Source organism: Leuciscus leuciscus, assembly GCF_965113295.1.
Source record: "Leuciscus leuciscus genome assembly, chromosome: 12".
NCBI lineage: Eukaryota > Metazoa > Chordata > Actinopteri > Cypriniformes > Leuciscidae > Leuciscus > Leuciscus leuciscus.
The window spans coordinates 11,064,650-11,208,828 of NC_138736.1; the positions used below are offsets into that span (position 1 = coordinate 11,064,650).

The 144,179-nt window shown below is 38.3% G+C and overlaps 5 protein-coding genes across 6 annotated transcripts; 4 read left to right on the forward strand and 1 right to left on the reverse strand.

The window, feature by feature from the left end:
• The first annotated feature begins 1,750 nt into the window (after positions 1-1,750).
• Positions 1,751-38,603, forward strand: necab1 (N-terminal EF-hand calcium binding protein 1). Its single transcript, XM_082185245.1, has 13 exons — positions 1,751-2,083; positions 3,499-3,523; positions 4,532-4,640; positions 8,671-8,696; positions 10,014-10,111; positions 15,011-15,151; positions 32,514-32,631; positions 33,108-33,184; positions 33,727-33,780; positions 35,628-35,740; positions 37,726-37,803; positions 37,943-38,034; positions 38,110-38,603. The coding sequence occupies exons 1-13, from the start codon at positions 1,997-1,999 to the stop codon at positions 38,136-38,138; spliced, it is 1,047 nt and encodes a 348-aa protein (XP_082041371.1). The 5' UTR covers positions 1,751-1,996; the 3' UTR covers positions 38,139-38,603.
• A 2,497-nt stretch (positions 38,604-41,100) lies between these two features.
• Positions 41,101-65,142, reverse strand: pip4p2 (phosphatidylinositol-4,5-bisphosphate 4-phosphatase 2). 2 transcript variants are annotated; one of them, XM_082185193.1, is made up of 8 exons: positions 64,922-65,142; positions 54,202-54,350; positions 50,513-50,619; positions 49,120-49,243; positions 48,461-48,529; positions 47,244-47,296; positions 45,414-45,504; positions 41,101-43,294 (listed from the first exon to the last, which is right to left on the reverse strand). In XM_082185193.1, exons 1-8 carry the CDS (start codon positions 65,025-65,027, stop codon positions 43,151-43,153), a joined length of 843 nt encoding a protein of 280 aa, XP_082041319.1. In that variant the 5' UTR covers positions 65,028-65,142; the 3' UTR covers positions 41,101-43,150. The 2 variants fall into 2 exon arrangements, with proteins under 2 accessions (XP_082041319.1, XP_082041320.1); XM_082185194.1 differs by lacking the exon at positions 48,461-48,529.
• Positions 65,143-67,773: 2,631 nt separating this feature from the next.
• Positions 67,774-73,665, forward strand: tmem106bb (transmembrane protein 106Bb). Its single transcript, XM_082186903.1, has 8 exons — positions 67,774-67,883; positions 69,135-69,348; positions 69,461-69,524; positions 70,143-70,302; positions 70,713-70,853; positions 70,946-70,995; positions 71,577-71,630; positions 72,413-73,665. Exons 2-8 carry the CDS (start codon positions 69,144-69,146, stop codon positions 72,540-72,542), a joined length of 804 nt encoding a protein of 267 aa, XP_082043029.1. The 5' UTR covers positions 67,774-67,883; positions 69,135-69,143; the 3' UTR covers positions 72,543-73,665.
• A 12,319-nt stretch (positions 73,666-85,984) lies between these two features.
• scin (scinderin) lies at positions 85,985-94,207 on the forward strand. Its single transcript, XM_082185246.1, has 16 exons — positions 85,985-86,256; positions 87,929-88,083; positions 88,574-88,735; positions 89,787-89,936; positions 90,119-90,211; positions 90,320-90,452; positions 90,535-90,623; positions 90,964-91,179; positions 91,661-91,797; positions 91,894-91,984; positions 92,138-92,308; positions 92,673-92,850; positions 92,977-93,098; positions 93,300-93,377; positions 93,529-93,589; positions 93,766-94,207. Exons 1-16 carry the CDS (start codon positions 86,064-86,066, stop codon positions 93,936-93,938), a joined length of 2,202 nt encoding a protein of 733 aa, XP_082041372.1. The 5' UTR covers positions 85,985-86,063; the 3' UTR covers positions 93,939-94,207.
• Positions 94,208-96,984: 2,777 nt separating this feature from the next.
• Positions 96,985-99,623, forward strand: arl4ab (ADP-ribosylation factor-like 4ab). Its single transcript, XM_082185503.1, has 2 exons — positions 96,985-97,141; positions 97,813-99,623. Exon 2 carries the CDS (start codon positions 97,942-97,944, stop codon positions 98,545-98,547), a length of 606 nt encoding a protein of 201 aa, XP_082041629.1. The 5' UTR covers positions 96,985-97,141; positions 97,813-97,941; the 3' UTR covers positions 98,548-99,623.
• The last annotated feature ends 44,556 nt before the right edge of the window (positions 99,624-144,179 follow it).

The following is a 144,179-nucleotide window of genomic DNA, read 5'->3' on the forward strand; positions in this document are numbered from 1 at the left end:
CTTCACACAATGAAAAAAAAAAATGGTTTACCCAAAAATGTTTATTATATGGCATCGCTATGAAAAAAAAAAAGGACTAGTCTTGGGACCTTTTTTTAAGAGTATTATATTAGTGATCATCTCTGATGCATTTAAAAATTGAAATGTTGCTAATAAAAAAATATATAAAAAAAGCCATGTCAGCTAAAAGCTTGCGACATGTTTTGTCCAGTGTCTCAAAAATCAGTTTATTTTTATCTAAATAGGTTAAACTTCTTTTAACATGATGTTTCTGATTTTGGCATGTTTTACCACAAGATGTCGCTGCTGTTTCACCTTCAATTCACAAAAATTCACTAGATGTGTGTGCCTCATGGCGAGGAGTTGCCATCTGTTATCTTGGCTAAAAGTGAATTTTACAAAGTTTGAACTGTTATATTCTCACAGAAATCGTTTTTACATGATTTTTAGATGGGAAGGTATGGAGAACTTCTCAAATGATTAAAACTGAATAGTGTGCACGGTGTGAACATTATCCTTAAAGGGATAGTTCACCCAGAAATGAAAATTCTGTCTTTAATTACTTGCCCTCATGTTGTTCCAGACCCGGAAGACTTTCATTCATCTTCGGAACACAAATGAAAATCTTTTTGATGAAATCTGAGAGCTTTCTATCCCTCCATTGACAGCAACGCAACTACTACTTTGATGCTTCAAAAAGCTCATAAAGAGATTGTAAAACTAATCCATGAATTGAGCGGTTTGGTCCAAATTTTCTGAAGAGACTCGATGATCAACAGATTGAATTTAGGCTTTTATTTATCAGCGAACATAAACAGAAGCGCAACAGAACCTGCTTGACGCATGAGAACAAACCTCATTGGTTCTTGCGGAAGCTCAAACGTGCTGCGTAACACGAGAATGAACCTCATTGGTTCTCACAGGTCAAACATGCTTGAGCTTCCGTTTATCATGATGTGTGAGTTGATGAATGTTTATGTGAATAAAAGCCTAAATTCAATCTGTTCATCAGCAATCATGTCTCTTCTGAATTTTTTTGAGTAAACCGCTCAATTCATATGAATTAGTTTTATGATCTCTTTATGAACTTTTTGAAGCATCAAAGTAATTGCGTAGCTGTCAATGGAGGGACAGAAAGCTCTCAGATTTCATCAAAAAGACCTTCATTTGTGTTCTGAAGATGAACGAAAGACTATGGGTTTGGAAAGACTTGAGGGCGAGTAATTAATGACAGAATTTTCATTTTGAGGTGGACTAACTCTTTAACGCTAAAATGTATTTGAAATTACTGTGCTATGATCACTTAAAGGAATAGTTCACAAATATAAAATTATAACATTATGTATTTACTCATCCTCATGTTGTTCCAAAACAGTTAGGCCTATTGTATTGAGTAATAACGTTTCTTACTTTTATTAAAAATTTTGTGCTGAAATCTTCCAACACTATTCATTTCATTCCTCAGAAAAGAACAAGAACATTTGTTCAGAATTTCTCTACTTGCATTCCTGAGTAAAGTAAGTCTTAAAGATTTGAAACGACATGAGGGGATAAATGATGACAAAATGTTCATTGTTTGTCGGTGTAAACTAAATGCCTTTAAATTTAATTGTCCTGTAACACTAATAACACTTGATCGCGTAGTTTTCCATTATATTATATCTATTTGCATCATAACAAACATGAAAAAATGCATCGTAAAAATGCATGGTGACTCGTGAGAGAGTAATAAAATAGTTGATCCCCGCTGAGCCAGGTAGAGAGTAATGACTAGCGTGATACCACACCACAAAGCGAATGTCATTCATTGGCGCTTGTGTCACAGCATCAGGAGACCTGTGGCTCATCACTGGAGTACAGCGGGAGATTCCTTTCACGCGCATTACAGTACACACTGCGGAACGCGCGATTCTTCCCTCTGCACGCGCACTTGTTTGGATTAATTAAGCGTTATTGTAGCTGAAAGTTAGATAAATATTTATCACGAGGAGTCACTATGGATTGCTCTGAAGAGGTGCAGTCACTGTCAGATGAAGCCAGCACTCCCATCGAGTTAAAGAAAGGAATGTCAATATTTTTGGATGTGAGTATTTTTTAAAAAATATTGTCTGATTGTAATACGGAATTAATGTGCTGAACGATAAAATGAAAACGGAGACGTAAAATGACCTGTTGATGGATCCACAGTGCTAGGGGTTTGTGTTGAGTCCACTTGCAGATTGATTGACCTTTCATTTTAGCACTTTACCTACTAAAGGTTCCCCAGTTTTTGTTTATCTGCTTAATATTAGTTAATAACATAAATTAATCGATTGTTACATGGATAAGTTACAGTTTCTTCATTACTTGAGTGTTGAGTCTCGAATTCTGCTGCAACAATCATATGGTAGGGTCAGATTTTGGCGTAAACAACATGAAAGCATGGATCCATCCTGCCTGGTCTCAACGGTTCAGGTTAGTGCTGGTGGTGTAATGGCATGGAGGATATTTTCTAGGCACACTTTTTACCACACCGTAGTAGGCTACTCCACAGCCTGCCTGAGCTGAACACTCATCCCTGTATGACCACAGTGTACCCATCTTCTGGCTGCTTCCAGTAGGATTATGTGCCATGTCACAAAGCTCAAATCATCTTGGTTTCTTGAACATGAAAATGACTTAACTACACTCAAATGACCTCCACAGTCACCAGATCTCAATCCAATAGAGCACCTTTGGGAACCGGTGGAACGGGATATTCACATCATGGATGCGAATTTGACATCTGCAGCAACTGCGTGATGTGTTCATGTCTATATATATTGGCTAGCAAGGTGCATTTGAGTTAGTATAAACTGATTCTGAAGTGTCCAGGTCATGTGAGACTGGCATTCTTCATAGATATATAGATATTCATAGGCTTATGTGATGCACTGTGCTCAGAGCACTCATTACTCATTGTATTTTTTATATTTACAGTTATTATGCATATTGTTAATTAGCATATTGTTAATTCGTTTATTCACATGAACATTTAGTTATTAAATAGTCTCTTTTCTGCTCTATAATGTAGATCTTCTTTAACCACAAAGACATGTAGTACAGTTTGAGTTGCTAATTAAATTGTAGTATGCTGTCTAAATAGCTTCCCTAGGGACGTGAGGTGTGTATTGTTAATTATCATTCTGGAATAAGGAAGCACCGGTCCCTGACAGATTGGTAGCATAGTTTTATCATTCCTCTAAGGAGGAAGCTAAATTCAGCATCGTCTTGGCATGCCTATAGCAGAGGACCATTTTTAGAGTGTGAATATTCTTGCTGTGAATTGGGACTTTATTTAACAGACTGCTACAGTGCGCCTGGGTGTTCAAATTCAACATAGCCATCATCACTTTTTCTTTCATCTCTGCTCTTTTTAGGACTCGACCTAAATAATTTACAGTGCTAGAGTCCCTTTATGTGATCAACGCAGCATGATTTCTCCTGGCTATGAACTGATAATGCCCTGTTTACTTTCAGATACTGAGAAGAGCTGACAAAAATGGTAAGGCATTGCCCTTTCTTTCTTTTGTTGTTCACCTGCATAATAAACTGTTTGTTATAGATTACATTACCCCATGCCTCCATATGTTTGAGTGGTTGTCCATTCCCAGCCTATACTTTTGCTCTGTTGTCATGGAAACACTAGACTGTCCATACATTTCCTAATGATAGTCATTATTTTAGTAGAGCAATACCAAACAAATGTCACTGTGCTCCTCCCCTCCTATAGTTCAGAATTATACTTTTCTGAAGTTCAGTTTAGCATTGGAATTCAACTCAGTTACTTTTCTTTAGCATCACTGTGAAAAAATATTTGCTGGTTTAACTTAAGTTAGTAATCTGGTTGCCTTAAAATTTTGTAAAACACAAAGATAGACACTTTGGTGATCCAACTAATATTTTGTTAATTTAAAGATAACTGCATAATATTAAAATGTTCTTAAAAGAAAACATTATTGTAAGTTTATGTATGAGAATTGTAAATTATGTCTGAGTAATCTGTCTCTGTTACAACACATACTTGGATTCTATCATGTCAGTCAATGTAATACACAATACAGCCAGTATGTCAGTCACAAGGATTTTTGCTGATCTTTTTCCCTCTTCCTCATACTGTGTTCGTTTTGAGGTTCCTTTACTGCATTTTATATTATATTGTGTATATTAGTAGGTGCATAGCACACGCACCACATGTGCAGCAGTACATTTATTCTATTTTGAGTATAGCCTGCCGTGACTCACCTGTCACTGTTTGTTTAAAAACCTCTGGGAGTCTGTACCAACTAACACGAGCCCGCAGTTCTGTCGCAAACATTATCTTGTGGCGTCTGTGTGCATGTTTTTCCCCAAACACCTGCGATCTGATGTCCATGAGCTAAATTGTCATATTATGAAGGATGATGAACTTTACTTTCTTTCTCATTTATAGATTCAACTCTGTCTGAAATGCTTTTATGAGTTATATTTTGTTTTTCAAGGCACATTTTTAACCACATTTTCCTCTCAAAAGATGATGGGAAGCTGTCCTTTGATGAGTTCAAGGCTTATTTCTCAGATGGTGTTCTGTCAGGAGATGAATTAAAGGAGCTTTTCCATACAATTGACACTCATAACACAGAGTAAGTATTGCTGTTTGTCATTCACATACACCTGACAATAAATCTAATTGCTGGAACTGTTGTGTGGGTACTGCCACATGTCTCAGACAATCATATAGCAGGAATCTCATTGTTTTGACTATAAAAATACATGTGTGCTAAGACCGTGTTGTAGTTGAGACCAGCTCATTTGAGGCAGAGTCCAGGCAAAGACATGGTTTACCTGCTGTGTGTAAGTACCAACTTAGCCTAGTTACGATGTAAAGGGGCACTAAGTTACAACTTATGCATTACTAAATATGTTTGTGTCGCACCATTAAACTTAGTTTAATGTAACTCTACGTGTTAACTAAATGTTTAAAGATGCCTCTGACCAAAGAATAATGTTTGGAATAAAACAGTAAATTGAGTGAATTGCATGAATATAAGCTCTTGTTTTAAAAACTTCCATTCTTTAGACATGTATGATGTTGATACTTAGTCCCAAGTTGCCTTTGTCTCTGCTGGTTCAGCCCAGTCCGTAGTCGTCCTCGTCTCTGCCAGTCCTGTCTGGCTTCCAAGTTTCCTTGTCTCCACTTGTATCGTCCAGCTCCTCGGCTCCCCCTCCTCTGATTGCCCAGCGATATGGCTCTGCCTGGGACATCCTGGCCCCCAGCTTCACCTTGGTGCACGGATTCCCTGGCTCCGCCTCGGGCCTCCGAGCTCATTACTCCACCACGGCCCATCAGCATGTCGGCTCCACTAGGCTGCCTCGTCCCTTTGGTTCCGGCTTGGTCAGTCGCTCAGCCTCCACCACTTCTGGGCCACGGGCTGTGCCTCGTCCCTCCACCCCTTTGGCTTTGGTCGAGCTGCTCCTTCCCTCCGGCTCCTCCTCAGTCCGCACTCACACCGGCTTCGCCTCAGTCCTCTGGCACCCTGGCTCCACCACGGTCACTCGTCACTGCGGCTCCAATTGGCCTCCTGGTCTTCCAGTGTCATGTGTCATCCTCCTCCTGGCTCCTATCTGGCTAGCTCTAAGTACTCTTACTCCACTAGTGTCCCCATGGTCCCCGTGGTCTTGTACCCCGCCAGCTCCCCCATGGTCTCTTCCAGTGCCAGCTCTCCCGCGGTATCTTCTGTCGCTGGCCTCGCCACTTACTCCACCAAGACACCCACCCTCCCTCCGCTTATGTTGTTCCTCTCATTGGTTTCAGTTTTATTTTTTAATAGACTTTCGTTTTCGTTTCTTACGTTTTTCGATCTTCGTTTCATTTGTTGTTATAGTTACTCAATGTTTGATTGATTACATCCACCTGCTCCTTGTTTAGATGATCAGTTTGGCTGTATATTGCCCTCAGTTTGTTCTGTTCTTTGTTCAATGTTGTTTAGTAGCACACATTTTTAGATGTTTTTGGAGTTCTATGGATTATCACCTTCTTGTATTTTCATTTTGATTAGATTATTATAGTAAAGTGCTGCAAATAGATCCACTTTGCCTTTCCTCTCAGACGTTAGATATTTGTGCTGTTTTTACATAGCTTCTGCTCATGAATTTGAAGGCTGCTATTGAATTATTGAAGGTAACTGTCATGTTATGAAACTACTAGATACCCTATGCCTTAAGATCTAATGGTGCAACAAAATTAAGTAAATTAGTGACAAACTATTTAGTAGTTTCTAAGTCTCTAGTGTGGACTTTACATTCCAATTTAAGTATGAACTTAGTTTATACTAACTATGAATGGCTGATGAATCCCTAACTTGAACTGGATCGAGTCAAAACCGAGTCCATGACAAGCCCAAGACCACAAAAATATGGTCTTAGACTTGGACTCAAGAGTACTACAACACTAGCTAGAACCACACTTGTACGTATGAACAGAGCTGTTAAATACAAATAGGACTAGTCTCTGAATTCCAAGTTTTTAGGATCAATTTCAAGACTTGATTCCAGACTAATTTCCTTGACTGGTAAGAAAAAGAATGTGTTCAAGTAAATGAATGATTCAAAGAAATTAACTGATTGCCTCCTACTGGCGTAATGAACGAATCAGTGAATGAATCGTATAATTAATGAACACACTCAGGATTAATGCCCTTCAACTGAGTCAGTTTACCTGAAAGAAATTGATTCGAAGCATTGAAGTCCACTCAATGCCCCTGAGTCAAATAATTGAATCTTTTTGGAGTCAACTCCCAGCTACAGTATACATATGAATAACCGCAAATATAGAGATTAGAACACTAAATGGCGCTTCAAGTATTTTTACAGTATTCTTGCCATTTTTCTTGCTGTGTGATTTTGTCACAAAAAACAGTCATGACTATGCATTAGCAAACCGACAACAGTCATAAACCTCCAAGCATATAGACTTCCACCCAGCAGCAACTCTGTCCGGATGATGTCATTACAGCGTCTGCTGTGAGTAACATTCACTGAGGGCAAGGGTGCGCTGTCTTTCAAACACGACAGACTCTTGTCAGACTGATTCTTATCGTGCTTCTGGCTTGTTAGACACAGCCACGTCAATGGTCCCTGTTGATGTGTGTGTTTGTCTGAGAGAGATAAAGCAGTTTGGTTTCCGCATAGTCAGATTATCTTGAATGAAAATTAAAGGGTTTTAACTTGTGGAGAAATTATGCATGACATGCCAAAGGCAAAAAATTCAAGTATGTTTTATTTATTTATTTATTTATTTATTTTTGTGAGAGGAGAAATAATAAATCTACATTTAAAGGAATAGTTCACCCCAAAATAACAAACAAAATTGTATATGTAGCCCAATATTTAGAGATATGTCTATGAAGTGATTAATATAGTGCAACTAATAGCAAGTCTGTTTAGTATATGTTATAAGGAGCAGATTATTATCTTACATTCACCTCCTTGTGGAATGATTCCATGTCACTTAAAGTCATCTTGGTTTCCATAGCAGCAGCTCTTCTGGCTGGTATATGCTCCCTTTGTAGTAGGTGTTTGATGAGAATGTGCTTCTGATTTTATTTTCTATTCATTGTGTGGCCGGGGCAGATTTGGTTTGATGTAGTATTTCAAAGGAAAAATCACTTTCCTGTGCCAACATTATGGTTGGCTCTTCCCCTTAGCACAATTGTTTTTGGCCAAGCATAAATTATTCATTATGAAAGATAGTGATCAGAAGTGTAAAGTATAAACCTAATTATTTTTTCTCAGGAAAGTGTCAATTATATGAAATCGTGTAAGATTAGGGGTCCTGCATTTATTCTCTCATGGATATGGATTATCGCAATTCATTGGTCATAGTCAGAGGAACCTGGAAGGAGAATTCCTTGAAAACATTTTCTCAGCAGAATTCATTATTCATTATTATCCAGTATTAAAGTCTAATCTTTAGATGTGAAAAGAGCTCAGGGTTTTATGTAAATGTCAAAAGGTAGAAACTAAATTATAGGGATTTTATCCCATTTTAAAGATAATTTCAATCCATGTAGCTCATAATGCTTTCTACTCTAATGTCTTGGGGGAGAGAAGAAATTAGATGAAATATGAAAATCATTGACAGTGTATGCTGGTGGTACTTAAGGCTTTATTGATGTGTTGTCTTTGTATGTTTATCAATGGCTTTACCTCCCGCTACGAGGTCTAGCTCAGTCAAATTGCTTTTAAATTTGGCATATTTCTCTTGATAAAAATGCTGTTTGATGTTTAGTGCGAAAGTAAAATAAAACACAAATTTTACTCTATGCATAGTTTATTCTATGCATTGGGACACATTACATTCTGACTTTTTTATTCTCAGCCTGTAAGATGATGACTTTACCTCACGGCATTGAGCCTATAATCAGAGCAGGGTTGACACATGGAGTTGTCAGTGTTTGCCTGGTGGCTGTTATGTAGTGTTAGAGTCTAGTTGTCTTAAGATGACCCGCTCTCATTAGGCAAAAATCGCTGTCCCAAAGGACCTGCCTTTAAGCAAGTTGCTGTCTGCATCTTAAAAATCAGCACAGAACATTAGATCACATTTAGACGCAAGTCACGCATGTCTTTTAACTGGAAATGAAACTAACATGTCTGTTTATGGTCTGCTTACAGGAATGTGGACACGGATGAGCTGTGTGGTAAGAGTTAACACTTTTATTGACATTATTACTGGGAGGTTTTGTTCACAGCTGATGATATGATACTTGAGGCACCATTTGGGGTTCTTAAGACAAGTTCAAAAATGGCAGTTCACTGAGGAACCCACAAGATCCTGCAAGAACTCTAAAAAAGACTGTCAACAGTTCTTCCAGTAACCCTGTTATAAAGGAATTGTGAGACACTCACAAATCCTGAAGATAACGATAGGATATTTGAGGCACATTTATAGACTGGCTATCCAGAGGGTTCTGTCTTAGTTATCTTTTCTTTTTTATATTTTCTATTAAAACTATGTTTGGCTTGTAAAGTAATATACTTTTGAATATAAACATGTCTAATATCATTTGTATATAATCATTTATATATGAAAAGTTTGGGGTCAGTAAGATAAAAAAGAAAATATTTTTTTTTGTACTTTTATTCTGCAATGTATTAAATTGATCAAAAGTGACAGTAATATTTGTAATGTTACAAAAGATTTCAATTTCAAGTGGATGCTGATTTTTTTTTGTTTTACACTTCTATTCTTCAAAGAATCTTGAAAAAAAAAGCTCAACATTGACGATAATAAGATTGATGAGCACCAAATCAACATATTAGAATGATTTCTGAAGAATCATGTGACTGAAGACTGGAGAAGGCTAATGATGCTGAAAATTCAGCTTTGCCATCACATGAATACATTTTAATAAAAATATTCAAATAAAATACAGCTATTTTAAATTTGATTAATTCACAATATTTGTATTTTTCATCAAATTAATGCAGCCATGGTGTCATATTGTAACGTTTAGTGGTAATCCAATTCAAGTTGCTTGACGCAGGTAATATGACTTGGAAAACCGAAAACGAAAGTAAACACAAAAAACAGACACATGAACGAAATAACAATGAAACTCAACATGACTCTGACATTAAGAGTAGTTTTTCAAAAACATATTACCCCAAACTTTTGAAAGGTAGTGTATAATAAAACAATTTAATTAAGTGAAGAAGAAAGTAACTAATGAAGTAAAGTATTACAATGTGTAAACATTAGGTTTATATGTACATTTTGCATGGGGTATATGCAATGTATACACAAATATTACAGTAGATCTCAAATGCTAATTTGCTTTAAACAGTGAAAATATATTCTAGAGAAATTCAAATAAATAAATAATGCATAAATGTAAAACAAAATAACAAAATATGACATTATTTTAATTGATGGTCTTGAATTTGTGGATGTTTTTGCTGATGCTTTTATGAAAACATTGTCATATGTATTTGAAATGTGTTTTCTTTTCTCTTAGAATACTTCTCTCAGCATCTTGGAGAATATGAAAATGTCCTTGCTGCCTTGGAAGACCTGAACGTATCCATACTGAAAGCCATGGACAAAACCAAGAAGGTGGGTTGCCTTCTTACCTCCTTTGCATATATTCAACAAATGAACATGATCTCAATTACATAGTTGACTGAAACTACTTCTAGGAGAAAAGAAGGAAAATCGTTTTCTTGTCTAATGTTCGTCTCATCTTCCTCTGATTGAAAATGGTGTTAGTTAAGTGTACTTGAACTTAGGCTTTGTGTATTTATGTGGGTATCCTGGAGGCTTTCAGCGTCTTATCATAATCACTCACAGCATGTTCCCTGGCCCCTAATGCAGCCGTTAGATGTGTAATTTTCGTAATAAAGCTGTGGGAACTTCTAGAGTTGATGAAGATGGATCTGCACTAGCTCAGACTCACATTTGTCTGACACAAACCACCATGCTGCTCACAGCCTCTCTGTCCTCAACATGATTATGATGGTGTTTGATCTCAATAAGATAACGTGCTTTATTCATTTTTCATGATTAATTTCCGGGTTTTGGTACAGAAGATGTACCAGCTAAATTGAGTCTCATTTGTCAAGATAATATATAATAAATCTAACCAAAAATCTGACTTAAATCTCAAAATCAAACAATTATATGGCTGTTCTTTGAGGAAATGACAAAATACGGTGTAGATCTTGTTCTTCACTAAGTTTGAAACAGTATACTGAACAATAGTATACTGTTTTTAAACGATCGAACATCTTTGAATTTATTTGAAACAAAAACAACAATTTTAATTAGGATGAATCATGTATAATATTGTGAACTAAAACTATTAACTATTTATAAAAAAAAACTTACACTTATTTTATTTCAGCTGTTGCCAAGACAACATTTCTTATTTTCGTTTATTGAAAGATTAAGTACAAAAAATATATATAAAAAATAAACTAAAACTAAAACTTAAAAAATATATATTGACAACAATAAGACAACAAAACACTAAAAACTCAACTTAAAATTAAAACCCTTCGAGTAATTTTAGCTGTACAAAAACAGTCCGTTATGCTGTTTGATGTCGCAAACTGGTATTTCTTATCATATTATATTAATTTATTATCTTTATCATAAACACGCTGGTTTGTAGTGCAATAGAATAGAATAGAATACTTTTATTGTCATTGAACAACAGTGCAACAAACTTTTGTGTACTTTGTAATTCTAGTTATTTACCCATAGCGGCTAATGAATCTGAAGTCTTGTATATTCATAGGAAATAGCTTACTTCCATATCCACAGATAGGATGGAAACAAAGTGACACATTTTTATCACACTACATTGCTACTTGTAACTTGTTATAAGAAAAACTACTCTATTTTGCTACTAAATACTCTCACATACTGAGAAATGTAATAATGGCGATAGTTTTGGGTTGTAACTTTCCAACACTGGCCTCAATTTCCATCAAATGTTCATATGCAAAGATTTAATAAAGTTTGTGTATATTTAAGCTATGATTTATGTACAATAATTACTTAATACTTTATTGTCACAGTCATTAACTTCAATACATTACTATTTGAGCTTGATTATTGCACCACAGTAATTATTACCTTCAAAACAGTTTAGACTTAGCTGAACTCCATATTTTAAAATACTGCATCTCTCATGTGACATGCATGATGGTCCACACTCACAAATGTATTAATTGAGTTATTGGCTGCTGTCTTACTCGTATAGATGTCCAATATTGGTGGTGGTTATCAGCACTGACATTCTGGTCTGAACAGTCTGAGCATCTGATATAAGTAATCAGCACAGTCCAGTCACACTGACCGTTAGAAGAACGCACAGGTGTGTGCTTCAGTTCCCGCTGAGCCATTTAACGGACACTTTCTGCTGCCTCGCACAGATAATGAATTATCCAAGCTCTGACTCCAGGCCCAGCAGACATGGCACTTAATGCACGTGAGCGTCTCAGAAATTGAGTCGTCGGCATGAAGGGCAGTGCTATGTCATTTCATTATGCCTCTTTGATTAGTGAGGCAGACAGAGGAAGTGAAACACGATTAATGTGTTCAATGGGACTTTTTTTGTGAAAGACTACTGAAATTTGCTTCCATGTTTTATCGTAGATCTTTAAACCACCAGCAATGATCAAAAGATCAGTAAAAACAAATCTGCTGAAGATGATCAGAGAGGTAAAAACATGACTGATTGTTTTATCACTGCATGGTTTTAAAGGTTTAGGTACATTGACAGGTGCTGCTTTGTGCAGCCAGAATTTCATATCAATTTGGTGCTGTTTTGCAATGTTCCGAGAGCATGAGGAATAAAACACTTCTCATTTAGAGGCAAAAGCCGAATTCACAGTATTAAAAAGTGAGAGAAGATCATTTGAATGTCTCCGCTTGCATTTGAACAAAACTTGAACGAAAATGCATTTCTAAGCATTAAAACAGGATCTACTGTTGATATACGTGATATACGAGATGCTAACATTATATGAACAATAAAATCACTTGAAGATCCTGTTAAATCAAAATTGTGATTTTCAAGTTTGTGTCTAATGGCTTTGAAGCATATACATATATATATATATATAGTGGAATAAAAAAAAACATCAGGAGCCACATTTCTTTGATCTGTCTATTCACACCACTTGATAATCTGTACATCTCTAATGCATGAGCTCCGTTATTCATGAGCAACAACAGATAGTTATGCTGTATGACAACAGATAGTGTTGTGTTTATTGAATAGGGCCATGAGTGGGTGCGCAAACCAGCTGCTGTGATTCGTGTGGTCTCTGCCCTCAGGCCACCTCTATAAACAGCAACCACACTTCTGAATGTCATACTGTGGGTGCTTGTATCATCCAGACAATTTCTCTTACCTTCAGTTTGCAGGTAGAGTTAAGACAGATTAATAGCTCAAATATATAAAAAAATTGCTTTTATATTTTATGATTTTATGTCCAGACGTTTTCATAAGGATGACATCTTAACATGGATTGCTTGCCTTAGTTATTTGAAACAATAGAATTGTGTGTGAGTGTGTGTATATACCGTTACAAGATTGGCTGTTGTGTAAACTGATGAAAATGTCAGCCACAAGCACTGGCACTGGAAGGAAAGATTAGTTATGTGTGCAGCTTGTTAAACATCTACAGGTTATAGAGCTGTGAATCATGCTGCTGGGATACTGAAGGTCTGTCGATATATCCTGCTTTGTAAATACATGTGTGTTGGTGGGTGATGTGTTGGATTTCCCTATCTTATGAACGTCAACATCATAATAGATGTTGTAGTTCATAATAGATGTGCAGCACCTGTTTCATTATTGGATGCTCAGAAGAATTATGTGTCCTGTTAGCTGAGGGATGTTCACAGCTTTAATAATGGCTTTTCTTATAGTGACAGAACACAGTTGCTCAGGCGCGCAACATAATTATACAGGCGGCTGTTGATTCCTAACGTTGAAAAACTGATGTACCACCCGCAAATAACTACCCCTGCAGCACTGCCTTTGAGTTTGCGGATGTGAGACAAAATCACATAAAAAAATTCTGGCACTTCGGTTTGAGATAGCCTAGTTATATTCTTAAAGGTACACTATGTAACTTACGGCCCTCCAGCAGTTAAAAAACAAAATTGCATGCATTTTGCAGAAGAACATTGTGCTTCGGTTCTGCATGACGGTGCTGATGAATATAACCCTACACAATATATAATGCTTTACAATGAACTGTTAGAGAGTTACATATTGCAATTTATCACCTGTTGAGTAATAAAAACACCATCGCCAACATTTTAAATCCCTCAGTTCTCACCATCTCTGAAAAGCAAAGACAATGTTGATTCTCGTTTTATTGCGAGTTCTGTCACATTCTCTTCTCTTGCTCGTTGTGACAACAAATCTATGCCACTTCCACACCATACACAAATCATAGTAGCCAGAGCAACTTTTCTCTGTTTACAAATATGACGAGTCACTCATGTGCAAGTGACGCATGTTCGCAATTTCTCGTGAAAACCATCCAGACAGGTCTAAAATATAAACACTTATAATAGGCTCACCATAGTGAATCAGTTTTGGAAGAAGGTTGATGATTTATTGACTTTTATTGAATTTTTTTTAATTTTGAAGTTACATAATGTACATAAATGAAACAGTTCATGATGCATGAACTGTTTCATTTATGTACCTGATTGCAAGCATCTGCAAATAACTTAAGATAGAGCGAAATGTTCTGGTTTAGGGAGTATTATGAGCTTAGCTCATATGCATTCATTCAGCTGTCTAAATGCAGAAATGAGCTTTTTGTTTTTATCCTTTTTTATTTCTTTGGGGCTGTCACTGTGAGTAAATGTTATTTTGATAATAAGATTTATATATTAATTATGCATTATGCATTATATCCGTTCAAAGTTAATCCTTTTAGTCAGCAAGGATGCATTAAATTGATCAAAAGTGACATTTATAAAGTTACAAAAGATTTGTATTTCAAATGAATGGTCTTTTATTTATGTATCATGGTTTCCATGGTTTTCAGCATTGATAAAAATTTGAAATGTTTGTTGAGCAGCAAAGCAGCATATTAGAACGATCTCTGATGGTTACCACAAGAATATTAAGCAGCACAACTGTTTTCAACATTGATGATAATAAGATTGGAGTAGTGATGCTGAAAATTCAGTTTTGCCATCATAGGAATAAATTACATTTGAAAATATATAGACAACAGTTATTTGAAATAGTAATAATAATTCCGAATATCACTTTTGAAAAAATGCAGGTGAATATAAGATAATAAAAAACTGTAAAAAAAAAACGTACTATTTGAATGGTGTTATATATATATATATATATATATATAATACATTATATACTTATATAAAATTAACATTCTGCCTTAAAGGCCAGTGTATGTTTAAAGCCCATTCTACAGCAGCAGTGACAATGAAAACTGTGTATTTAATCTGCAGGACTACCAGGAAGCCACGCATCTGGAGCAGTTTGTGACCCGTTTCCTGTTGAAGGAGACCACCAGTCAGCTGCAGTCTCTCCAGAGCTCTCTGGAGTGTGCCATGGAGACCACTGCTGAGCAGACCCGGCAGGAGAGGCAAGTGACACAGAGAATACACTTTTGCATTTTATTAAACATAAAATTGCTGCCAAGAATGTACCAAACAAGGAGTTGAGTGGATATTTTCAATCATTCTATTTGGAAGCTGAATGTCATGCTTGCACTGGGGATTGTGTGACAAGCACTGCGGAACATGCGCTGAAAGCATATAACACTGAGACATGTTCAACTTTATGCAAAACCAATATTACAGTATTTTTTTTCAGATTCAAAATGCCAATTGAGTGCTTCCATTGAGGCTAAACTGTAACAGGATGTAAGATATGCATTCTTACAACTGTACTCATACATATGATGACTTTATTGACTATGTACTGAAAGCAATCACACACTCCAAAATCATCAGACCCTAGCATTTTTAGTGGTATTGAGTGGATTTCTTCTGCACCACTGGATATGCAGAGTCCCCTTAGATTTAAACACACCATTTCACTTTGCAACATTCATGTAGACAGCCCTTGTGCACTGACACAAGCAAAAAGGATTCTGTGCACAGTCATCCTTGGGACTGAATTTCTAGAGCATCAACGGCATAAATTGTTAATAGACCAGGTGAGCAGCAGACTGATGACCCAGGCTTTTGTTTTTGTGCAGAAAGGGGACAAATGCCAGTTTAAACTGTCACCGAATCAACAGAACCTGTGTGTGTGTTTGTGTGTGTGTTGCGGTTGATTAGCAGCTCATTTTAAGCTCACAGTGTCTCTGACTCACTGGGTTTATGTGCAGATGAGGGTCTGCTGCATGGCCCACCGTGGGGGTCAGTAGAGCGCAGAATATAGAATGTAAAATTAGCTGTTTTGTTCCAGCACCTGGATGATTGCATGCTACAGGGATGTGTGCCTGTGTGTGTGCCTGTGTGCGCGTGTGTGTGTCATAATGTGCCCACTACCTCCCCTCCCTCTCAGTATGCAGCAGCTGTGCTGTTCCACTCACCTTACGATCTCACGAAAATGAGCTGGAGCAGCTGGCATAAAGAAATTATGGATGCTGAGGTTGGGTTTTAAAAGGAAGTTCTTCCTTTTCTTTTTCTGTCTGTTCTTTAAAAAACTCTGGCTCTGATATGGCAATGGCAATTTATTTATATAGCACAATTAAATACAACCCACATTGTCCAATGTGCATTACAATAACTAAAAACACAAAAACTAACAACAATTCAACACAGTACAAATAAAAATGTAAGTAAAATACCATAAAATAAGTGCTTCAACATTTTAAAATAACAATGAAGAACAATGGAAGGGTGCTTCAACATGTATTAAATGCTTTATCAAACAAAAATGTTTTTAACTTAGATTTAAAAACAGATAAAGATGAGGCCTGTGTAACTGAAATGGGCAAGTCATTCCAGAGTCTGGGGGCAACTACAGAAAAGGCACGGTCCCCCCTACACTTCAATCTTGACTTAGGGATAGACTCTATCAGAGAGTCTCTGACTGGACGACCGGAGTGATCTAATTGGATGGTGCTCAGTCAATAGGACAGACAGGTAGGGTGGAGCCATACCATTTAAAGATTTGTGCACGAGAAGTAAAAGTTTAAAATCCACTCACTGGTAACCACCGTAAGGAACGTAAGATAGGAGTGATATGATCCCGTTTTTGTGCACCTGTCAGAAGTCTAGCTGCCGCATTTTGGACTAATTGTAATCGTGACATAGTTTAATGACTAATCCCAGGGTAAAGAGAATTGCAGTAATCCAGCCTTGAAGAAATAAATGCAGGGATTACTTTTTCAAAATTTTTAAAAGTAAGAAATGTCTTTACTTTTGATAGCAGTCGGAGCTGGAAAAAGCAGGGTTTTACTACTAAATTTATCTGCCTATCAAATTTCAGACATTCATCAAACACCACACCCAAATTTCTCACCCAGGGCTTCACACAAGAGAACAAACCACCAAAATTTAGTTTAGGAGTGATAGAGGAATCGGAAGGTCCAAATATAATAATTTCCGTTTTACTCTCATTAAAATTTTGAACGTTTAAAGACAACCAGGTCTTTACATCAGTCTAACAGGCCATAAGAGTGTCCAGACCATCTGAAAACCGTTTTAAGGCATACCTGTCAACACTCCTGTTTTCCCCGGGAGTCTCCCGTATTTCACACCCATCTCCCGACCCCCTCCCGTTTTGTTATATCTCCCGTGAAACTCACGTAATTTGTATGGCCCAAACGTCGTTATATGAATAATCACATCAATATATTATTCCAAGGTTGTCCAGTTGCCAAATCTTGTATGAAATCCATCCTACTCGTGCAATCAACACATAATACAAATTTCAACCCATTTGTGAGCTCAACCTGGCAACCTACAACCCAGTTGCGCAGTCGATATCTGCGCAGGTAGTAGACGATGGAAGTTGTATTAGCGTCACTGGTAGAAATGGGAAGAGAAGACTCTGTGGTAAATATTTAAAGCAATTTACGCAGCATCCGATTTTTCTATCATCTTTTGGCTGGCGTTACATTATATGATGCGCTCTTATTCCTGCAAATGCTTTTAAACCATTCAAGCCAAGACAAATTTAGAGCCAGAATTGAGTTCTCTTTCGGCTTGAAGTTGACCGAACACTAACACGCAATTATGCCAAAATTTCCATTTTGTTGAGTATCCTCATAAGAGCAGACTGAGCAGTCTTAAATTAGTTAAAGTTTTAAATTAAGGTAAAGAGTTGTGAGAGAATTATCTGTGTCTCTGTCAGCAGCGGCAGCTTTTAAAGGGACAGCAGCCAATAAAGCTTTACTGTCAGTAAAGTTAATCAAAGAACAAATGTAACAGAGAAAATCACTCACTGCTTTTGACTAAAGAACTTTTGTAACGTTAATAAGGATTAATCTATATGTAATTTAAAATGTATGCAGTGCAAACTGTTTGATAACATTCAATTTCTGTATATTTCCCACCTTTTAGACAAATATTTAAAATATACTGACTTTATGTTGTTTCTACATTAATTTGGAGATTAACTGTGAAATGACTACGTTATAAAATATATTAAAAACATTAGGTTTTTTAATGGTGATTCATCGTGAATAATCACAGAAAAATTTTGATTATTGTGTGATTAATCTAGTGATTTTTTTGCAATGATAAAAATAAATAAAAAAGAAACATGAATAAGTCTTATTCATGTTTCTTTTGATTGAATATTATGTATTTATTTATTTTTGATATCAGTGTTGTCCGTGTAACAATGGAATGACAGCCCATGTTTTCTAATAATAGAACCAAGTGGAAGCATGTATAAAGAAAAAAGAATGGGGGCCAAAATGGACCCTTGAGGAACCCCACAAGATAACACATCATTACTAGAGGGTTGGTAAGATAAGATTTAAACCAGTCCAGTGCACTGCCTGTAATGTCTGAACAATGTTCCAACCGGGCAATAAGAACAGCATGATCTACTGAATCAAATGCAGCAGTTAAATCTAAAAGCACAAGAACAGCATATGTCAGAATCACGACTCTGATCGGGCAAGTTCGTGGGTTCTCCCCGTGGGAAGAACACCAGTCGACGAACAGGTTCCACTTCAAAGCGTAGAGGCGCCTCGTAGAGGGGGCTCTAGCTGAAGAGATGGTATCTACCACTGCCTGTGGCAGGCCATCTAGAACCTCCGCGTCCCGTCCAGGGACCAGACATGGAGTTTCCAGAGGTCTGGACGCGGGTGCCATAGAGTGCCCCGTCTCTGAGAAAGGAGGTCCTTCCTCAGAGGAATCGGCCAAGGAGGGGCTGTCGCGAGGAGCGTGAGTTCTGGGAACCAAGTCCAGGTTGGCCAATACGGGGCCACCAAAAGGACCTGCTCCTCGTCTTCCCTGACCTTGCGCAGGGTCTGTGCAAGAAGGCTCACTAGGGGAAACGCATATTTGCGTAAGTCCCGGGCCAGCTGTGCGCCAGGGCATCCGTGCCGAGAGTTCCTTCGGTCAGGGAGTAATACCACTGGCAATGGGTCGTGTCCGGAGAGGCAAACAGGTCTACCTGCGCGGCTCCGAAAATTCGCCAAATCAGCTGGACCACCTGGGGATGGAGTCGCAATTCTCTTGGCAGGGGAGGCAGCCGTAAAAGCTCGTCGGCCACACGATTGAGCTCCCCTGGAACATGAACGGTACGAAGCGACCTCAGATGCTTCTGACTCCATAGGAGGAGGTGGGAGGCGAGTCGCGACATACGACGGGAGCGTAGACCACCTTGTCGGTTGATGTACGCAACTGTCGCAGTGCTGTCCGTACGGACCAGTACGTGCTTGTGTTTGAGAAGCCCCTTGAGGCGACACAAGGCTAAGCGTACTGCTTGCAACTCTAGGCAGTTGATGTGTCAATGCAGCTGGGGCCCCGTCCACAGACCCGAGACTACATGCCCTTTGTACGTGGCCCCCCACCCCATGGCAGAGGCATCTGTGAAAACCACAGCATGCCTGAAAACCTGGACTAAGGGCACTCCGGCCCGAAGAAACGCAGGATCCGACCATGGGGAGAAGGTTTGGCGACAGTGCGGGGTTACTTTGACCCGGAGCGTGCCGCTCTGCCACGCCCACCTCTGGACTCAATCGTGAAGCCAGCGCTGAAGCGGTCTCATATGTAACAGGCCGAGCGGCGTTACTGCAGCTGCGGCTGCCATATGCCCCAGGAGCCTCTGAAATTGTTTCAGTGGAACTGCTGTCCTGCCTCGAAAAGACCCGAGACAGGTGAGCACTGACTGGACGCGTTCCTCCGTGAGGGGCGCAGTCTGGGCGACCGAGTCCAGTTCCATACCGAGATAAGAGATCCTCTGCACGGGGCAGAGTTTGCTCTTCTCCCAGTTGACCTGAAGCCCCAACTGGCTGGGGTGCCGGAGCACCATGTCCCTGTGATCGCACAACACATCTCGCGAGTGCGCCAAAATGAGCCAGTCGTCGAGATAGTTGAGGATGCGAACGCCTTGTTCTCTCATGGGAACAATGGCCACCTCCGCGACTTTCGTGAAGACACGGGACGACAGGGCCAGCCTGAAGGGTAGGACCTTGTACTGATATGCTCGACCCTCGAAAGCAAACCGTAGAAATTGTCTGTGTTGGGGAAGAATCGAGACGTGAAAGTACGTGTCATTCAGGTCGATCGCTGCAAACCAATCCTGGGGACGGATGCATTCGAAAACGCGTTTCTGCGTGAGCATCTTGAACGGGAGCTTGTGCAGGGCCCGATTCAATACTCGCAGGTCCAGGATCGGCCTTAACCCACCGCCTTTCTTGGGTACAATGAAGTAAGGACTGTAGAACCCTGACCTCATATCGGCTGGAGGGACCGGCTCGATCGCATCCTTCACCAGCAGGGCGTCGATCTCTTTCCGCAAGACAGGAGCATCCACCTGACACACACGGGTGAAGTGGATGCCCTTGAACTTAGGAGGCCGGCGTGCAAACTGAATTGCATAGCCGAGCCGAATAGTGCGGATGAGCCAGCGCGACGGCCTCGGGAGCGCTAGCCAGGCCCCGAGAGACCGCCACAGCGAGCCCACTCGCACCACCGGCGTACCCGCGGGGGGACAGCGAGGTGGAAGACAGGGACACAGCTCCGGAGGCTTTGTAGCGGCCGAGAGCGGGGTCTGGGTGTGTACTTGGACAACACCTACCTGTTTCCACTGGGGGACAGACTGCAGAGAAGACCCGGGAGTGTTCTGCTGCGGGCTGTCGCCTGGCGAGGGAAGGGGGGGGAGACGAGGAGTGAGGCCCGAGGGTGGCTGCTGGTCTCCGCGCCTTCCGGCCCAGCGGCAGACAGGAGTGACGAGACCGAGGTGGCGCCACTGCTATCTGAGCGCTGGGGAGAGGGGAATGAGAGTGGAGAGACCCGAGGGTGGCGCACACTGACATCCCGCTCTCGAACGGGAGAGACTGCTTGCTCGACAGTCTCGGCCGTGAATGACCCAGAGGAGGAAGAAACTGCTCTTTTACTGAAGTTTTGGGTACCACCGACCAGCCGGTCAGCGGCGGAACAGAAACGAAATTCTCCACCCGGCCCTCCTCCGGGGGAAGGAGTGGTGATGACACGCACTCCCGAAGAGCAGACTTCACATACTCTGGGTCGCTCCTCTCAGGGTCGTTTCCCTTCCTTTTGCTGGGGGGAAACGAACTCCGAGCGAGCTGGTTTAGAGGCGCTTCTGGACCACCAGTGTGGACATCGTCTGACCGAGGGCCAGTGCTGTGACTAATCACGGTCAGTCACTAAGCGCAGCTCGACCCCGAGTCAGAACTACCCACATGCACTGAATGTGCAGGGGTAGTGAGAGAGGAAAAACTTCTGCAGATTTAGGCATGTTTGGCTTGCCATGTTGGCACCAAAATGCTTCCATACTGCCAACATTTTTCACACCCATCCAGGCACTTTAAAATAGCCCAGGAAAGTGTGGCTGTCAATTCTGAATCTTCAGCATGAGAACACACCATTATACTAGGAACTCAGCATCATTTTCAGAGAATAACAGCCCTCTCTCCGATGTAGCGATCGACATCTGTCCTCCCCTGGAGCCCCGAATGAAAAAGCATCGACGGCACACGGCACGCTGAGCGGCTCAAGCCTTTACGAGAAAGGGGAGACGAACAACGTGCCGACGTGGTCATGCACTCATGAGAGAACATGAACCACCCACGAACGCAGTCTCAACACACTGATAGGCATGTGAAACAGTGATCGTGGCCGTCAACCAGGCATGCAAGACAGTGAACGTGGCCATCGCCTCGATGACACACGGCACGCTGGGCGCTCAAGCCTTCAGGCAAGGCGAACAACGTGCCGACGTGGTCATGCTCTCATAAGAAAGCATAAACCACCCACGAACACAGTCTCCGCATATTTGCGATGCGCTAGAGGAGTGGGAAGCTCGTGAGGGTCTTTGACCTGGCGAGACATTCCGCACTGTAACTCCCAGATCACCAAATGCTCATTAGCCAAAGTAGTCCTCCCCTTTTTAGAAAAGGAACTAGATTGGGGAATAAGCAAAGGGACTCAACCTCGTAGAAGTACACGAGTCTCGATCGCGCATCTAGAGCGCCGAATGACGCGCTGGGTTGCCGTGACAACCCGTGCTGTCAGCCAGCGCTCAACGGCACGCTGAGCGGCTCGAGCCTTTAAAAAGGGGAGACAAACAACGTGCCGACGTGGTCATGCACTCCTGAGAGAACATGAACCACCCACGAACGTAGTCTCACACACTGATTAGGCATGTGAAACAATGAACGTGGCCGTCAATGAGGACAGGAAACGATCTCATCCAGAAACACACGAGTGAAACGTCATCCTGAAAAGGACACGATCTTCACTCGTGTTGCTCTTTCAGGAAGAAAGTACTCTCTCAATTGTGCTGAAGCACACAGGGACCTAACGCGGCAACACAGCGGGGAAACTGCAAGCCCGCTGTGCGCGTTCAACCGTTTACCAGCTGTGAAAACAGCTTTTGAATTAACAGCATGTAGACGCAGCCGGCAGACAGGAAATCGCGCGGACGCTGTAACGCCGCCTCACCAACACAGAGAGATCCCCTCCAGAAACAGCAGACTCGTAGAGCGTAAGATAGATACAATCTTAAAGCTCATTCACTCAGAGAGGACACAACCGGTCGGCTCCGAAGCTAAAAGCATTTGTGTATGCGCTTGCTTCCGCCTTTATACCCGCACTTGTAGGCGGGCTGTGGAATGCAAATGTTGCATGCCAATGTTCATTGGCTCGTTTTAATTCACTCGAAGGCAATTGGTCTCCCTAGCGTGATCCCAATTCGTCAGGGGAACTCCCCCGACGAGGCGTCGGAGTTCCCTGATGACGAAAGGGAACAACAGTGTTAGGTTGCAGGTTAGGATGGTCTGTGCGCCACTTCTGTCTGGACTGAAGAGAGGAAAGGTAATTTCTAAGGAAATGGGCCCAAAATGATCAGAAAGGATCTCACTGTGACGCCATTGACGGCGACTGTGCAGCTCAGAGTCTGGATATTTAACCAGAGGAAGGGAAGCATCATGCTGCCCCATCAGCAGCAAGTTAGGGGTCACAGGGTAAGAATCAGCAACGTCAGATGAAACATAGCCTATGGGCTTGGAATTTAAGATGCCTTCAATTTCAATCATGACTGTGCGTATTACCTCCTCACTGACAATTTGAACACCCAGGGTAGTCTCCCCCAGAGAGATTTTGATGGAGCGTATTTCGTGCTTCCAGGTTCCACCAAAGTGAGGTGCGTGTGGAGGATTGAATTTGAAGGAAATCCTCTGCTTGGCCAGAGCTTCCTGAAGGTCAGGGATTGGTAGGCGTTTAGCAGCTCTTTCTTGCCTCCAGTGAAGTTGGTACCTCTGTCAGAGAGCAGCTCAAATGGTTTACCTCTGAGAGCAATAGAGTGCCATCAAGAAGGAATCTCTATTCATGTGACTGAGTAGATCAAGATGCACGCACCTAGTCGTCAGACATTTGAAAATTATTCCCCACCTTTTTTCAGCTCGTCTGCCAATCTTTACTGTGTAGGGCCCAAAACAATCCATCCCAATGGAATAGAACGGAGGTTTGTGAAGGCGAGCGGGAGGGAGATCTGCCATTCGGGGAATAATAGGATGTGCTCGGAACTGTTGGCATTTCGGGTACCTATGCTGATATTTTCTGACTACCTCACGACCCCTCAGGATCCAGTACCGCCTCCTTAACTCAGCGAAAAGCCTTTCTGGCCCAGGATGTTGTAGGTGGTCATCACAATCCTTAATTATAAGCGTTGTGATTGGATGGACAGGGTCCAGGACTTCTGGATGAACGGCATCAGGGGGTAGATCACTGCTTTGCCGTAACCTTCCGCCTACTCGAATGAGCCCTGATGCTGGGTCTAACTCTGGGGAAAGGGAGAGTAAACGGCTTGAAGGTAGAAGGGGATTTTGGGTTTGAAGGCAGCTAAATCATCCCTGAAGGAATCCACCTGGCCTTGTCTTAGGATGGCTGTCTCTGAATCACAGTAGTTTTCTCTTTTCTGCTGATGGATGCTTGTCCGTCCCATGAAGGGATGCAGCCATGCAGTCAAGGAGATCTTGGAGGGTGGCAAATTGACTGGGGTCAGGGATGGAGGTCCTTGGTTCCACCTGAAGGGCCTACTAAGTTTTAGTAGGTTTTACTGCGGCCAGTAGCTTTCCTCTAGTTAGGTTGTCCGCTGGATTGTTCTGAGAATCCACATAACACCACTCTTGGCCTTTAGTGAGCTCCTGAATCTCAGCTACCCTGGTTCCAACGATAACTTTGTAACGGCAAGAGCCAGACGTGAGCCAATAGAGTACAGTGGTAGAGTCAGTCGACAGAATAGTCTTTCTGATATGGAGTGTGAGCTCTGTTTGGAGGAGACTGAATAGCTGAGCAGCATGAGAGCAGCACATAATTCAAGTCATGGAATCCTCAGTTCTCATCCTGCTGGATCTGTCTGCTGCCTTTGACACAGTTAACCACCAGATCCTCCTGTCAAGTTTAAAGACGAAGGACATCTCGGGAACCGCACTACAATGGTTCAAGTCTTATTTCTCAGGTAGGTCATCCAGGGTGTCGTGGAGGGGTGAGGTGAGGTGGCCAAGACCCAACATCTAACTACTGGGGTGCCTCAGGGCTCAGTGCTTGGACCACTTCTCTTCTCCATCTACATGACGTCACTAGGATCTGTGATTCAGAAACATGGCTTTTCCTATCACTGCTAAGCTGATGACACACAACTCTACCTCTCATTCCAGCCAGATGATCCGACGATTGCTGCTCGCATCTCAGCCTGCCTGACAGACATTTCTGGCTGGATGAAGGACCACCACCTTCAACTAAACCTTGCGAAGACAGAGTTGCTTGTGGTCCCGGCCAACCCAACACTACACCACAACTTCTCCTTTCAACTAGGTTTGTATGTCATCCATAACTCCATCAAGGTCAGCTAGGAACCTTGGAGTTGTGATTGATGATCAATTGAACTTTACAGACCACATTGCTAGAACTGCCCGGTCCTGCAGATTTGCCTTATACAACATTAGGAGGATCAGGCCCTTACTATCAGAGCATGCTACACAACTTGTCCAAGCACTTGTTCTATCCAGACTGGACTATTGTAATGCTCTCTTAGCAGGTCTTCCAGCTTGCACTGTCAAACCTATGCAACTGATATAAAAATGCTGCAGCTAGAGTGGTCTTTAACGAGCCGAAGAGAGCACACGCCACTCCTCTCCTCACAAAATTGCACTGGTTGCCAGTTGCAGCTCGCATCAAATTCAAATAACTGACTTTTGCCTATAGAACAACCACTGGCTCTGCTCCCTCCTACCTAAACTCATTACTTCAGACTTACGTGCCATCCAGAAACTTGCGCTCTGCAAGTGAACGCCATCTTGTGGTGCCTTCTCAAAGAGGCACAAAATCTCTTTCGCTGACCTTTTTCTGGTCTGTTCCATGCTGTTGGAATGCCCTGCCCAACTCAACCAGAGCTGCTGAGTGGCCATTTTCAAGAAACGGCTGAAGACTTCGGCAACACTTGATCCATTAATACTAACACTTTATCTTCTTTTCTATATCTATTATCTTTATTTAAAAAAAAGTTAGATTAAACTGGGAAGGGTCATAGCACTTGCATATTGTTGTCCTATTGTTAGTTTAACTGCTTCTATTGTTCTCCTTTGTAAGTGGCTTTTGATAAAAGCGTCTGCTAAATGAATAAATGTAAATGTAAATGATACTACAACTGTTCCAAGTCTACAGCCTCACTCACAATCCCATGGGCACACTCAAAATATCTCCACTGCACTGGCATGCCAAGTCCCCTCTGACCTTTTTCTTGGTTGGATGATTTTTGACAGAGCACATATTAGGCATTTAAAGGGATAGTTCAACCGAAATGAAAACATAATTTACTCCCCCTCGTCATCACAAATCCTTTTTATCTTTCTTCCTTCGAACACAAAAGGAGATGTTAAGCAGAATGATCACGCTGCTCTTTTCCATACAATGAAAGTGACAAGGGGCTGGCAAGATCCAAAAGGGTAAAAACCTTGTGAAAAAGAAGTACACTTTAGAAAACTTTTAAAAAGAGACCTTATTACCTTATTTTTTTGCTCACTTAAGTAATTTCTAGTAATTAAGTCATTTGAAACATGGTTTAAGTGCCGGATGTACTGACACGCATTTATGGTAAACAAAAACATACTTGTTTTACTACTGATGTCATTTGTATTGAAACATATATGTTCTTTAGTAGGCTACATTAGTCAACACATCAAAATAAGTGTTCTTCTTTATAGCACGACAAAATATTATTAAAACATAATGATTTAAATGGTACTTTAAGGTCAACCTGTTAATGTGACATTATTACAAGGTGCACTTTTTAAAAGTGTACTTAATTGTACTTTACATTTAAAGGAACCGTATGTAAGAAATGTATTTCAATTTATCATAAAGTAGCCCTGATATGTCACTAGACATTAAGAAATCATGTTCATTTCAAATACTTATATCACTGACAACAGTAGTCCGGCCAGGATATTGTCATTTAAAAGTGAAGTTGCAGCCCTCTACAGCAGTGGTTCCCAACCTTTTTTTGTCTGAGACCCCCTTTTTCCCAACAAAATATTTTAGGGCCCCCCTTCACATTTAATGATATTATTGCTCTTGTAAGCTTGCAGCAAGGATGACCGAATATGTTGTTTTCAAGCAAACGGTATGTTTACTATAACCAGATATGTTTATGCACAAATAACAGCCTATAATATTGAAAATACCATAACAAAAACATCAGTAGGCCCTTTGTAATTTAAAAACGTAAGCCTAGGAGTAGCCTATAAATTGGCCCTATTTGAAATGCAATAACAAAAATATTCACACTGGTGTGTAGGTAATAAAACAATTATATAGGCTATTACTAAATGACTGCTGTCTGGGACCTCAATACTTGCATGTTATTTGTGAGGCTTTATCAATGTGAGGCTTTATTTTTGACGCTTTTGGCGCTATAGCGAGCGATAATAAACTTGCGTTTATTAACATAATAATGCGTCTTTCGGAAGAACATTGTAGCCGGAACTACTTCTCTCTGTGTACGTCTATGACGAGTTACGCAGGTACTGTGCTACTCCGCAGCGGCAGCGATCCGAACCAGTGTGAAATAGTCCCAATGTAAACACTTATTATAGGTGTACCATAGTGGTTTAAGATAAGACAAAAACACGGATTGGAAAATGGATTCATGATGAACTCGCTCATTATATAAATTTTGTAAATTTTGAACAGAAAAAAGTGAAGGACTTTTATTTAAAGGTAGGGTAGGTAATCATTTTTCTAAAAAAAAAAACATTCCAAATTTGTTTAAACTGTCTTTATATACCAATACATAATTAAAATGTAAGTACTCTGAAAAAGAAAATATAAAAATCGAGTGACTGTAGACCTTTTAATCTGCAATAAACACAGCTCATTATTTCCATTCACTCCACCCCCTCCCTTCTGAGCTCCTTCCAAAGCCACGCCCCCAAAACACATGAACGCGCGACGCCAAACGCTCAGGCTGGAACAAGACGCATTTATTACCTGAGACGAGTGGAGAGGAAGGAGCGCAGTACATACAGTGACATCATGTCAGAATCACATGTAATAAAATACTTTATCACTATGAATATAAACAAATAAGATTTATTTTAGTACTCACTATCAAGCTAGCATTTCGATAATGGTAAAGTTTCATTCGGTAACGAGCTATATTTATAAGGCAAAACTAAAAACAGGTTGCATTGATACACGTTTTTCCATTACCATCAGTTACACTGTGATGAAGATGAATTTCGTGTAAGATTCATAACATATACGGTGTTTTGCATGTAAGAGTTTCCATGATGAAAACATTGTTGACTCTAATGAAGACTAACGTACACTCCGAGTCCGGAGACAAGTACTGCATCGTCGGTTCGAGGACAGGTCCGGGGTTGAGGGCGAAGCAGAGGAGGTCGTTCAAGAGCGCGGGCAGGGTCCGAGGAAGTAGTTTTTGCCTTGTTTGCCTTCGCTGACTGCATATGCAGGTGCTTTGAGCTGAATATTTCCGGGAACGGTGACGTGATGAGTGCACGCCGGGCAGCGCGCGCAGTGGGGCTCGGGGCGGGCACGAGACATGAAGGCATCTGATTGGTTCTTTACATTCGCACCGAATGGCAGTGATTGGTCAGAGTTTTTACTGTCCTGCAGCTGCTACAGAGGTCTGATTTTTTTCATTCCTTTTTCTAAACACATAATGTATTGACTACTATCAGGATGGAAGGACCATTTCACCCAGTATCAAAAAAAGTGTTTCTGAACAGGATTACCTACCCTACCTTTAATGCTCATTGCTCAAAACTATTCAAAATACGACGCGACCCCCCACAGAGTTCGCGGAGGCCCCCTTGTGGGCCGCGACCCCCCTGTTGGGAACCGATGCTCTACACCACTCTACAGTAATTTGAAAGTGATTGCAGTACCAGTTTTGGCCACAATCTTACATACGGTTCCTTTAAGTGATGTTTTATTTAATTCATGTTATATATCATGCAAGTACAGTTTTTTTTTAAATATACTTTTAATATCTGAAGTTCACTGCAAATGCACATTCAGTACAAATAAGCACAGTCCATTTCCATAATGAAATTTCATAAGGACATTTTTTCCAAGGACAGACGTGTAACCTCTTATGTCACCATGCTTTTGTGTCACAGTTGACAGTGTTGAGTTTCATAACATTGGTGTTTTGTATGAAGTGTTTACACATTTTGAGCCTAAAGGCTTCTCATTGTGTGCTGGTCAGGAGGGATTGATTCCCACTGCGTTAGATGTGCTGAAAGTGGCTAGTGGCCAGAACAAATTGAAATAGAGTGGTCCATTCTCTATTCTGTCTGAAGCGTCGAGTCAGGCTCTCTGAGGAGCAGCACCGCACACAGGGATGAAACGAGGGAGATGAGCTCAAATCTAAATCCACACCTCACAGGAGCACTCACCCCATTCACAGCACCGGTGTGCTGCATTCTGTGTGCAAAGAAGACCATTACCAGCTATTAGGAAGCAGCAGTACTGCTGATATGGCTTCATTTTTGTTTTTCACAGGGCATCATTTTCATTTACACTCTTAAAAATAAAATTTCCAAAAGGGGGTTTTCAAAGCAATGCTATAAACAACCATTTTGGTTCCCCAAAGACAATTTTAGTGAACAGTTCCTAAAAAAAAAAAATCTTTTTCTTCTGCAAAGAACTTTTTAATCCTAAGAATCCTTTTCCACTATAAATAACTTTTTGTGCATTGGAAATGTTCCATGGATGTAAAAGGTTCTCCATTGATTCACAGATGCCAATAAAGAACCATTTACACAGATCCGCAAAAATGACAAAAAAAAGCTGTATTCTGTTGCCAGGCCATTAGATGGCGATGAAACACTATAGACTGAACATGTAACACGCATGTGCATGACGTCATCGTCTTCAGAGGTTGTTTTGTAATGTAGGGATCCTCTGGAGGCAAGTTTGTAGAACCCAAGTGCAGTTTATTCAAAAGATCCAAAACAAAGGCGTGGTATGGAAAACCATGAAACATAAGACTCACCGACAGCAGTTACACAAACAAAATACAAGACCAAGACACATGACACACATGACAAACATGAGGGCTTAAATACACAAACTAATTGCAAGACAAGGAACACCTGTGAACAATGATCAGCCGATTAACCAATGACTAGACACATGGCAGGTTCACATGACACAGGGAATCATATGACAATGACATAGAAACATGACAATGACATGAACATGAACCAAAACCAAAACCGTGAAAGTTTTCAAAAGTTTGCGTTTTCAGGCACCCAAAATGCTGTTGTCGTGTAAATGAACCGCCAAACGCATAAAAAGTTTTATGTTTTTAGTTGAAAAGGGTGTCGTGTAAACAGCCCCGAGTGTATGCACTTTATAAGAGGTGTCTGATCTCTAGAGAACGATTCCTTGCATTTGTCAGTTGGTTCATGCAGGTCTGTGGTTGTGTCTCCAGCTGAGTTTAATCACCTGTGTGGCTCTGATTTTCTAGCTGAATTTCACCTGTGTGGCTCAAGCAGATTTGCTGCTGATTTTGGTGTGCTGATGCAGTTGTGAGCCATTTTTAACCACGGAGGGTAAGCTCCCCTCAGGATGTGCGTTGTGCAACAGTGTCTTTAGGGATAATGAGCAGCCAACCGAGCTTTAATTTTGACACCTGCCTGCCTCTATTTATTTCATTGTCTCAGAGTTAAAATAGGCACAGCATTCCTCTGCTGCTGAGAACAGCTGAACAGCTGATATAATTAGATTTCGTATTTAAATTTTTCACTCTCACAACCGAGTAGTAAAATGGTATTCAGTTACAAAATATATGCCATGATTACTTTATCATAAAGTAAGGGGTAATGTACAATCAGGTGGTCATTACTGCAAAATAAACTCTAACCTGATTATCAGGATCAAGTCTTGAATCATCCATATGGGTTCATTTTGACTGCTCATTCCACTTATGGCTAGGATGGATGGATGGATGATGGATGGATGGATGGATGGATGGAAATACTACTGGCGTAAACCATCTACAAAGCAACCCTTTCCTGTTCTTGAAGAAAGCGTGGAATAATCAAGCTGACTTATTTTGTTCATTTTAATTGGTAGCATGAGGAGCAGGGCAGAAAGATCTTGTGCAATCAAAGAGGCATCAGTGTCGTAATGTTTAAGAACTGCGTTTTGATTATAGATGAAAACACTGAAGCATCATTTGCATATGAATACACTGCGTTGCTGCTAATGCAATTCAATTAGATGTAATGTATGAATGATATTAGCATAGGCATTTTAGCTTTTACTGCAGCGAAAAGCCCTAGATAATGTAGGATTATAACACAATTTTTAAAGGGAAGAATCACTATTATTATTGCTTATGGGTTTGGGATTTCAAAGAACGTATACATTTAGTATACATTTAGGCATGTAACGCATCCCACACCATTTATACTATGGACATGAATGATACCTCAAATCATGCAACTTGCTTAAGGGAGGTGTGCTATAATGGACAATAAAACAGGTCAAATAATCCCATAGATTTACTGTTAATTAGGGACGCAAACCATCTTTGGACTCACAAAACATCCTTCTCAGTATTCTTGGAACTGAATCGCATAACACCCCGCTAACTACCCACAACACCCTAGCATATGGTGGGGTGTTTTACACTCACATTTTCTTCAAAATATGTCAACATATTACATATACTTCAAGCAATAGATAAATATATACATACCGTATACTACAAGCAATTAACATATACTACAAGTAATAGATTGTTTTTCCTTATTTCCCCTCATTAGGGTATGAAGATTTTAGAATTTTATCTTCAGGATATGTTACGTTGACACCTGGGGTTTGTTGGAAACTCAAGTGAAGACCAGGAGACTTGGATATATTTTCAGTATATTAAACCAATTTTTTTTTTACCATGTTTTTCATTAACCATGTTTGGTTCCCCAAAGAACTGTTTATCGAAAAGTTTGGTAAGAACATTCTTTATCTAAAGAACATTTTTCCCTTCTCTTTGCATAGAGGAACACTCAAGCGATGTTAAGCGAGAAGTTCTTTCCGGGTTATGGCACCAAATCTGTTGCAAATGTCTGAAGTGAAGCCCAGGAATCTCACTCTTCATCAGATTCTTTATTTGGAACATGCTGTTTGAAGCTGCAGTCATCCAGCCTAGCTAAAGAGGCTATACATTGTATTTCTATAGGCATTCAGTGGTCCTTAGTGGTGTTGTCACAGTACTTAGGTGACGATGTTAAACAAAGCATGAGGGGAAGTTAGCAGTTAACCTGAATCATTTTATGTACATACTGTACACACAGCTATGTCATCGTTTCTGTTATGGGATCTGTTAAAGTCCTTCAAAATCCCTCAAAATTCACTCCTGAGACTGAGTATGTTCAAAATTATTATTTCAGAGGGGTTCAAATCCCAAAGTATATTTATCAGTCGGCCGAACACAATCTTATGGCAATTTTTAACCATTTTACCGAATTGGTGGCTAATTCGTATGTATTCGTATGTTTTAATATGATCTGCATTCTGCATACACCCCAGAGACGGGTATGTTTAGGGAGTAAAATAGTTACGTTTTCCCGTGAGATCGTGTTGGTTGGCCATATGTGACACTAATGTTATAATTATTTTTGACCTCCCATGCCCTGGGCAGAATAATGAGAAGCTGATAACAAGCGAGTGAGGAAAAAAAACATGTTACACATATTCATCGTGTGTTTGTGTTTGCTTTTGCACGTGTGTCTGTGTGTGCTGTCTCGATCACAGAAAGGGGCCAGTGAAGCCAGAGGTTCTGCCCATTCATTGGTCAGGAAGGAGATCTAATCGAAGACTTCAAAGGAATAACAGCTTGTCTCCAAACAACCCACTTCTGAACCTTGTCAATTCAGGTGATTATTCTCAGCCTCAGTGCTCTGGAGGAAGAAAAGGGCACATACGCACACCCGGCAGGCATCCAGCTGAGAGCAGATCTGGAAGGAAGTTTAGGTAGGAGGGGGTGTGAGGAAAGACTATCGGTGAGACCCAAGAGAAAGAATATAGATTATAGTCTACCTTTTAAAGGGAACCAAATTATTATATTATTATTATAGTAATATGGATATTCTATGGATTTTTCTCTAGTAGGGCTTATGTTTTAATTTTATAGAGTATATATAAGGTGAAAAAGCATCTTTAATTGTGTTAATTCCTCATGCAAAAAAATGAATAAGGAGATATTTGATTCCAATAAGTTGTAAGTTCATTTGATTCCAATTCAATTACATTCAGTCAGAGCAAATGCCTCCTAGAGACATGGCAGTGAAAAACAGCAAAAGCAAGAGAGAAAGAGAGCTGTATTTGTGTGATGAAATGTGTGTTTCTGCAGGTCTGTATGAAGAGGACAACCAGTGGATAACTCAGATCAACAGACTGCAAAAGCTGATCGACCGTCTCGAGAAAAAGGCAACAGACTACACACATGATCTCTCAGTATAATGCTAAATCTCTATCTGTCATCACTCCTTCTCCTAATTCTTCTATTGAGGCTAAATCTCACAAATCCCACATATATTTCACTCAAAATGCAAGAGAAAGCATTAATAAATACACACACACAGCCTATCATTTAAATTGTAAAGTGTCTGTACATCTTGGTATTATTTAGTTTCTTGAATTTATGCTGATTTAAATAAAACAAAAAGTACTGCATTACAGTAAATCTAACTATTGAGAATAATGGGAATTACATAATAATAAAGAAATACCCATGTTCTATGGTAATAAAAAGGTTATTTTGTTTTGCATTGAAAACAGATTTTTTGTAATATAGTAATGAGAATGAGATTATGCCGCATTACTTTGATCATTGTGAGATTTTTTGCATTACAGTGACAAGCATTTTGGGGGGAAATTTCCTTTTTTCCTTTTTGAATTTGAATTTCATCTCAGCATGTTGTCATGAGATTCAAAAACGTGGAAAAACTAGCTTGTTTCTAAATTCACAGGAACTGCGTTTGGAGCCAGTGGAAGAAGAGGTGTTGGAGAGCACCACCAAATCAGTGAGTAATTTATGATCACCCTGTCTATTAGCATATTCCCAGAAAATCATTTACACAGTGACCACAGACACCTGTCGTCGAAACAGCGAGGATCTGAAAACTAGTTCCAAGTTATTGCTTTTCTCGGTCTATCACTCTTCCTCTCTCATTTGGCTCTGCCATCTTTTTTTGCGCAGTATTTTCAGAGAGCTTTTCTCTCAGCCTCACAAGATGTTGTTGTCAGACATTAAATAGGTGGTTTGTGTGTGATTCTGTTTGTGAAAGAGTGGCACCCGGACCCCTGTGGAGACTAGCTGTAAACACAGTAATGCGTGACTGCCGATAGAGGCACAATACAACATTATATTGGACATGCTGAAGCATAAAATTACACACAAGTGCGTAGTTTCTTTTTTTTTAAATAACACTCCCATCCAATTTCACATGACTCTTAAGAGCAACTCGCAGACATCCTTTTCACAAGCAAATGGGTGATCTTTCTGGGATTTCAAGCAGTCGGTTTATAATGAGCGATATTTCAAGTCTGATTCATTGCATTTGTTATGTAGTCACGTTCTAATACATCCAAATGAGAAATCATTTATCTCTCTAATATCTATGAAACTCTATTTCATGGTTAAAGTTAAATAGCCTATCATCCATTTGTCATTTGTCAGACTGACATTCACTAGCACAAACTGTATGCATGGAATGACAATTTCAGCATACAATTTCACATCTTTATCATTTCATCGCTTTGTTCATGCTCATTTAGCATTCAAGTCTTACTTCAGCTGTTTTTATGTTCATTATGATCAAAGATCTCATTGATTTGAGGATACTTATAAAGGACACTTCGTACTTGGCATAACATTCATTTGTTGCAGATAAATATGGGAATAGTTTGTTCCCCGATTTCTGTGTATAAAGATAGTTTGTGAAAGATGGGAAATGGCAATAGCAAAAGCACAGAGCCTGTGAAGAGGTCAGCGTTTGCTGCAGGGTGCGAACTCTCACTTACTGTTCCCTTCAGCCACCTGTCAACAACCTATTTTAGAAAAAGCAGCAGCTATTATGATGCACGACTTCATGGCTTCACCTGACGCTCAATGAGTCACAGCACCATTGGTGGACATTTTAGTCTTCCCGTTTGTTTGATCCTCCTGGATTCAGTTTTTGGACTCCCTCATATTTTTATAATATTGTTGATCTGACATCTCTTGTCTGGGACTCAGAAAGCCATGTAAATCATGATCATGATTTTGGAACATTGATAACAATAATAATACATGTTTCTTGAGCATCAAATCAGCAATATTGGAATGATTTCTGAAGGATCATGTGACACTGAAGGCTGGAGTAATGATGCTGAAAATCCAGCTTTGCCATCACAGTAATTCAATTTCAAACATTTTAAAATATATTAAAACAGAAAACAGTTATTTTAAATTGCAATGATATTTCACTGTTTTGATTGTGTTTTTAATCCAATAAATGCAGCCTTAGTGAGCATAAGAGACTTCTTTTTTTAAAAACAATAAAAATCTGACCATCCTTACTGATATTTTTTATAATAATTTTATAATATTTCTCCTGCAGTGCTTCTCAACCCTATCACTTTGTCTTTTTGGACTATTTTTTTGCTTAATACTTTCCCCATATTATCTCTATGTTTGAAAGGGAATATTTCATAAATAATCAGTCAGAATAACATCTTAAATCATGGTTTCATGTACTGCAAGAGAAAACTGATCCAGGAGCAGTTTCGCACACTTTTATAAATAACCCATGGTCTGAATCCTATATGAGGCATCTTTTCTGACTGCTGTTCTCTGATGGGCTGCTCTCTTCTGTGACCTTCCTCCCAGCACATCCTGATCGTGCAGAGGCAGCTGTCCGTGCTGGAGGAGGACGTGGAGGAGTTTCGTCTGGCTCTCAGGCAGTACACTGAAAATGCCAGCGCCCAGACCGGCTGCCTCCAGTGAGTACACACTGCCACTGCATCTGGGTTAATGACTGTTGCATTTATACAGCTTCCTTTGTGAAGTCAGTCTAGGGACGTTCTCCATATTAGGCAAATCAAGTAATTGGTATTTATATCCATGTGTTTAAATTCGATGAATCAGATATTACAGTTTCTGAGTTTGTGGAGAACTGTGGATCAAGATGTTTTCTCCATGATGGGTTTCTAGGAAAACCGTGATACCTGTAATTCAACCATGACAACTCTCAGAAGAAACTTAAACAACATTTTATTGATAAGAGTAAAATGTACATAGGCTTTGTTTTGGTGGATTAGATCTTCTACGCTGCTGCTGCTGTTTCCGTAACATGCACATAAATATAGGGAATAGGATAATTGCTGCTGCAAGGACAGTAGGGAGAATCAGATCTAGGCAGGTGGTGCTGGGGAAGGAGGGGGGCTAGGAAATTCCTATGGCACGCTGCACCTATAGTTAAACCAGTTCGAGATGGAAATAAATAGGTTACATTGATTGAACAAAAAGATTGAATAGTCATGCCGCTGGATTTAGGAGTACCAAATAGGGGGTGGTGGTGGCGCAATGGATAAGACACATGCCTTTGGTGTGAGAGACCCGGGTTCGAATCCACTGTGAGACACCAATGTGTCCCTGAGCAAGACACTTAACCCCTAGTTGCTCCAGAGGCGTGCGACCTCTGACATATAGCAATTGTAAGTCGCTCTGGATAAAAGCGTCAGCTAAATGAATAAATGTAAAATGTAAATGTAAATTTGCTGTGTGGGAGAGTTTCATGACTGAATTATGTATTTATTTCCATTAAAATCCAATTGAAATATTTAAGCTACAACATCCAGTTTCTCACGTGTCATAGCCTGTGTAACGTCAGCAAGCTTATGGTCCGTGAATGAATTGCAGCTTGCTGCGAGCATGTGGCCGTGTGTTTATAAGCCCTCAGTCCAGGTTTGACTTTTAACTAAATGTCAGTGATCACGTCAGGTAGCAGTAGATTTCTCTGGAACATTCTCCCAAAAAAAGTGAACCCCTTGTCTGGTTTAATCATGAGTTTTTTCCTAATTGGCTAATTAGTGGGAATGGCTTGGATGAAGAGTTCTACTTTAGCTTATTAGATAATTGACTTGCTTCAAGCTCGTCAGTTCAAATGACTCACTGACAAGCTTTCACGCCAAGAACATTGAATGAAGGATTTGATGACTTACCAATATTCTCATTATTTTTAATGAAGGGAACGGTTCATCCAAAAATGATAATTCTGTCATTATTTAATCACTCTAATTTTTTTCTAAACTCGTAGAAATGTTTTCTTTTTCCTTCTGTGGAACACAAAATGAGATGTTTTGTAGAATGTTCAAGCCGCTATTTTCCATTCAGTGAAAGGCAATGTGGGCTAGGTTCAAAAAACATCATGAAAATATCAAATTTCAATTGTATTAAATTTGCACTTGTAGTGTCCTTCAAATATGAATAGTGTATTTGAAAAAACTGCACTTGGAAATGTTTTTCGAAATAAAATGCCATTTAAGTGTAATTAAAGAGTGTTAACACTATTAACACACTTAAAGTGCACTTTGAAATAATGTAACATTTTTACCAAAAACTTTTAAATCATTATGTTTGAATAATCTTTGTGTTGCTTTAAAGAAGTACACTTAATCTGATGTGTTGACTAACATACTAAAGCACATGTAAAGTACTTGATTGTAATTTTATTGCAGTATGTTATTCAGTATTACATTTAAAGTTAATATATTTTAAATGTACTAAATTGCAACTTTATGATCACAAATATGTAATAACAAACATATATAAACACACAACATACCAAGATAATTTACATATTAAAAGAAGTACATAAATGCTTGTCAGTACATTCGGCAGTATATTTAACCATATTTCAAAAACAGTAGAAGTTTATGACATGACCAGTGATAGTAATCCTACACTGGCTCTGCTCTCTTGGCAGCGTTGCAGTTCAGCGGCTTGCCAATGAATCCCGCTTCATACTGTACGAGTTCTGGGAGCAAAGCAACGTGTGGAAGAAGTAAGTCACTCTCTCATTTTCACTGATTCAAACCACTTTTCATAATACAATCCTAAAAAGTCCTTAATGCAATCAATAGTAAAAAATATTAAACTTGTAATATAACTGCCTGAAAAGTGTTTTTGTTTTCTATTTATAGTCATCTGCAAACCAATTACAGTAAAACCTTTCAGAGAGGCAATGTGGATTTCTTAGAGACGCCAGAAATGATGACGACTATGCTGGTTCCAGGTGAATTACATACAAATTCTCTCTTAATAATAATATAATAAAATATAATATATTAAAGTTTTTTTTTTTCTACAGCGTCATGGTGGGTTCTCAACAACAACTAAGATAAATGAGAACCTCACAAGCCAAGACTGTCATCAGGAAGTGAGCACTTGCATTCATATTTGCTGTATAGTCATAGTGACTAGCACTTGCTTTCCATGTTGTTACATTATTAGCTCTATATGAGTAGTGTACTGTAAACTATAGATAATATCAAATAAAGCAATGAGATCTTTGTATTTATGATAGCACTCCAATCCCATCAGAGTTGCATAAGCTATGTGTTCATCTGTGGCGTGACAGTACAGTGATGTGTGCTGTCAGTCTGTCCGTCTCCTCACGTAGTGATGTCACTGTTCACGAACACATCAGAGTCTCTGACACGGACGTTTCTTATGTAGTTTGTCAGCTTTGAATAAAAATATGAAATCAATGTGATCAACCACAATTTTCGTCTTAAGTTTTGCCAAGTGAAGGTAGTATCAAGTGGTTAATAAAGTTTCTAAGCTGATGCACTGGTTTGTATTTTATTTAATCGTTCTTGAGATTTTTCTACATGTACCCATATGGAGCTTTGAGATGGCGACAGCGTATGAAAGCTCTTTTTGGTCCACTGAGAGAGAGCACTGATTGTGCTAGACTATTTCCCAGAGCCAGATGACTCATTGAGTCCTTTTATGACTCAAGAATCAACATTGCCATCCAGTGGATGGAAAGGCTCAGGATTTCATGATCTTGTGCTCCAAAATTGGTCATTTTGTATTGACAAGCAAAATGTAACAAAAAATTAAAAATACAGTGTGGTCCAATAGTCTGAGACCCCTATTCAAAACGCTTAAAATATTTCATTTTTTCTTTCTTAAAATATATAATATAATATAGTCAGCATAATGATAAGCCAAAAAGCTGAACTGAAAATCTGACCATTTGTTTAAAGGAGTTCACAAGGTCAAATGTGCTCATTTTAGTGGTCTAGACATTTTTTTCTTTGACGTACTACTAATCGTGTTGTTGTTGTTATTTTCTTTATTTTCGGGTTTAAATAAAATTTTGCATACCAGATTTTTTCACCCCAAACCAGGGTTATTATTGTTAACTAAAACTAAAACCATAAAAATCATTACTTGAAATAAACATCAACTAAAATAAAATACAATATAAAAATTGCCAAAGCAATTGCATTGCATTGCTAATTTTCATTTAGTTTGTTGAAGTACTAAAATGAACTAAATACTAAAACTTAATTAAAAAATATATAATATATAAACATAGATATAAAAAAGTCAAAAACAACCATCAAAATTACTAGAACTTTGCCTAAATTTAAATTAAAATGTTAATTAAAAATATTAACAAAAACTATAAAAGCATATTATACTAAAATAACACTGGCCTAAACCTAAAAGAAAAATAATATTATAATATTATAATTTAACTAAATGTTACAATTATAGAAAGAAAAGCAGGCATTATTTGCAATCCAGTTAATCACATTCCTGCTTTCTCTCTAATTCTTATAACTTTAGTGTAGAAAAAAATACTATTTAAATGGTTAAGTATTCATACATTGTCAAAGTATTGAAATAAATTAAATTTTCATAAAAAATGGTGATGGTACTTCAGCCTCAGTACTGTTGAAGGGAATTGAGAAGAATATGAAGGGAATTGTCCTGAAAAGAATGTCAATGCCAAAATCATCTTAAAACAAGTTTCTTGTTCTTGTAAATGTATTATTTATTATTTTGGGCTGAAATATGAAAGGAAGAAGTCCAATGTTTGAAGTGACTTGCGTCTGTTTTGTGCGCTGCTGTAGGAGACCATGTTCACTCTATATAATGACAGCCTGACCTTTGAGAGACAGTGTGCTGTTGGGTTTACACTGAATTATGTCATGTGCCTGTGTTACATAGACACACAGCACACACCCGAATCTTTCATTAACAAGCCTGTGTGACGGGGGAGGCAAGAATTCTCTTATCAAAAATATGAATGATGCCACTCGTTACAAAGCAAAGTTTATTTGTCCAAATGACACATTGTGCTGAATGAAAGGAATCGACAGAACGGAAGGCCATTCCTGCCACGTAAGGAAACATCATGATTTTGTAAATCATAATCATGACATAAAAAGTTGAAATTATGACATAAACGTCGAAATTATGATATACTGTCATAATTATAAGATGAAAATTCATAATTATGACAAACAGTCAGTGACATACTAAGATATGAAGAGTCATAATTATGGCATAAAAAGTAAAAACTCTACAATTCTACATCCTAAATTGAAATGATCACATACTAATTTGATATTATGACATAAAAAGTCATAATCAATTATGATATAGAAAGTCACAATTTTGACTTTTTAATGTCATAATTATGATGAAAAGTCGTAAATATGACATAAAAGGTACATATTATGATACCCTGAATCAAAATGATAACTTGCTAAATTAAAATTATGACATTAAAAAGACGTAATGGATGTTATGTCCAAATTATGAAATAATAATAATTATGATTATGATCTAGAATGGCAACCTCAAATTTCAACTTTCTTTTATCTCATGACTTGGTATGTCATAATTTTTACTTTTTATCACATAATTATTGATTAGTATTTCATAATCTTGACTTTTTATCTCATTAGTAATAGTCTTATGTTTATCTTTTAATCTTATTATGACTTTTTATCTCATAATTATGGCTTAGCATGTCATTAATTTAACCCTTTTTATCTCATAATTATGACTTAGTATGTCAATTACACATTTATCTCATGACTTAGTATGTCATCATTTTGACTTTTTATTTCATAACTATGACTAAGTGTCATATTAACAACTTTTAATGTCATAATTAGGATTTACCAAAGCACCATTTTTTTATGTGGCAGAAATGGGCTTCCATAGAAATCAGAAAGCTATTGTGAAATGAAAAATATCACATTTCAGATGATACACCAAAAATAAAATTACAATTCAAATCAAGCTAGCACAAAGCATCACACCGTCAAAGAGCAAGGAATATTTTTCTGTTTTATTGAGAAATTATTGTTTTAAAAAGACCCAAGCCATATTCCAACTTGAACTACAGACTTTGTGTGCTCAGTTTCCTATGTACAAGGACTTCACTGGCTTGTCACATTCAGAACAAGTTTAGATAGTAGTTATCTCCATTTGTCTTGACAAAATACAGAAGTACTGTAAATGTAAGCTACAGCAATACTAGCAAGGTTGTACTGAGTTGTGGAATTAGGCGGGTAGCAGTTTACATTCTACACACAGGAAAGAGCACTAGACACATGGCGTAACACTTCCACTGTGCCCTGTCAGTAACAGACTAATAAAACACTGCTTCTGAGTACAAAAGAATCAAATTAAAATCATGCACGTCTTTTCCCATTCACCAAGTGTCATTATTTCCGATCAATCAGTGAAATGAAAGGAATATTCTGGGTTCAATACAAGTTAAGATCAATCTTAACACAATGCAGTCTTTGCATTTGTGGTGTAATGTTGATAACCACAAAGATATTTTTTACTACAAAGATGATTTTTGACTCTTCCCTCGTTTTCTTTAAAAAAAAAAGAAGCAAAAATAAAGGTTACAGTGAGGCACTTACAATGGGAATGGTGCCATTAAAAGTAGAAATGTGAAGCTTATCATTTTGTATTAATTATTGTGTTACAAATTGTGTATTATTTGAGCTCTAAAGCTTTTTAAATCATTTCTAATGTCATTTCAGGGTTTTAGAGTTTTAGGTGTTACATTGTCTTGGCAATGAAGTTGTAAAATGTAACAGTAAGAGTATTATAGAACCGTTTAAAAGTTTGGGGTCAAATATGTTTATTCAGCGAGGATGCATTGAATTGATCAATAGTGACAGTAAAGTGTTTTACATTATTACAACTTTTTTCAACATTGCTAATAATAAGAAATGTTTACTGAGCAGCAAATTAGCATAGTAGAATGATTTCTTAAGGATCATGTGACACTGAGAACTTGGAGTAATGATGCTGAAAATTCAGCTTTGCCATCACATGAATAAATTACATTTAAAAATATATTAAATTAGATTTTTTATTTAAATAATATTTCACAATATTCACTTTCTATGTATTTCTGATCAAATAAATGCAGCCTTGGTGAGCATAAGATTTTTTTTTTTATTCTCACCAACCTCAAACATTTGATTGGTAGAGTGATTTTTTTTCACACTTAAAATCTCATATTGTTCACAAGACTTTGAAAGACTTTTGAATATTTCGAGATTGGCCTTCCACTGTAAGTGCCTCATTGTAACCTAGATATGTTTTTACTAAAGTCAAATTTATTTTTGTGCTAATCAGCCAATATTATGCCACAAGTGTTGTTGAATAAGCTTGTATTGAACCAGAAACATTTGTTTTAGAGTTCCAGTGACTGTGTACATGCTGTTTTTAAAGCCACAAGAAATGCATGATTATTGCTCACAGTGAGTTTGAGCGGCCAAAATGGGTTTGGAAATACTGCTAAATTTCATCAGAGGAAGATCCCCTAACAAACGCTGAAAAAAAAGTAAATAAAAATGTTGGCACAGGATTTTAAGAACAGTTAAATATATCTGAACATTTCGAATGACGGATAGTGCCACCGTGGGAGCTGGCAGGCTTTCTTAACATAACATCTCTCAGCTCACAACAGCTGTGGTAACTAGCAGCAACACAACAGAAGAATTGCATAAAATTGTAGTGCAATGGGCAAATTGTTCATAAAAGATCATCTCTTTTGGTCAAGTTGGTAACAAAATGCAGTACATAAAATATGTTCAATATCCACCACCATGACAAATCCAAGAGGTGTACCATGAATGGATTATTCATATTATTTTTCTAGTTTTAGAATCACTGATTTCAATTCCTCAAGTCATCATATTGCGGGTTCAAATCAGTAAGAGAAATATCAGAGCTATCAATAACTCAATCTGAAAACATTCTTGTAACAGGACTAAGCATCCAATGGTTAACCTGTTCAGATCAAGAGAAAATCAAACACTAAAGGACTTGAAGGATGGACGTTTTTGTCTTGTCTATGCGAAGGTGTTCTCTGGATAGCTGACTTTAATCGCTCCCCAATAGCAGGCCCGTACCAGACAGATGAGACCCAGGAGATATGCGAAGGCCCAGGACACATAAGTAGCGTGGAAACGCCTGGCGAAGTCCTGAGTGCCCACCTGAGAGGACAAAAACACCAGAAATTTGTGATGAGCTTACAAACATAGTTTAATAGTTCATATCCAGAGTCCAAAGTGGACACTTGCCAAGTGCTAATTCGAGTTGCTGGTAACTTCTTTTAGAAACTGCAACATAATATGTGGTTTAAATCAAACTGTGAGAATGATCATCTGACCCTGAGGTAAGTGTGATTCAAATGAAACTGTTACTAAAGAAAACGACAGATCTAAGTGTATCCAGGAAGATCTTGACCAAAAAACTGATGTACCTCTTAATGGAAATAACATCAAGTAAGTAAGTAAGTAAGTAAACTTTATTTATATAGCACCTATCACAGATAAAATCACAAAGTGCTTTACATATAGCAAGTTAACAAATTTAACAATTTAGAAACATCATACAAAACATAAAACATAATAGCTCAGTCACTGAAAGCTTGACTGAATAGAAGTGTCTTCAGCTGTTTTTTAAAAGAATCAACAGAATCGGCCACACGCAGCGACAGTGGCAGGGCATTCCACAGTTTTGGAGCAACTGCTTGAAAGGAGCGGTCTCCCCGAGTTTTAAGGCGAGTTTTAGGGACAATCAGGAGATTTTGACCTGAGGAACGAAGAGTGCGGAAGGAAGAATAAGGGGTCAACATGTCTGCCATATATTGGGGATGTAGTGCTCTAAAAGTTAAAACAACAATTTTATAATCAATTCTAAATTTTACTGGAAGCCAGTGGAGAGTAAATAAAATCGGAGTAATGTGTGCCCTTCTGTTGGTTCCTGTTAATAGCCTGGCTGCTGCGTTTTGCACCAGTTGGAGACGGTTCAGAGAAACTTTGTTAAAACAAGTAAAAAGAGAATTACAATAATCTAACCTTGAAGAAATAAAAGCATGAATGATCATCTCCATGGTAGCTTTGGGCAATATTGTTCTCAGTTTAGAGATATTTCTCAAATGATAAAAACAGTTTCTGACCAACTGTCTAGAATGACCATCCAAAGAAAACGATTGGTCGAACAAAACGTCAAGGTTTCTTAGGCTCAACTGGACGGGTGAGTCCAAGGAACAGAGGTGTTGTTTAATTTGGGGTATTTTTTGTTCTGGAGCAATGATCAAAGTTTCAGTCTTTTTTATATTCAGTTGTAAATAATTGTTGTATAACCAAGTCTTAATGCATGATAGGCATTCCAATAAATCAGTTAATTTACCTAACTCTGACTCTTTGAATGAGCAGTACAACTGAATGTCATCAGCATAAAAGTGATAAGACACATTATTAAAATTACAAATAATTTCACCAAGAGGGCTAATATACAATAAAAACAAAATAGGACCTAAAACCGAACCCTGAGGAACTCCATATGACAGAGGGGTCATTTCTGACAAAATGTTATTAATAGACACACAAAATGATCTATCACTCAAGTAAGAGGTGAACCATTTTAGAACAGACCCAGAGAACCCCATTTCATTACGTAGCCGATTCATCAATACTGTATGGTCCAATGTATCAAATGCAGACGATAGGTCAAGTAAAATCAATACAGTGTACTGTCCAGAGTCAGCAGCCATCAAAATGTCATTTGATACTTTAAGAAGCGCAGTCTCAGTTGAATGGCATTTGCGAAAACCTGACTGAAATTTATCAAAAAAAAATTTCCATCAAGAAATGAAGTCAGCTGCCCCGCCACCACTCTCTCTAGGATTTTAGATAAAAAAGGCAGTTTAGATATAGGCCTGTAGTTAGTTGGTTCAAAAGAATCCAAATGAGGTTTCTTCAGTAAGGGGCTGACAACAGCTTATTCACAACATTTATTTCCATCAAAAAGTGCATACATTTTTGGTCAAGATCTTGTATTTGACAACGCAAGAGTCTGTAAAGTCTCCTCCAGCACATCCCAAAGTTGCACAATATTTTTGTGGACACTATGATTCATTTTTTAGGATCCTTTAATGAATAGAAAGCTAAAAAGAACAGCATTTGTTCGATATAGAAATATTTTGTAATATAAAAGTCTTTATAGTCGCTTTTAAACAATTGAATGCATCCTTGCTGAATAAAAGTATTAATTTCTTTAAAAAACATACTGACCCCAAACCCCCCCAAAAAAGAGAACGATACTCACCGTTAAACCGATACCAATGAAAATGCAGATCATTCCTACAGTAATGTAGGCACAGCAGCGTCTTCTGGGTAGAGCACTGCCTACAGAAGAGCTAAAGACAAAGATAGCACACAAGCTTAGTACCAGTGCTGCTCTTAACAGACCACAAACTAAAGCGACTGTTTTACTGGGCTGAATCTGTATCCTAGTACAGAGGTATAATGGTTTAACAGCAGGAATTAGTCAATGCCTGCGAACCTCCAATGGAAAAACAGTTTGGAAAACAGACGGATGGAAGGAGTTATTCAATGGTTACACAGGAAAGCCAACAACCAAACTAGACTGAAATGAAGCTAAAGACATCTATTTAAAGTCTAATTGTGGTTTTGTTCAGTTTGTCTAAAAGCAAGTAACACTCCCCATAGAAAAATGCTTAAGTTTTATCTTAAGTGGAAAATTCTGCTTTCATATTATAGCTAATTTAACTTTTGTGAAATGAAGGTGCAAAAAAACCCAAAATGATATTGACCTATATTGTATGGTCTTTATAGTAAATAATCTTTTTACTTTTTAGGAAAACAAGTATTTTAATTAGCAATAAATCAAAATTTGAGGGTTGAACCAAACTATAAATATAATTTTTGACCCTGGATCCCAAACCCAGTCACGAGTCGCACGGGTTTATTTGTGGCAATAGCCAACAATACATTGTATGGGTCAAAATTATCGATTTTTCTTTTATGCCAAAAATCATTAGGATATTAAGTAAAGATCATGTTCCATGAAGATATTTTTTTAATTTCCTACCGTAAATATATAAAACATTTATTTTTGTGAGTGAATGCAGCATAATCGCGAACATAAATGGACAACTTTAAAGGCGATTTTCTCAATGTTTAGATTTTTTTGCTCCCTCAGATTCCAGATTTTCATTTCATTCCATTTTCATTCCATTTTCATTCCATTTTCATTCCATTTTCATTCCATTTTCATAGTTGTATCTCGACCAAATATTGTCCTATCCTAACAAACCATACATCAATGAAAAGCTTATTTATTCAGCTTTCAGATGATGTATAAATCTAAATAAAAAAAAAATTACCCATGTGAATGGTTTTGTGGTCCAGGGCCACATTTGAGGAAAACTGATAAATTCGGCTGCTGGTCCAAAGTTTATTTTATTCAGTGTACAAGGCCTTTCAGATGTAAGATTGATCTTGTTAAAGCAGCCCAACAAACGCTTGTAGTCAAAAGAGAACTGCGTCACTGAGTCACATGGTCTGCTCTTTTTCCTGTTTGAGTCCCATTAAGTCTGACCATGACTCTTCACATGCCTCTCATGTGATGGGATTTTCAAACATTCTTCTGGAATCACAATGAATCAGATAGCTTAAGGTGCTTAATTCCTCTCCTTCTTCTGCTCGCATCTCCTCCTCTGTCACTTCAAACGCTCTGCATTCGAGTGGAAGTCTTATTTGCTTTGGGATTCTGTGGGCACTCGGGCTCCATTCATGTGTGCTGCAACATCTGTTGTCATAACTCTCCCTCGCAGCGTCACTAGCGCGCAGGGCTCATGTTTCAGTATGTCAGCATGATGCGCTCGCTCTCTCAAGTGACTGGCAGACTGGCATCACATCGCCTCCCTCTCTAACTGGAACTCACAAGGGTTTATTTACTTTCAGTTTCTACAAACTGGCCAGTGCAAACTCAAGCCTGACCTCCGGCTAGTCGCACACATCGCACATTGAGATTTATGACATTTCTCCTGAGAACGGCACATCATCGGTGGAGTATTGCCACAGACATCGCATTTTTGACGTACAAAGAATATGAAAAATGATGGCAACTCACATTTTTTTGCAATGTGGGCACTTGGCCAGTGTGTTGAACCGGAGCTCCATCCACTGCAAAAACAAGGGAAGTTAAGAAGAAAGTTATTTCTTCAGTAAACACACAGCATGGTAAAGCAGCACAAATCAATTCATTTAATAATCTACTACACCAGACTTGATTCCAGGGGTCAGTGCATGACATTCAAATATTAGTTCAAATGGGTACTGATAAATGATTCAAACAAATATTTTATTTTTTTGGAGATGATTTCAATGAATAAATTGAGATGTATACAGGAATAAATTAGGAGAATTAGTGGATTTAACCCCGTACAAAGGCAAAAGGCAATTGAATCCTGAAAAAGGGAAGAATTCTTTAAGGTTATAACAGAAGATCTTATAATAAAACTAATGTTTCAGTTCCTGCATCTTGCCTCTGTAGGCCACAAGGAGTTATGTTCATTTGAGTCACAGGGCTACAGACAAAAAATTACTAAAATGAAACATTTAGGACCAAATGACTTTTTTTAGTTGACAAATTACAGATTTGCTTAATACAGATGATTGTTCAGAAGTTAAGTTCATTGAGTGCATAGATTCTTACTTTAGTTTTGACCAGTCAGTGGTTTGGTTAAAGACATTCTTCAAAATATCTTGTTTTGTGTTCAACAGAAGAAAGAAACTCATACAGGTTTGGAACAAAATGAGGGTGAGTAAATGATGACTGGATTTAAATTTTTGGAGTGAACTATCCCTTTAACCCAGACAGCAACAAAGTGTCGGCCCAGATCCGGGCCAGATGTGGGCCGGATCTGGGCCGACACTATGTTGCTGTCTGGGAAGTTATGTAAATGAGGTGTTGTTGTATTTAGTATAATTTATTCCAATCTGATATGATTGCGAATTTGTTTAAATGGCAATGGTCATAGGAATTGGTTAATTTTTACAAAAACATCATGACTTGCACCGTTTTTTGTTGGGTTGACTAAACTATCTGAAAAAACTGCATATAGATGCATGTAAAGGTTTCCTATATGTGACTATAATTTATAATTACAAATTTTAATTATAAATGATATATTTAATTATTAGTCACATTTGCAAACATTTTAATCTCTGTCTGGAGCCCTGGAAGAATGTGATTTTTTTTGTTTTTGTTTTTTTGTTATCATTATTTCTAATTAGTTTGTTATTTAGTTAGTTCCACCGACTGAGAAGGTGGCAGTGTATTAGGACCTTGAAAAGATCAGAGGGGCCGCGAATAGCCAGGCCTGAGGAAGACTGGGACCACTCATCATCGCTGCCCTATACAGCAGGGGCATCACAGGACACTAAGAACATGTGCACTAGTAAAACTCAACACTACCATTCAAAAGTTTGGGGTCAGTAAAAAATTTTTTTACGAAATTAATATTTTGATTCAGCAAGGATTCAATAACTTAAAAATCACAGTATTGACATTTATAATGTTACAAACAATTTTAAATAAATGCTGTTCTTTTGAGCCTTCTTATTCATCAAAGAATCCCGAAAAGTGTCCCGTGTATCATAGTTTCCACAAAATGTGAATAAATTAGAATGATTTCGAAAGGATCATGTGACACTGAAGACTGGAGTAATGATGCTGAAAATTCAGCTTTGCATCACAGGAATAAATTTAGTTTGAAAATAGATTAAAACAGAACACAATTATTTTAAATTGTAGTAATATTTTGATGTTTTATCATGCAGCCTCGTTGAACATAAGACTCTTCTTTCAAAAACATAAACAATCTTACTGACCCCAAACTTTTGAATGGTAGTGTAAATGCATTCGCAGATCTTCTCTGCTTTCAAGAAACATTACTGTAGGTCAGAAAGGTCAGTGATTTTAATGTAAAGATGTATGACCGTACAAGGAATGTGTTTCCGCAGTGGCCGCAGACCACACGCATGCCCTCAGGCTGGACTGGTAGAGCTGGCTGGGCGGGCTGCTCCTCTGGGATCACCATCACAGGGCTCAGGTTGATGATCCGTCTGCTGGGGGCCCAGAAAAACAATGTCAGTTTTTCACTTTCTACAGATTTGTAAAGAATTGTGAGTTAATATTAACCCTATGAAGCCTACTGTATCATATATGCTATGCACATGTGTAAGGCCTCTAAATCCACATGATCAAAACTGAAAAACCTGTTGTACAAGCTTTCTGTTTGATAGTTTATCCTTTTTCAACAAGTAAAATGCTATTTAGTATAATTCTGAAGAAATCCTCCTTCAGGTTGTGGTGCGTGTGTCTTTTTATTGTGAAATCTTTAACCATACTTATGAAATAAACATAAGAATAACTTTTATATTGTTAGTAATATTTCAAGATGAACACTTACTGAACTGAAGAAACTTAGGTTTACTTGATTATCCATCCATTATAAATCATGCTAAAATTTGAGTATATCATTTTTAATATTTGAGTTTTTTAGGAACATTTATTTGTACATCTCTCAGTAATTATGATTGTATTGCATTGCATTATATATTTTACCCTCCACATTAAAAACTACAGAGCTTTGATCAAAAAACTACAATCATTTAACATATTATTAGAGTGACAACTGATATTTATATGCATTTTATATAAGTAATCTACTATACTGTTATAAAGATATGGTTGATTTACATTACAAGCTGTCAGTGTCTCATCTAACTTTTAGGCCATAGAAATACTATTTGTTTTGCTCCTCGAGTATGATCTCCATATTCTCTATATCATTCTATATGAGCCATAAACACTTCACAATAAGGTTTAATTTGTTAACTAAATAATTAGTTTACTTCTAAAAATCCTTCTAAAGCATTTATTAATATTAGTTAATGTTCATTACAATATTTAATAATACATTATTAAAATCAAAAGTTGAATCTCTTAACATTATTAATGGACCTGAGCTGACATGAACTAACAATGAACAGTTGTATTTTTATAAAATAACGTTAACAAAGATTAACAGATACTGTAACAAATGTTTTGCTCATTAGGTAAAATTACTTAATGCATTAACTAATGTATTCTTAAGTGTTACCGGTTAAACAAACAGTGACTTCTTACAATTCTCACAGCTTGTCTTTCACTACAAATGTTCAGACCGCTTTCTAAAAGCATGTGAAATGTTTTGACATTACCAAGTACAAATCCCCTAGCCATACAGTGCTTGTTTGAGCATTTATGGTGATACATGTCTGTGGTAATACTGTTGCAGATCCCATAACACATACCTACTAAATGACGCTCTAAAGTGTGTCTTTAACACTTACCAGTTGGGCCGAGGGCATCCTATCCTCCTAGACGTGTCTTTACAGATTAGCAGGCAGTTGCAAGGACATCTAACATATTTCTTTCCTGTTGGTGGATTTTTTATAGGCTGTTAAAAAAAAACAGATACATCATGTTTCAAAAGGGACCACGCAATATGCAAGATAAAACAATCAAATGTAATATAATTCTAATATTGTATAATGGTTTAATATAGTTAATCTCCTTTTTAGGTTTATGAATAAGCATTACTTTACCTTACATACCCTCAAATGCTCTTGTTTAAGCATTCTTTGTAAGAAACCAACAAGTCTTTATATGTTGACTAATTATTTTATAATAGGGACTATTCAAAGTCTGCCTTAATGAATCTAGACGGAGCCACCTTTCACTCATACCTTTTATCAAGGTCAGGTCTGCATAGGAATTTATGAAAAGTCTGATTCTGAACCAAACAAGCTGAAGGTGTAATCCAACATGTACAGTTAGGTCCATATATATTTGGACACAGGCACAATTTTTTGTTATTTTAGCTGTATACCAACACACTTTCAAGTGACAGTTATAATTATTAATATGGGCCTGAAGTGCACACTCTCAGCTTTAATTTGAGGGCATTCTCACATTCAAATTGGAGGAAGGGTTTAGGAATTACAGCTCTTTAATATGTAGCCTTTATGAAATGTAATTAAACAGTTGCTTTATTTTATGATCGGCTATGCGGAGCTAAATATGCATAGGCTATCAGACAGTCTGAAATAAAGAGACGAGACATACTGACAGATAAAATAAAAACATGGTTGTGATAGCCTTTATGATTTGTCTGATTTCTTCAAGCGGTCATCTTTACCATGTTTACTATGGTAATGGTTAGCGCGCAGTCTTTTGCATCGCATATTAATATTTTTTGCCTTATATAGTGATCAAAATCCACATCAGATCACAAACAGAAGGTATTCAAACATGAATGTGAGTTTTGAGCTAAAATGATGTTGAAAGTCTTAATGCTGATGTTAGCTGGTATATGGAATCATCCGGCGCTGCGTCTCCAGACTCAGGTAAACTCTGCTTCTGTTCGTAACCACTCCTCTAGCCCGAGCTGGCCCTCCTTGGACCAAGGTATTCGGCGGGCCAGAAAACCCTGGACGTTGGCCCCGAGGAAGCCCCGGCGAGGCCCGATCAAGCCCAGTGGAAACAGTGGACAGTGGAAACGCGACTCACCCATGCAATCTGTTTTTAGTACATCGTTATCGTGTAAACGTACCCTAAATATTGCATTTGCATTTGAAAGCTGTGAACCCAAATCATGTGGTTAAAGGAGTTCTCCATGCAAGTCCATCAGCGAGATAGCAAGAATATTAGGAGTGGCCAAATGAACAGTTTGGTACATTCTGAGAAAAAATAATGCATTGGAGAATAAAAGGGCCTGGATTTCCATGGAAGACATCAGTGGTGAAAGGTCGCAGGATCCTCTCCATGATAGCGCATAACATGTTACTGGTAACATAAGACATTTGGCTTTACCAGGACACAAATATTCCCCCATTGCATTATAATGCATTATATTCAACATTATTTTTTAGAAGTTTAATGTAGTACTCACCCTAAAACTCTTTATTTCTCACACATTCATTTTCATTTTGGGTGAACTATACACAATACAGGTTGTCACTATTCATGAAACACATTGTTGCCTTTTGTATTGCAATATATTGACATGAATTATTACACTGTAATACATGTATAATTACAATGTTACAAACATATAATTACAATGTGTTAAAGTATTATTACATTGTAGTAATAATGTAGGTGGTTGAGGAGAGATCCCCTGATATGATTGTAAAGCGCTTTGGGTGTACAGTAGTACATATGAAAGCGCTATATAAATACCTCATTCATTCATTCATTCATTCATTGTAATAAATGTATTACACTGTAACAAATGTATTATTACAATGTAATAAATGTATAGTTAGACTATAATAAATGTATAATTACACTGTGACAAAAGTGTTATTAAAATATAATAATCCTATAATATACTGTAATAAATGTATAATTGCACTGTAACAAATGTATAATTACAAAGTTATAACCCTATAATTATACTGTAACAAAAGTATTATTAAATGTATAATTACGCTGTAAAAATATAATTACACAGTAACAAATGTATAATTATAATGTTACAACCCTATCATTATACTGTAACAAAAGTATTATTAAAATGTAACAAATGTTTTATTACACTGTATTAAATGTATAATTACACTGTAACAAATGTATTATTACACTTAATACACTGTAACAAATGTATAATTACTAGAGATGAACCGATACTAAATTTCTTCGCTGATTCCGATAGCCGATTATTCGGAATGACATCGGCCGATGTTGATACCGATAGCTTGATTTTTCTTAAGGAAAATTAATCTCTCCCAAATAACGCTGCAGGAACCCTCTAATTTGGTACACTATAATATTACACTATAATAACAACAGAGCTTATATACAACTGCTATTTATTTCCAGATATAATATTTCCACTCAAATAAAAGCTGAAATGTTTGTATACAACTCAGTTACACATAAGGTAGTTTTCATAAACACTTTATGGCTAACTTATTCAAACATACATATATAATTAAAAGTAAATAAGCTCTTCTCTAGAGTTTTTTATAGCTAACTAATGAACTGTGAACACTGGATAACTTTTCTGAGGTAAATGCAACATTAAGTGATATTGTTCACAAGCTGTTTTATTGACGTCTTTCCGTGGTTGAAACAGACTTATTACATGAGTCATGATACAGATTTGGGTAAGTTGTACTGTATCTTTCAACATACATTCTGGTATTCATGCACGTTTTTCTAGATATAATTTATATTAAAGTGGAAGAAAAGATTTGCGCTAAGCGCTGCCGCTTGAACTGAGGCGCTACAGTGATCTGTCATGTCGCATTTAAGAGGTTCAAAACGGCATTTATTGTTTGAATTTTGTGATAAAATATACAGAATTTTAAACCTGAGACTTTGTTTCTTATTAGAAGTAACAGCACAAAGCTCTTTGCGATTATTGGATGGGAGGCGCCACAAATAATGTTTGATGCAGGGAAAAACCATCGTCACGCTGCTGGCGTTTTAAGAGAACAAGGCGCTCCAATTAAAAGCAATTGGAAAAAAAAACGCTTTGGGTGGACGGAAATAATTTGCCAGCTCATGAATGATAAAAACATTGGCAGCCAATCAGAATCCATTCTACTTTAAACCTTGATCATTTAAAGTGGCAGACGACAAAACTACATGCTCAAAGATGAATCAAAATACTATTTATTAAACAAAGAGAATATGCTAGGAGAAAGAAATACACATTACCAGAGGAAACTAAGGGCTTAAATACCAGGGATAGCTAATGAAATAGAACAGAAACAGGTGTGGGATTAATTAGAAACTATGGAAACTAATGAGCAAGGAACACAGGCAAAACGAGTACAGGAAAAACGACACCAAAAAACATTAAAACTAAACAGAACCAAAGCATAACTCTGACATACATTCCATTAGTAAAATATTTAATTGACTGGATAATCCATAAATAGGCACTACCAAATGGTTCTTTAATATACATACCATTTTCCGGACTAAAGCTATGCATGACTAAGCTCAATTGCATTTGGGGGTCTCTTACCGTGGCTTCACTGCAGACGGTGCACTTCACCACATGCTGATGGAGTTTGCCATCCAGAGTTATAAGAGACTGGCACACTCGACAATTGATGACCGGCACTCCCCCTGCATCTGGACTGGCAATGGCTGTGTAGGGTGGAGGTAATTCGGCTGCAGAGGGAGAGAAACCAGCATGCAGTCTTTAAAATCAGTCACTCAGTGTGCATGACTATTGATGGTACTGTATGTTAATCAGTTGGTATCACTTAGTATCAGTTAGTCTGCATAACTGACCCTACCAACTTGTTGCAAGATACTGCAAAGACTAAAATGCGATATTATCGGTTTGGTAATGTACAGTCAGCCGGTCATTATTGCAAAATAAACCCAGACAGGGTGATCAGGTTTTGCATCACCCTTAAGAGGTTTATTTATTTTGCCATAATGACCAGCTCAGTTCCATTATTCCATGTATTATTCCTCATTTTTACATGGTTATTACCAAATATGTAAATATATGGGCATGAAATTACATTATACAAAAACATTTGACTATGAAATGCCACGATTGACCAATCAGAATCAAGTATTCCAGTGTAATAAGCAGTGATAATCATTTTGCTGAATAATAGAACCTTGAAATGAATTAATGGACAGGCCTTCATGTCTTTCTTGTTGGTGCTCAGAATCCACTGATGTAATATTTATATTATAAATGTGTCTCGCTTGAAATCCCATCTAAAGGACACAGAAATGCAGATTCATTGCGTTCAGCAATAAGTGCATCCTACTCACACTTTCAATTATTCTCTCACATCCATTGTACAATATCTGGGCGATCAGCCAAACCCTGCCTTCAGTCTCCCCTTGTCTTCAGTATTACTGAAATCCAGGGCTCAGCCACGACATTCCCCACTGCTTATTCTTGGTGAAATTAAGATATGTTCCTCCTGCTGTCTGTCACTTGTCATTCTGAGATCACACTGGCAACAACAAAGTCATACTGCAGCCATATTGAACATGTGACACCACAGCAAAAACAACTGACAGCAGCTCTGGCCCCATGATTTCACTCAGCTGTCGGGGTACATCCATCTCTCTATGTGCTGCTACAGGATACCAAAAACACATAGTGTTTCCAAGAAGTGTGATTGTAGCCAATGTAAAAACGTTAAAATGTTGTTGTTAGCCTTTAAAACTAGAAAAATTAAGTTATCTGCATTGTTTTAAAAATGATTCGCTATAAATAAAGTCGCTGCTGTCTCACGAGTTTGGAATGCATTAATGGAGCTTTAAAGTCGGCATGAAATGGATGTTGTGATCGTTTTTTCCTCCCTATTGTGACGTATATTTGAGTGAAATGGCTTCTCGAACAAGAAAAAATGCAGGGCGGGACTTGATTTTGTCCATCTGAATTGATTGGATGGTTATGGTTTGCTATTGCTGTGATGTCATGTGAGTGACAGGTTGATCCCACCCTCACGCCAGAAAACACATCATCAGAAGAGAGAAGAAATAACCTTGGGGGACATTATTATTAAGGGGAAGTTATTTTGAGTAACTCTTTCGCAGCCGGTGTTTTAATATAAGTTGCCATCCAGAGCCAATATTTTTGATCATATTCATAAAACTTTCATGGCCCCCCGAATATTTTGATGTATGAATATTTAAAGTCAATATATCAAAAGAAAGAGCAGAACCTCTGTAAGAACCTGTGTAAATAATGTTGTGCATAGATAAATACAGCAATAATTCATAAAAATAAAATAAAAACAGAATTGTCAATTTTGATTTCATGGTGACTAAGCACATTTCCTTTATGCCTCAATATAGCATATACCATCTCTCCAGGGGCAGATGGAAAGCACAGGTCTCATTTCTCTGACACCAGCCTGCACTGTTTGTAAGATGAGAGCTTTTTCCCAACCCTGGAGCCTGCGGCCAGCTGTTGTTGCAACTCCCTCTCTGTCCGTCTTACTATCATGTTGAAAAATTAGAGAGACGTCGAGCGTCCCATGTGTAGGGGAGATTAGCATGCATTGACAATAGTGAATGTGTTTACTGAACGTACAGTTCCATAAGCAAGCAAACTTGCAGTTTTAACTCTTAACTCATTAATAATATATGTTCTGGCTGATACTGATAGATGGTCGATATTAAAATTCTGTACTATACTATTGTCTGAATAAATGAAAAATAAAACACTAAAAACTACAACGAGAAATTTTAAATGTGAATATAAACGCGTATTTAGGCATCAGAACATTACAAAATGTACAGTATGAAAAATGTATATTTATTTTAGGATTTGCTATAAATTACATTTAACAGTGTTTTCAAATTATTAGTGGTTTTAGTGGCATTAAGTGAGTGTTAAATAATAGTAAATTCTAAAATCAAAATGTAACATCAGAAGAAAATGAACAAGAACAATTAAATATCCAATATAGACTGATATACATAAAAAAAAATCAAATATCGGTAAAACAGTATGTTTAAAATCAGCATGAAAAGGAAGTTTAGTCTTTCCTTCCCTATTGTGATGTATATCCAAGTGAAACGGCTTCTCAAACAAGAAAAAATGCAGGGCGGGACTTGATTTTGTCCATCGGGAATTGATTGGATGGTTGTGGTTTGCTATTGCTGTGATGTCATGTGAGTGACAGGTTGCCCCGCCCTCACGCCAGTAAACACATCATCAGAGAAGAGAAGTGATGTCGCTGCAAGAGGGAGGGGAAGTTATTTTAATTAAAGATTATGAGGGCATATTAAAAAAAATTATGATGTGCACAGATAAATCATTTATAATAAATACTGCAATATTCAATCACCCAGCCCTACAAGGCAAGGTTGATCTAGTCGTCATGTCCATCCCTAATCTACTAGACATTCAAGAGTTTCAATCAGCTAATATTTGCTTATCTTGCGAGTTGCGAAGTCCTATTAGACATGACATCACTAGAGCAGACAGCAATAATTGGTCTGGTTTTTGCCTCGTGTCATAGATCGCGCCTCTGTGGCTCTCTCCATTCATCAAAGAACACCTTCACCAGAGTATTGAACTTCATTTCCCATAAACCCCGTACCTAGGACTAATCACCCACACAGGTGTTCCCAATTCTCCTCTCCATATAAACTGCATTCTGACTCTCACACATTGCGAAGTCTTGTTTTGCCCCGGCTAACATTTCCAAGCATTTACTCTCTGTTATTGATTCCCCGTGTACTGATTTGTGACTGTTCTTCGACTCCCGATTCCTTGCCTGCTGCCTGTCCTGATCTTCTGCCTGTTACCGTTTACTCTGATTACTGCCGCCTGCCCCGACCTCTGCCTGGTATTGTTTATGTTCTTGGATTACCTTCGCTATTGTTTACGCTGTACTCTGACCACTGCCTGTTGTGACTATCCTTAATAAATACTGCAAATGGATCCGAACGTCTCTGACTCTGCATCACAGAAGACTTCGCCAACACAGGATCCAGCAGCTATGTATCGTCTGACCACAGAGGTAACATCTCAAGCATCCATGCTGGCTGCCCATCAGCAACAACTTGTCAAGCTAACCGCACTTACAGAACAGCTGGTCAGATCCATGCAAACACTCACCACACAAGCCGCCGCATCAGCCCCGGCAGCGGCCGCTCCTGCTCAGCCACCCCAGTCTGTGAGTACCCCATCCAGTAATCCTCGATTGTCCCTTCCTGATAAGTTTGATGGCTCTCCTGCGCTATGTAAGGGATTTCTGTTGCAATGCTCGTTATTCATCAATCAGCAACCACAGTTTTATCAGACTGATGACAGTCGAGTTTCGTTTATCTGTTCTTTGCTGACCGGAAGGGCTCTTGAGTGGGCGACGGCGCGTTGGCAGGGTGGTCAACTGTCATTCCCTTCGTATGACAGTTTCCTTCAACAGTTTAGAGAGGTATTCGAGCATCCCGCTGGAGGAAAAGATCCGGGTGAACTCCTACTGTCCCTGCGTCAGGGCGGATCATCGGCCGCCGATTACACCCTCTCGTTCCGCACCCTAGCCGCACAAACTGGATGGAAGGATGACCCGCTGAAGTTACTGTATCGCAAGGGTCTCAATTCTAACCTGCAGGGGGAACTGGCATGTCGGGATGAGGGGAAATCACTTAGTCAGCTCATGGATCTGGCCATTCGTCTTGACAATCTGATGCGAGCTCGGCGAGTGCCACAAATGCCTCGATTTCACGAACAGCTATCCACCAACCAGGAATCTGAACCCATGCAGGTGGGCTACACTCGTCTTACGCCAGCGGAGAGAGAGAGAAGAATGCGCAATCATCTCTGCTTGTACTGTGGACAATCCGGCCACATGAGGGCGACCTGTCCTAACCGCCCAATTCCCCGAGATTCTGCTGCGGTGAGTTCTCAGCTCTGCTCTTCTAAGCCCTTTGAACTAGCGGTTACTCTGCGTTTTGACAAAGAAATAGTTAATACCACCGCTTTAATAGACTCTGGAGCCGCTGGAAATTTCATTGATCTGACTTTTGCTAAGACTCATTGCCTTTCTCTTCTTCCATGTGAATCTCGGATGGCAGTGGCAGCATTAGACGGACGCCCTTTGGGTACCGGCAAGATTCATTACATCTCTCAAGAAATCACCTTATGTACAAGCACTCTTCATTCTGAACTCATTCAACTGTTCACCATTGATTCTCCACGACATCCCATCATTCTCGGTTTACCTTGGTTGGAGAAGCACAATCCCACGATTTCATGGTCCGAGAGGCAGATAACCCAGTGGTCCACAGCCTGTCAAGAGAACTGTTTGCACACACTAACCAAGTTTACTCCCATCACCATCCCCTCTGAGAATTCCGATCTTCAGAAGATTCCGGTTCAATATCACGATCTCTCTCTGGCATTCAGTGAGAACCGCGCCAATCAACTCCCTCCTCATCGGTCTGGGGACTGTGCCATTGATCTCATTCCAGGAACCATGCCCACACGAGGAAGAATTTTTCCTCTCTCCCAACCGGAATCCGAAGCCATGAAAGCTTACATTGAGGAACAGCTCTCTAGGGGATTCATAAAGCCATCCACTTCCCCTGCTTCAGCTGGATTCTTCTTCGTGAAGAAAAAGGATGGAGGGCTGCGTCCTTGTATCGATTACCGCAGTCTCAACGAGATCACAGTTAAGTTTCGCTATCCACTACCTTTAGTTCCAGCAGCCCTCGAACAGCTCCGTACCGCGAGGTACTTCACTAAGTTGGATTTACGAAACGCCTACAATCTCATTCGAATCAGAGAGGGAGATGAGTGGAAAACAGCTTTCTCAACCACAACCGGGCACTATGAATATCACGTTATGCCGTTCGGGCTCGCCAACAGTCCTTCTGTATTCCAATCCTTTGTCAACGAGGTCTTCCGAGACATGCTCAATCAGAACGTTATTGTCTACATTGATGATATCCTCATTTATTCAGAGACTTTCGAGAAGCACGTGAAAGATGTCAGAGCAGTTCTGCAACGTCTCATTGAGAACCAGTTGTATGCCAAAATACAGAAATGTGAGTTTCATCAAACGCAGGTCGCTTTCTTGGGTTACATCATCAGTGCTGAGGGGGTGACCATGGATAACGGCAAGGTACGGGCAGTTGTAAATTGGCCTCAGCCTACCACTGTGAAGGAGTTACAACGTTTCCTGGGTTTCGCCAACTTCTATCGTCGATTCATCAGAAACTTCAGCATCACGGCAGCACCCCTCACCTCTCTACTTCAGGGCGGAGGTCGGCAGTTAAAATGGTCATCTGAGTGTATCACAGCATTTCAACGACTCAAGGAGAGGTTCACCACAGCTCCCATTTTACACCATCCAGATCCCGAGCGGGAGTTTATTGTGGAGGTGGATGCGTCCAATACAGGAGTCGGGGCTATACTGTCACAACGACAAGGTAATCCAGCAAAGTTATTCCCATGTGCCTACTATTCCCGCAAACTTACCCCAGCAGAGCGAAACTACGACGTGGGTGACAGAGAACTCTTGGCGATGAAGACAGCATTCGAGGAATGGCGGCATTGGTTGGAGGGAGCTCATCTGCCTTTTACGGTGCTTACTGACCACCGTAATTTGGAGTACATCCAGGCTGCCAAGAGACTGAACCCCAGACAGGCAAGGTGGTCCCTCTTCTTCACCAGATTCAACTTCAAGGTAACATATCGCCCAGGCTCTAAGAACGTCAAGGCCGATGCACTGTCACGTCAGTTTGATAGCTCCTCCAGTCCTCCCACATCTGATCCCATACTTCCCGCAACGCTGATTCTCGCCCCTGTCCAGTGGGACATAATGACTGAGATCTCTTCAGCACAAGGGGAGGAACAATCACCGCCTGAATGCCCTCCAGATCTTACCTACGTGCCTACCTGTCTCCGCACACGAGTGTTACAGTGGATTCACAATAACCCCAGTGCTGGACATCCCGGGATCACAGCCACTACCCATTTAACTACGAATCGTTTCTGGTGGCCTACGCTTCAAGCCGATGTGATCACCTTTGTGCATCAGTGCAGAACTTGCAACATTGTCAAATCATCCCATCAGAGACCGGCCGGTTTACTCCAGCCACTACCTGTACCACAACGTCCTTGGTCTCACATTGCTATTGACTTTGTAACCGATCTACCTCCCTCCCAGACCTACACAACCATTCTGACCGTGGTGGATCGCTTCTCGAAGGCTTGCAGATTCATTCCCCTGACCAAACTACCCACAGCATTACAAACAGCAGAGGCTTTGGTGCAACAAGTTTTCAGACTGTACGGATTACCTGAGGATATAGTCTCCGATCGGGGTCCTCAATTCACCTCTCGTGTGTGGCAGGCATTATGTGGTCAGCTTAACATCAACGTCAGTTTGACGTCTGGCTATCATCCACAGTCCAACGGGCAGGTAGAGAGGCTGAATCAAGAACTCACACGCTTTCTACGCACTTATTGCCATCAGAACCAGCAGGACTGGAGCCGTTTTCTCATGTGGGCCGAGTACGCCCAGAATTCGCTGCGCAAACCATCTACTGGCCTCACTCCCTTCCAATGTGTGCTTGGGTATCAACCTCCTCTGTTTCCCTGGTCCGGGGAGCCCACCGATCTTCCAGCTGTTAACACTTGGCTTCAAAGAAGTGAGGAGACCTGGAATAATGCTCACGTGCACCTGCAAAGAGCGGTCCGCAGAGTCCGAGAACAGGCGGATCGTCACCGGAGAGGGGGACCTGAATACGTTCCAGGACAGTGGGTGTGGCTGTCATCCCGAGACCTCCGTCTTCGACTTCCCAGCAAGAAACTAAGTCCTAGGTACGTGGGTCCCTTTAAGATTATTAGACAAATAACACCAGTGTCATACCGTCTAGCCTTACCTCCTACTTATCGCATATCTCCCACTTTTCATGTTTCACTGCTCAAACCTGCCGGTGTTCCGAGTGGAGAGAGGGACCAGGACGAGGCTGCGGAGGAGGGCTCCCCTCCAATCATCATCGAGGGCGAGGAGGCTTACCGAGTAAAGGAGATTCTCGACTCCAGACGCCGAGGCAGGGAGTTACAATACCTGATCGACTGGGAGGGGTATGGTCCAGAGGAGATATCCTGGGTGAGATCACAGGACATACTGGATCCCGCGCTTACCACTGAGTTTCATCAGAACCACCCTACGAGACCTGCCCCCAGACCCCGTGGAAGACCTCGGCGTCGCACTGGCCCTCGCTTCAGGAGCCGCTCGCAGGAGGGGGGCTCTGTCATAGATCGCGCCTCTGTGGCTCTCTCCATTCATCAAAGAACACCTTCACCAGAGTATTGAACTTCATTTCCCATAAACCCCGTACCTAGGACTAATCACCCACACAGGTGTTCCCAATTCTCCTCTCCATATAAACTGCATTCTGACTCTCACACATTGCGAAGTCTTGTTTTGCCCCGGCTAACATTTCCAAGCATTTACTCTCTGTTATTGATTCCCCGTGTACTGATTTGTGACTGTTCTTCGACTCCCGATTCCTTGCCTGCTGCCTGTCCTGATCTTCTGCCTGTTACCGTTTACTCTGATTACTGCCGCCTGCCCCGACCTCTGCCTGGTATTGTTTATGTTCTTGGATTACCTTCGCTATTGTTTACGCTGTACTCTGACCACTGCCTGTTGTGACTATCCTTAATAAATACTGCAAATGGATCCGAACGTCTCTGACTCTGCATCACACCTCGGAGGACTGATCACATCACTAAAATAAAACTCATTTAGTGAATATCATGCAGACAAGCTCAAAGCAATTTATTATCCTTCGTTTTACTCTTACTCAGATGTCTAACAACATAGATAATTAGTAAAGAGCTTGCAAACTGTAACTATCACAGTTCTACACTTATAGGGTTTGATGCACTCAGGTTTTTCCAATAAATGTAGCTCTGGCTTCCGAATGCAACTGCAGAATAAAGAACAATCTCAGCACACTATGCAATGTTGTGCACAGACTCAGCAGTCCCTCCCTCAACAGGCCAAGTTAATCCCTCTCATAGACTCAGTGAGTAAATGCTTGTGGTCAAAAACAGCGAAAGAAACCGTAATCCAGGGGTTTGAAATACTAGGGCAGATAATAATGCTAGAGTACATAAGCACACATAGTTTATGCCCTCCACATGCACCTGATCATGGTACGGTAATAAAGCCATTATGAATAATGAGACGAAGTGTAAGAGGATCATTACAGTAAAAATGTAAATCTTTTTCTGCTAATCAGGAAGTGCAGTATGGGTAGATTTACAAAAATGGGTTTCAAGACTTGACCGTTTAGACATTTGGTCATTTTGAGATCATGAGTAACGGGCCAATAACTATATCAACAAAAATCGTATTTAATTTACTTCTCAGAGGAATTGCTACAATTAATTTGTATTTGCGTATAACACATAGGCTATATGTCAGAATTATATCATCTTCAGTTTTATTAGTTAGTATCAGCTAGTTTCGATTGTTAGTATCTTCAAGTTATCGGTATCGGATAATGAAATTTTTTTTAAGGGGTCCATTTGGTAATCTGACACCCATATTTACTCGTGAATGTGTTCATTCTTTGGGGTCTTATTTATCAGTTGGTTATAAAATCTGAGAGCCATTATGTAAAATATACTATCACATGTGCTTCACTTCCTAAAAGATTATCCATCCAGACTTGGAAATGGTGGACCTGTCTGTTCAACTTTTGGCATTGATTTGGTTTCTCATAACAACCTACCATTCAAATACACAACTAATTATTCATGATTACAGGAACCGAGAGTAAAAGTCTAGGAATCAATTATTTAAAATTCCACACTTGGGGAGAACTGCCTGCATGTCTATATTATAACAAAGCATTATGGTTAATTTTTTTTAAAGGTTGAGTAAACTTGTGTGGTTGGAACAAATAGGGCTGGGCAAAAAACTCAAGCTCCTCTGACATTTCTCTTTAAAAATTATTGTTTTAGACTTCTAATTCATTAACAGTGTTTTATTTTGCTCTATCCTCTGCGCTTCCGCTTTAGTCAATACGTCATGCGTCAGGTCAGGGGTCACTTTTTTGGACTTGAAAAAAAAAAGGTATATTCACTCCTATTATAAAGCTTGGAAGAGCCAGGATATATATATTTTTAAATATAACTCCCATTGTGTTTGGCTGAAAGAAGCAAGTCATATAGGATGACTTGAGTGTGAGTAAATTATGGGATCATTTAAATTGTTTTGGTTAGCTAACCCTTTAAGGTGGCCCTGTTACAGTGTAATTACACAAATAAATACTGAGTAATATTAATTAACAACATGCACTTACTATACACGCATCTATGATTCCATGAAGAACCTTTAATGTAACCTTGCACAAAAGGTTCTTAATAGTGGGAAAAAAATCTTTAGATTATTTAAATATTCTTTACAAAATGGTTCTTTAATGGCATCATTGCACAAACCTCCTTTTGGAACCTTTATTTTCAAAATATGTTTTGGTTTCGGTTTAGGATTGCTTGTAATTATGTATATACTGTTATATCCATAGTAAGTACATGTAACATGTTTAACAAGCACAATAAAGTGTTACCAGCATTATTGTAAAAAACTAAGGATTGGCTTCCTTAGAAACTTGTATAAGTTACACAGAAATGTGTACAAACACATCAGTTCAAAAACTAAAACAGCACACTATGTATAGTCTATCTACAAACCAAATCTTCACATCTTTCCTCCTCCCTTTTTTGTGTTTCTTTTATCAGTGTGTCTTATGGATAGTTTTGGTCACTTATAATGTTTAATATGCTTATAGACCTCATATCATTTGGTCTGGGCCTTTAAGACAATGAGAACTGGTACTGATGGTGTATGAATGAAGCAAAACATCTCTAGCAAGCTAAATGTCAATAGCCTCATCTTAAATGCAGCCACCTCGAAATATCAATACAAATTTGCAAATGTTAATAGTTTAATAACATATAAAGCAGGTTGTTTACTAACTAATAGCATAAATTTCGACACAATATGCCCTTGTCCAGGAATGCAACATTCAGTACCCATCAAATGATTCTACGATGGGAATACTGGAAGACTGAGGCCCGTTTTTCTGGCACAACCCTCTGAGCTGTTATTCCTTGTTGTCTACGGACAATGTCTCACATTAAATGGGCTGCAGTCTGCTACAGATCACCACTCACTACTATACGCCCTAAATGATTCAGCACCCCCACGTCAATCACAATCCACATTTACCTCTCGGGTTCGGGTCCTGCGGGTACGGCGGAGCGGTGGGCGTGCCATTCCCCGAGTTCGGTGCAGACAACAGTGGGGATCGTTCATCCATACCATCGGAAGCCATTCTATCAGTAGATCAGCACAGAAAAACAACAACAGCAGCAGCAGCAGCGACGAATGGTGGAGGGCTCCGTCGTCCGCTGCTCTGGAGAGGGGCAGTGAGACTGAGAGAGAGCGCGGGGCAGGGACACTGGAGAGGCGGAGTCAAAGACGTAAGCGGCCGGGGAGGATGAGAAATCACTGCTGGACGGGACGGGATCTCCCCTCCTCCTGTATGTCAATATTGCGCGCTAGTCTTTCCCCAGTCTACTCATTTGACCTTGCTAGATGTATTTGCTTATTATCAAGAAGATGTTTATTTTCTGTACTAGCACACTCCTTCAATGTGCAAGCCAGGAGGAAAAGTAAATTTGTCCATCTAGGGAGCGTCCTTTAAAATGTTCAGTAGGCCTAGGTATAGAGCTGATCTAGTTCTAGTTCACATCACTAAATAAATAAATAACCACAAGTTCCACAACTCACTTTTAACTTCGTCATTTTCTATTTTCAGTAGGATTTAATTATATATATATATATATATATATATATATATATATATATATATATATATATATATATATATATATATATATATATATATTCTCCTTGCCAAAATAATTTGATTTCATGAAACAAATCTTTGTTTATTCTTTGTAAAACATATCCTAATTTGATAAATAGCCTATATCCCCAGAAAAAAAGTGAGTAATTTTTTATTTTATTTTTGTAATTTTTTCATGTCATTACATTGTTTAGAGAGCATAATACACAAATGAGAGGGGAAAAAAACATTATATATTTTACAAAACAAATTATATTTTATTCATGTGGACACCAGGACTCAGTTGTTTAGAAAATAGAATGACAAGAAATTACAAGTATAGGCAAAAACATTGGGATTTCTTTTCATTCACCAATCAATTTTTAGGTTTCAGGATTTTTTTTTACCAAACTATGTATAAAGATGATTCTCAACTATATGTTATGAAAGATGTAACGGAATGAGCTGATATACCATTTCACTTTATGCAATAAGCGTGTAAACATGGCCATAAATGGCATTCCTATTCAATACAATGTATAGACTGCACTCTAAAAAAAAGGGTTCCTTGATACATGTATCTAATTTCCATATTAATGAAAAATTTATGAAAAAAGAGTGTAATAATGGGAGTAATAATATTTCAACATTTTCATAATAATATCTAATAATATCTTATATTTCATAAGAATATTGATGTATAATTGATTTCCCTATTCACTTGTTGTCTCCAAACTGCCTGATAAACATGGTTTTAGTCCTGGTGTCCTCTACAGTGAACATGTTTCAATTCAAATAAAAATTCTGTAACAGAGAGTCATATTTTGATTAGAAACCCTATAACATTTTCCTGAGATGTTTATTTATGACAAACAATTTGAAAATGAGTCCGATTTAAAATATAATTACATAATATCATCATATTTCCATAAGAGTGCTAACTTTGATCGCTAAATTAATGTCAGCTATTTTTAAAGACCAAGGAGAAGTTGTTGTCCTGGTGAAACCTCCATACATTTAGTATCTCTGAAAAGCCCTGAATGTGCTCTTTACATGACATTCTGTAGTATTTTTTTTTCTACTATGGAAGTCAATGATGTAGGCCTATCATTAACTGTCTGGTTACCGATATTCTTCAAAATATCTTTCTTTGTGTTCAGCAGAAGAATGAAATTCATAAAGGTTTGAAACAACTTGAGGGTGAGTAAATGATGACATAATTTTCATTTTTAAGTGAACTATTCCTTTAAGCTTGTCCTTTGATAACATGACAACAATGTTGTTGTGGGTTTGTTAGTTTGCAAAGCCATTAATTTGCTATATAAGTTTTTTTGTTTTTTATTTGAAGCATTATCTATGAACAGTCATATGCTTGTTGTGCAATGTGCATTAATGTTAATTTTACTCAATTTCAATATGGAGAGTCAAACATTTAACTATACATATTTCTATGTTGGAAATAAGGGATGAAATAAACTCGGGTAAGGCTAGATGTGATTCCTCCTTAAAAACACATTTAAATAGAATGTCATGAAATAGTAGCCTAGCCTATGTGTACGTCTGATTGGCCATTCCATTCAAGAAACCATCAGATATGTGTTTGTGATTGACTACATTCCTCGACGCTGCAAAATACGTTGTAAATAGAAAAACCTATTTATATTAGTTTCGACGCTCTCAAGAGCACAGTCACCAAATCTGTTTATGTTTATCAGTTGTTTATGATGAGAGTATTCAGCTCGCGCACTGAACAAACGATTACTAATCTTAACGCCTCTGATTGGCCATTGCATTCGTAAACTCAACAGAGTCATGTGTGATTGGTTATAGTGCGCAACGCTGTAAAACGCGTAAAAATATGATGCAACATGATCAGATCTAATTAATGCCGCAATCGACCCTTTTCATTTATCGACCCCCCATTCCACATTGTATTACTAGATTTAGTTTAAATGTGCAGGATCATTTTTGACCAAAGCCTCCGTTAATTTTTGACCAGTGGGCAGCAGAGGATACTTCCCCAACATAACAGACGCTCAACCTATCGGCTTATCTGTTTCTACAATCCTGCCAAGGTGAAGGATTTGCTCATTAATATTAATTACGTTACTCGACGTTCAGTCCGATCAGAGCCATTTGGCTCTGAGTCCGATGAGCCGATGACGAATTAATGTATTACGTGATTGGATGCTCCATGGAGGTTAATTAATATTAATGAGATGAAGTATTGTGTGCCTAGTCTGAGAAACGACGCATTGCGCATGTCAGTGCAAAAGATAAACGAATCGATATTTGCATGTCAACTGAACTGAAGCGCTCACCTAAAACCGATCATTTTAGGTAAGAACATGATTTTTTACATACTTGATATGAGACAAGCCTATTTTAATCATAGGCGCTGCATTTATCTACTGGTTCAGAGCAAACTAGCCCGCTGCGTTTTTAACTTAAGCTTTGTTTTTAGCCAACCAGTCAATGCTCATGTAGGAGCTAATGTGTCAAGGCCTAACTCACAAATGACATTGTATGTTTTTTGACTTGGCACTTCTAAACCATAAACACGACACATGAATGTAGTTTCATCATCTGTCATTAATCCCATACACGACGACGGTTGTTGTTTTGGCAAATAAAATGCTTGATGACATCGAGACTAGGCTACTCCTTCTGCATGACTGCCTCAGTCATGTATTACGTTATATAAGATACAGTAATCCGTATACCGGTATGAAATATTGCTACTAGGGTTCATATCTGATTGAATTGATTTTTTTTTTTTTTTTTTTTGTTCTCCGTTAAAAGTTCTGTTCTATTTGATTTTCAATGAGATTCTGTTATATTTGATTCTCTATTCAAGATTCAATTGCATTTGATTCTCTGTTAAAAATGATATTCTATTTGATTCATCATTATATATTTTCTTTTCTTCGGTTCTCAATTAAAGATTCAATTCTATTTATGTGTCTATTAAAGATCCTATTCTGATTCTTAACTTAAAAATTCATTCTGTTTGTTTATTTATTGAAAGGTTCTGCTCTGTTCAGTTCTCCGTTAAAGGTTCTTTTGTATTTGATTCTCCAATAAAGATTCTGTTACATTAGTTTATCTATTTAGATATTCTATTATGATTCTCTATTTAAGTTTCTGTTATATTTGATTGACTACTACAGATTCTATTCTATTTTATTCTCTAATAATGTTTCTGTTCAATTTATTTTGATTCTGTTCGATTACTTATTGAAGGTTCTGTTTAAATCTCTGTTATAGGTTCTGTTGTATTTGATTCTCAAAAAGATTCGATCTTTTATTAAAGATTCTATTCTAGTTCTCTATTCATGATTCTGTTATGTTGCATTCTCTGTTAAAGGTTTCTGTTTTATTTGATTATCTATCAAAGTTCCAGTCTATTATCTATTTCATTTTCTGTTTTAAATGGTTTTGGTGGTCTTGGATATGCAGTTTTGTTTTTCTAGACATTCTAGTGATGTTTCATTTTGCTTTCAACCTTAGCAAAAAAACAAAAAAATTTGTTGTAAATTATAGTATAATTTGTGTTTTTTCGACCATATTAAATCTTTGCTTTTATCGAAGGTGTACAAAATGGGGAAGGCCCTTTCCCACCTGCCCAAGCATACCTGTCATGATGACTGTCAGGACAGCCTAACCGCATCCCCCGGGTACAGTGCCATGCAGACGGAGGACAATAAGAGCGGGGGAGACGTGTCTCAGTTCCCTTACGTGGAGTTCACTGGCCGAGACAGCGTCACCTGCCCCACATGCCAAGGCACTGGAAGGATCCCGCGAGGTATATAGAACACTTCATCTAGAAAGTTCATGTTGATTGATTTTTTTTTTTAAAGGAAGCCAATCTGAAATGTACACCATGTGATGTGACACGCTGTGACATGTTTATGCAGGCCAAGAAAATCAGCTGGTGGCCCTGATCCCATACAGCGACCAGAGGCTGAGACCAAGGAGAACGTAAGAGATTTTTGTAAAATCAGGGTGTCTGCGGATCCTCAAAGTCTTAAAATGTCTTAATTAACAATAAAATGTCTTAAATCCACTTTTCAAAGGTCTTAAAAATGCAACTGAACTGACACCGTAGTCAAGTTTTAGATTTTATTTTCGCTCATTGCTTTTTGAAATCTTAATATCGTCTAATGCATAAAAGTGAATTAAAATAGAAATATATTACTCTTGTTATATTACTATTTGTATCCCCAAATAAAAATGTATAATTATTATTATATATTTCAGTCCAGTATTAATATTACATTATAGATTTTTATTTTTTTATTTTACATTTGTACTGTATATCTCTGTTAAGCAAGATCATTTAGTTTGTTCGCATTGAAGCCGATGGAAGTGATATGCAGGTCTTAAAATTTTAGAGAAGTTTTGAAAATGGCATTTACAAATATTAAATCAGAAGTGCTGAAACCTGCAGATATTCTGAGAAATGTTTATCCTAATGCACTTTTGTTGAACCAGTTCTCACTGTTTTAGTCTCATTCCTTTTTTGAAGGTATTATGTCTTATATGAAGATATTTATGTTGTGTTTGTTTTACTGATTTAGCTCTTAATCTATGTTTCAGCAAGCTGTATGTGACAGCTTCAGTTATTGTGTGCCTGCTGCTCTCCAGCCTGGCTGTGTTCTTCCTGTTCCCACGTTCCATTGATGTGAACTATGTGGGAGTGAAGTCGGTCTACGTGTCCTATGACCAGAGCAAACGCATTGTGTATCTCAATGTTACGGTAAGTTCCTCCAGAGAAGTCAAACACACGACACAACTGAGTTTAAAAGTGTTCGATGGTGTATCTGCTTCAGCAATAAATTTGAGGGATCCCGAATATGAAAATTCTGTTGTAATTTAAGGCTGGCAATATCACCCTTATTTTGCAATCAAGTAACCAACTTGGTTACCATTGGAAGATGGTTAGAGAAAAACTGGACGTCACACACTACCAGACTTTCAAGTCGTTTCAAACACAACAAACTCACTCTCACACGAGATCTGTGTATTGTATTTCATCCTGTCTGTCGTTCCAAATCTGTATAATCTTTTTCCTCAGACAGATGCTTAGCAGGTTAATGCGGGTTTGAAGACAGATTTTTTTTTTAGATGTCTGTTCATCCCGTTTAATTGTCTTTATTTCCTTTAAAGAACTCATTGAATATTACTAACAACAACTATTACTCGGTGGACGTGGCCAACATCACAGCCCAGGTGCAGTTTTCCAAGACTGTGATTGGAAAGACCCGCATTAGCAACATAACCACTATTGGCCCCCTGGATATGAAGCAGGTAGAGCTGTACTTTCAATAGCTGTTAAAATGTATGTTCCAGCATATATAATCTTTAATCATATTTGTGTTATACTTAATTATTTTTGTCAGATTGACTACATGGTGCCCACCACCATAGCTGATGAAATGAGCTATATGTAGTAAGTATACACACTTTTTATACATGAAAACATGCAGCAGTTTGCCAGTTTTGCTTTGAGATGTTACTCCACTCTTCCACCAAGGGGGGGGGGGGGACATATGGTAACATGTGGTTTGGCACTGCAAGGATGACCAGCTGTCCTTCCTGTCTCCCTGTAGCACTGTCTTAGGTGTCTTACTTTAGGGACATTGAGGTTTATTGCTCTGGCCACATCTGCAGTCCACATGCGTCCCTACAATCTATGGCATGTTCACGCAGGTGATCAGGGACCCTGGGCATCTTTCTCCTCTCCAGTAGAAAGGTCTCCTTAGTGTCCTAAGTTATTGGAACTGTGACATTAACCGCCTGTAAACACCTAGCATCTTAAAGACTGTTCCAGGTGCATGTGCAATAATTGTTTATGGTTCATTGAACAAGCATGAAAAACTTTGTTTGCCTTTGCAATAATGGGGAAAGGTAATGATGTTGCTTTTATATGCAAATCATTGGTAATGGGAAAGCTTTGATATGCAAAGCATTTTTATTTATTATTTATTTATTTATCCCTAACAGACCTTTTCAACTTCATCTGTTTTACAGTGACTACTGTACTCTGCAGAGCATCAAGGTGCACAACATTGTGGTTATGATGCAGTAAGTATTGTGCAAAACACGTATATTGTTTTGACTGATTTTTAACAATAATTGATAAACCTTTAAAGACAGACCTACTGTGATTTCGATGGTACATGCTTTTGTTGAAAACGTGAGTGTTATTTTTGTATTTTTTTAAATAATCAAATTTAACAGCGGAATTCCTGGTGAAAGCGACATAACCCATGATTCTGCAAAGAAATCTCCACCAATCAGAGAATCAAAACAAGCAAATCAGAACCCGCCAAAATAACCCTTTAGCATCGCCGATTCCCATAAAGCACTGCAAATTACGTGACAGTCAGTATCCCTATGTGCTCATACTACATAGATATGCATATTTTGCAATAAAAAGAAAATGTTTTATCTATATACAGAATAAATATATTTAAAACAGTTTTATAGACCTTATGTGCCAAAGAAACCAGCGCACAGCCATCTTTAGAGCTTCCGTTTTTGCGGTAGGTCTGTATGTTTCTATGGCATCGCTGTCGAAGAGTAATTAGATGAAGTCTTTACCACATTAAAACTGTTAAGTACACAGTTTTGTACTTTTTTGTTTGATTTTCAAATATGCTTTTGATTCAATTGGTCTGAGAAAATGAAGGAAGTACATGTCCAACACTTATTTAACAAAAAACATTGGAGCTGTTGTGCAGCACTTAGCACACATTGCTATATGTTCAGCAGTCACGCAGGAAAAGCAGGTTTGAGGTAATTATAGTGCAGTCAGGTAAATATTCTTGGTTTATTTGTTAGTAACTCTGCTCGTTGGTTTGCAGGGTAACCGTCACTACAGTGTACTTTGGCCATGCTGAGCAGGTGTCTCAGGAGATGTACCAGTATGTGGACTGTGGAGGAAACACTACAGCTCTGCATGAATATAGTCTGAATACTCCTTGGGCAGGGTAGAGCTGATCCTGATAGTGTAACATCACCCTGTCCCTCACCTCTCCATTCCATGTGTCATTGTTTTGGCAAATCTGTTTGAGGGCTTACTGCACTTCTGCCAGTGAACCACTAGATGTCAGGGTGTTTGCAATTCATGAATGATGCACTTTATTTTCTCCAAGCAATATGAACATTACGGGGTTTGCGTAGTTCTCATTCCAGTTCACTTTGCCAAACAGAATCGTTCATTAGTGTTGCGGTACAAGATACCTTTTGACAAAGTTCCCTTGTCTTCAAGCACTACCTATTTAAAACCCCTCTGATCTGACTTGATATATTTATGTATTTGACGCCAGCTTTTTGTCAGCTGTACTTCGGGTTATTATTTTTATCGTGTTGAGCCTGATATTCAATGACGAGATCAATCTTAACCCAAACACACTAATACCTCGTTCCAGTTCCACAGAGTTGGTTCGTGCTCACAGACGGCATTACATGATGCTGTTTTCTGAGGGGGAGTGGGGGATGCATATTTGAGATTGCTTTCAACTACTGTGTGTTTCATACAAAAGGATCATGTGACCACTGAGGGAACGACATTGTAGATAGCACAAAAATTGTGCTTCATGTAAATGTTTCAGTCTATTTATTTTGTTGCACTTTGATAGCAAAATTTCTCATTGTCACAGTTTATAAGCTGGCAATCTCCATGAAAAGTCGCCTCCAAATGCAAACTGATAAAGCACTAATTACGTAGAACCACAATCACTGGGACCTGAGAGCATCTGACTACTTAAATAACGGAGGATATTATGAGATGATCATTCCTTCTGATTCCTTATTGTTCAGAATTTAAAGGCATTTCATATAGAAGTGTAGAAGTTTGCTTATTAAAACTAGATGTTACGTTTAAATAGAGAGAACTTTGATAACGTTTTAAACAAGATGGTCTATATAGAAATTTACATTTGTAAACATTTTAATCATGTTTTTAAAAAAAAGCTTAAAAGATGATATACTTTGATGAAGTATTGCCTCTGTAATAGAAGTGGCTGCTAACATGACTTGGCATTTTTGCATTTCCTAACAACTGAAATAACATGACACTTACTGGTTTCCATGAAAATAAACATGTTTTGAGTCACTTGTCTTTTGTTTCTAGGAATTTATGTGAGAAAAAGAATAACATGTTTAGTTTGTTTGAGGGTGTTTAAATAAATTTTCTTTATTTTATTATAATATTGCTGTAATGAAAAAGTTGTTTTATGTTTCGGGTACATTTATAATTCTATATAAAAGCACTCAGTATATATTTATATTTTATATATATGTATATATATGTATATTTATATATATACACTCAGTAAATACTTTATGTGCACAGGATTTAATTCCCGTTTAAGCTTTGTGATTATTTGTTGCATGAACAAATGTGCAAACACATTGATCTATTTACTGGACCTGTAATTTAACAATAATAATAAGTTTTAATAATAAAGCACTTTCCTAAGCTCAAGGTTTGCTTTACAGGGAGATAATGAAGTAAACATGGCATCAACAAGATACAACCATATATTAATAAATATATACATGCATATTGACAAAAACTAAACACAGTAAAACGCTAGATGGAGGTAGACACTTTGAGAAAATATTTTTTTAGGTGTGATTTGAATGAGGATATAGTAGAGGTGTCACGAAGTGCCATAGCACTGAATGATCTAACACCCTTTGATGAAAGACAAAAGCATGGTACAGTAAGCAGTTTTAAAGGCACACTATGCAGTTTCCATTTTTCTCAAACAGCGACCCCTAGAGTACTTGTATTAAACGTTAGTGTCGTAAATACCACTCACGCAGAGCCGTCTCTGCACTCGTCCGACCGCGCTTTCTTCGTCGACTCTGTCTGAAATGAGTGCTAGTGTCTTCCATAGAGGCTGCTTCATATGTTGTTGATGTATGTGACTTCGTGCCGTAAAGCAAGTTGTGATTCTCGCAAGATTTTGCGGAGCGCCACCTCTCAAACTTGCAGTGCTGGTTTTGTCGGCGTCGGTCAGATGATCTAAGAGAGCGAGGGGGAGAATAATAGTGCAACAGATCAGACAGATAATCGGGAGCAAGATCATGAAGGCATTTAAATGTTGCAAAGATAATTTTATACTGAATACGGAAATGGAAAACCACTGAGATTATAGAGCAAAGGGGTAATGTGTTCGGACTTCCTGACTTGAGAAATGACTCATCTGAGACATTTTTTACTGATTGTAATCTAGCAATTGCTTTAGCCAGCAGTCCAATAAGAAGCAAATTACAGTAGTCAAGACGTGAGGCTATCAAAGCAGTTTTTGATGTCAGCAATACAAGTCAGGCATTTAATGAGTCAAGAGGAATAGCAGAAGCAGAGCAATTTGTTACCAAGGAGTAACAAATAATTATTGAAAAAGAAGATGTCCAACAACAAAGCCTTGAGGGACACCTTGAATGAAGTGGGGGATTTGAAGTTATGGACAGAAAAGAATAACTGTCTATCAGTGAGATGGGATGTAAACCAAGAAAGAGCTCTACCCGTGATGCCTGTAGCTGAAAGATGAGAGAGAAGTATGTGATGGGATACAGTGTCAAAAGCTGCTGTTAAATCAGACAGCCAGGATCAGCAGATATAGGAGAAGGTCATTGGTCATTTTTAACAGTGCTGTTTAAGCGCTATGGCCTGATCGAAAACCAGATTGATAGGGATCAAGAAGATTGATAATAGAGAGATGAGATGGTAACTGAAAGGAAACAGCTTTTCCGAGCAGTTTAGAAACAAAATGTTTTATTAAATTGATTTTATTATAATATTGCTGTAATGAAAAAGTTATTACATCACACGCACGTGAACAGCGTCGGCCAATAATGACCCAGCGCTCTGACGTAGAACCCAGAAGCGCTGCACAGTGTTTACTACACGATCAGCGTAGGAGACTGACACAGACGAGAAGAAATTGTTGAATAAAGTTATTTGTTTCGTTTTTTTTTACGTTTCGTTATTAATTTAAAATAATTTGCATACAAAAAGTATTCTCATCGCTTCATAACATAAAGCCTGAACCACTGTAGTCACATGGACTATTTTAACGATGTCTTTAATACATTTCTAGGCATTGACGTCCAGAAGTCTGCCAATTTGTTTAAGCAGTCAGAGCTCAGGTATGCCAAGGAGAAGCATGAGATGAAGATACCATAGTTATCATGGGGGTGTGTTTGTCCAAGGGTTCAGATATAGCAGAGTTGTAAGTAGAGATAACAGCAGAAGGACAATAAAAATCAGAGTAAATAGACAGAGAAGATGCATTAATGGAGTTTGAGAAACAGTTTCAATATTGTGATAATTAATAGTAGTTTTGACTGCAGGTTCAGGAAAAGGGCAATCAAATCTAAGTGTTATCAGTTTATGGTCAGATATACCAGTTTGTGAGCCAGAGATAGATATATTATAAATTCTCGAAGTACAAACAAGATCAAGCTATGTGACCATGGCACACATGAGTAGGGAAAGTCTCAAAATTGACATGTACAAGACATTATAAAATTCAGTCATGAAAACTTTCACACCATTCTGGTAGACAACTGCAAGGCCGCCACCTCTACCATAGAGACGTGGCTAAGACGTGTTTATATCCAGAGCAGAGGGAGTAAGAATGTTTAGATGAAGGTAGTCATTTGGTAACTTGCAGGTTTCCGTGAGGAGTAACATATCCAATTGTTTATAAGTAATAACTTATTGGATCAGTTTAATTATTTTTACCTAGGCCTAACAAGATTTAGACAAAGTAAACAAACTGAGTAAACAACCTGAAACTTCAACTCCTTTTGAAAAACAGGAAATGCAATAAAAGGGTGCTGACATCATTTATGATACTGCATTCAAACCTGAAACTTGAGTCTCTTACTAAAGCAGATCAAAAATAAAAAAACTTTTAAAAAAAGTCAACATATTTAATGCTACTTTTTCACAATAACGCATAAAATTTAAAAGAAAAGCGCTTACACTTTATTTTAAAGTGTCCTTGTTAGAGAGCAATCATATAAATAAGAACTGCGTAATATTAATTAACAACATGTACTTACTAAAGGGTTTGATTAAGGGTTAGTTCATGAAAAGTTAATAAATGTCACTATGAAATCAAAATTGACATTGCTTATTTTTTATGGAATAATAATTATTTATTATTATAAATAATTTATCTGTGCACATCATTATTTTGTAATTCATGTATCCTCATAACCTTTAATCAAAATAACTTTCCCTCACTCTTGCAGCAACATTTCTTTTCTTCTCTGATGATGTGTTTACTGGCGTGAGGGCGGGGCAACCTGTCACTCACATGACATCACAGCAATAGCAAACCACCACAATACAAGCATCCAATCGATTCTCAATGGAGAAAATCAAGTACCGCCATTTTTTTTTTCTTGTTCGAGAAGCTCAGATATACACTCACCTAAAGGATTATTAGGAACACCGGTTCAATTTCTCATTAATGCAATTATCTAATCAACCAATCACATGGCAGTTGCTTCAATGCATTTAGGGGTGTGGTCCTGGTCAAGACAATCTCCTGAACTCCAAACTGAATGTCAGAATGGGAAAGAAAGGTGATTTAAGCAATTTTGAGCGTGGCATGGTTGTTGGTGCCAGACGGGCCGGTCTGAGTATTTCCAACGCATTCTCATCCCAAGTCGTCATATACTGATGCTTTTGACATTTCGTCTACATCGAACGCACATGGCACCCTTTAGCGTCAATATGAGACGCACAGAGCTTTGTTCGGTTATGGGTAGGTTTAGGTCTGGGGTAGGGTTAGGGTTAGGGTTAGACCGCTAGGAGGCGCCTTCTGGCCCATATCTATCTGCGTCTCATATTGACGCTAAAGGGTGCCATGTGCGTTCGATGTAGACGAAATGTCAAAAGCGTCAGTATATGACGACTTGGGATGAGATCGGGCTGGTATTTCACAATCTGCTCAGTTACTGGGATTTTCACGCACAACCATTTCTAGGGTTTACAAAGAATGGTGTGAAAAGGGAAAAACATCCAGTATGCGGCAGTCCTGTGGGCGAAAATGCCTTGTTGATGCTAGAGGTCAGAGGAGAATGGGCCGACTGATTCAAGCTGATAGAAGAGCTACTTTGACTGAAATAACCACTCGTTACAACCGAGGTATGCAGCAAAGAATTTGTGGAGCCACAACACGCACAACCTTGAGGCTGATGGGCTACAACAGCAGAAGACCCCACCGGGTACCACTCATCTCCACTACAAATAGGAAAAAGAGGCTACAATTTGCATGAGCTCACCAAAATTGGACAGTTGAAGACTGGAAAAATGTTGCCTGGTCTGATGAGTCTCGATTTCTGTTGAGACATTCAGATGGTAGAGTCAGAATTTGGCGTAAACAGAATGAGAACATGGATCCATCATGCCTTGTTACCACTGTGCAGGCTGGTGGTGGTGGTGTAATGGTGTGGGGATGTTTTCTTGGCACACTTTAGGCCCCTTAGTGCCAATTGGGCATCGTTTAAATGCCACGGCCTACCTGAGCATTGTTTCTGACCATGTCCATCCCTTTATGACCACCATGTACCCATCCTCTGATGGCTACTTCCAGCAGGATAATGCACCATGTCACAAAGCTCGAATCATTTCAAATTGGTTTCTTGAACATGACAATGAGTTCACTGTACTAAAATGGCCCCCACAGTCATCAGATCTCAACCCAATAGAGCATCTTTGGGATGTGGTGGAACGGGAGCTTCGTAGAGACCTGCGCGGGACACAATTTTCAGTCCCGCTCCCGCAGTGTTCAGTCCCGCTCCCGCCCGCTCCCGCAAAGATTTGTCATTTTTAGTCCCGCTCCCGCCCGCATCTGTGATATTATGTCCCGCTCCCGCCCGCAAATGCCCGCAAGACGGCAGGCAGGATGTATGTTCACTTTCTGTCTCACGAAAGGTCTTGGAAAAAAATGCGATTTGTGTCCGTTGTATGTTAACACCTTTTGGCATTTATCGCAGCAGGCAAAAGGTAGTTGATTCCCCTCTCCATCATGCACAACCGAAAAAGACTGCCAAATGTCTGATTTGAGGTTTCGTGATTTTTTTTTTTTTGTAGTAAATGTGCCTTTCTTTAGAGAGGTACTTACATCTGAAGCGCTTAGGCCTATATCTGAAGCACTAGAGGTGCTCTTTTCCTCCTCCATGCTGTCTATTTTGAACTTGAAGCTTTCGAATTCGAACACGGAGCAGCGGGAAGGAATTGTCTCTAAACAAGTGTGCGTGAGATTAGGTCCCGCCCTACCCCAAACGACAACATCCTTTTGCTTACTGCTTAACGTCCTTTACACCCCTGCAGGGTTTGGACGACATCCTGTGTAATGCACCTCCATTGTACTCGGTCCATAGCCAAGGTTTGAATATGTCCTTGCCATTCTTTGTCATATTTCTTTCTACTCAATCCAAAGGGTACCATGATAAAGGATTCGGCAGCCTTGTGAAAGTATCTTTTCGTTGTCATACGAACGCCTCCTTTAGGGCGTTTCCAAAGAGGGCCAGGAATGGCCATAAAAGTTTGTAATGGTAGGCGATTATTTTGCATACGTAAAACATGTCCAATCCATTTCCAGCGGCGTTGCATAAGCACTGAAGACAGGGACTCCTTTAGGCCACAGCGTTCACGGACCTGTTCATTTGAGATGAAGTCAGACCAACTGATTTTGGCTATGCGTCTTAGGTGGTCGAATATTTCCATCCTTTTTTGTTGGTCAGCTTTCAGAGGCCACGTTTCAGAGGCATACAGTAGTGTCGCCCGAACTATAGCACAATATATTCTTGTTTTTGTTTTGATTCGGATGTCACGTCTATTCCATAAATATTTCAGTGCCGCAAAGATTGAGGAAGCTCTTTGTATTCTTATTTGAACTTCTTCATCCGAGCTTCCTATTAGGGCAATGTTGCTTCCTAGATATGTGAATGAGGTGACAAGTTCCATTGGTTCATTTTCGATGGTTAGGTTATTATTGGGGTTTATGGGGTCAGTATTAGCAGTCATGTATTTAGATTTTTGGCAGTTTAATTTCAGACCAACAGAAGCTGCCATTTGGGTAATGTGGTCAATCATTATTTGCATGGAATCCATTGACTCTGCAAGGACTGCTATATCATCTGCAAATGTAAGATCAGTAATCGGTCGTTCTGATGGGTAAATGGTTACTCCAATAGGGTTATCGTCTAGCGCTTTTTTAAGCACATGGTCAATGACAATGTTAAAGAGGCAAGGTGAAAGTATGCCCCCTTGTCGCACCCCTGTTTTAGTGGCAAAAGCATGGCCATCTTCACCATAGGCTCTGACTCTGCAGTTTGTGTTTTCATACATTGATGCACAGAGATTAACCAGCTTGTTGGGGATTCCTTCCATTTTGAGTAAAGACCAGATAGTTTCTCTATCGACACTATCGAAGGCTGCTGTGAAGTCCAGGAATGCGACTACAGTTGGTTGCCTAAATTCTTGGCGTAGTTCTATTATTTGCCGGAGGGAAAAAATTTGGTCGGTACAACTACGACCTGGTCGAAAACCAGCTTGGTTTTCTCTTGTATACAGTTCACGAATAGGCAGGATCCGGTTTAGGAGAATTCGCTCCATGAGTTTATAGGCATTGGCTAAAAGGGAAATACCGCGGTAGTTCTTGCAGTTTCTCTTTTCACCTTTCTTGAAGATGGGTATTATGATAGCAGTTTGCCAATCTATAGGGATCTTTTCATCAGCCCATATTTTGGAATAAAGATCGTGCAGGTCCTGTATCAGGCTCGGGTTTTCAGTTTTAAAGAGGTCAGGAGGTAGACCATCTACACCAGGGGCACGACCGCTCTTAAGGCTTTTAATGGCTTTTTGAATTTCGTTCAGAGAAGGTGGTTCTTCACTTATGTTGTGATGTAATGACGGATTGCATTTTGGTATGGCTTGGGTAACCTGTGGAGGATTTCGATTTAACAGTTCGGCAAAATATTCACACCATCTGTCATGTAGTTGTTCTTTGCTTTTAATGACCTGGTCATGCTTGTCCAGTATGGTTCCACTGATAGGTTTTGAATATTTTCTTGCCAGATTGTTGACCAATCTAAATAGTTTTTTGCAATCTCCTCGATTTTGTGCATTTTCCAATTCTATAGCTTGATTTGTCCAAAAGATTTCCCTGTCCTGCTTGGCAGAGCGTTATATCTGCCTGGCTAATTCAGCTGTAAGGATATGATTGTTATTGTTTCGTGCAGTCTTCCTCTGATTGGATAGGGAAATGGTATTTGTGCTAATCCAGTCATCATTCTTCTTTTTTGTATGTCCTAGTACAGCTTTTGCAGAGGTGGTGAGGCTTTGTTTGATTTGCGTCCATATTCCATCGACTGAGTAGGAGATGAGCTGTAATTTAGAGTTGCTATACTTAGAGACAAACTCGGTTTTCTTGTCTGGGAGTTTTAGTTGTGTAATGTCAAACTTTTGGAGTGGCTTTTTTCGTTTTTCACATATGGGGCGCACTTTTATCTTGGCCAATACTAGAGCATGGTCTGTAACAATATTTATACCCCAGTAGGAGCGAGCATCCAGCAGGGTATGACGCCAGTGTTTGCGGATTAGTATAAAGTCAATTTGATTGCGGGTCTTTCCATTTGGGCTAATCCAGGTTTGTAAATGGCGACGTTTATGGCTGAATAGGGTGTTGGCCACTATAAGATGATGGTTTGATGCTAGAAACAAGAGACGCTCTCCATTATCAGTCAGTGTTCCAAGGGAGTTATGGCCCGTCTCTTGGCGATCATGAACTGGAGGTCCAAGCTGAGCATTAAAGTCTCCTGCCAATATGAGGTAGTCATTCTTTGGGGTATCTTCAATCGCGAGGTCAAGTGCCTCATAGAAAGTTTCCTTAATATTGTCTGAGGCTATATTTGTTGGAGCATACACTGCAATGATTGTGATATTGGCAGGTTTAGCCTTTAGGCGAAGTTTGGCAATACGATCTGTAATAGGATTCCATTCCATTAGGGCATCATTGATGGTTTTGGAAATTGCAATACCAACACCATTGAGGCCCTGTCGTTGAGCCACTTCTCCACTATAATACAAGGTGAGAAAGTCAGTTTTGCCAGGTATTTTTATTTGACATGTGCCTGATTCTGGCATACGAAGTTCGGATAAGCAACAAATATCAATGTTCAAATTGCTTAATGTAGTAGCTAATAAGGCCTGTTGACCAGTTTGTAACAGAGTTCTAACATTTAAAGCGCTAATATTCAATGGTACATCTTTGAATAGATTTAAAGGAACATTTGTGTTGCCTCCCGGGTACGCCATAGCATTATGACTCATTTTTTGTGCATTTCATAGGATTAATTGGCTAGATACCACGAGGGGGCGCCAACCCCAGGGGGAAAATGTTCTCCTCTTCGCCAGTCTGCATGTGTGACACTTCAGCATTGCCGTCGAGGTTTATGGGGTTTATGTAACGACAACATCCAAGTTTAGGCTGCTTAAAACGTTTTTATTGCTGCCAAACAGAATCTCCCTCACAACTACAAATTATGTACGCTACTTTAATAATTTATATATTTTACTTTACACTCATATTTAATTTGCGGGAGTGCAGCGTATCATCCCCCCCGCCCGCACCCGCAAGTGCACCTTCATCATCCCGCCCGCTCCCGCAATGACCTTTCAAAATTTGTCCCGCGCCGCTCTGTTTTGCGTCGGGTCCCGCGGGACTCCCGCGGGAGTGCAGGTCTCTACCCTGGATGTGCATCCCACAAATCTCCATCAACTGCAAGATGCTATCCTATCAATATGGGCCAACATTTAAAGAATGCTTTCAGCACCTTGTTGAATCAATGCCACGTAGAATTAAGGCAGTTCTGAAGGCGAAAGGGGGTCAAACACAGTATTAGTATGGTGTTCCTAAAAATCCTTTAGGTGAGTGTACATCACAATAGGGAAGAAAAGACTATTGCAACTTCTGATTTATGGCAACTTTAAAGTATTTGATTGAAAGACTTGAAGGTGAAAGACTGGGGTTGCTCATTGGAAGCTGCACCTTCTCTGCAATTAATGTTATAGAGCATCATAATTGAAGTGCACAAATAACTTGGTGCAATTAGGAGATTTTCATTTCCATGCTTCCCCAGGACAACAAAAGTAATCGTGTACAATTGGGCATTATAACACAGTCTAATTAATGTTATTTCATAACCTCAACACTTACCGTAACCCTTATTTAGAACTAACACAATGGAAGTTCAAACAGGCAACATGGTTTTATTAGCTGGCAACAAAGCAATGTATCCAGAGCATAGACAAATTACACAATGGTTGTCAAGGAGAACTGCCAATAAGAGGCGTAATTTCTATTCAGTTGATCGCTATAATTACGCTGCAATCACTTGTCTTTTTAAATAAAGGTTTTTCAAATCTGCAGAACTGTTTATAGGCACTGGTAAAGTTTTACAGACATTCACCAGTTTGTCTACATTTGCAAAGTGCAAATTATATATGTGAAGACTGAAGAACAAGACTTCAAATTCATATACGGCCTGCAGCGATCCTCACATTTAATCAGTTTGTAACTATCTGTTTTGTCACAAGAGAGAGCTATGATTACCATCCCAGGTTCCTTCAGTGATGTTTATTCAAGGATTTGCATAATGCACTGTTGAGTTTATAGCACATGATTACATTTTCAGCTGAGGAACGGGGTCTTTATCATTCACAGATCCAGAGAGACCAATATCTGTTCAAGGCACAGATCCCTTAAATGATGGTTGTCATAGAGACAGAACTGCAATTGATTAGACAATTGAAGTCCATGGTTCAAGTGTTCCACACAAGAGTACTGTATACATGTAATAATCATACTGTTTTGAAAAAAGCATAGCCATAACTATGTGTTTTATGAGCTATAGCTTTAGATTCTGTGTGATGACTTCCTAGCCGTGTCTTTGCAACGCTACAGTATATTCAATATTTCTACTCATTTGCATAATATTCATGAATACCATGAAGGTATTTTAACAATTACGCATAAAAGGATTACTTGGAATGAACTTCACCTACCTTGGAAATGCACAAAAAAAATTTTTTGTTGTTGTTTTTTTCAAACATGAAAGTATATTCTGTGGTACCCGTGCCACAGATACCATTACTTGTTATGGAAAATTCCTTTGAACACAGAGTAAGTCTATCAGTTTCACATTCAGTTAAAATGGCACACATGATCCTCAGGGCAATTGATTCTATTTTTCCTGTGAAGATCTACCAGTGAACAGTTTAGACACCTACTTATTATTTTTTTTTACTTTTCACATTTTTATATAATAGTAACTTAAGACTATTATTTAAGACAAATGGAAGTATCAGAATAATATAGTGACCAAAAATTTTTTTTTATATATAGAAAATACTGAATATTTGAGCTTCTTCAAAGTCTTAACTCTTAGATATGATTATTCTGAAAATAATTTCTTTCGATAGGCCACTTTATACATTCTACTAACTAAAAGTAACTTTACAACCATGTCAGCTTATTCTTCTTACCCAAACCCCAACATCTAACAGTCTACTACAGTCTACTCATACTCTAATGAGAGTTACTTGACATGTTATCACAAAGCTACTTAGAGTTAGTAGAATTTCTAAAGTGGACCATCGAAATAAAGTGTTACCCATCTCTGATTTACTGCAGTGTGATATACACGGAGAACTGAATACATGCACTGGAGGAAATATAACATCACTGTGACACTTTGTTGCATTCAGTTTTTACTTAACTGTGCAACTGCAAGAGAGAGAGGTTCTGCCATTTGTGTGTGAAGCAAACGCTAGTTTGCAAGTTTGCAAGTTTGCAAACATTAACAAGTAAATGTTGTTTGATGGTTTAAGTGTGAATGCAACTGTGTCACTGTGAAAGGTGAGAGTTTTAGTTCTTAAAGACACACAAGAACCATGATACACTCACATGACAATGCAATATATTGCATACGAATCCTATTTCTGTGAGAAAAATGTTTTTGGGTAATGCACTAACATTGTGGCCATGTGACATTTATGCATGGTTTAACAGCTGATATACAAGTTGATATAATACAGGAAACAACACACACTATACATCTCATATTCAACTATCTGTGCATAATGTAGTTTGACACAACGAGTCAAGTCAAGTCAAGTCTTTTTTCTCTGAATTTAAATACCAAGGCTGCTAGTAATACTAGATAATTGTGGTTGTTTTGTTGACACAGGTTTACAGCTTTTTTTTTTTTGCCAAGAACTAACTAGCAGGAAATCAAATTAAGGTTAATTTCTCAGGATACTGTTTGAAGGCAGCGACTTTATATGACAGTTATACCTTCCTGAGAGATGTTGAACTTCCAAATAAACTAGTTTCCTTTTTTAGGCACATGGTGTCAATGAAGGATTTTCTATATGAAGTAACTGTTTGTTTCTCATTTAGAGTGAGATCTTTCATATCAGATTAACTTACTCTAAATTGCTGTGTTTTTTCCCCAGTGGTTTTTATACATTTTCTACCTAACCTAATTTAACTTCAACCCCTACCCATCCTGTTGAACTACATAAAGGTCACATAAAGATTTTCAATTTAATTCATGATAAATCTCCAATATTGATGCAAAATAGGTTGACATTGTGTCTCACCTAGAAATAATTATGTAGAAACACATATGTGCACAGCATTAGTCATTGGACTAATTGTGGTTGACAGAAATTTTTAAAATGTGCATGCATATTTACAAAAACAAGGTAATATGATAGTGTACGAATTGTAATGTGCAGACATTTTCTTAAAATGTGCATGCATATAAAAAAAACAAAAAAAAAACAAGGTAATATGATAGTGTATGAATTGCAATTTGCAACATGAGTGTGATCATTGTAGTGCAACAGTGAGAGAACCTCAAAAACTCTGGATATATTTAGGTTTTAGTCTCCCAACGTCTTGGAAGTCCTTTGCAATATTTGCTATGGAAAATGGTAGACACTTAAGGCAGAAATGGAGAAATAAATGTGCTGTGAATGTAAATAAATAAATGTAGTTTCAACTATCTTTTCCTTCTCATTATAGGAACAAACCGATTACTACTCTAGTCTTTCTACATCAATTAAGACAGCACTTTGTTAATTTCATTACATTAATTTCAAAGTTGCCTGATGTGAGTCGATAACATGAGAAAAACAGGAAATGTAATAAAACATTTGCACATTTATTACTCGATTTCTTTTTCAAACGGCACCCCCCCCCCCCCCCCCTCTACCCTCCCCTCCCCTCTCTTCTCTCTCTCTCTCTCTCTCTCTCTCTCTCTCTGCATGTTTAACTACTTCATGTTTCTGAACACGCCCACTTTAATGTGTCAGTGGAGACATCTGCACACTGCTGTTATTGATTCAAAGCTGTCAGGCCACAGAAGTACACTGTCTGCCTCTCACCTCATCTGCACACACCTCTCCCAAACATGGGGCTTTACCACAAAGAGTTCGAGCAGGCTGGAAACCGTGCCGGTCTCCAGATATGGAGAATTGAAAAGATGGAACTGGCCCCTGTGCCTGAGAACTTGCATGGAAGCTTCTACATAGGCGATGCCTACCTGGTGCTCCACACTGTCAAACAGAGGAACTCGTGTTTCTATGATCTGCATTTCTGGCTGGGTAAGCAGCAGTTGTTCTCTACTTTAGAGAAGTGCTTAAATCTTTTGTATCAACTCTTAACATAAAAATATTGTATAATTGAATATTGTTTTAAATACTCTTTTTTTTTATATATATTTTATAATATATACTGTATAAAATATATTCTTTAGTCAAGTGCATGTGACTAATCTCAGCACCTTAACTACCTCAGCAACTTCACTAATCTAGTAACTTAAACGTTTAAGCGTGTATCAGGTCAAAATTATATTCACAAACTTTTGTCCAGATATGTATGAATGATGATTATTGGGGGGGGAGAAACAAACTGCAAAATCTCAGTCACTACTTAAAAGGTCGAGGAAAGACGGCGGCAAATTAGCTGACATGATACTGAAATGTGCACGTTGTAAATACACCATCAGATAGACTGAGCAAAGTATATGGCCTCTATAAAATGACGCTTTAGTAATGCGAAGGTTAGGTAGGAAGAAGGTTAGATAGGATTGTAGGTTGTAAAGTTCATTCTCAGAAGTGGTTACTGGGTCTCCTGGTTTTATACTGGACTTTCATCTATGCACCTACTGTATGAAGGGCATGTTTTTTAAAATGCAATTTGATATTTTGAAGTCAAAAGTGTTAGGGTGTTCTGTTCTGATATCATAATGAAGAAGCCTCATTCAAATCATTTGTATTTAACAGCTTAACTGCTTATTAATATTTAAAATCATATGATCCAGGCAACATGTAGAAACATGCAGGGGGGAAATTATGCAGTCCCTTATGTCAAGGTGTCATTGGTGAAGGTGAATAAATCTAAAAATGTTTTAAAATGGTACTTTTTTATGACACGGTCAAAATGCCATGTTGAACTTGATATATAATTCATGATATGTGTTTCGGAGAAGCCTCAGGCATAAATTTGCATGCTCTGGTTGCTTTAAAAGCTGTGTCACCGCTATTTCAAAAAACAAACTTTTGTGGTCAAGTTGGAAAAGATAAAAAAACACAGGAAGTGTTGAAATAATGAAATTTAGAAACCATTTAGTTTAGTTAGTTATGGTTTAGAAACCATGGGCACTTAATACGGTTTCCTCCCTCTGCTAAGAGAAAGCACTTTCTTTACCCCATTAAATGTCTTAGAAACGTCAATATCGCTGTGATGTTTTGGCCTTGAGTGTATATGTGTCCGTAACCACACACACACACACACACACACACACACACACACACACACACACACACACACACACACACACACACACACACACACACACACACACACACACACACTCCATTATGAGTCATTAACCTTCCAATGTAAATGGATTCCTTAATGATGTTTCTTCCTATCATATCTTTGTTGCCAAGTCATTTACCCTAAAAAGCCTGTCACAAAACGGGCAGCATCACATAGAAAGGCCTTTTATCTCCCACAGCACATCTGTGGTCACAAGCAACAGCTAATACAGCAGGCTTTAAAGTGTCAAAACTGATGCTGGGTGAAAGAATAAACACTAGTGTGTCGTCAAGTGTGAAAACAAACTGTTCTTTCTAGTTTAGAAATGCAATGCTCATGCCTTTGAGAAGCTGCAAGTGTAAAATAATAAAATAAAACTTAATTATTAACCTGAATTAATAGGCCACAGAAGTAGGTGTCTATGAAGTCTCTCTATTCTTTGTCTCTCTCTAGGTAAAGATTGCTCCCAAGATGAAAGTACAGCAGCAGCCATCTTTACCATCCAGATGGATGACTACCTGGGAGGTAAACCAGTCCAGTACCGTGAACTCCAGGGTTTTGAGTCCAACAACTTTACCAGCTACTTTAAAGGCGGGATCACATATAAGGTTTGAGACCGTTTATGTCCCTTCTATTCCTGCTCTCACAACACTTTTCTTTTAGTTTTTGTGCTCTATTGACTCCCAACAGAGTACTATTCTTTATTTTACTTCAGGTTTGCCTTACGTTAAACAAAAAGCTGCTGTTTAAACGGATGGAAAGACTGACAGTTGCTGCAGTATTTTTTTTTTGCCAATTGAGAAAATGTTTCTTAGACTTCACAGTGCAAATCTAGGATTAGTCGTTTTGTTTACAATTTGGGCGAGGTAAAATCAACTACTCAAATACCTTCCTACTTAGGATCTTCTGTTTTTCACAAGCCCAAACTTTCATGAATGGTCTGAGGGAATGTTGTGTTATAGCACATGTTTGGGGACATTTAACTCCTCTGTGTTGCATTTAGCCTCATTAACCTGTAATAAGGCCAATTAAAAATAGGAAAACAAGAAGAAAGGGCAGAGGAAAGATTTGGAAAAAAATATTTTCTTACCTCCTCAGACCGGAGGAGTGGCATCAGGATTTCAGCACGTGGTCACCAATGATCTTACTGCCCACCGACTCTTCCACATCAAGGGCAGGCGCACGGTCCGGGCCACAGAAGTGCCTCTCGCCTGGGCCAGCTTCAACAACGGCGACTGCTTCATAGCTGATCTGGGAGCGGTAAGACCTGCTGCATCAACAAACATACGAATGGCTGCATTAGACAAATATTTTTAAGAGGATATGCACCTAAAAATGAAGTCATCCATTCACCCTCCTGTCACACCAAATTTATGATTAGACTTTTTCCTTGGAACATCCATGGAATTATTTACTGCAGCAAAAATGTCCACACTGTGCTTTTCAATATACAGCAAAAATGAATACTGCAGTTGGTAAATTACAAAAAAAGAAATAAAATCCATTAAAGTATTCCATGAGACTAATGCACTATATTCCAAGTCTTCTGAAATCATGCAATGTGTCATCATGAGGGTGAGTAAATTATGAAGTGAGTAAATCTGTCATTTAAAAAGCAGGGAAACTACTTAAGTTGCTAAATGAGTCACCAAACTGATATTTTTGAGTAATTATCTACAAACCTTTCAATGCAGAGTTAACAAATAAGTTAAAATAAAATAAAATAAAATAAAATAAAATAAAATAAAATAAAATAAAATAAAATAAAATAAAATAAAATAAAATAAAATAAAATAAAATAAAATAAAATAAAATAAAATAAAATAAAAATCTCAGTTAGGATAACCAAGATAGAATATCTAAAGAAACGGAATGTATTATACATCCTTTTTTATTGACAGTAACTGGCTGGTTCACTTGTGCAGTGTGTATTTAATATCATCTCTGTATGCACTTATGGGTGGGTTTTATAATTGGATTGCTATCAAATTACTTTGACTGTCTACACAGTATGTTGTAGAGCAAATGTTATGAGAGCACAAGCAGATGAACCATGTCTCACGCCAAACAACAGATGCATCCATTAAGCATCTAACAGGCTCTTGCGGACCATGCGTAGCATGGGATGGTTTACAGGAAGATTAAATCTGATAATACCACTTGACTGAATGATTTGAACTTAGTGCTCCTCTCTCACATCTCTAAAGACTCAAGAAAGAAATCGTTTTTTTTTAGGTCAATGGAAGTCTGCCAGCGATTTGTCTGTACGTGTAACAAGATCACTAACAATTTAACCGATTTCTGAAACTAGGTAATCTACCAATGGTGTGGGTCTAAGTGCAACAAATTTGAGCGCCTCAAAGCTGCACAGGTGGCTACTGGCATCCGAGACAACGAGAGGAACGGACGGGCCCGGCTGGTGGTTGTAGAGGAAGGACATGAGCCTGCAGAGATGATGAAGGTATCAAATAAAAGTGTCAAATCAAACATCTTAAGTTTGGCAGAATTTGCATGCAACAGGTCGAACTGGCATCCGGTAGAACTTGCTTATTTTTTACCACAAAGATGTTGGCTATAGGCAGTACGATATCTGGTTTAGCTGGAAAGTTTGACACATTCATGCCTTGGCTTTGCACATCACAGGTTCTCGGTGAGAAGCCTGAAATCCCTGAAGGTGACGATAATGAGGATGCAGTTGCTGACATGTCAAACAGGAAAATGGCCAAACTTTATATGGTAAACAAGTCTATACTGACTGTACACTTCTGTATAATTCATCTATATGCAAATTCAATAGACAGGAACTGTAACATGATGTTACTTAAATACCATTGCGCTTTACAGGTATCAGATGCAACAGGAAAAATGCAAGTGTCGCTTGTGTCAGAGGAGAATCCGTTTACCCAAAGTGACCTGTTGTCTGAGGAATGCTTCATTCTGGACCATGGAAAAAGCAAAATGATCTTTGTGTGGAAAGGTATCTGTAAACTGAAGCCATTAAACAAAGGAGTTGTGTGACATTCTTACCAAGGTGACTGACCTTATTTTTGATGATTTAGGCCGCAACGCAAATCCAAGTGAGAGGAAGGAAGCCATGAAAACAGCTGAGGGCTTCATTAAGCAGATGGGATATCCTGAAAACACCCAGGTATAGCTATTCACATATATTCCCTTGAATGAGTGAATCACTCACAGATGTAGCAATACTGCCAGTATGGTACCTTTAGGGGAACAACAGCTTATCATTAGGGCAGCACCTTTGTACCTTATTTAGCCCTAAAATGTTTATAGTAGTACATGTTACTACTCTCAGGTACTAAAATGAACCTTTTAGGGGTAGATAATGTACAAAGTTAACCCTTTAAGGGTACTACTCCAAGGACAAGCTGTATGCCTATAGGTACAATTTTTGCACTTTTTATTTTTATTGACAGGGAACAAGTATAGTATTCTTTGGGTCATCCAGGTCATTTTGTCCTTGTACACAGATCCAGGTCCTTCCAGAGGGTGGAGAGACACCCATCTTTAAGCAGTTCTTCAAAAGCTGGAAAGAGAAGGACCAGGCTGAGGGTCTGGGCAGAGTCTTCATCACTGAGCGGATCGCTAAGATTCAACAAGCCGAGTTTGATGCCTCAAAGCTGCATGAGTCTCAGCAAATGGCTGCTCAGTACAACATGGTCGACGACGGCACTGGAAAAACCCAGGTCACTATTTGCATACAAAAGATCAGAGATTGTATAAGTGAAATTGTGCTTGTGTTGGTTGCGGATGAGCATCTTACTGTCAAAATGACACTCAAAATGAAACGAAAAGCTAAAATTCTGATATGGTTCTGACCAACTATTGCACTCAAAAGGTGTGTTCACACTTATGACTTTTCAGCGAATTTTCACAGGCGAAATCCGGCAATAAGAATCCATGCGATCTGGAATTTGCTTGAAGGCGAAAGCAGAGAAATGCTTGGTTTAAAAGAGACTTCTGTTTGAGCGTGCTTAAATAAATTAATACACTACTGACAATAGACTGAAAAAAATTTTCACTAATTTGAGCACATCTTAAGAAGACTTCATTGCACAACAATTACAGATTGTTCTCTATCATCAAAGAAAATCACTGGAAGAAATCAAGCCATTCTAAACTGTGAATTTATTTGATGGATATTCTTAAACTGGTGGTGTTTCACAGATTTGGAGAGTGGAGTGTGGAAATACCGGAAGCGATACTAAGGTTCCTGTACACCCAGAGACATATGGCCAGTTCTATGGAGGGGACTGCTATATAATTTTATATACTTACACCAAGGGAGAAATCATTTACACTTGGTAAGCTCTGTAGAAGTGGATAGTTTCCAGAGGGGGAGTCAAATCATGCACAAAAATAATCAAATAAGGCTTATCTCTCTATGCATTCACCCTCAGGCAAGGTTCCAGCAGCACAATAGATGAACTGACAGCTTCAGCCTTTCTCACTGTTGAACTGGATCGTTCGCTGGGAGGAAATGCTGTTCAGGTGAGGGAGGTTTGAATTTTATCTACTCATTTATTGACTGTAAATAGGGGCTGGATTATGGACTTGGGCTGCAAAGATGTACAGCAGGGGCTGACTTAACATGACTAACCCGGTGTTATTATCTTACCATGGTTCCATTCTACATCCATCCAGGTGCGAGTGACTCAAGGAAAGGAACCACCTCATTTGCTGAGTCTCTTCAAAGAAAAGCCTCTGATCGTGTATAAGAATGGGACCTCTAGGAAGGGGGGACAGGCACCCGCACCTCTAACCCGTCTCTTTCAAGTGCGCAGGAACCTGGGCACCATTACACGAATTTGTGAGGTGAGTCCTGGTCTCTGGTTAAGAACAATGTCCAGAAACATGAGTTTGGTCACATGAAATTATCAGGAAAAGGAAGATACACCTAAACCAAGTATCTTATGCATGGTTTACAAGTCTAACCTGATCATTTATAGTCAGTAGATTGTCCAAGCTGGTTGGTGGTCAGTAGACCACCATGTGGTGGAGCTGAGGTTAACATGCTAGACTATATCTAGCTCATTCTGCTTAGTATTGGCAGATTTTCTAGGCCAAGATGGTGGAGATTTCCGCTTGATGTTCCAAAACAGTTAACCATCTTTTAGTTAGCGTGACCTGTTTTTAATTTAGGTATGTCCTTTGAATGTGTTGATCTGTGGTCCAACAGGTAGATGCTAAAGCATCAAGTTTGAACACCAATGATGCCTACCTGCTGAAGTTACCACAGGGGAATGGGTACGTGTGGAAGGGGAAGGGAGCAAGCGAGGAAGAGGAACGAGGGGCAAAGTACATGAGTGAGAAGCTGAAGTGCAATACCAAGCCAGTTACTGAAGGAAATGAGCCTGGTATGGCCAATGTGTAACAGATTCAATTCACACTTTTCATACTTTTTAATCACACATTGGTAGGTGACAGGAGTGGAAGGAAGTTCTAAATTTTTTATATAATCATTGCTCATTTTCCATTTAAAGAGGACTTCTGGAAGGCTCTGGGTGGAAAGACAGAGTATCAGAAATCTGAGATGTTGGAGAATGAAACTATAGCCCGTCCTCCCCGTTTGTTCGCCTGCTCCAACAAAAGTGGAAGGTTCATTGTGAGTATACAACACCTGATAAGAGTAAACCAAAGTCCAGTTCAGTTTCACTTTTGGCTATTGCTTTCAATAATAACTTTGCATGGAAGATAATGCAGAAAATCTTAAACATGCCTTGTCTTTCTGTGATAACCGCTCAGATACCGCTACATATAGGCAAAATATTGTTTGGACACTAACTATGCATTTTTACAACTATAGATTGAAGAAGTACCTGGTGAGTTTAACCAAGATGACCTGGCAGAGGATGATGTCATGTTACTGGATGTCTGGGATCAGGTTAGAGAGTTATCTCTCTTAATTACATCCTTCAAGATTATCTCTAAGATTCAAAGGAGAGCAGTTGTATTCATATTCAAAGATATCTTCTGACTTTGGGTCGGTGGTTGGTGTGTGATACGTGTCTCTGACCCCTGATTCAATCCCTCAGGTCTTCGTGTGGATTGGAAAGGATGCCAATGAGGTGGAGAAGACTGAGTCTGTAAAATCTGGTGAGATGCAGCAGGCACATATTCCTTAAAACATTTTTCTACATAATTTGAAAGCTGAAACCCCTTTAAGCCTTCAACAGGTTTAGCAGCATGCTTACCTGAACAGATCACATGATTCACACGATACAGTTTAATCATAAAATAAAAAATCATGTTAAGTATTTGTACCTTTGCAGCAAAGACTTACATTGAGACAGACCCATCAGGACGGGACAAGGAGACATCTGTGGTGGTGGTTAAGCAGGGGCATGAGCCCCCCACATTCACCGGTTGGTTCCTTGGGTGGGACGCCTCGCGATGGGAAAGTGACCTCATGGCAAGAGCAGTGAGATCACTGCAGGTTAACTGAGGACTGCAGATTAACTCAACAGACTTCACTGGAAAGATAAAACAAATAGTTGTTTACTGAAGCATGATTAGTGAATTGTATTGGACTGTTATTAAAATCCTACTAAATATATGCCATATGTCCAACATATGAAGTTACTCAATACTCTTCAAATCATAAAGTGTGTTTTCTCTTAGAATTGTTTGCACAGATTTATATTTCTGCTCTGGATTTCTGTAAGCATGATTTGAATTGTACAATTAAAGAATCAATACATTTTTGAAAAAAAATGTCTTTTCTTAGTCAATGCAGCACACAAGAGCCCCCTAGAAACAAGAGATATATTACAAGTAATAATTGAAGATAAACATTCTAGACCGGTTGTTGTAGTTTTGCTGAACACCGATATATGCAAAAATACTGTGGAAGTACTATGGCCAAGTGATGGTATAAGATGATAATACCATGGTACGTTGAAAAACACCATTATTTCCATGGAACTCCAAAGTACTTCCAGGAACATCATCGTACTATGATACGTCATACATATAAATACACAGATTACTGTTTAAGAAATATGTATTTTAAAAAAGGTGATGGTTAAAGTTCATCACACCCAATTAACTATCTTTTTTGTAAATATTTACTTTATTTGGTACATACGAATTGTAAGTATTTGATCGTAGATACAAAGCTGTAACATTCTTTTTTTAACCAGGAATCTTTCATATCACTTAATAAGCATTGGAACAATGGTGAAATATGTGTGGGGTTTTGTAATGATGACTTATTGTGCATGGGCAGCCAAATGGTTTGGTCAAGTGCATGACACACTCCTGATAGGAGTCATTAAAGAAGGGAGGGATCATATTGTTTCACTATGTTAGTGAAAACATCTCATAGACTTGCACTGTTTTTATATCAGGGTAATCATACTTTCTATGTTCTAATCCAACCACTATTCCTAAAGCTGACCCTCAATTGTGCACATCATTAGATTTAAAGACTAACATCTGGAACATTTCTGAGCATTTTTAACTAACAAGGTCTGGCTTACTAGTTGGTGCTCAACAGGTTTCACTATATAAAATATTAAATAGTGAAAATATTTTGGACCTCACAAGCATAGCCAAACCTGCACACAAATGACTGCATATAAATCATGATCAAAATTGTAAACATGGCAGTGGTCACATTTGTGACTGGTGGGTTTTTATCCTATTGTAAAAGTACTGTTACATTTACATGAATAATGAAAGTAAAAAAAGTAAAAATAAAAAGACATACATTTTTATTTATTATTCCATTTCCCCCACAATTGCTAAACAAATGATGTTATTTTGACTCTGGACTATTTTTTGTTATGAGTAAAGGACTAATGTTAATAAAGCGAAGTTGTAAAACCTGTATGGCATGCACTTGGTTTCATGGGATATCCAATGAGCAGAATATATGTGCTTGCTTGTGTTTCCATAAGTAATGGAATGGTGAACAATAATAGCCCATGTGGTGTTTGCTCCCAAAACCACAAGATGGCGCACAAGTAAAACAAAAACAAAAATTACGCACAAAATCACAACACTTTAGGTCAGCCTAAATGTAAATATACATTTTGAGTGCTGCTTGAACTATAAAACTGATTTAAATGTCTAAAAAAATTGTTACCTTAAACGGGTTGATTGTAAGAAACCAACCCCTAAAACATAGTTTTCATATTTTGAAACGTATTTTGTACATTTGTTGAATAGGCATATTTTATTAGACATGCGAATGTGGTTGTCATGTCGTATTTTTTAGTGATAGACTAATTAACCGTACTGAATTAACTAGTTTATTAAGGAGCTTAGACGAACGATTGTTTGAGGACGAGCAATCAAGCCAGTCTAGGGTATTCAGTAGTTAGATCTCCAGTATATGAATAGATGTGTGTTGTGTGTGACAGCACGTCCGGCCATCATGGGGTAATTGTGTATTGATATAGCACCACTAATTGTTCTGCCTTTTTGATCCTTTCTTTGACAGGAGTTGTTCACTTATGTTTATTTTCTTTTGCTTTCCACTACATAGTCATTTAATTCGTTTTCATGATGCTGACGTACCTTTTCTTCACTTTTTATTTTAAGTTCAGGCAAGACTCTTTTACTGAGACTCTTTTTCACAAATAAGTTATGTTAAGATGAGATCCTACATTTTCCTCCTGCAAATTATCACCAATCATGTCTCCATATTTTCTTTTGTGTTTATTAATCTGTTAGAATCGAACTGTGAATAACTTGAGTCGAATATTTTGAATACATTGCTCAAAGCGTTACCAAACGGACTGAATGTTCGTGATTTAGTGATTCGGATGAGATAGTTCACCCAAAAATGAAAATTCTGTTATCATTTAGGCCTACTCACTCTCATGTTGTTCCAAACATGTATTAGTCACGTTACTTTCTTCTGTTGAACACACACGAAAATATTTTAAATAATGTCGGTAATCAAACAGTTAACGGTAGCCATTGACTTCCATAGTATGTTTTCCCTACTATGGAAGTCAATGGCCACCGTCAACTGTTTGCTTGCCAAAATTCTTTAAAATATATTTTGTGTTCAACAGAAGAAAAAAACTCATACAGGTTTGGAACAACTTGAGGCTGAGTAAGTGATGACAAAATTTTCATTTTTTGGGTGAACTATCCCTTTAAGCGGTGTCTTCTCAAAACATAGGTCTACACAAACAACGAAATGTATTAGAACACAGGGGACAATGCTGGATGAAGTTGATATTACCAATAATACATTGAAACAAAAAATGGACACTCAACCAGCTTGTTTTCCAGCTAAAGCATTTAACTTCTCATTCATAACCCATCTGGGTAACGCTCACCTGTAAGCGCGTCTCTCAAACTTTAAACGCCTTGAGCGACGTGAACAGGTGGTGAGGAGGTGTGTACAAAAAGACGACAGGCTTGACTCCTCACCAATCAAACTCCAAGGAAAATAACACGCGCTCACTGAATTGAACCAATCAGCGCGTTGTTCCACACAGTGGGCGGAGCCAGCCCTGCTAGAATGAAGTGGAATGCTTCTCGCTGTGGAGTCAGTGAAACAGGCGCTGTTACAGGGAGTGGATACACTTGTCGGTTCAGCTGATCTGAATGACAACAATATTTGGGAAATAATCGCAAACACTGTCATCTACTGAGCTAACACGTAACGCAAAGATCGCACTAAATAAGGTAGGCACCGAACGAGATTTTATTTCCATACGCGGGTGCTTACAAAGCTTAAATGATAGAAAAATAACATTAGTCTGTGCAATAATATAATTTAGAGTAACTTAGTATGTTGGTAACGAAGTTCTAACCTTCTAGGGCGCGTTAAACATTTTTAGTGCACAAAATAATATTGGTTCTTATGTTGAATCACTTGTTGGAAGAAAATAATGAACAAGATTCATGTATTTATGTATGGAGATGAGCCCCTCCTAAAGCGCTTCTACAGATGGCCATAGAGATCTGCGACAGACTCGTGTTTTCCACGTTTACATAGGCGAACCTGTGCGTTTTCCTCTATTTGCAACTGGCAACTACAGTTGAACAATAAAATGACATGAATAGATGAACAGGAGCCTTTTGCGCACGGGGATTTTTACCGATGCGTAATTTTGGTGCCCCTGTGGCGCTACATGTGCAAATGGGCTTCCTGCTGTTTCATCCCTTATTCAACATCAAAAAAGGCACTGAATGACATCCAGCTAGTTTGAATCTGTGTGCCTTTTAGAATGACAAATAGAGCAAAGCATGCTTACTTAAAATGAACAGCCAAGTAAAGGAGAGCTGTAAAACTGTGTGTCATGGTGCTTCACTGCTGGCCTCATTGCATCATCTCCTTTTTCATTTGGTTTCAGGTTATAGCAGCAGCTTCTCAGGGGAACGAGAGAAGCCTTGTGAATATTTGGTGAAGCGGTAGCAGCAGCGACACCTGGTCCCCTGAGTCTCCACGTTCGCTTTCATCCTCATCAGAGTGGCAGAACAAGATGGGGAATGGATTATCAGAGCCTCATGCCATCTTTCCCTGCCTGCCGTCCTTTCAGGCCCTGCACATTGTTATTCTCGGCTTGGACTGTGCCGGTAAAACCACGGTATTGTACCGGCTACGCTTTAATGAGTTTGTGAACACCGTTCCTACCAAGGGCTTCAACACGGAGAAGATCAAGCTGCCTCTCGGTGGGAAAGGCCGGACTGCAACGTTTCATTTCTGGGACGTAGGAGGTCAGGAAAAGCTCCGGCCGCTTTGGCGCTCCTATACGCGGTGTGCCGACGGCCTGGTGTTCGTAGTGGACTCGGTAGATGCCGAACGCATGGAGGAGGCCAAAACGGAGCTGCATAAGATCACGCGGCTACAGGAGAACCAGGGGGTGCCCGTGTTGGTGGTGGCGAACAAGCAGGACCTGCGCAGTGCGTTGCCTCTATGTGAGGTCGAGCAGATGTTGGCGCTGAACGAGCTCGGCTCGCACACACCCTGGCACCTCCAACCGGCCTGTGCCATCATCGGAGAAGGTCTACAAGAAGGCCTGGAACGTCTCCACTCCATGATCATCAAGCGGCGAAAGATGATGAGGCAGCAGAAGAGGAAAAGATGACTTTTTGGTGATGGGAATGTGAGCTTGATGTGGTGGTAGGCCTCTGTGATGGCTCCGCTGGTGACGTGCCATGGGCCTTTGCGGCCCTGCGCTCCTGGAATTATTGTTTCAGAGGGCTGAGTTTTATCAGTCAGATGGTTCTGGATAAATATAGTTCAGAGACGCAAGAGGACAATATTGATTTATCACTCTGGTTGTTGGATTGTAGCAGCGGTGGGACGATCACATGGAACTTTTACATCAACACAGTGTTACGCAATGTCATGAGGTTTGCGGTACATCGAGGTCTCATGAAGGACAACATTGGACATGAACTTGTAAATGACAAAGACTGATCGCGAAGAGTTGGTCTTTGTCTTTGCGTCTGAAGTGTTACACGTACCCTAGCATTCATGTAATCTCGAAATGGAAGGATTGATTACCAAAGCTGCCATGGACAGAACTGAAAAATCCAATGTATACATTCAGGTGATGTGTTTCCCCCATTGGTTTTTATCCAGAATGGCCACCCGTCATTTTCTCTGAGTGTTTGTTGTCTCGGTGGTCAGGGGAACCAGAATAAGCTTTATGGATCGCTTGTTTGGGAATGCACAAATGTTTAAAGGTCGGAATCACAGAAAATGGTATTTCGTCATGTAGTTCAACAGGCGAATGTGGTAATTGTCAAGATTTGTAGAGGTTAAAGGTGTACTATCCTTCTTAAGTAGTTCTGTTGACTGACACATGTTGGTGCAGTAGAGCTTCACCCAAGCTTGAGGACTACTTTTGTCATTTCTAGCTCGTACCCACATTGTGCGATTCCCTGACAAGAGATGTTTAAATGCACTTTAGAAATTCCCTTTTCTAATCTATGAACTTGCAGCATCTGATTTTTTTTTTGTAAAGAGTTTATCAAACTACAAAAAAGTAATGTATTGCTTCGAATGAAGCGTTTTTTTTCTTTTGTTTTGTTTTTTTAACTATCCACTGTTCCACATTGAAATGTGTAAGTTTGTCACTCAGTGCTTGTGTGTTGGGGATGTTCATATTTATGTCAGGATTTTGTACACTTTGAATAAATCCACAACTACATATTATCATGTTTTGAGTTATCATTACTTGTTACATGATGAACTCATGCAAATTATTAAAGTTTATGACCTGATGACATGTCTGATAATCGTTTGACGCACTTTACATATGAGTCACTAAAGGTTGTTCCTTTATAGTTACTGGGACATGCAAAAGAGGTGACATGACATGCACTTTGTTTGTCCCGTTCTAGGCATGCGACCAGACAGGATGAACTTTGTACTCAGTCTGTTGTCGAACAAATATATAAATGTTCGGTGCTTCATAAGTGCAATATTGCATCTTCATACTGAATGTGAAGGCTGAAAGTTGATGTGCATTTAGGTTGTTTTTTTTACCTTGCTTTTGTCATTTTTAAACATTTAGTCATTGAGTCATGAGTCATTTATGTTTTAGGGTACATGATGCAATGCTTATTGTTTTCATTGCAATTATTTAATTTAAAATTCACAATTTAAATTTGTAATGAATTTTCAAATTCTGTAATTCATACAAAAGATTTAATTCCTAAATTATTTTTGTCATAGCCAAAAATGTCAGGATGATACAACTGTTCTGATATCATAATTAAAAAAAGAATTAAAAGAATTTTAAAAGAAATTAAAAGAAAAACATTTTTACTTGTTTTTTTAAAACTGAAAAAAATAAATAAAATAAAAATAAAGGGATAAGGATAATGTTATTTTTAATTGATGCATATACCACATTATATTTTAGACTACTTAAAATATCATAAAACCAACATAGACACAAAGAACACATTTCTAAAAACATTTAAACTAGATTTTGGGAAATATTATTCTTTATTGTGAAATGGTTCTCGTATAACAAGCCAAACCAAATGAGAGTTCACGCTTAATTAAAGATTAATCAAATAAGACTTCACAAATAGAATTTGTCCTTTTACAGACTGCGATATGTAACCGCTCAGAGTTATTCAACACAGTTGATTTTGCCCGGAGCCCCACAGAGTCGCATGTTATGTTTGGAAAGGATCTGGCACAGCCGGTTCTAGCACAAGAACACTTTCCCTGGGAACAATGAGGCTTTAACGCAGGGAGAGGGGCCTGTACACCAGCTGACCAGTTCAAACAGGAATCCTTCGCTGGACGCTGGTCTGTTCAGCATTCACATGGCAGCTGGATGACAGACGCAGATCCCTTGATACTGGCTTCAGAGAAAATAGAGGTGGGATTGGCTTCTAATTGGGTCTCAGATCATGAAAAATGCAAACATGTATCCTCCACAGAAGCCACAGCATCATACTCAGTGGAAAACCCTCTGGTTTGGTGCTCGTATAAGGAGACGGTGAAAAGAGAATTCACAATTTAGCATCTTAAAACATAGTTATATGTTTTTATTTATTACACTGTACTGCATCATATTTTCTGAATGCTTACTAATTTTAGGGTGCTCAAAAAAAAGTGCCTGGTTTGCTAGCACATCATACAAAATATGATGTGAATTTCATTGCATTTTTGCTTTAGACAACCATTTGTGAAGTGAAGAAGTCTTGTATTATTCCTTAATCACCAGGAAAACTGCTATAAAGGTTTGATTCCTGTTTTCCTCTGAGCCAGATTAGAACTATTTGTTCAATTCTCATCTGATTTTCACATGTATGACATTATTCATTATTATAGTCCTGATTTTAATGGATGGAATTATGGCCATTGGCAGAAGAAAATGCAAACATGACAGATTTTTTCTGAAACATCTTTCTTTCATCTGTTTTACTTGGCATCCAAACAGTGACAGCAAATTACAGATTTTATGAAAAAGGCTTATTTAAAAAAAAAAAGTGTTTATGTAAAGTAAAGTTTTTGACATTAAATTGAGTATTTGAAAATTTCCCCATTCCTTTTTAAGTTTGTAAGCTAATGTCGTCATTAAAACTTTTGATATTTGACAATAAAATGGAGTGCATTAAAGCTGATATACTGTATATATAATTTGAAAAATCATTCTTATTTTTTGTGGGGGGGGGAAAAACTATGTGATGGGAAGTTTTTATTGATATTTTTTTTAACTCAGCATCATTAAATTAGGTAATAATAGGCCCTTTTTTTGCAGGGCTGTGTTATATTTTGGAGGGCAACAACATCAAGTCTCAGTAATACAGCCTGGTTGGTCACGGGGCTTTGGAGAGAGGTGTGATCTGGCTGTCTGACTGTCTGCTTTGATTTGTTTGAGAACAGCGCTTGAGCATTATACCTGACAACCTCTGCTTCACAAGTCATGCAGATGAGCCGAGGAATTTTAATAAACCGGTGTGTCGTGTCTTTTGTCTTTGCATGAAAGTACAGCTCACTTGTATTACTAATGCTGGTTCTGTAGGGGGGTTTGGCATTATGCCCAGAGCCCCTTGGTCTATTCCACTAAAACATCATTTAAGCAGGGCAGAGGTTAAGCTTGTGTGCCGTTCTCATGGCTGTTCAAGGAAAAAAGCCCGGTTTATCAGAATCATACTGAGGTTAGCAGTTCCCATACTTTCCTATCGCTCCTGACCCTTCCTGTACGCTGCTGTGACCAAGTTCAGGCCCCTTTCCTTCTGATCTCGTGACGTAAGTGACGTGGGATTGAAGGGCCAGTGTTGGTAAAAGAGATCAGAAATCAGAGCAGGCTTCCTGTTTGCTCCACCCCAGAACACGCTGACTCAGGACATGGTATCGTACACTCCCTACACTTGCACTTGTAAAACTGTAGCTCACGGTCATCAAAGGTATCATTAAGGCCATTTGGGAATGTAGAATCAATCTGGAACACTAACCTTTTTATGTACAGCAGATGTTTACCGTAATTTGGTGTTCCAATGACTTGCAGTGGAGCTAATGTTTCTATGAGCAAGCTCATACGTTTCCTATATTATTGGTGATGATACATGAGGAGTTACACTTGGTTTGAATGGGCATGATGCCTCTGTTTGAGGAAACTGTAAGAAAGCAAGACAGATTTAACACCATTTAAACTTGTTGACAAACATCTCAAATGCAAATTTGTGATTTCAGGGCAAAAATTACGGCAAAATTTCCCATTTTGTGACTATATACACTACCGTTCAAAAGTTTGGTGTCTGTAATATATATATTTTTTGTACTTTTATTCAGCAACTCGTGTGGTGTTAAAAAATTACTGATTTTTTTTTCCAATGAAATGAATGTACTATATTTTAGTTCGATAATGTTTTATTATTTAGAATTTCGTATTTTTAGGGGAATTTATTGTACTAAATTATAATTGTGGAATAGTTATGATCTGTTTATTACCTGTTAATCACATTTCTGTCAGGTATCGTCAAATACGATTGACAATTAGCATGCAGTTAGGATTGGCGGTATGGTTCTGTTCTGGGCAAGAACTCCCTGCGCATCCATGCCGCCTAGCATGGATAAGAGCAGGGAGAGCAGCAATAATACATTTTTATATAATATATACATATATTTTTCGAAACATGTTTTACTCTAAAACTGTGAGAAATTCAAATCCATGAATCTAAACAAGTTGTGCTCCAAATTTTAGGCTGATATCTCATAAAATGAGCTTTCAGTAAGATTTTGTTTGGGCGCAGTCTCCCATTAATATCCAATGCGGCCATTTTTTTTGACAGAAAACAACACAAATGTTTTCAACATCGATAATAATCAGAAAATGTCCTTAATGTGACACTGAAAATCCAGCTTTGTCACCACATGAATAAACAGTATATTTAACAGTATATAACTTACTTGATAAGTGTGTCATGACATATTGATATAACTAAAAAAAGGTTCACTGTTGCTCCTAAATGTACCATATCGAGCTGTAACTGAACTTTAAAAATACGTTACACATGTATGCAAGTAAACATCTCAAATATGTGACGTCTTGTAAATGTTTTTCAAGTTTCTTGATCTGATGAAATTGAATGTACTGTATTATGTTTAAGCCATAACCAACCAGCACAGTTTCAAACTCTTTTTAATGCAGTGGCTGATTGATAGGTGAGTAGTGGTCTTACAGATTAGCATTTACTGACTCCTAATGTGGGTTGGGTAATTAGATCACAAAATGTCTTGGACATCAACTGAAATGGATGGTAATACCAGAATCAAAGCGGTCCTTCAAACAGCACTATAATCAACACTTTCATTTGTGATCCTGCTTTTAGATAGACCAGAGATTCTTGGCAAAGTTAATGTTTAGGCCCTTTAATGGCTGGCCATAAAAGTGTGTGTCTCATTTGTCAGTGCTTAAATTCTGATTAACATATGTTTGAAGTCAGTCCATTTATCTGCGATGTCTGACAGCAGGGGCGAGGTGTGAATGTCTAAACGCAGGGGTGAGTGTGGTGTGAACGGGTGGGTGGAGGGCGATAGGCCCGGGTGAGAGGGGAAAGCAGAGCGAGATAAGTGCTCCACCACTCCCTGCCTTTCCTGAGAAGCACAACGTCTCCCGCCCTCCTCTCAACGCACACGCCAAGCTATGACGACACTCAATTCATTCATTCTCCGGTGAACTTGTTACTGGATAATTTACTTTTATTGATGTACAGAAGTATTTATGCCTTGAGTTTAATTGCACTGAGCAATATGGGAGGTAATCACTTGGAAAATATAGAGCTGGTGCTTTCACAAACTGCAAAATCCAAATGATGGGGTTGAAATATTAGAATTAGACAAGTCTTTTAGTACCAAAACCATCAGAAACTATCATAAACTTTTAACACCTCTCTTTATATTTTATGAAAATGGTTTGAATGACGCTCAGTTTGGCTTATGCAACTGGTGGGACAATTTCATGGACTAGTGATCACCTTCCGGCGAGGGTGTTTAAAGGATGTTTTCACGATAAGGGTATTTCGTAAGACTGTGTTTATGATTTAAACAAATTTAAACCAAGATTTGAGTTAATATCAAACAACTGTTTTATGTTGGTTTAATCAAATATAATAGGCCAAGAGTTGCATCATGTTTCTTACTCCCTTCATTTTGCCCCTCATGCACCCCTCCACTTCAGATTCAAGAACATTTAGCAAAAGAGCTTAACATTGCCAAAGAATTTGTATTATTATATACTTTAAAAAAAAAAGAAAAAAAAAGAAAGTATTAAATAAAAACTTCATATAAAACAGTAGGGAGTAATAGCGGCATGATTTAAAATTCAGCATACATATCTGTGAGCACACGAGAGGAGGCGAGGGAGAGACAGAGAGAGAAAGAAAGAACAGAGAAGGAGAGAAATGAAGAATACGTGTGTAAGCGAGTATCCCTCAGTATGTCTGACAGTTCAAAGCCGGGCTGCACTTAAAACAAAACCTCAGTAGAATTGTGAGTATTCAGTTTGAAGGTGTTCTTTTACTGTCCTTCAAAACGAACTCTGATTCTTGACAAATGCCATCATTCATTTATCCGGAGACTGGTGATGATGAGCTTGACCTGATCTATAAAGTGTATATAGTAAAGTGTGGTTATCTGATTCTGAACCACATAATAATGAATGTACGCAGAAAGAAAACTATATTCACATTAAATAACATGCTTTGAAATGGAAAACCCCCTCATTGTGGTGCAATTCATTGCCATATCTGTCCTTGTTGTTTGCATGTGTTTACTTGTATTGGTAACTTCTGTAAACATTATCAGTAAAATATTCAAATAACATCCAAATATATCCATAAACACTAAAATTAGAACAACACTGTTCAGTCTTTTCATATTGTTTACCATTATGTCTTAGCCAAAATCTGTATATAGCTGAGAATAAAATATTACTAAATATAGAGGTAAAGTTATAAAGTTTTATAAAGTTGGCTCCAGGCGGAAGCATCTAGTGTAAAACATGATAATAACTAGTATAAATATAATTTCTGGTGTTTGTATGAAGTATAATTCTGGCCTTTGGATGGTCCCTCTGGCTGGAGGGTGGGAGAGGATGACAGGGCAGTTGCAGTGGACACAGGAACTCAACTGCTGTGTTTTGTCTATAGAGAGCCTTTGTTAACACAGAGGGTGTGGAAGTCCATGGCTTCCTGTCATGGTCTTGAGAGGGCTGTACAAGGGCAGTTCAGATAAGACTTTAAGTCAAACAGAAAGGCGAAGAAAATGGGTGGAAGAATTTAGTGTAGAGTAGTTCATCAATCAAACCTTTGCAAATGCAATTTGGCTGCAAAAGCAGCATGTATTTGGACTCAGCTGTAACAATGTTAAATTTCAAATAGGAGTTCCTATTATTATATGATATATCCAAATAACAATAAAAGACCAATAGAGCATATGCAGAGCTCAACATTTTTTTACTGGTCCAACCACAAAAATTACACCCACATTTTATTTTTTTATTTATTTATTTATTTTTTAGCATTAAATGTTTTCCATATCGCTTGCTTGCTTATTTATTTATTTATTTCAGGTTTCAAATTTGTCTACTTTTTCTAAATAATACCTGTAAAATATATAACACAATGTAACTTCGTGATGAAAGGATTATATATTAAATATTACAATCTTACTGATGCTGCCAAGATTATCAGAAGTTATTTTTGATATTAGTCAATTACATTATGTTACCATGGTAATCTGAAATCTGCAACAACAATATTCTATTTATCACCAAAAAATTAAATCCTTAAATTTCGAAAACACACACACAATATTAAAGGGATGTTTCGGAGTAAAATCAACCTAGGGTCCTTTGCACCATGACCTCGAGCCAAGCATCCCCCCCAGAAGCTTTTTTCCCTTGGTCGAACATTATTAAAGTTAGAGCTTATTTAGAGATATCAGCCGAATGGGTTAGTGCAGGCGCTAATGGATCCAAGGTTGTATCTCGTAAATTACCCCACTAATAATGCCCAGAATGGTACCAAACTTCTACAGTAGTACAAATAGGTTCTGTACTTATAAAATGAGGCATTGGAAAGTTTGTAAGTACATCAGGAGTTTATTTAAATAACACTTGCCTGATGGCTCATCACATCGCTTTCTGCCAGGACTTTTACGTGCTTTTCCCAAATAACAGAAGTGACCTCGACGTCCGGGTTAGCGGTAGCATAAACCATCAGGCAAGAGTTATTTAAATAAACTCCTGATGTACTTACAATATTTCCAATGCCTCTTTTTATGAGTACAGAACCTATTTGTACTAGAAGTTTGGTACCATTCTGGGCATTATTAGTGGGGTAATTTATGGGATACATCCTTGGATCCATTAGCGCCTGCACTAAGCCATTCAGCTGATATCTCTAAATAAGCTCTAACTTTAATAATGTTCGACCAAGGGAAAAAAGCTTCTGGGGGGGTGTTTGGCTTGATTTTACTCCGAACCATCCCTTTAATGAATATAAGATGGTGTGACAATCCAGTTTGGCCATCCCAACACAATCTCGTGGCAATTCTTAACTTTTATGAAAAATTTTACGTTTTGGCAAATGGGTGGATAATTCATAAAAAATGTGCATGTTTTCGCATTGCTTACACTAGTGGCTGTTAGGTTTGGTGTTAAGTTAAATGGATAGTTCATCCAAAAAATAAATTTCTGTCATCATTTACTCACCGCCAAGTTGTATATTTCACAAGTTTAACCCCCAAACCTGTATGAATTTCTTTCTTCTGTTTAACACAAAAGATGACATTTTGAAGAATGTCCTAAACCAAACAGTTAATGGGCCCCATTTACTTAGTTTTACTTACCATAGTATGGACATTTTTTTTTTGATAGTGAGTAAATGATGATAGAATTTACATGTTTAAAACTATCCCTTTAAGGCTGGACCTTCATGCTTACTTTTTTATTCTAAAAATCATGTAATCATACAACAACATTGCACGAATTCAATTCATCATCACGTTTTCCTGTGAGATTGGGTTGGGCTATGCCAGTCCTGACATAACTTTGAACTAGTCTTTCCTGGAAATGTACCTCTCCTGCCTTTTAAAACTTACATAACCTTTATTTACGCCCTTCCATCTCTCCCTGTACAGTGAGCCTCTGCCATGTGCCATGTCATCCTCTCTATTAAACATTTAGACATTTAAATAAACACCTCCGCACCTCCACCGTGAAGCCACTCCGTCTAAGAGCCTTTTAATGTCTGTGCTCTCCTTCTTCATCCATCCCTTTCGCGTGCCAAACCTTTTCCAAAACACCTCAATTCCTCTGATCTGCCTGACAACAATCACGTCTGGAAATTATTTAGCGTTTCAGTTCCAGTGCACATCAGTTATGCTCATACAGCCAGAGGAAACACAGGCTTTACTACTGCATTTGCTCAGAAAATGCCTTTGGGTTATGCAACTGTTGGCACAGCGCTTCAGCAGACCTCTGTGAAAACACACAGTGTGGAGATAACGCTGGAACCTGTGAGTGTCAGGCCGCTTTAAAGCCACTGTAAACAAACCTCTGAAAGCCGTCAGCACCGCTTCCCACTTGAATCTGAGGTAGACAGAGCGCTGAGTGAATGACAGCTGTCAGGAACAGGGACAGCGGCGTACAGCCGATGTTTACTTGAGGGAACCAACAAGATTATCCTCTCAGCAGAGAGTCTCTGAGCTCCGGGTCATTAGATGCCACAAGGAAATGAGACATTGTGAGACTGCAGACACTCGTTTACACAGTAAAATACTCCATTTACAGCTGTTCTGGGTGATCCAGTTTCAGCATTAAATACAAGCTGACTCAAACAGATGACTCAAACCACAATTGAATGAAATCAAAAATGCATGTAGTGTAAACAGTAGCAGAGTCCAATTAAGGCAAATCATGTGACTCTGTGGCCATTAACCTGGCAGTTATTTGTAGTCATGCAAGTACAAGTCCTAATTGAATGGAAGAAGATAAAAAAATGTCAAAAAAAATGTCAAAATTACATTTCACAACACATTTTAAATCGGAAAATGTGGAATCAATAAATGATTCCTGATTTTTCTTTAAATAAATAAATAGTTTTTCAAAGAAGCCGCTTTTGCTCACCAAGGCTGCAGTCATTTGATACAAAAATTCTGATTGATGTTTAAAAAATATAGTAAAAATAGTACTCCAGTTTTCAGTATCACATGATCCTTCAGACGTCGTTCTGATATGTTAATTGGTGCTCAATAAACATTTCTTAGTATTATCAATGTTTAAAACAGTTGTGCTGCTTATAATATTTTTTGGGGGGAAATCGTGATATATGTATTTTTCAGGATTCAGGAAGCTCAAAAGAACACCATTTATCTGAAATAGAAATCTTTTGTAACATTATAAATGTCATTATACTGTCAATTTAATGCACTTTTGAAATAATTACATAGTAATAAAAAAAGATATCAACAGCTGCACAGATTGTACAACACACAGTAATACAGGATGAAACAGTACACTTATTATTAACACCTTTTTTTCTTTTAGTTTCCTTTTATGGACTTTTCGCACTTAATCAGCATGCAGTAACAAGCTAAATAAGTGATGTATATAATAATAATAATTTGTTACATTCATATAGTGCTTTTCTCAGCACTCAAAGCACTTTACATATGGAAGGGGGGAATCTCCTCAACAGTTCAGATTTATGTTAAAACCAAGTGTAAACAAAGCTTCAGACTAAACAAAGTCATCCAACTGCAGATTACGTATTTTGGAGGTGTATCAACATTTTTTTTAAATGAGTCCCAATAGCTGTTCTGGAAAACTCCCACCTTCTGGAAGAGCTCCTCTGACATTTGCAGAAACAATAACACAATCAAGGCCGGCCACATTTGAGCATCAATTCCTCACAGGTTACATAAAGCTTCTATGAAAGCTTGATTTTGCTCCAGCTATATCCACCTGTGCTGTTATATAGCACAAAGTTCATTTTGTCCCTGATCATTTGGAACAGATACACCAGTAATACATTTAAGCCCCGAGGACAGTCATCACCCACAATAATGTTTGGGATGAGGCTGGCAGTGTGAAGATTCGGGCACAGTGACAAGTCTGTGGTTAACATTGCATACAGTACATCATAAGCCCGATTACATAAACCATGTACCCTCTGGGAAGATTGATAAAACATTGATGGAGCTATTCACAAAGAAACTCAGAGGCTGTTTTTAGTACTTAGGCTATTTATTAATAAATCTCTGCTTTTCATGCAATCTCATAATATATAAGGGGTATCTTTTCTCATTCCCTGATCCGATGTGTTAAAATATTCACAGAGCGTTTGAAATCTAAAAATAGCATTCATGCAACCACGAGTTGAATGGCTAACAGCTTATGCAAAGTGTGTTAGACTTTGGCACACTGTTTGAATATGCTAACAAAGCCCGCTCACAACTGAGCTATTTTGAGATGTGTGAGTTCTGCCTCTACGTCACCATATGGGAAAAGGCCGGGGTAAATTTTCCCTGATTTTAATGTCATTGCACATGTTAGACTTTGGCTGTTCATCCCATCATCCTTTGCTCTTTTTCCAGTGTGCTAACTGTTATCTCTCCTGCTCGCTCATATTCCATCCTCGTACCTTTTCCACTCCGTCATTTGCGCACATCCATGTCTTTATTCATCTCCAGTGCTTTTCCATGCTCCCTTAGGCCTTGTTCACAGCTAATATTAAAATCTACGTTGAGTAATCTGATTGCATCACGGAACAAATAACGGCATACAACTGCCGTTCAAAAGTTTGGGGTTGATGCCATTTTTATGTTTTTGAAAGAAGTCTCTTATGATCATTAAGGCTGCATTAGTTTATCTCAAAAATACATTTGAACTGTTTTCTCATTCAATATATTTTAAAATGTAATTTATTTCTGTGATGGCAAAGCTGAATTTTTAGCAGCCATTTTGCCAGTCTTCAGTGTCACATGATTCTTTAAAGAATATTATAATATGCTGCTTTGGTGCTCAAGAAACTTTTCTTATTATTATCGATGTTGAAAACAGTGGTGCTGCTTAATATTTTCATGGAAACCGTTGTTTCAGGATTCTTTGATGAACAGAAAGTTCAGAAGAACAGCATTGAATAAAAGTAAAGTAGCCTACATATGTTTGTAAAATGACATGAAATGAGTAAATGACAATTTTAGGTTAAAAAGCCCTTTAAAACTAGGTCTAAACAGGGTCACAGTTTCTTAAACGCTTTCCTAACATCCCTTCTTTTGCACACCTCTTTGTCACTCCATTTTTTACATCCTCTAAAAGTCTTGTTGATATGAAGTTAATTAGCCCGAGGGAGGGGGAACAATAGCAGGACAAAGGTTTGCTTCCCCTCGTTCAAAGCACACCGCAGGGGGAGGATGTTGCCAGGAGGGCTTTGTGTGGTGCCAAAGCCGGCGGTCAATAGTTTAATTTGTGACGGATGACCAGCAGAGTGGCTGCTCAGTGTGAGCCTGTTGCTCTTGCATTAGCAAAGAGGCTAGGCACCTTTTCAAATAGTGATTTTACTGTTATAAATGAGTCTGCGGGGTAGAGCGAAGTACAATAAAAAAACAACAGAGAGAAGAAAAGGAGAGCATGACCGATCAGATGAGCTTCTTTGAAACAGGCATACAAAAAAAATCTGTTTAGCATTAACCATAACTTCTGAAAGACTGAGCTCAGCTCCCTGTCTTACTGATCTTCTCCTTCTGGCTGTGATAAGTGTTCTATTTCTACAGTCTCTTTCGGTGAGATGACCACACACACTTGTGGTTGTGTAATCAAACATCTGTGGTCCCAGTAAAAGCATAAAAGACAGTGAAAAAAAAAAAAAAAATGGTTGGAGGGAGGGAGCTTCAGATCTGTCAGTTATTTTCACCTTTTAGGTTGAGGAAGGGTTGTAATTTCATGCTTTTACCCAGAAGCTCAGTCTAAGCCTCTGACAGCACAACCCATGGACAGTAGACAATCGGTTTGACCATTCATGGCCATAGAAATATATATATATCTTCTTGTTTAAAGAGACAGTTCACACAGGTGTTTGTTTTTTTTGGTCCAAACAATGGAAGTCATAGGGGTCCAGTGTTGTTTGGTCCAAAAAATTCTTCTTTTGAGTTCTGTAGAAAAACTAAACGTAGTGGAAGTCATGTTTGGAATTTTCAAAAAATTTATTTTTGGTTGAACTGTCCCTTTAAGAATCTTGTCAAATCAAAGTGCTCATTGTACTTATTGTACTCATTGTATATAACTTTGCTCATGCTAAAGCGATGTACGTGTTTTCTGGAATTTGTTAGAGTATGAGGTGTGACCGTTATGCTTGCTAACCCAGATCTAAGTGCGGCACTACCACCACAACCCCAGAATAGCCGTGCATTTCATTTTAACCTCAGCTGCTCTGCTGCATGTCAATAAAGAAAATAGAGGCCAGAACAGTAATATTTATGATAATTTCATCAAGTCCTACTTTAAATTCAGGCCTAATCCCTTACTGCCATAATGCATTCTCTTGATCTTAGTTCTCTGCCTGAAGCCCAGCAATTATACTGCATGCCAGTCCCATCACTGAAGTGCAATCTGATACTAAACATAAAATCATTTAGATGATATGGAACCATATTGCATTAGCCACTGATTTTTCCTGTCTTGTACTGTATATCAGATGAGCCTGAGCTGTTTTAGACAAAATTCAAGAAAGTTTTATTGCCATGGTAATAAAGTTTAAGATGAACGCACAGACACCCCCCATCTCCCTATCGTGATAAGATCAAATCTGTCATCAGTCATTCCCATCTGAGCAGCACAACCTCCCTTAGCTATACTGGGAACACTGTGTGTTGAACAAGCAGGAAGAGGAGTGTGTTTGTGAAGGAGACAGACAGTGCAAACACATACACAAGCAGCAAGGTTCAGGTTTAGATAATGTGTGTTTGCGGATGCCTCTGAGTTGAGTAATATGAAGTTTATACTGTAAGGGATTGTTCTGATTTAATCTATGTAAGAGCCACACGCCCAACTGTCAAAGCTGTGGAGAGGATTGGACCACAACCACAAACTCACTCAATACAATTGACAATTGTGTAGATAGCTAAAAAAAAACAAAAAGACATACCAAAAACAAAGCTGAACACAGTGACAAACAAAACAAAAAGGAACAGAGACAGACAGACAAAAAAAAACAACAAAAAAAACACACAGAGAAAAAATAAATAAATCAGAAACCCCACCACAGACCACCGAAACAAACCAAACCAAGGTCTAAAAAAAGACCAAACCAAGCCAAAACAAAAACAGAACACAGAGACAGACAAAAACAAAACAAAACACTAATAAATACCATTCAAAGTTACCCACACACATTGGGTTTTCATGTTTTACGGGGACTTTACATAAACATAATGATTTTTATACTGTACAAACTGTACATTCTATCCCTTAAACCTATACCCATCACAGAAAACTTTCAGCATTTTTAGATTTTCAAAAAACACACACTTAGTGTGATTTATAATCTGTTTTTCTCATGGGAACCAAAAAATGTCCCCAAAAGGAAAAGGATTTTGGATGCCGCCATCTTTGTGGGGACGTTTTGTCCCCATGACTTAGGGTTTACCAGGACCACACACACAAACACATGTTGGGTTTCCATCTTTATAGGTACTTTCCTTAGACAAACTTTATATTTTATCCTCTAACCTAACCCCTAAACCTACCCATCACAAAAAACATTCTGCATTTTTACAAGTTCAATAAACATTTTGTATTATTTACAAGCTGTTTTCCTCATGGGGACCAAAAAAACAGGACTACACACACACACACACACACACACACACACACACACACACACACACACACACACACACACACACACACACACACACGCACACTCACACCAGGATAGGCCAGGATAGGAAAACACACCTCAAGATCTTAAATATTCAAGAGTTTAAATAGTTTGACCAAATCAAGATGAACTATTGTGCCGTAAGTGATCCTAGGCTGGTCTCCTAGTTAAACATTCTCCAGTACCGTAGTATGTGTTCAGGTGGAGAGACGATTGATGTCTTGACTGACTAGCCATATCAGTGCAGTAGTAACAAAATGACTTTATTAAAGCAAAGCTGCCCCTGTGTCCTGACCAAAGGTCAGTTGGTGACTAAAAATGGGCAACAAATGACTTTGACACACAAACATACATTGCAATGCAATGCAGAGACTTTCTGCAAGATCTAATGAGGTCTTACAACCTTTATAAAGACATGAACACTGGAATTTAAGAGTGAAGGTATCAGTAAAAAAAAAAAAAGAGGCATATCACTTTTCTTTTCAGAATAAAAGACTTGTTGAAGAAACTTAAAAGACTTGTTGATTTCAGCAACTGTTCTGGATTTGACCTGTGGCTGAAAGGCCTTCTTGCATCTCAATTTACAGCTCCACCCATTTTGGATCTAAACCTTCCCAAGGCTGATTTTAAGTTGGAGTTTCCCATTTCATTCCCTATCTCGACCTAACAGAGTAGTCTTTGGCTTTGTGTGCTAAATCGCCTCTCAAAAACATGTGCTCTTCAGCTCCAGAGTGCAGATTAGCAGCTGCTGCCTAAAGGGGAACCGGGTCTGTTTAAACCCAGAGCGGGAGCCAGCACAACCGCATGAACCCCGGCACCTCCGCTTGATGAGCCAAATCTCAATCAGGGAAAATCCTTTTTAAGCCATCCCAAGAATGCAAGTAGACACTTAAAATAATCACAGTAAAAATACATGTAGCCACAGATGTAAAAACACGGAGCTATATTTAAATCCTATGCAAGGACTTCACACCTGATGGTGTGTGTGTGTGTGTGATCATGTATCTGTGTGAGGAAGAGGGTTAAATAATGCAAAGAAGATATTTTAAGTTAATTAAAGACACATTTTCAGTGAGGTGAGTGGTGAAGACAGGAACAGATGCAGGCCTAAAACATACAGATGATACCTAGTAGACACAAGAAACTTCCTCTAGACTTTACTGGGTCATACTCCAACCCCAGGCTTGAACAAAATCCACAAATACAAATTTTCACATGATGTGGTAATTTTAGAAAATTGAAAACTGCACACACACACACACACACACACACACACACACACACACACACACACACACACACACACACACACACACACACACACACACACACACACACACACACACACACACACACACACACACACACGCACGCACGCACACACACACGCACGCACACACACGGAGTTGATAGTGGTGTCATCCTCAACGACTTCCACTGTAAGGGAGGATCCACATACCCACAAGGTATAACATTCATTTAACCTTTAACACTTTTATGGTTCCTAAAAGACCAACATTTAGCATTCATGGAGAATTCAAGTTACTGTATGTGTTTTTATAAATATAAAGTGTACATGCAGAATCCTTGAGGCTTATGCATTTCTCAAATTCTTCAGGTTCTGTACATTTCTCGCACGACTTTTGGCAGCAGAAGAGCAATGATATGATACCACAAACAGAGCTTGCTGAATGGTCTTAATTTAGATCGAGCACTTTTGGGTTTATCTTTAACCACGCAATCACAAAATCCCTCAGTGTTTCCAAGAGCGCTCCCGCAGCACACCCCATTCACAGTTATCAGCTGCATCTCATTAAAAGAGGTTTTTCAGAGATCTGCATCACAAATCTGTCATCCACATGGTCTAATTTCCATTTAAGGAGCACCACCACATGCTGAATATGTTTCAAGAGCATGTTCTGTTGCAACCATTTTTGATTAAGTTTCACTTGCAAAATCTTAAGGAAAGTAAATAAAATATTTTTTAACCAATGCCTAAATGGGATGAATCATGTTCACATTTCACCCTAAAATAAATAAATATGTTGGTCAATGGTGGTTCACATTATATTCTTACTATTGTAATATTAAAGAAAATGCAATATTGTTTTTATTTAATTGTGTGTGTGTGTGTGTGTGTGTGTGTGTGTGTGTGTGTGTGTGTGTGTGTGTGTGTGTGTGTGTGTGTGTGTGTGTGTGTGTGTGTGTGTGTGTGTGTGTGTGTGTGTGTGTGAAAACATTTTAATAATCTAAAGAAACTTTTTCCCTTTATAAAATAACCTTGTGTGCAATGAAAAGGTTCCATGAATGTTAAAATGTCTTTATGGAACCATCAATGCCAATAAAGAACCTTTCTTTGAAAGGGTGTTTTGAAAATGTAATTTCTTATTTCTTTCATGATTTTGGGCCTGAAGTTGTTATGTTTTGGTACATGCACATGTTTATAGTTTTGTGTAATTCAACCAACAGCCCCACTATTATTTTATCCCAAAGTTTCCAACATATGCATTAGATTCAAATGATTTGATTTAACTGATTTTTTTGATTTTTTATAAAACCATTAAAACAAATGTTTGGTGAAATGAGGTAGCCTCGTCAAACCCCTTTTAAAGACAATCTCAGACACACATATAAGGACAGAAGCAGTGTACGGTACAGCAGAGCTGGATGCTCCTCCATAAATATCCCACATAAAAAAGGAATCCTTCATCTACTGGCTATTAATGGCAGGGCTGCTGCACTAAGTTCCTCTTCCACGCCTGCTCCAAATCAGCAGCTCGTTAATCTTCAGATGAATACATCACCCCGTTCTATCCCCTCCGCCCATGTCGCTCGAAGGGACTTTTAGAGCAACGATGCTCCATCATTTCGCTCATCTTTAATTTTGTCGCCTGGTTCTTCACTATTTGTCCCATTAGATGTATCACACAGTTCAGAATCTGAAGACGGAGGAATGGTTTTTAATTGTAATTTCTTGCAGTCTTTCTGCTTCTCTTTCATTAACTTTAAATAAAAGAGTGAATTCCTCTCTAATATTCAATCTCCTTACATCCTTGCTGTTAACATCCACACATTCCTTAACGAACAGAATAAAGCAAGTACACAAGCAGACATCACACTAAGGGACAAACAGCATGGCAATGTTTTTAGCCCATCTAGGTCACGTCACATGCAAACACGAACCAACATACAAACAATCAAACCGAGTTAATTCCATCACGGCCAATCTCAGCATGATTACTGACTCTCACCTCACTATTTTCACAGCTGTTTGATGAAGGCGGCGAAAACACAGAGAGCAAGAAAGGGAAGATGACTGAACTTAATGTGCTGAAAAAACTAATTAAAGAAGAAGGCCGTGGCCCGTTATCTGTTATCACAGCCGTGCCTGACTCACTCATTTATAGATCAAACAGAAGTTGGTGCATTTCAGCTTTCTTGTACTCGCACAAAGCAAGACGGATCAGGTGAACGCCTTTTGAAGTGAAATGAAATCCAACACGCCGGGTGGCAGATTGAACCCCAGACAAACCCCATTCCCAACCTCATTAGCTGCGATGCTTCAATTGAACACACATACACAGCTATATTTTTGACAATGTGTGAATAATACCGGGGGGGTCGGCTTATTAAAAGGAATTTTGCAAAGCTGCTAAATGAGTAAATGTAATTTTCTGTGCAACACAATCTGCCATTTGACGCCACCAGCACAGTTATCTAAATGTCAATTATTTAAAAGAATACAAAAAAAACACTCTCAGAAAAAAAGGGGCTGCACTTTATTTTACAGTACGTGCACTTGTACTTACAGTGTAATTACATAAGAAAGTACTGGTTAATATGAGGCAACTACATGGGTTAAAGTTGGGTTTAGGGGTAGGATCAGGGTTAGTACCTAGTTATTACCCAGTTTTTGCAATTATTAAGTAAATAGTATGTACATGGGGAACAGGACTGTAAAATAAAGCGCTACCAAAAAAAGGTACAAAAGCTGTCAATGTACACTTTATGTGTGGCAGTGGTAAATAAGGTACAGGTGTAACTTTTGAAAGCGACAGTGACAGCTTTTGTGCCTTATTTTCTGAGAGTAACTTTTGTTATACATTTATTTGTGATATGTAAATGTACAATAAAGTGATATGCTGACAGTAGTTAAAAAACAAGATGCAAATTGAATTTTTTGTCTTTTCACGATTAGCTAAATCTCAGCATTCATAAACTTGATTTTAAATTTAAGGAATTGTGTACCGGAATATTTAAAAACTTTAAAATATAAACTATGGTTTTAAATGTAATTTTTCCTGTGAAAAAAGCTGAATTTTAAGCAGCCACTACTCCAGTTTTCACCAATAGCCGTCTCGGTAGACCCGATATAGTCCGGCAACGAGTAACCCACTTCTAGACAAAATAACCTTGAATTTGGTTACATGTCGTTTTTGCCAAAATAACTTTCAAGATGTATGATATCCCATCATGTAAGCAAAGTCAATATTGATTACAGGGTGTATGGTTTCATTTCTTTGACATTTTCTATGGTTAGACGTCTATTCCATTTTCAGTGACAGCCCTAATTTAGCCTTGTTATAGCCTTCACGTCAGCGCTGTGAATGGTCGGCTATTAGACGTCTTTTAAACGCAAAATTGCTTGCTGGGCAGTGTCACATGATTCTTCAGTAATCAATCTGATATGCTGATTTGGTGCTCATGAAATATTTCTTATTATCACAGTTAAAGATACTTATGGTATAGTGTGCTTGAAGGAGAATAAAGAATATGTGCCACCAATCTTTTTTATCGTCTTTTGCGGAGATCTGACCCCCACAATCCCTTATAATCCACACCTTGATTTTTGATCAGTGTCACTAGATATGTAGGGGTCTTACAGTGTCTGGTCAGTTGTGATGACATTAAGGCAAATCACGATGACAACAGAGATCTCTGTGTCCCAGTTTTCCATGTCCTTTGTTTGACCCTTAACCTTGTGAAATGCTGAATTATCAGATGTGTCACTGTGAGGGGTTGGGTGTGGGTAAAAAGTGTTGGAGGGAAAACAAAGCCACGGGTGGGACTATGGCCAATACTTTCTGACAACATTGGCAGCACTAGCCTGGATCACTTCCCCTCTCTGCTTGATGTGGAGACCTTTTCCCATCTCCTTCCAACAAGAACATATGAATCTACAATAATTTCTGCAGTGTGGAATTTAGGTCTCCAAAAGCACTGACTTTTATGAAAAAGAAGAAAAAGAAAGCTATCACCGGCTGCAACCAGATTTATGAGAATGCAGGTTCGTAAAAACCCTTGGTTGACTGCAAAAGACCTGCAGCAAGACTTGATGGCAACAGGCACTGAGGTTTCAGCTCACACAGTAAGGCGCGTATAAATGCATGACAGAACTCCAAGACGTACACCACTGACCCAAAAGCACAAGAAAATCCCAAATGCTCAATATCATACAAATAAGCCACAGAAGTTCTGGGATTCTCTTCTGTGGAGTGATGAAACAAAATCAGTGGTGTGTCTGGAGGAAGAAGAATGAAGCATATGCTGAAAAGAACACTCTGCCTAAGCATGGTGGGGCTCGGTGATGCTCTGGGGCTGCTTTGCATCCTCTGGCACTGGAAACCTGCAGCGTGTGGAAGGCAAGATGGATTCATTGAAGAATCAGGAAATTCTAGGAGAAAACGTCATGCTGTCAGTGAGGACAATGTTCCAACAGGACAATGATCCCAAGCATACCTCAGATTCCACCAAGCCTTGGTAGCAGAAGAAGTCCTGGAAGATTCTACAATGACCATCACAGTCACCTGACTTGAGTGGTTGCAGCGCGCAAACCCAAGAATATTACTGAACTGGAGGCCATTGCTCATGAGGAATGGGCTAAGACTCCTCAGAAAAGCTGCCAGAAGCTGGTGTCTGGTTATACATCTCGTTTGTTGGTAATAACAGCAAAAGGGTGTTCTACTAAATGCTGAAGATGCTTTCCATGAAGGGGTTGAATAATTTTGAGACTGCAGAAGTCATTAAAAGTTGGATTTTAAGTTAAATTTGGGGAAACCACTTGAAACATTTATTTAGTCGAGCTATTTCAATTACTTTTGTTTGATTTGTTCATCATTGCAAACAGCTGAATGTCTGTAAATTTTGCCAATAAACCTGATTTGCAATGGGGGTTGAATAATTTCGATCAAAACTGTATAGTCAAGTCACCTTTATTGATATGCTTTTTACATTACAGATAGTTTCAAAGCAGCTTTAAAGTGATAACAGGAAAATAACGCAACAAAGTTTGTTTCTGCTGTACAACAGATCTAGAAGAAAATAGCATCATAGTCCTTCCGTCATTGCGTATGCGATCCCTGACAATACACATTGGGATTTTCTCCAAGCAGGGAGAATCAATTTATCATTAGCATTACTATTAGAGACAGTAGCATCAAAGTGTTTGTATGCTTTCATCTGTTTATGTGTTCGGCATTAGTCTGTTTTAAGTCTTATAACTGCTGTTGGGACACAATGGTCTATCAGGTGAGGGGAAGAACAGCTCGTTGAATGGAAGGAAGAGAGACGTGGAGACAGGAAGCCCACCAGCCTGAGGAAACATACTGCAACATTATCCCTCTCCACACAGACACACACACAAACAGCCGGAAACAGAAAATAGAGAGTAAAATACAGTGAAAGAGCAAGATAAAGTGATAGAGGGTGTGAGAAAATGTACTAATGTGCATGAGTGAAGAAAATGATGTGTCTGTGGAAATGCAATCACATACCTAAATAGCTATATGCTGTAAAAACTCCTTCAAAAAACTCTAAAGACAAAACTATTTAGAAGGACAACTTTTTTCAACATTGATAATAATAAGATTTTTTCTTGAGCGCCAAATCAGCATATTAGAATGATTTCTGGAGAATCATGTGATGCTGAAGACTGGAGTAATGATACTGAAAAAATTCAGCTTTGCTGAAGTTATATACTTTATTCCATCACAGGAATAAAGTATATAATATACAGTATATATATATATATATATACTGTATATTAAAATGGAAATGAAATGGAAAACAGTTATTTTGAATGGTAATAATATAGGGTGGTGAAGGTATGATGTCACTTTGTAGGCCAACTGACAGTTAGCATCACACTGGTTCCCTCGACATAACCCCAATAGGATTTTTCCATAGGCTTTTGGATTGTCGCATAAAACAAGCTCTTTGACCAACAAAAGTTTATACTTACACGGTTTGTCCATCAAGATGAAGATGTGTTTTATGTCGTAGAATAAAACATGAAAGTGTATTGAGTTTGTGTTAACCACAGACCTTATTGCATGCTTGGATCCATACGTTTTATACTATGGTGGCTCCCAGCATGCATTGCAGCATGAAGCTTGTCATGATTGTTGAGATTCATATGCTGATTATTTATGTCTGTGCGTCCAAATTAAGCAGTGCTTCTAAAAAAAACCTTTTTAATATTCTTCAGATAATCGCACCACTGTTTAATATCAAGATGTGTAGTCACAGTGCTACTATCATCAATGAGGTGATATTCATAAGACATCATCTATAAAATCAGAGATTAGACTCTGAATGTGATCAGTCATTGAGACTATTACATGATGATTACATCTTTTTCATCAATAAGTAGCCAACATTGTCTTATCACATTTTCTCTGGCTTTTCTTGCCATAACAAACACAGTTACAGCAGCCAGAGAAAAATAACATAACATAAAATAAAATAAAATCAAGAGTCAAACTGCCAACTAAAGCAAACACAGATCATCATAATGGTGACTCCATATTATTCTTGTGTTTCTCTTTTCTTCAGTCAATCAGCACTCAATTAATCACATAATTATCTAATTAACTTTGCTTTAGTGTTACTTTTAAAACTGGTTGTTCCAATGTAAACCCTGAGCAGTTTTAATTTAACACTGGTGATTTAGCTGTGTATTGTTTTACTGTATTTTGATCAAACAAGCAAAATAAAAAATTTACCAACCCCAAACTTTTGAATGGTAGTTTAATTGCAATTTAATTGAAGAAAGTTTAATTAAAGCAATTTAATTTTTTGCATTAAAAATTATATTATCAGCATAAACATGCAAAGGTAGTGCAGTATACTCAGCCAACAATCAATTTCTAATCTGAAACAAGAAGTCCTCTGTATAGTGTTATTTTTTTTAAAGAAAAGATAAATTGGAAATTGACCATTCACACTGCCAGTGTCACAAATTACAGTTTTTGATTAGTGACTTGATTAAATCTTTCATTTTCCAGGTTTCAACTAGATTTTGAATCCTGGATTTTCATTGTTGTCTCAGACTATCCCACTGTATATACTGAAGGACATAAAGTATATTTGAGGACAGCTAGACATTCCCCAAAGGATTCTGCCAGACTGGTGACCTAAGGATCCCCAAATTATGCCTCAAATATCTTTTAATTTTACAGTGTACATTTCATTTACAGCCACTAATTTAATAATATGCATTTAATGATCCACATTGTGTCTTTAGTAACAACATAAATACCATCATACTTGAACATGTCCAGTCCAGGTCTTCTCTAACCCCAAATGTACCCTCTCACAGGCACTAAACTTACTTTCACATGCAATTTTGTGAGAAGAGGCGCTGCATCCATATGCAGACAGACAGAAAACCCCTGCAGGTGCATTTGTGTTACACAACCATCCAGAATCAACAGCGACCAAAAGCCAGCCTGTCGTCTCCAAGGTCTTGTTTAGCTTATGTGTGAGTGTACGAGACTGACAAGCTTCCCCTAGTGACAGACATACAGAAAAGCAATCTTAGTCAACATATTGTTTCAACAGGTAACCAGTTACCACCAGGTTACAAAAAATATGAAGTTCCTGTATACAAGATGTTTTTGAGAAGGATATGTGGGGATTTCTCTTTTGTTTGGTGCATGTTTATATGGGTGTGTCTGAGTGGTGCAGGGGAAACTGAGGGTGTTGTGCTGCTCTGTGCTGTCAGATCAAGTGTGTGTCTGCAGCTGGTTGAAATGATGTGCACATGTGCATGAGTGTGTCTTATGCGTAAGTACAATAGACATGTCAGAGCAGTGAACGCCCAACAGACAGACATACTGCGATCTCAGTGCACAGCCTTTTGTGAAGGTTACTTGGAAAACACAGGCAGGGTACAAATGAGGTTAATCTCAACGGACAGAAGCTACCAGACTCGACTAGTGGCACCAAATATGAGAGGATGATTGTCTTTTATTTATTAGTTAAAAATGGACACCATATCAAATGCCTCAAGGAAGCCTTTTATGATCACCAAGGCTGCATTTATTATTAAAAATACAGTAAAAAACTGAAATATTGTACCACCATTTAAAATAAGTTTTCTATTTTTACATATATTATAAAATGTAATTTATTCCTGTGATGGGAAAAGCTGAATTTTCAGAAGCCGTACGCAAGGTCAGGGTTCTACTGAACTGAGTGGGTATATGGCAAAGTTAAATATTAATATTATCTTTTTAACAAATGATGGTGTGTTTTTATAGGTAGTTTATAGTCTGTAATGGAGATTTATCTTCATAAAGTTTGGTATTAAAACAGACATTCAATAAGTGGGTCATGGCTTTTCCTTGTCGCGCTTAGTTCTTGTCCTGTCAGCAGTTTCACGGAGAGGAGCTCCTATACTGTATCAGAGGCTCCTGTGGTAAGAATGCTTTTGAATATCTCGCTCTCTCGCCGGGCTATTAATAGCAATGACAGCAAGTGCTCTGCCCTGTGCTGTAAACCCAGATACCTGATACAGGCTTCAGACACGCTTCCAATCCCATAATGCAGTAGGTAAACTGCAAGCTACATCAATAGCAAACCTCTAACAATCTGACTTAACTGAGAGTTCTTGAAGGAAAGAACATTTCATTTGATATGGCTTATCAAACAAGTGCAAGCCTTTTTAAGCATTTGTGGTTTGTTTCATGTGTGATCACTAAAAAAACAGGGGGAAATCATGTTTTATGTTTTAATAGCACATACATCTTGTAAAACAGACACCTTTATGGTGAAGCTATACTGAAAATAAAATAAAACTAAAGTTAAGTTTGAAACTTCTCTCGATATCTGTGTCAGCTCTGTGTAAAGATGAAGTGTTTCTACTGAGACTCACAGAATGTTTGATATCAAACAGTGTGAGTCGAGGAGGTTTCGTGGTGCTGCATACTAACTGGGTTGCGGTGTGTTTACCAAAATCTCTCCAAGGAAATTTCCGTTGTGCCAAAGTGAGGCTGAGGGCAAGGATGGGAAAAGTCAGGGAGGGAGAATGGCTGAATCCTGTAACCCAACACTAAATGTAACCAAGAAGATATCTGTTAGTGGAATCGTGCCTACCGACAGACTTATCCATGATCTCATCCTCGGTATATGAGTGTATCTGCAGTGGCCCCCTGCCAGAGGAGGAACGAAGTGTGTGATGAAGTACTCACGCTGCTGCCCACGCATAATTGGATTAAACAATTTAAGTTTTCGGCATTTAGATAATTACCTCCCATCAAAGAAAATATCACACATGCTTTAATGTTATGGCATATTAGTCACCAAGCACTTTAATGCCAGCTGATTTAAAAAAGAAAATCTGCCATTTAAAGCAATAGTAATTCTTTCATCATTTACTCACCCTCATCACTCATCTTCTGTGGAACACAAAAGAAGATGTTAGGCCGCATTTTCTGACGGCACTTTCCATATAATGAAAGAGAAAGGTGACAAAGGGCTGTTCAAAAATTACAGCAACAAATATATATATATTATATAATATATATAATATATATTGAGCATGCACATATTTAAAGTTGGCAATTGCAATTAGGTACGGGAAAATGATGTTTAGTACCAATGACATCAAACATGGTGTGATTTTAAAATGTGAAGATGAATGAGGTTTTAGAGAATAATTATTATTAATAAATAACAACCTAAATTTTGATCTGTTCCTTATACAAAACCATAACCCCAAATGACTGCTTGCCTATGGATTAGCATGTATGGAAGCTTGTTTCCACCACAGAATAAAAAACTGATAATTGATAATTGCGACTTTCTATCTCACACTTCGGACTTTTTTTCTTGCAATTGCCAGTTTACATTTCTGATTTCTGAATTCTGATTTTGCGTTATATAAACTCGCAATTCCGAGTTATAATGTCAGAATTGCGGGAGACAAGCTTGCAATTCTGACTTTTTCCCACTCACAATTGCAAGTTTATACCACGCTAAATCAAAATTTGCAAGATATAAACTCGCAATTGCGAGAAAAAAAGTCGCAATTGCAATTGGCGGAATCAAGCTTCCATAAGTATGGACTTTTAAAGTTTTTTTTGTTTGTTGCATTTCTCCTTTTGTTTTTAATGGAAGAACAACAGCCTTGGAATGATATTCAAATGAATAAATGGCATTTTTTGATTGACCTATTCCTTATTTTTATAGCTGATATTTGAAATGTACACAGGAGAGAAGATATTTGCTGATGGTGGAGGAAAGCAGAACACCCTTCAGAACTCCCACTGAGAGACAGCTACGATTCTCTCGCTCTCATCACATCTTTCCTCTTCCTTATCTCTCTCTCTTTCAAAGACGTGTGGGACGCAGCTTTGGAAGTAGGTCAAATCTGTGCGGGAAAACACTGATCCTGGCAGACAGAACTGGCTCAATAGTGTGGAGCGTGTGGTCTTCTTACCTTAATCAGAATAACAGAAGAGCAACAAGACAATCCCAACTTTTCAGACATGAAAACATTCAATTAATCAGCAAATATTCAATTAAATGCCCTCAGTAAGTGAATTATGAGACATTGCATTAAAGTAATGTGCTTTGCTGCGAGATAGTGATAGATGATACAGAGGGAATGCTGGGAGATCTTGCTGTCATAGATGTGTATAGCAATAAGCTGATATCTGTCCTGCTCTCTGCTAGAAAATCTTGTGACTTCCCTTTTCTCTTTTTTCAACTCACCATGTTAAACTCGTCTGAAAGCGCACAAATGGGCCTTGACTTTATATATAAATATGCGTGTGTGTGTGTTGGATACAGTAGGAACAGATGACCAGAGAAAGCACTGGCTCGTCTCTGCATTCATGGTCCTCCTGAGTTGTCATGGAAACACTATCGCCTGAGTGTGGTAGACCAGTCCTTGGCTTGTGTATGTATTCTTACGCTGTATTTAGACCAATCAGGAGGATCATGATCCACTGATGTGATCACAGGAACATCCTTTCAACTTCACTCTTTATTTAATCATTTATTTTAAGTTACATTCACACACCTACTGTACTTAATTATAGTACTTAAATTAAAGATTTGGTAAAAATCCTTTTAAAATGTTGCTCTCTCCACTATTTGAGATCATAGCAATAAAATCATAATAAAATTAAGGAATATTCACATGAGCAAGAGTGGTGTTCTTCATATTTCACTAACAATTTAAAAAACTGGTTAAAATCGCCAATAGGGTGATAAATTAAACAAAATAAAAGGCTAAAATTTAGGTCACTCTATATAAAAAGAATAGTCCACCCAAAAATAATACATACCGTGTCGTTCCAAACCGTATACTGTTTTTTATTTTTTTTTATGATGTTTTTCAAGCTACAGGAAACATCATAAAATTAGTCAATTTCAGGTCTTCTGAAGTTATATGATAGCTTTGTGTAAAGGTACACAATACAAGATAATCGCGATGATTTTGGGCCCAATTCTCACCTTCCGACAATCATATATCTTGATGGTTCTACAGATTATCTTATCAGATTTTCTTGTGGTGTGAAGTGTGTTAAGAGTGATCAGAAAGCGATCAGAAAGCAATCAGATAGCGAGCTGACGGTATGGAAGCATAACACGACTTCATCCAAATATTTTCCTTTTTTCTGTGAATTTTCTGTAAAAAGCAGTCCAAACACTATTACCACCATTTCTTCTTGCCCGTCGTCTGCTATGTTTGTTTCCTCTAAAGTTGCGTTGAGTTTCCTCTAAAAGAGATTTTGCAAGATTTCCAGCGTTCACAGTCGTGAATCTGGTTGTTTGTGAATGGAATCCTGTCTGGTGAGCTTTCTTGGTCACATCGCGGCACTCCACACATTATAGGAACAAAACTGTTAAATCAATGTTTTTTTTAACTATGACATGAAACTGTAATCACTGGCTTCTGGTAATAGTCGTATGCGAGTTGAGTTCTGGCAGAAGAGCGACCTCTGACCCGACGTATGACGTAGGATGTAGGAGTAGCGTAAGCTTAGGTGAGAGTAGATGCCTCTCACGGTTCAAACTAATCTCACTTTAGACTTCTAATTAGTGACCCGTGTTTTGTTTGCTCTATCCTCTTAGCTTTCGCGTTTGTCAATATGTCATGCCAGAGGTCACTCTTCGGCCGGAACTAGACTCGTGTACGGCCATTACCTGAATTACCAGTGATTATAGTTTATAAAATTAGAAATATGGATTTGTTCTTACAAAAACGCATCGCTTCGCTTCAGAAGGCCTTTATTAACCCTCTGGAGCTTTATGGATTACTTTTATGATGGATGGATGCGTTTTTTTAGGCTTCAAAAAACAATGTACCAACTCCGATTGTGTTTGGCTGATAGAAGCAAGTCATATACACCTAGGATGGCTTAAAGGTGCTCTAAGCGATGTTGGGTGACGTCACTTCTTGTTGACGTTCGAAGTATTGTCAAACAAAATGGAGGCTAGCTCGACCCTCCATCATCCTCATCCCTCCCCCTCCCCCTCCCCCTCCCCCTCCCCCTCCCCCTCCCCCTCCCTTCCGTGCTTCCTGAAACAGAAACGGAAACTTTTCCGATGTAAATTCGGGACTTCGCGCGGGCCTTCTCCTTTTCCCTCTTCTTTGCTATTTGTTCATCGGAACGTCGTCTCTTTGGTTGTGTGTCGGCCATATCAAAATTCAAGAGAATATAATTCTAACGTTAGTCGTTGTCATTGTCTAGGACATCTCTCCTCTAGCTAACTTCCCTCTTCATGCTTCTCTCTCCTCCACTCCCCACACCCCCATTCATGTTCACACACACTAACCCCCCAACCGCCACCCCCAAATCATTCTTGTCGGTTATTGGCTGGAACACTGTTTGTTATGTTTCGTGGTCCAGGTTGGGCCAGTTTGTTTTTGTTGCCGTTTGTGGAGCCTGGGCTGTCTACAGAGACCACGTTTTTTTTTTACAGTGTGTTCAGGGGACAGGCAGCTAGCGGATAGTGAGGGATGTTTGCTGTATGTGACAAAAAAGGTTTCAGCCTAAAAAACGAGTGACATCGCTTAGAGAACCTTTAAGGGTGAGTAAATTTGGGGATAATACATTTTTGGGTGAACTAACCCTTTAAGGGACAGACTGACTTTTTTACCACAAAGGAAGAAATCATGAAGAAATCGATCTAATGAGATGATTCTTTAATGGATCTGGTTCACATATCAGATTGATGTGGTTCATGAGCTTTAAAGGCAGGGTGATTTGTTCCAGAAACATTTTTATGTTATGCTGGTTGAAAGTCTTTTCACATTCTGATAGCAATCACTAAGTTAAATGGTCTAAATGTTTTTGTATATATATCGTCTGTGGAAGGCATAGGATCATAAAATGTTCGTCCAATCATTGCATTCGGTCTGAATGCAACAATACGATGTTCGCGCAGACAAACGTCATCAGCATGTTTCATGGTATGAGTTAGACATACGTTAGCCACCGAGAATCGCAACTAAAACAGCAGCCACCTTTTATATTTCCTCCTGAACCAAAACAACAAGCTTATGCTGCTTTCACGCCATAACTACTGTAATTTGGAAGAGATGGAAACCCGTGACGTTATACTCAGAGCGGTTCGTGACTCGAATGTATGTGCTTCAATAGCAACACTATCAATGCCAAAATGAATCTGCAGCAGTCAGGTGGTACAGGTCAGTGCTCTTTAAGTTGTTTGTTCATTATTATTGTAATGCTATGTGCTTTGAGGCATGAGGTAGTTTAACGCCATCTCTCCTGATTCTCTTGTTTGCTCCCTGCTGTACGCGTTCATGTGTTTTGAAGGATTGAAAATTGCCTACCCTACCTTTAAGCTCACTAGAGGGGAAGTTCTGAAAGTGTCTTCTGTTCCTCACACAAAGCTATTGTACAGTATGTTGATCACAAGTCATATACATTATTTTGATTATGATTTCTTGTCATTTTTGGAGTGTTCCATGAACCATAACATAATAATGGTTTGGAAAAGACATTGGAGTGAGTAAATAACGACAGAATTTTCCTTTTTGAGTAACTTGCATTTTAGGCACAATATGGCCAGCTGTTTTTTTTTTCTTTGAAAATAGTTTCAAAAGAAACCAAAGCATGATCAACCGTTATGTGTTGCCAAGCAACACACAGACTGACAGCCTGAAACGCAGTGAACACAGACAAGCCAAGTGATACAAACAGTGAAAAACACCGGACAAAATCAGATTCAATGACCAGATTAACTGTTGTCTATAAGCCAATTTTGACCCTTTGCTTGTTTTACACATACAGGTGCTTAGGATTCAAGCTTTGTAAAGAATTTTAAATACCATCACAACCTTTCTCAGATCCTCCTTTTAAAATTTGTGTTATATTTTAATTATGATGACAAGCATCTTGCTTTAAAGCGGAGCTTCATTTCTGCTTCTCAGAGGTGATGAGTTTCTGCCATGAACTTAAGAATAAGGGAAAGTAAAAGAGTAAAAAAATATGAGAATTTGAAGAAAAATAAGTAAACTGGAACCCTGAAAGAAAGTAATCTCCAATGACTATTAATAATAAGGACAGAAGATGAAAACAAATTCAAAGCAAAGACTAAAAAAATGAATACGCACACAGTAAGATCTTCCGAGATCAAAGTAAAAGCATGCCCTTGTTTTATTGAAATAGTTCAGTCCTGGCTTGAGGCAGTGTCTGATCCTCTGCCAGAGAGTTATTTTTTTGTGCACCAGGAGGGACTCTCAGGGTTGATGAACCTTCATCTGAGCGTCTCACTTTTTTAGGATGTACTGTTACAAACAGGAAACCGACAGACAGGCAGGCATCGCTACAAGCAAGGTCTGACATCTCCGTAGCGGTTGGACATATTTCCACTCTGTAACTATGATAATCTACTGTTCAGTTTAAAATCAACATGAAATCAAAATGTATACTTTTGTCACAGGATAGTCTAGCCATAGTCTAAGACAGGGTTTCCCAAACTGGGGTTTGTGAGGTAACTACAGGGGGTTTGTGAATTGATGAAAAGATAATAATTAAATCATAAAAATGAATTATAAATTAAACTAAAACACTTACTAAAAATATATATGAAAAATATTGTATTTGTTTACCTGTATGTCATGTTGCCACCATGAACATGCAAAAATGTGTTGTCAAATTATTGAAATATTACCTTAAAATCTCATAGGTACTTCAAGTAAATATTTTAGGTCAACAGGCTTTGGTTGACAAAATTGTTTGGGAATCCCTGGTCTAAGAGACTCAATTTCAGTCATAACTAATATTATGTTATTCTAGAGAAAGTATTAAGATGATAATGATGGCAAATAACAACTAATTTTAAAAATAAGCATTTGGATCACAGTGTGCAATTGGAGAACCAACTTCTCACGCCACGCTCACGAAAAACGTGAACATTTTGAATTATATTATGTTGCACACTTCGCAACACTTACAAAATGAAATGGCCATTGAGTGTTCAGTTTTATCCGAAACAGATGAATGTGAATCTGGCAATGTTTTATTACATTGTTTGTTGTACGTATTGCGGTTGTTCAGGGAATGAAATGTCATACGAGAGGCGCTAAAAGGATAGGTTTCTATTGTGTTTGAAAATAACGTAGCACCAACTCTAAACCCAAGTTAAAAAACTCTAAACTCAGGGTGAGTTAAAAAATTTGTTGAAGTAACCATCTAATTTGAGCTGCTTCTACAATCTTCTCTTCATCTCAAAGCTGCTCTTCATCACAAGGGCAATGTTGTACCAGGTGAGCTACTGAGCAAGCTGACTACCATCAGAAAAGCCGAACATATGGAGCTGGTTATGTCATCCAAGCCTCAAAATGTATTAGTTTACAAATCATGAACAATGGTAAAAGTGTTTTGAGGTCACAACATAGCACAACATAATATTTCACATAGCAATGAGCCATGTGAAATTAAGGCATTATTAATTAATATTTTGCTTAAGTAATCATAATTTGTGTGAAAAGGAATACAAATTGTTGGTGTTTTACTGCCACTAGTGTTCAATTCCACTGAACAACAGTTTTACAATGAGCCTATGGGTTGAACATTTTGTTCATAGTCAAACTTGTAAAGTTTGTTCGATATGTTTGTTTGTTTTTATATCATCTGGGTACAAAATGAAAACAATTTCAAAAGTATGTGTCAGTGTTTCAGAAGGAGATAACCTCCACAATCAGCCAAAAACATATTCAAGGCTCTGTTCTTAAAAGTAGCCAACTCTGCTCCAGATCCAAAATATCCCTATGGATAAAATCAAGTTCATAGCCTTACATTGGGTCACACATGAGCTGGTAAAGATATTGGGCTGTTTTGCATTCCCGCTCTGGTTTTAAGAGTATGACCTGGTCTGACCTAAAATTTCTCCCACCATTCCTGACCTGCAGGACACTGGTTTATCTACAATTAATCCAAGAGGTGCTACAGTTCAGGGTCTTTCTTGTTTACAGTCACTGTTAAATGTTAATGTGTGACTGCAATGTTTATGCCCTGTTAGTTTAAAATCCTCTCACATGCAATCAAAAGTTTAAACTGCAGTAGTAAGTTCGGCCCAAACCTTATTCATGTAATGAAGTTTGGTTTGTATGGATCAGTTATCAGTTAACACCCAAAATCCATTTTAATTAAATCATGATCTGATAATAATCTTCAACAAGGTTATAGTGAATGGCTATTATTCTCAAGAGTTTTTTTGGTTAAATCTCTTCAACTTCAAAAGGGCACCTGGATTGGATTTTCACATTGGCACCTTTCGTAATCAAAAATGTCAAATACAGCAAAACATTTTGAAAGTGTATACAGAATGCCAGCTGCTTAAAAGCAAGGACACATGAAATGGCCTTGTAAAATATGAAAACCATCATGCGTCTCTCCTCTTCCCACCTTTGCGTGAATAAAAGCTCTCTGTCCCGACCACAGGCTCTCACACCGGTATGCGTAAAGTAAAGTGCCCGCTGATTTTCTGTTTGCCAGGCCACCCACACTGGCTGCGGCTTCCCTGTCTCATTTCCAGCACTGGAAGAGCCGTCATGATCTGCTGGGAAAAAACACGTCACGCTTGAGTCAGACAAAAACACTGGATTCTTGCTACTAGTACAGGCTGTTATGTGTTTTAGATAAACACAGACATTACAGCACTTTCAGCACTTTCACAACTTTGTGTACCGAAAGTTGTGGATGGGCCGAAAACTGTCTGTACAAAGTTCAAGCACACAGATATTGCTAGATCAGTGACGTCTACCATACATAGAGAAAGCCGTCTGTTCCCTTTCCACTCAATGACACTTGAATTATATGATGAAAAAGCTTTGTTCTTATGCGTTCAGTCAAGGAAACTTTTTGTTGGAATTCTTGAAAAATGTTCAAATATTTTCTTAATAAGATCTTCATTTTGCTCAGATTTTCAAGGTGCTGTGTGTAATTTGTTTGACTGAACTAAAGCATAAAAATACCATAGATTATACAATATAATATGTTTGCAGAACATGTTCCTAGGAAACATACTTGTTTCTTCAAAAAAACAAACAATGAGCTTACCTTGTCTTATTCAAAACAAATTCAAAACATTAAATTTAAAATCACATAGTGATATATCTACTGAGCAAGCACCTCCTGATCAAGTGAGATGTGTTAGTTTAATGGCATTAATTGTCATAGGATAATTTCCTTGCTAAATTATAAAAGTAAAATCTTGCAGTACTAATATGTATTATATTAATTCATAATAAATAAAAATAATAAAAATATAAATGCTATTTTGGCATGTTTGTAGTTAGCTTCACTGAAGGTTATCTGCCAGTGTTAGCATAGCTTACTAGAATTTTATTTATTTTTTTCAACACTGTGCACTTTCCCAACAACCCAACAAAAAATCATTGGCAAAACAACTACTATAATATGATATAAAGAAAGTTTAAATGTTTTTTTTAATCCTCATATGTCATCTACTGTATCAGCAGGGGCTAGCATAGTCATGCTAACTAGCCAAACCTAGCAAGAAACACTTTTGCTAATCCTTCCAATAAAACCTGGCGTTTTTAGTTTTTTTTTGTCCTCTTTAAAAGACCATGTCGGCCTTTGTCTCACATTCCAACACCATTTTCCATTAGTTGCATGTTCACAGGATAAGAGGATATCTCATGGGGATCGACTAAAGAACTGATCCGTACATGAATCTTTCAGCTCCACGGTACCTGATTAAATAAAGTCAGTTTCAATTAGAGTCCCAAGTACAGTTGGATGATTTAGTGCAGAGAAGAACAGACACGCCACAGTCACTGGTTCTGATTTGAGTGGTTTAATGAGTATCTATGTGCCAATCTGAGACAAAACAGTCATTATAAAGTTCAGAAGTGATTTGCATGCATGGTCTACAATCTCGTATTTGCCCACACACAGTAACACTGCACATGTGATCAGCATAAAAAAGATTTGATAACCTGCAGGCGTTAACCTCTCCTATCACTATCACACAACACTTAATGCCCGCTACAGACTGTGCAATCTCGGTAATCCTATAAAGATCATTACAAATACAACGTAGGACCACCGTTTAGGAGCCACGACCACAGAAATAGCCACGATTTGTCATTTTTCACCTGGGACAGACCAAAATTGTACAGTGTGTACGGGCATAAGGAACATACACATACAAAACATCGTGTGTACAATGAATCACTGATGTGGGTCTCATTCAGGCCTGTTAGTAAAGCTTTGATGCTTTAGATGGACACAAAACCATGTAAATATCTGAGTCAATGCATTTGTACTGACATGTTTGTAGATGCAAACACATGCTAAGTGCCATGCCGAAATAAAATGTAGTTTATTCCTGTGATAGCAAAGCTACATTTTAAGCAGGACACTCCAGTCCTGAGTGTATAAAATAATAATATCAGCAATAAATTTCATTTTAAAATATATTTCCAAAAATGAATATATTACTGATTTTACTGTGTGTATCAATATGTTCCTCAACATCATTGTGATTCCTCAGCATTAAGTACTTTGTTAAATACTTTTATGAACAAAGCACTGCTTCTTCTAAATCAGGTACACGTATCATTATATGACAGCGTTTGCTTTTTAGTAACATAAAAAAGAATAAAGCAAAAGCCAATCTTATTAATAAAATGGAACAGACATAAAGCAGCCGATTTCAAAAACATTCCTACTCACTGTAAAGGTGCTTTCAACTTTATAAGTAATACATTTCAGACGGTACAAGCTGTACAAATAGGAAATGGATGTTATTCCTCTGGAGTCTGGACATTCCAGAGATTTTCTCTTAAGGGATCTATAAAGCGTAACATTCTGTACACTCGCATTTTTACGAAGAAAGAATGAAAAATTGCTGTGTGTCCTTATCGGTCTCGAACACAAACAGCTCATTTAAAGTGTTTTATGGCTGTATGTTTATACAGCAGCAGATACCTGGCATATTTACAGTCATAAGGTTAACCCCCTTTGAAGGTGTCAGAATGTATTTTCAACACGATCAGCTGCAGTGAAACATTTATCTGACCTCTGACCCACAGTAATCTTTCTATAATCTGCAAGCTACTGACAATCCCTGGAGTGTTTGCGGAGGAACCGGGTTTAAGGTTTCCGGGGGTGCAGATGTGCCCTTATCTGAACATCAAAACGCTCTGGAAGCGATGAGGCTTACAGAGATTAGATGTGTAGAAAACAAGAAGAGGCCTTTTTCCCCCATTGGAGTCTTCACCACATGTCTCAAAGCTGCTGTTGGTGACAGATGTGGGTGTGTCGGTGTTTGTTTGGGTGCTGTGTGTAGGTTTTGTGATTCTTTTTTGGGAATGTTGTAGTTTTTCTCTTCTACCGGGAGCAAACACGGAAAACACAAGCACGGGGAGGATGTTTATCAATCACGCAGTGCAGTGGAGTTTTAACAAGGGAATTTCCTTCAACTGTGAAGATGAGGAGAGCCCTGGAGACTCCATGAAGCTTGGAAGGATCCCATGATGAGCTGATGTGCTCTGAATTTATTCTGTTCTGACTGCATTGCTGTTTTCTTCACCGAGTCATTCCCTGCTCTAACACGATTGAGTATTTCATGGAGCGTATATTATATTTCCTTCCTTTCTGACATATTGTTTTGGAAAACATCAAAACTGCCTGTTTCCTGCTTAAAAATATTCTTAATATCTTTTGTCACTAATGTGACTAGCATTTTTTTCCAATTTGGTCTGGATGTACACAGATAAACAGCTCTTACTGCAGAGTTTGGGAGCACAATTTATGACAGACTTCGGTTCAGGCATTTCAGAATGACCAAACCAACATTTGAGATGATGTGCAATGAAATCAATCCACCGGTTAGTCCAGTTATCCAATCACATCCTCTGTTGAGGCAAAGTCACATGAGATGATTTCATTTGGTCGCACCTACTAATATATATATAGTAGGTGCGACCAAATGAAATCATCTCGTGTTTAAGTATATGTATGTATATATATATATATATATATATATATATATATATTATATTATATATATATATATATATATATATATATATATATATAACATTTATTGTGAATTTTTGTAGCCATACAAACTCTGTGGCATGAAAATGTCTGTTTTCATGGATTCAAGTGATATTGTATATAGCAAAACATTAAATGAACATCTAAATTATATTTAGCCTAATGTATAAAAAAAATAAAAACTGGGTTACAGAGTAACAGCATTATTGTTTAAAGATAGTTCACACAAAAATGAAAATTCTGTTATAATTTACTCACCCTCATGTCATTTCAAACCTTTAAGACTTGTTTTTTCTTTGAAACACAATGAAACCTAGATTTCTATCCCTCTACTGAATCTCCATTTGCCCCAAATTTTGAAGCTTCAACAAGTTCATTAAGACATGATAAAATAAATAATGAGTCAAGTGGTAACACATCTTCTGAAGGGACACAATCTCACAGATTTAATTTAGGCTTTTATTCACGTAAACATTGATAGACACATATATATAGAGCACATCAAATATGGTAAACGGAAGCTCAGCTGCGCCTCATTGGTTCATCAAGCACAGTCAAGTTTGAGCTTACGTTTAAATAATTAAAAAAATGGTGTGCTACTACCATATACTAACTGAATATCAACAGATGATTTCAAAAGTTGCATGATTTTAACAGTTTGATGTAGTTAAGATAGAAATAGGGAGATAAACTATTATATATATATATATAATTTATATATGCTGTATTATATCCAAACACCCTATACATGGAAAGTGCCTGGTAACCTCATCTCATTCATGCTCCTGGGACCATTTTCCCCTACTGTACAGTATCTATGTCATCCCAACCTCCTCCATTCTACAGACAAACCTGGCGTCCTGCTGGGATCTTTCATACATGCTCCAGATAAGTCAAAGAGGCTCTAGTACAGAGAACAGGAGAGGAGAGAACAGAGAGGAAAAACAATATAGAACAGTGACCTCAGATATTGATTAACTGATATAACATCCAATATAAATCTGCCTGAATTAAATTAAACTATACATGATTCACTATATACACGATCAACCTATAACATTTTTTAAAGGACTTTTTATCTCACATATTCTAAAAATCACAGTATGATGTTTAAACAGATACTGATTTAAGAAATATCAATACTGAAGTGCTCCAAACAGTTGAATTATTTACTCAGTTCATGACTAAATTCATGAATCCACTGCTTCTGTAGAGCTTTACTCAAACTGATCTCTGCAATCTAAATCCACACAGATCTCTGACAAATCCAACAGAATACAGCCATTCAGAACTTTGACCTCTAACACAGAGCACAGAATATCTGTGCATGCTCTACTTTAATATAACTCGCTGCCTCCTCCAGAAAACAGTGTTCCCAAACTGATTTCCAGGGCTTCTCTTGCCTTCCTTCCAGAAAGCACTTGCTTTCTCTCCCACACATAACAGCCCTTAGGTGATAACTCCATTTCATCCTAGTTTATTGTTCTGTAGCATCAGATAATAGGCTTGCAGAGACCAAGATGATACATTTTTAGCAGTTTTAGTGCTGTGATATACATGTCCAGTGAAGCAGGTTTAAACCTAAAGGGCTCTGTTTGTTTTATTTCTCCTCTCAGCCCTGACCCACAGCACTCAGAGCACTTAACTTCCCATGATTCTTAGGTCCAAAATCAACATCTTTTTCATCATTACTGTGTGCTTTATACAGTTCAATAAAGAAACATCTGATTGCATAATCCAGTGAATACAATGGGCTGAATAGAGGAATAATTTGAAAAAGGAACAAACAGAAGTCTATTCTTTAGAACATTCTTTAAAGTGCTTTACTGAAAATAGCAGTGCTTGAAATCTAATAGGGAGCTGACAAATTATTTAGTAGTTGAAATATCAAGAATCAGCTCTCCATCTTTTAATTTTCCAACCAATGGAATATTATTCTCTTTTGCCTGTCATGGTTTAGACTAGACTGCAACATCTCCACCTAGTGGCACATCAGTTGTAATGACAAAGACAGTTGGCCATGGTAATTACATAACATTGTGTAAAATGATCATGCCATTACAGTTAAATGAGATGATCCCACAGGTATGTGATGGAGAATGGAACTATTTACATAAATAGGTGTTTGTGTAAATATATATAACCTCCCCAATCCTATTCCAAATATGACCACATGAGGGCGCTGTCAGCTTTTGTTAGTAATTCAAGGTAATTTACAGTATGTCAGAACTCAGAAGTTTGCATTCATACTCTCTTAACTCATAGATCTCATGACTAAAACATACAATCCAACTGGGGTGAAATAGCCTGGTCAAATGTTTATACAAAACAAAAAATTCAACCTATAGAATAGGGGTACTATAAACTTAAAGCATTTTAGTGCAGTTAGTTAGGTGCACTCATAATTTTTTAACATGTATATATATATTTTTTTTTTTTTACCCTTAAAACATTATTAAGCAATGAATGATTTAATACTTTTACGGATTTTTAAGGATTTATTTTGAATTTAATTAAGCAATTTTACAAAAAATATTGAATGCACATTTCATATTTATTAATATTATTTATATTTAACAATTTGATTTCTTTGTATCTGTTTGTGCTTTTCTTTCTCATCGGAAAATTATCTGGAAAAAAAGTCACCAAAAAAATGTCTGATGGATTAATTCCAACATAAACTTTACTAAAATTTGGCATGGCTCAAAGCATTGCTGTCAGTGCATTCGCAAATCATGACATCGTCAGGCTACTCTGTAATATGGAGACAAATCAGTGACAGAATGAAAGAGAGAAAAGAGAGAAAGAGGTGCTTTTGAGGAGAACCAGTGAGTGAAGTCATAGTCCGTTCTCTCCGATGCAGAGCAGTTTTCCTCTCTGGCTTTTATCAGTGAACTTTCCAAGCACTGTCACTCAAAATGCACACGGTACATTTAAATGCAGTGATCATAAAGTGTTTTGAAGTGATTTGTCCCATTACGACTGAAGACGTGTCAGTGCTTTATAGTGGAACACAAATGATGAGAGACAAAACATGATTCCAATGAGGCCATCCAGTTAAATAAAGAGTCCTGTCGTTCTTTGCGGGTAAACAATCCGAGAGTGATGTCGCCAGTGTGAGTGTGGATCTTGGAACAATCCTAACATGAGTTGCATGACAGATGATGTTTGCCAGTCAGACATTAACTCATTTGATCAACCTGATTTACTGGAAGATCTGAACATATAAGCCCTTCCAACTTTTGATTTCTAGTGGAAATTTGGCTCAGGGACGGGAGAAGGTTTCTGGATGCTGTGCTTGTCTGTTGCTTGAGAACAGCAAGAACCATTTCTGGCATTGCAATCATTTGACATCATTAACAAATGTGGGGCAATGATGTCTTTGAGAACTGGACGTGTTTTTATCTCGCATGTTTGAAGAAACAGATGTCCCGATTGCTCCTTCATGCTCAGAAATCAAGTGCTCCCCTAAGTGAGATAAGCGTCATCCTGAGTGTCCAACTTTGGAATAATTTGACATATTTTATGATGCATAGTATGCATCTGAATTTTACCTCACTGCCCCTGCTGATAGAGAGAAGGAACCGTTTTAGTCATCTTCACTGGATTGTTTGTTTTACTTCTGGGGGAATTGAGGGACTGTAAAAATTAGACCACCGTGTGTCTCTTGTATTCATAGAGCTCTGAAACCAAGCACAACGGTCAGTCTCACGGTTTCGTTTAGGCTCTCTGTAATGAAATAAAACAATACTTGTGATAAAAACACATTAAGCTACAATGAAAATAGAGCAAGGTGATTCAAAATAAAGTGTAGGGAAGTAACTGAAAACAACAGGTAGCCTAATTGTTCTATTGTGAAACTTATGAGAAAAGATGAGAATAAGTCTTATTGTTTAGAAAGAATCGAGGCAAGTAGCAAAAATGTGTCCAAGCACTGAAATGGCAGAATGCACATCACATTAAGCAAGACCCAAAGAATGTACAGAGGACATGAAGCACATTTATCATGATCAAACTAACAAGCTTCCTTACCAGTCAAGATCTTTAGCCACACAAAATCTAGTAAAAATAAATAAACACAACAACATAAAAAATCATTTTAAAGAGATCTGTATCTGTTCCATAAAAAAAAAATGAATCTGGGATGTGATACATCTTAGTAGGATTTTTATACCAATAGGTGGCGCTGTCACCAAACTCTACAGGTACAGTCTCCGATCAGTTTGATAATGACACAAACACGAAGTTTCATTTCAATATTCCAAAACATTGTCACGATACTGCAAGTCCTCATGGTCAATTATGTGTGCGAGTTTTGAAAATCAAAAATCCAGATGGTCAGTTATGTGCAGCGTAGTCGGAAGATCGTCTGAGCAAAATGTGGTCAAGATCGAACAAACTCTGTAGGAGGAGTAGCACAAAAAAAAAAAAGAAGCTTTCATCGTACTTTAAGATGGCAGACAGCAGACATTTCTGTGGATTATAATGATCAGATGAAGTGTTTAAGGTGGCACACCGCTCTATGATGTGTGTGTGTGTGTGTGTGTGTGTGTGTGTGTGTGTGTGTGTGTGAGGGGTTAAGGAGGCGGCTGGGATCCGGAGGCTCGGAGCAGCTGCACTCGTGACTGAAATGAAAACAGGACTGAACGAGGCTGTCAGGCCTCTGATGTACGACTTGTAATGGGATGTTTCCAAACCTCCTTTCTCCATATGGCTGCCGACACAATCAGAAACACCCACCGCCTACAGAGCCGGGGACTCTCAGAGCACTACATCTGGTACACAGACACTCACACTTACACACATGCCAAACAAACACACTGATTCACTGTCTCTTACTGTGTTGACCTGTTTAATATAAAACCTCCACCTTTAGTTTAACTATCAGATGTTCATAGAGGAGCATTAAGGCTAAACATCGCAAACAACATCTGAATTCAAGTTCAGGTGATTTGCACAATTCGCAAGCCTTCAGGCCTCACCCTCGCACTAAACCCATCATCCTCCCATCTGCATCAAACATGTCACTCCAGCGGCCATGTTCAGACATTTCATTCTTCCCACACTCACTGTTCGCGGCTTAACCCAATCGAGTTCTCCTACATCTGTTTGTCTGTCAGCTCTCCAACGTTTTGTGAAATCTCAGCCTGTCTGTTTTTGTTTGCTCCGTCCTGTGCGGCGACTCGGAAGCGCTACTCTAAGTAAATGTCAGTTTGAATTTATCAGAAGCCGAACTGTTATAAAAACATCATGACTTTCTGAGACCCCAATGCTTTCCTGAGTCGTGCTCACCGAAAAACCACAGGAGGAGACATCGCAGTGTCTCGTGAACTCATCCAAGCCGGTCTGTTACTCACAATGTTCTGGCCGTGGGAAAAAAAGTTTTATCCGCAGCTGAAAGACCCACAACAGGAAGTATCATCCGTTCACTCTCTGACCTCTTCTTAAGAGTAAAGAGGTGGACACACTCGGCTGTCCTCTCAGGTGAACTGCCCTCACGTTGAGACCCAAGAGCCTGGAAAATAAACTCTTCATGCAGTTAGGTCAAGTGAGTGACATTCATAACCTGCCTTGAATGATTGTGATAGGCTAAGATAAACTAAAAATCTGGAAATGTAGCAGATTGTGAGACTAAAGATGTCATTTGCATTTCAAATCTCCGCCTTCAAATCTACAATCACATTATGCTATTTATTTTATGCAAATCCACCCACTGATTTATTCAAAAGCGTAACAATGCAATTCCTGACTACATCTCTACTATAAAAAATAAATGGTTTTTAACTTCTGAATTGATATTTTCTAGAGGCATGCATATGTCTGAAAAACTGTCCTGATGTCATAATGAAAACATGTCATCATATACAATTCTTGAAAAGAATAAGTAGCTTTGCAAAAACGTATATTTTATTTCTTTTTATTATAAACTATTTTTCTTTAACAACGCAGGAAATTATATCATAGAGAGGACCCCTGCAGATGTTTTATGATCAATAGGTCTCTTAAAATATATGACGAGTTAAGTTCAGGTTGTAAAATTTCACTCCCCAAAAACCCAATGATAATGTTATTTCTTTTTACTTGGTTTACATGACACTTTCATAGTTAAATTAAAGCTTTTTCTAAAGGATTTGAAACCAATATGAATACAAAGTGTGCATTTTTAAGAACTTAGCATGTGTATTCAACTAAAATTTTATTATGGACCCTCCTATTTGTCATTGACCCTCATAAGACACCAATCATTATGTATCTTAGAATCAGGTTAAGATTTGGTTAGTGGGGCTTGATAAAGCAACTATTGCTCATATTTAAAGTTATAAAACATATTATTTACATTCTATTATAATATTTATTAATATTTTAATATATATAAATTTCATTTTCATTTAAATTTCATTTTAAAATGGTCATGTATTTGTCATTTTTATAAGTTTTTGGCCTTTTTAAAACATTTCTATTTAGCTTAGTTAGCTTAGCTTCAGCTTAGCTAATATTAGTTTCAGTAATATCAGTACTTCAACATAGACGTATTTCAGTTAGCTGTCAAGGCATTTGTAAAAAGTTTAGGTTTATCATCTAAAATGTATATTTTATTTCAGCTTAATTTAAATGATTTTTTAAATAGTTTTAGTTAAGAACAACACTGAACAGACATCTCAGCCACCATCAAAAACACAGAGGCAGCCAGTTTTGCACTCATATTTTCTGCAGAAAATGTAAAACCCTACTTAATGATTAAAGTAGCATTTTTATTTCATACATGTAGTTCTGTCAAAGTGCAATTCTTCATCTTCAAACAGGCTCAGAGGCCATTTCAAGTTTTAGCGAGTTAAATTACACCCTCTGATCAAAACTGTGCTGCCGTGAATAGAGCAGACTGCTGTAGCCAGAGAGGGCGGGTTTGAAAATCAGAACCAGTTTCCTCACAATTATGAAGCAGTTCAGTATCCCAGTCAGACTGCGGACTGCCAGGCAGGTGGGTTTTTATTGGCTTTTGTCTGAAAAGGCTTTAAATGACTTCACTGGTGGGTCAGGGCCAGCCTCCATCAGTGCTAATGTTGAATAGGTAATTATTGAGGGAAATACCATGAACTGCCATCAAAACCACCCAGCCAGGGCCAAGTGTTACATCATTAGAGCGCAAACACACACACACACACACACACATCCAGACATGCATTCCCCCTCTCTCATGCTCATGTGAAGGTAAAACCAGAGCATAGCAGAGCAGATGACCGTCACCTAAGTTTATGGTCCAGGCCTGGTGGTATTTTAGAAAAAAAAACCCAGCCTGTCTATAGCGACACCACAGTCATATATCACACAGGTCTGGCTTTAACACACTGTCGTTTCCACACACTCTTTAACTTGCACTCCTTCAAAACCAGCGCAATTAAATGCTGTCCCACTCCGGCACTCCGAGTCCTTGGTCTTAGCCACAGTTAATCGACTGGCACGACTTCAAAACAGAATCCTTGAGAGTCAAGCCTTGGCCATTCACATCAAGAGACCTACTATTATATTGTTAACATATTATTTCAGTCTAAATAATGGGTTCCCACTGCTGTCTACTAAAAATCATTACTGCCACGGAGGAGGTGCGTTCGAGACAAGCCACTGACGTACCTAACAGGAAAAGTACTCATTAGGTTTTAAGATTGAAGGAGAACATAAATGATGTTGCCTACGCCCCAACTATAGAAACACCATATGGACCATCCATGTAACATGTACTGACTTACACTGAACGTGTTGATTCTATACACTGAAAGACAAACTTATAAAAGCATTACCTTATAGAAGCTCAAATATCTAATAAATGCCAAAGCCATCTGCTGTTTTCATGTTTTACCAGTGGTTGACAGTAACAAACAGTATTTTTATTACTGAAAACTTTTACTTCCCTACATTTCAATTAATAATATCTTTCTTTTTGCTCCACCATGTTTTATAAAAGCATATCTTTCCTTGTTTTTTCGAAGTAAGGAACTAAAACTCAGGTCAAAGGAATAATGATATCTTGGCTGATTCTTTTCAAGAACCCTGTTAAACTCATTCTGAAATTGCATAGAATGATTCATTCTAAAGTAATGTCCAATTCAAGCTTTTCAACAAACCTGTTCGCATTCAACAATTCATTTGAATAATTCATTTTGATAAAGTGATATCTGATTTGTAATGAATCATTCATTTCAAATAATCTCTGTTGAATTGGTTGATAAATTGCAATGAATGATTCATTTGAATGATTCATTCTGATGATGTGTTGTCTCGGTCCTAATCCTAAACCATTCTTTTGAGCCGATTCTTTTCAATTAACTGAACTGAAATGGTACTGAAAAAAAAGAACAACAATCTCATTATAGCTCAGTATTTTTACTTTTGATAATTAAGTATATTCAAAAGTAAATACTTTTTGACTTATCATCTATACCTGAATACAGGACTTGTATATTGTCCACCACTGCATTTACATATGTGTGCATGGGACTTTGACACAACAATAGAATGGAATAATTGCTACATATTATGCAGTCATTATTTCAAGCGGAAATTAATTTCAAGAAGAAATGTCTGAAAATGTAGCTTTTAATTGTACTGATGGTCCAAATGAAAGACTGTCTAATGAAAATATGGGCATCGCTGTCACACAAACACTCGAGGAAGGAAGTCCCCAGTGGGATTTACCACCTCGGTCATAGCGAGCAACAGATGGGCCGTAACAATAAAAGACGCATCACGGACTCACGTGTGAATCACATCAGCACACTCTCTCTCGTTAGCACCAGACATGTCTAATTGATTCCAGATGCAGGTTGACAGGAGAGGAAGTCGAGTAATGAGGGGTCGCCTGCGATCCGCCGCTGCCACACATCCTCAGTGACGGACTGCAATTTTATGGTCAATTGGACCCTACAGCTGGAGGGAAACTTCACATGCAGAAGGAACGTGTGAATCTCGGGCGGATTTTACAGATTTGCAGAAAGGCATCATATATACGTGCAAAAATAAAGTTCATTAAAGAACTGTCCCTGAGAAGGAGTGTCTTTTCATCTCAGGTGCCG

Bases quoted from the DNA above. Each gene is read 5' to 3' on its own strand.
- pip4p2 (XM_082185193.1), bottom strand. From the start codon at position 65,027: ATGGCTTCCGATGGTATGGATGAACGATCCCCACTGTTGTCTGCACCG. The intron at 48,530-49,119 runs GTACGGTCATAC...CCTGCTGTATAG, and splicing joins ACTGCGGAAACACATTCCTT to GGCAGCGATGATGAGTGGTC. The intron at 45,505-47,243 runs GTGAGTTGCCAT...CTTTGTCTTTAG, and splicing joins TGCCCACATTGCAAAAAAAT to CTCTTCTGTAGGCAGTGCTC.
- scin (XM_082185246.1), top strand. From the start codon at position 86,064: ATGGGGCTTTACCACAAAGAGTTCGAGCAGGCTGGAAACCGTGCCGGT. The intron at 86,257-87,928 runs GTAAGCAGCAGT...GTCTCTCTCTAG, and splicing joins TGATCTGCATTTCTGGCTGG to GTAAAGATTGCTCCCAAGAT. The intron at 88,736-89,786 runs GTAAGACCTGCT...TTCTGAAACTAG, and splicing joins TCATAGCTGATCTGGGAGCG to GTAATCTACCAATGGTGTGG.
- arl4ab (XM_082185503.1), top strand. From the start codon at position 97,942: ATGGGGAATGGATTATCAGAGCCTCATGCCATCTTTCCCTGCCTGCCG.
- necab1 (XM_082185245.1), top strand. From the start codon at position 1,997: ATGGATTGCTCTGAAGAGGTGCAGTCACTGTCAGATGAAGCCAGCACT. The intron at 33,781-35,627 runs GTGAGTAATTTA...CCTTCCTCCCAG, and splicing joins TGGAGAGCACCACCAAATCA to CACATCCTGATCGTGCAGAG. The intron at 38,035-38,109 runs GTGAATTACATA...TTTTTTCTACAG, and splicing joins GACGACTATGCTGGTTCCAG to CGTCATGGTGGGTTCTCAAC.
- tmem106bb (XM_082186903.1), top strand. From the start codon at position 69,144: ATGGGGAAGGCCCTTTCCCACCTGCCCAAGCATACCTGTCATGATGAC. The intron at 69,349-69,460 runs GTATATAGAACA...ATGTTTATGCAG, and splicing joins CACTGGAAGGATCCCGCGAG to GCCAAGAAAATCAGCTGGTG. The intron at 69,525-70,142 runs GTAAGAGATTTT...TCTATGTTTCAG, and splicing joins AGGCTGAGACCAAGGAGAAC to CAAGCTGTATGTGACAGCTT.